The sequence below is a fragment of the Gobio gobio genome (genome assembly GCF_949357685.1).
Source record: "Gobio gobio genome assembly, chromosome: 7".
NCBI classification, from domain to species: domain Eukaryota; kingdom Metazoa; phylum Chordata; class Actinopteri; order Cypriniformes; family Gobionidae; genus Gobio; species Gobio gobio.
In genome coordinates this window covers 16257090-16378625 of record NC_137103.1, presented here as the reverse complement: position 1 = coordinate 16378625, position 121536 = coordinate 16257090, and the positions used below count along the sequence as shown (strand labels likewise).

The 121536-nt window shown below is 41.7% G+C and overlaps 1 protein-coding gene across 1 annotated transcript; it reads right to left on the bottom strand.

Moving 5' to 3' along the window:
• Positions 1-8906: 8906 nt before the first annotated feature.
• kcnj3a (potassium inwardly rectifying channel subfamily J member 3a) lies at positions 8907-104942 on the bottom strand (the record flags this gene model as incomplete). Its single annotated transcript, XM_079820846.1, has 3 exons — positions 8907-9499; positions 102442-102658; positions 104280-104942. The coding sequence occupies 3 exons, from the start codon at positions 104940-104942 to the stop codon at positions 8907-8909; spliced, it is 1473 nt and encodes a 490-aa protein (XP_079676972.1).
• Between the last annotated feature and the right edge of the window lie 16594 nt (positions 104943-121536).

Here is a 121536-nt window from a genome sequence, read left to right as displayed (position 1 = left end):
TTCCTGCTGTGCACCATGGTGGCGGTGCCACCGGCTTGGGCCCGTCATCGCTGCTCGCAGCTTTAAATTATTTTGGAGTTGTCCTTATTCTGTTTATTTTTGGTCCGATTTCTGTACTTTTATTAAAGGGTTAGTTCACCCAAAAACTTCCGTGTATGCCTCCACGACGCATGCGCGAGAATATGACGCAGATCCGGCGTTCGGACATATGACCCAGAAGCGATTTGTTTACGAGCAAAGGAAGACGCGCGTGTCTAAACTGTTGGATTCTACATTGATCGTGCTTTAGGTCTCGGCGTAGTGCTCAAAATGGGGCTTAAGTGTGTATTTCATGGATTCCCGAATGCCGGCGTTACGTCATATTCTCGCGCATGCGTCGTGGAGGCACACGCGGAAGTCGAGAACAAGTTGGATAAAGGTGTTATTTTGATTCTTTTTTTCGCACAAAAACTATTGTCGTCGCATCGTAAAATTATTGTAGAGCCACTGTGGTGAGATGGACTTTGTAACGACGTTTTAAGTGCCTTTCATGGATCTTGGAAGTGTCAATGTACTGAATGCCAATGGAGGCCTATCTGAAGCCTTTCTCAGCCATCAGCTTTCAACTAAAATATCTTCATTTGTGTTTAATTTTTTTTTTAATTAATTTTTAAAGAGCCTACTCGTTGTTCTGAGTTGGGGACGGTTTATCCAGTGAGACATTAAACAGATACACAGTTATGAGTTTCTGGTTCATCCAGTGAGATATCAACAGACATGCCGTTCTTATCTGGCCTGTGAAGGAAGAGATCAATTAATCTTAACTTGGATTTTCTGAGTAACAAAGGCATAGTATGTGAAAAGTACAGGGCCCAGGTCAGGAAGCAAACAGACTGGACTGGCTAAACTGACCATCTGCTAGCCACCTTAGGCCACAGAAGTCAGATAAATCCCAATACATTGAGATTCTTTCACCTAATTATCATAATATAGAGACTAGGGGTGTCGCTGATAACCATATTGGCGATAACCATGATATTCAAAGCACAAAATATCGACATCGTGTTCATTTAGGGTGTGACGATATACCGGTATTGGCGATAACCACAATATTTAAAATGAAAAGGACTCTTATGATAACATGACACGTAAATACACCAGTGTCCCGAGTCCGACTGGAGCCCATGTTTTTTTTTCTCCCTCCCTATTACACACTGTTGCAGCCATAAAAATAGTTCAGCTTTGTTTTTAATGTCAAAGTAGTTATATTTCGTTTTGTTTATTTATTAAGTTAATTTAGAAAAAAATATTTTGGAGCAATTGTGGTTTGTTAAATTAAATTTTAGTTTTTTAAAGTAACGACCAATCGGCCGACAGTGTCACAAACTTGAACTCTGTTGCTCCCTCCGATCGCCACCAGAGGGCTCCCTCACCCGAGTATTAACCTTTCCTGGACTGCATTTCCCATAACCCCGTACCTGGTCTGATTACACACACACCTGCCTCCTATCACCCAGACTATTTAAGCTTCACACACTCACACACTCATTGCGAAGTCTTGTCCCGCCCCGGCTGACACTACTGAGCGTTTCCCCTGTGATCTGTATTCCTGTGTTTGACCTTGGACTGTTTTGTACTCTTGAGTTTGTCTCGCTGCCTGCCCTGTGATTTACCTGCCTGTTTACTGGATTACTCTGTCTTGTCTTCTGCCTGCCCTGACCCTTTGCCTGCTTCCGTTTACGATTCTTCTTTGCCTTGGACATTGTTGTTGCTGTTATTGACCCTTGCCTGTACGACTACGTTTGTTTATAATAAAGCTGCAAATGGATTCGAACGAGTCTGCCGCCTCGTTACAGAAGACTTCGCCAGACCAGGATCCAGCGGCTATCTATCGTCTGTCAAAAGAGGTTTCCACCCAAGCCACTGTACTAGCTATCCACCAACAACAACTTACCCATCTCACCGCCGTAACCGAGGAATTAGTGAAGACGCTGATGTAAGTCTGCCATTACCCACGCCGCCTACAACAGCAGCGTCACCATCGAACACCACTAAAAACCCGCGCCTAGCCTTCCCTGATAAATACAATGGCTCACCAGCAAGATGCAAAGGGTTTCTGCTACAATGCACACTGTTTATATCACAACAGCCCACTCTATACACCAACGATGAGAGTCGCATCACCTTTGTGTGTTTCCTACTAACTGTTAAAGAACTGGAATGGGCCACTACTGTGTGGAATAACGGCCAACCTTCATTTACCTCACTAGATGAATTCTTACAACGATTCTGTGAGATTTTGGAACATGCCGAGGGAGGTAAGGAGGCGGGTGAATTACTGCTGGCACTTCGCCAAGGAAGACAAACTGTGGCAGAATATACCCTCACTTTTCACACACTAGCTGCTCAAACAACCTGGGTTGATGACACACTAAAACTACTGTTCCGCAAGAGCCTAAACATGGACCTTAAATCTGAGTTAGCTTGTAGTGACGAGGGGAGAACTTTGAATGACTTAATTGATCTGGCTATCCATCAACTTAATTCGCTCACAACGTCCCCCGAGAAACACTCCGTCAGCCTCAGCCACCACTCCACCAATGCAAGATTCTGAACCCATGCAAATCGGTTCCTCACCTGTCCTCGGAGGAGAGAGACAGACGTATTCAGCAACACCTTTGTCTTTATTGTGGTCAACCCGGCCATATGAGAGCATCGTGTCCCACTCGACCCACAAGCCAAAATGTCACTGCGGTGAGTTGCCATTCTATCTCTCCCAATATTGAGATTCCAGCGAGACTCATGTTAAAACATAACTCAGTTAATGCCCTAGCCATGATAGACTCAGGAGCAGCCGGTAATTTCATTAATTCCCTGTGAAAACAGCCATTAATTCCCTGTGATTCTGTGTTGTCAGTGGAAGCGCTAGACGGAAGCCCCCTGGGGACTGGAAGGGTTTGTTACACCACTGACGATGTGACTCTTCAAATCGGGGCATTACACACTGAGAAAATCCGTTTCTTCATTATCAAGTCACCTCAGAGTCCTATCATCCTTGGACATCCTTACGCCAACATAACCCACAAATATCATGGGCAGACAACCAAATCATTCACTGGTCCAACTGTTGTCACCGAAACTGTCTTCAAACCCCTCAACTACCGAACTTTCCCAAACAATCACCTCCCACTAACCAACTACCAGCCGAATAACAAGATCTCTCCAAGGCCTTCAGCAAGTCCAAGGCAGCCCAGTTACCACCCCATTGCACTAGAAATTGTGCCATTGATTTAATCCCAGGTACGACACTCCCCATGGGTCGCATCTTCCCGCTTTCTCAACCTGAGTCTGAATCAATGAAGAATTTTATTGAGGAGGAGCTGGCCAAGGGTTTCATTCAACCATCTACGTCTCCTGCATCTGCTGGGTTCTTCTTTGTAAAGAAGAAAGACGGGAGCCTAAGACCATGTATCAACTACAGAGGCCTCAATGACATCACAGTGAAACTTCGTTTTCCCCTGCCGTTGGTTCCAGCTGCCCTAGAACAACTTCGCACAGCCAAATATTATACCAAGCTTGACCTCCGGAGCGCTTATAACCTGATCGTATCAGTGAGGGGGATGAATGGAAAACAGCTTTCTCCACTACCACAGGGCACTATGAATACTGAGTGATGCCATTCAGGCTGGTCAATAGTCCGTCCATCTTCCAGGCCTTCATCAATGACATCTTCCGGGACATGTTAAACAAGTGGGTAATAATATACATAGACGACATTCTTATTTATTCAGATACTTACCACGATCACATCCACCATGTCCGCTCCGTCCGGCAAAGACTTATAGAAAATGAACTCTACGCCAAAGCTGAGAAGTGTGAATTTCACCAGTTAGGATTCGCCAATTTCTAAAGAAGATTTATCAGAGGCTTCAGCACGATTGCTTCACCTCTCACCTCCATGCTCAAGAAGGGAAATACAAAGCTGGCCTGGTCTACTTCTAGTAAGGATGCTTTCCACAAGTTGAAGGAATTGTTTAAAACCCCTATTTTACATCATCCAGACCCCGAACGGGAATTCCTCAGCAGAAGAGAAATGTGGCATCTTCAGCCGCTATTTCCTGGTTCCGAAGAAGGACGGCGGATTGCGTCCCATTTTGGACCTTCGTCGTCTGAACTTCACCCTCTACAGAGGGAAGTTCAAGATGCTAACACTCAAAGCTATCTTGTCACAGATACATGCGGAGGACTGGTTCGTTACGATAGACCTGAAAGATGCTTACTTCCATATTCAGGTCGTCAGACGACACAGGAAGTTTCTCAGATTCGCCTTCAAGGGGAGGGCTTATCAATACAAAGTCCTTCCCTTCGGCCTCGCCCTGGCACCGAGGACGTTCACGGAGTGTATGGATGCTGCTCTGGCCCCGCTGAGGCTCCAGGGCATCTGTATTCTCAATTACCTGGATGATTGGCTCATTCTGGCCCACTCCAGGGAGTTGGCGACTCACCACAGAGATGTCGTTCTTCGGCACGTTCAGTCTCTTGGTTTGAGAGTGAACACCGATAAGAGCGTTCACACCCCGGCTCAGCAGACCACCTTCTTAGGTGTTCCTCTGGATTCTGTTCCGATGCAGGCCCGCTTGGCCCCTGCTCGGATTTCCAGTATTGTAACATGCTTGGCCCGCTTCAGGCTCAGCCATCATGTTTCTGTGACTCCTGGGTCTCATGGCCGCAGCTTCCCCGGTGGTTCCCCTGGGACTGCTCCACATGAGACCCTTCCTTTGGTGGATGAAACGCTCAGGGGCTCGGTCAACAGGATCGGCCCTTCGCCTATTGAAGGTGTCGTGCGGCTACTTCCGCGCCCTATCTTCCGCACGGGACCCTCTCTTTCTTCGGAAGGGGGTCAATATGAGGTCTGTTTTCCGTCACCAAATGGTCACGATGGATGCCTCTCTAACCGGCTGGGGTGTGGTATTCGAGGGCAGATATTTGCCGTCTCCTCCTGTGGTCTCAGGACAAACTTCTGTCCCTGAGAGCAGTCCATGTACCCGGAGTCTTGAACATCGCAGCAGATTACCTGTCGAGGCAGAAGCTCAGGTCGGGAGAATGGATGCTGAACCCTCAAACTGTATCTCAGATTTGGGAAGTGTTCGGCAAAGCGGAGGTGGACCTCTTTGCCTCGAAGGAGTTGTCCCAGTGCCGACTCTGGTCACGGAGCGTTCAATACTCCTAGCGCTCTGTCAATACATTTGAATGGTTTAAGCCGCGGATACACTATACAGGTGTTTGCAGCAATTTGTGGTAAACAATACAGCATAGTGTGCATTGATTATTACGTCAACCACATTTACAGTATAATTTTATTATGGAGAGTGGTGGAGATGCAACATTGTTAATGTTTTTCTTGTATTTAGCCCTCAGGTATTCCTTACTAATTAGTCACACTTATACTCATTGGTGGTCAAGATACCTTGAGTTGTCTTTTGACTAAAACTAGACTAAAATGACGAGACTTTTACCCACGCCTTTTCCGGCGCTGAAGGAAAAAGACGCCTTTTGCTTTCTCCCCTCACGTCTGATTGGCTCACCATCTGCCGCTCGTTCAGACAGAGACACATTCGGTCTTCTCCGGGAATCAGAGCGGCCCAGCCTTGCCACTCTGGCCGTGACATCTCCCACTCCATGCCAGGACGCCACGTGCTCTCCTTCGCGGATGGCCACGCCTTCCTTCGAGGTTCAGCTCGACACCCTGTCTCAGTTATGTCCACCACACCTCAACACCCCACTCCCTCTGTCACATTTTTCCTACGAGTGGAAGCTTCTGCCAGGGATATCATCCTGGGTATCAATAAAATGACGAGACTTGTGAAAAAAAAAGATATGTGAATAACTATATGACTAAAACTAACAAGGACATTTGGCACAAGACTAAGACTAAGACTAAATTAAAAATAGGTGGCAAAATTAACACTCCGGCTCACTCACACTTTATTGAAAAGACACGTTCAATTTTTAATTGTAGTGTCTATTCTCTAACTGATCGAAATTATTGTATTAGTATGAAAATCAAAACGACAGTGGGGGCGGTGTCATGGTGGGCAAGTGATAACCAGTAGCCGTGGCTTTGGGAGTGGCCACTTTGGGAGTGGCCTCGTAGGGCAGCGAAGCAAGTGCATTCTGGGAGTTGTTGTCTTTTATCCACATGAGACAAAAAATACATTTTCTGTCTTTTCTCAGTTTACAAGGCACCAAATTCAAAAATAATTTCACATTTCTACTACATAAATGACCCAGTTTAAATACACATTCATCTTCCCAGCGCTGAAGTACCCCTTTTAATGTTTGTTTGTTTTTTTAGTTGAATTAGTATTGGTCGCTGCACTTTATCACTCTATTTAAACTCTATATTTTTTAACTGTGCTATTCAAGCAAAGGTAAATTTATATCAGTATTTCACTTATTTTGACCTTAATAGTTCAAGTTTTGTTCTTGCCACAAAGCACAAGAATATTTCAAAGCATTTCGAAGTATGAACGAACCTACCATTCATAACTGAAACTTTTCTTTTATACGTTGCTGATTATCCCACCTCTAATATCAGATGTTCCAGTCATAATTCTGATTAGGAGAGTTTTATGTGCAATTTCCAGGTCGTCAATGCATATTTATAATTCCGATACCATATAAAGGCCACCTTGCTGAAATTACCAGGCACTAATTGCAATGTTTCCTGAGAACGACCCAGCTCTGAAATCAATATAACTAATTAACAGACAGTTCATTAATGACAACAATTAATTAGGTATTGGTTCCAGCCTCAATCCTCATTCTTTTCTTCATTGATAATGACCACAGACCTGCAATGGAGAGTCAGAGTGATATAAAAAGACTTGAATAACAGTCAGCTAGAAGTGGTAGAGAAGATGATAGTGAGGGGTTGGTCTGACAGAGTGACGCTATTTAATGCTGCTGCTTATGGCTGGAATGGATCTCAATCCACCTCTCATCTATTATACACCAGTGACAAGCTTTTAAGGGTGCAGGTGTACAACACTCAAATTACACAATTTTTTTAAGATGCTGTGGATAGACAAAAGTGTAGGGATCTCGATGGCAATCGAGGCAACAACAACAAAAAAATCTCTTGGGAGAGAGGTGCTCAGTGAGGATGCATTAACAGGATTTAGACACCACCTCAACACTTTAAAGGATAAGCCCATTAAGACTTCTAATGCTAGGTTCTCCTTCACTGATTGCACAGATGCCGAACTTTACATTTAAAATCGGAAGGAACTGTAGTGTTGGTGGCGGTGGGGGGAGGGATCAAATTAACCTTCCTTTAAATCCTTTTCAATAAAGGCAGAAGGTGCTCATAAGTCCAGGGTTATCAAAAATTTAAGAGGCAGAATCAGATATTTCATTCCTTGATTCTTCACCCAACTTATTATGAGGAAATAATTTAATAATGTGGATAGTGGGGATTATATTGAGCCCTAATGTCCTGAAAGTACACAAAGACTGTCAAGTAATATGCTCTAGAAACTATTTGCTGTAAATGACATTGAAATGTCCAGTAGTTAAGGTGAAGAGTATAATTTTTGTACCACTAGTGTCACAAACATAAAGTACAATTTATTCACAAAATATCCTTCCCTAAATGAGTGTTCTGTGAATGAAACACATCTTGTGCAAGCTGGGCAAATTTTTTATGTTATTGATGAAAAGAATAGTACATTCACCGTTGTGTGCAAGAAAGAGAGATCAACCTTATAATAGCTTATGCATATGAAACTGGGGTAAGAGACAGTATTTTAACATAAAAAAATCCCAAGTTCAAATAAGACATATGAACAAATTTGTGTGAAATTACAGGTAATTTTGCTAAATGGTAGCACTGATTTTGCTACTCATTAGCCATTCAATTATTGCTCTGTTCTAGTAAAAGGAATAGTTCATCCAAAAAAAATGTAATTTCTGTTCTCATGTTATTTCAAACCCATTAATATGAAGGAAGAAAATGTTCAGCTTGGTATATATATATATATATATATATATATATATATATATATATATATATATATATATATATATATATATATATATATATATATATATAACATTTTCTGAAGCATCTACTTCTGTGTTTTTCAAAAGAAGGCAAGATGGCTTTCAAAAAGCTTGAGAGAGAGGAAAAAAAGCATTTTAGACTGAACTATTCTGAATTATTCAGATAACAGCTTTTACCAATTGATTTCCCCATTTTCTTCCTTTTTTGATAGTCTCAGTAAATATAAACATCATAAAAAGCTTTCCACAATTGACAATTCTCAGTAATGTTGTTTCTTCTGTGTTCATAAATAGCTTTACTAATCTAAATAATTACATATCCAATATATATATATATATATATATATATATATATATATATATATATATATATATATATATATATATATATATATATATATATATATATATATATATATATATGCATATATGATCCATATGTATATGCACATGCATTGTAACATAAGCTGAGTATAGAGGTATTATGGTGAACAACTTAACTGTGTGACAAGAATAATCGCTAATTAGCCATGTAGGAGGAATTGTCCGCTATATCACCATATGGCTTGGAGAAAATAGTATTTGCTAACATTTCCTTGGCAAATACATATGTACAGTTTGTCATGCCATCAGAGGGAGAGAAATATTTTAACATGCACTTGAGGGTGTCATCCATACTATTAACAACAACCTGAAATAGTCTGTTCACTGCATATGAACCCACCACAGGAGTAGATGTTCTGAATTACTTTAACCTACATAAGTAGCATTTACTGTTTATCTGTCTATATACACACAAAATTAATTATAACAATTGAATTAAAAGAGGGCCCATTTGACAGTTGCTGAAGAAGAAAGTTATTCTATGTGAAACGATCAGAATTCATCTTTCGGAGTTTGGGTGGCAGGTGTCCGTCCATGCGACCTCCTCCCCCAGCCATTCTCTGCAGTTTCGGCGGCAAGTCCGCAACCGATTTGCTGATGGCCTCTGTGGCAATCTTAGTCGCCTTGGTAACCTGCTTTTCCTCTGAGACCCCAGGCACAGAACTAATGCGTTGGAGCTTCATGGGCAGTTCGCCAAGGCTGTATGTCATCTCTGATGTGGTGGAGCTCATTCTCAGGAGCTTCCTGGGCAGCCCGTCTCTACCTGTCATTTTCTGTACCTTGGCTGGTAATTTAGTGGTGCTCTCTGAATCTTCCAGCAGCTCCAGACAGTCCAGGGAGCTGTTCTTCTCTCTACTGTTGCACAGAGATGGGGCCATGAGTGGAGAGGACATGAGCAATGCCTCATCCTGCTCCTTTGCGCTGTAGGGAGGTGAGGGAACCTCAAATGTAGCATGGAACTGAGAATAATCCACTTTAAAGAAGCCCTCCTCCAGAGAGATGACCGGGAAGAATCTGTGGCCCCAGAGCACCTCGTCCTCTGTGTACGACGTCCGCGCTTGACAAGTCATGCCTGTGAGAGAAGATACAGGAAAAGGAACAGATGGAAGAATGAAAGAAGTGGTCAATAATTAATCAATCAGATGGAATTGGGAAGAGCATTGCTGCGCTCTAAAGAGTATCATACATTCAACATGACATCATGACTTTGCGTAAACATACACGCCACTTTCTAAACCCAAATGGCGTGTTTTCTGTACGCATTTTGAGCTATCTGCGTGTATGTCTACGCCGTGTGATTCCGCGTGTATGTGTACGCCGAAACGAACCATCATCTCCGCGTGTTTGTCTACGCCGTGTGATTCCGCGTGAATGTCTACGCCGAAACAAACCATTATGTGTGTGTGTGTGTGTCCACAATGTAAATGGATTTATAAACATACTAAATTATGTTTTTTTGAAAATGTAAAAATGCCGAATGTTTCTTCTGATGGGTAGGTTTAGGGGCACTGTGTGTGTGTGTGTGTGTGTGTGTGTGTGTGTGTGTGTGTGTGTGTGTGTGTGTGTGTGTGTGTGTGTGTGTGATGGGTAGGTTTAGGGGTAGGGGCAGTGTAGGGGGATAGAATGAAACGGCATTGATAAACACGCTAAAAACCGATTATGCGTCTTGAAAGCATGCCAAAATGGCATACGAATTGGCGTGTCATACATATGCCATTTCATGAGATCAGTCTGCTTGATTAGTAAAGTTCTTGGAAGGCAGAACTGTATTGATATTCCTCAAAATTTCTGGTTAAGATTGGTTTCAAGCATCTTACCATATACATATTAAACATTAAAGATGTTTAAAGAAATGATTTGAGCCTTGGCTGGAAGATACATTGTTTTGTTCAGTAAGAAGTTGTTCAGAAACAAGTTTGTCCTTTTATGGTTTGACAGCTTAAAGTATTGAAGCGGTCTAAACCCTCAGGTGCACAGGGAAGGGAAAAAGAGAAAGGCAGAAGATCAAAAGAAAGCCCAGAATAGAGGTAAGTCTTCTCATCTCAGCCATAAAGGTGTCAAACTAAATAAATTTACTTCGTATTATCAATATTATCAACTAATATTGGACGGCATTGGACGTTTCATTGCTGTCACTAAGCTATTACTAGCTAGATGGTTAGTTCCCCTTTGAGGGAACTCGAACTGCGTCATCGTGACAACACTTTGGGGAACACCCCTCGTGTAAAGCGTCTGAAGAAACATTGGAATCAGCCCAATCCTGATTGGTGTTGCGTGATGACGTAGTATGTGTTGGTTTACCCGGAAGATACAAAGACACATCTGAACACAACAGAGATAGCTTGTCTGAAAGTGAAGTTGGTGTTGAAAGTTATCACTAAGCAAAACTATGGCTAGCGAGCAATTCAGGTTGTGTGTGCCTCCGTGTCCGCGCTACATTACGGGCACGGACACACATCAACTTTGTGTGCAGTGTCTCGGTGTGCAGCACGCCGCGGTGATTGTGAACTACTGCCGCTAAGAATGCTGCTCTCGCGGCTGGCCGTCTTTGAGGAGACCGGCCAGCCTCGTGAGCCCCGCGGTTCTGGGCCTGCGTCTGTTGAGGCAGTGCGGCGCCGTAGATCGTGGGGCTCACAGATGGATCTGTCGAGGGGATACGGGACTGCTGAGGCATCTTCCCCATCCACCTCTGATGATTCCGATATCCTCCCGCCCCGTGTGGAAGCCCGCGCTGCGGCTTCTTCCCGCGGGGTGGAGGATCCAGTTCTTAGGCTGTCTGACTCCGAGGAGTCGGACGCTTTGGAAATCGAGGCGGATGATGTGGGGCCTTCGCCACCCCACACGCCTACTATTGAGTAGCTTGTGGAGGTATTAACCCACGCCGTGGCCAAGCTTAATTTATATTGGCCACAGGAAATAGAAGACATCCAGCCGCCATCTAAGCTGGATGAACGCTTTTCAGGGGTCGGGTTCAGCCTCCACGGCGGGGCCTTCCTTTCTTCCCCGATTTGCACAACGAGTTATCTGGTATCTGAACCGGTCTCTGAGGAGATACATGTTCAGGATGCTTACAATTCCAGCCATCGTGAGTCAGATCCAGTTCGAGGACTGGTTCGTCACAATAGATATGAAGGACGCATACTTCCATATCTCCATCCTTCCATCTCACAGGAAGTTCCTGAGGTTCGCTTTCGGGGGCGAAGCGTACCAATATCGGGTTCTTCCATTCGGCCTAGCTCTTTCCCCTCGCACCTTCATGAAGTGTATGGATGCAGCACTGGCTCCGTTGAGACTCCAGGGCATCCGTATACTCAATTATATCGACGACTGGTTCATCCTGGCCCAGTCACGCGATATGGCAGTTCGACATCGAGATGTCGTTCTAGCCCACATAAGGTGCTTGGGTCTGAGACTCAACACAAAGAAGAGCGTGTTGATGCCCTCCCGGAGGACCACGTTCCTGGGGGTTGTGTGGGATTCGACGCTGATGCGGGCACAGTTGTCCCCCGCACATGACGAGTCCATACTGGCGATGGTCTCGACAGTAAAGCTGGGCCGCAGCCTCACTGTGAAGCAGTTTCAGAGACTGCTGGGTCTCATGGCAGCAGCATCCAACGTGATAACATTCGGCCTGCTCCACATGAGACCCCTCCAGTGGTGGCTGAGAACCAAGGGGTTTTCCCCCAGGGGAAATCCTTTCCGTATGATCATGGTAACGCGCAGATGCCTTCGTTCCCTCGTTATATGGAAGAAACCTTGGTTCCTGTCCCAAGGGCCAGTGCTGGGAGCGTCCTGTTGCCAGAAGTCCGTTTCAACAGAGAGCAGGGGGTGAACCCAGTTAACTGCCCAGTGGCTTCAGTGCTGGAGTTCCTTCAAGACCGCTTCTCCGCCGGTCTTTCCCCGTCCACACTTAAGGTGTATGTGGCTGCCATTGGGGCTTTCCACGCACCTTTAGCTGATGGGCCGTTGGGAAGGCACCATCTGGTTGTATGATTCCTCCGTGGGGCTCGTAGGATGAGGCCTTCGGCTCATTCCAGAGTCCCAACCTGGGACCTGGCGGTGGGGCTCGAGGGGTTGGCTGAGGCCCCCTTTGAGCCGCTGGAGTCGGCTGAGGCGAGAATACTGACCTTCAAGGTGGCCTTTCTCCTTGCCATCACTTTTCTGAGGAGAGTGGGGGACCTCCAGGCCTTGGCTATCACGCAAACCTGCCTGGAGTTTGCCCCTGGCGGGGTTAAGGCCATCTTGAATCCCAGTCCGGAATATGTGCCCAAGGTGCCATCTAATGTGGCACGGTCAGTGGTTCTTCAGGCCTTCCATCCTGCACCTCACGTGACGGCAGAAGAGGGCAGACTTCACCTCCTCTGCCCCGTGCGGGCATTGAAGATTTACTTGGAGAGGTCTGCGCAGTGGAGAAAGTCAGACCAGTTGTTGGTGTGTTTTGGTTCACCCAAGAAGGGGCTGCCTGCTTCAAAACAGACAATCAGTAACTGGATTGTCCAGGCTATAGCCACGGCTTATCAGGTGAGCAATCTGCCTTCAACGTTAGCCGTGAGGGCTCATTCCACCAGGAGCATGGCCTCCTTAGCGGCCCTCCTTTCTGGAGCCTCTATGCAAGAGATCTGCGAGGCGGCTGGGTGGGCCACCCCGCACACCTTCATTAGATACTACAGTCTGCATCTCCCTGAGACACCTGGTGCTAGAGTGCTCGCCCCCTAGTTGTGCCTGGGTTCCTGCTTCACACTGGGTTGGGGATGATTGGTGCGGCATAGTGGGTACTCGTTCCCCAAAGTGTCGTCACGATGACGCAGTTCGAGTTCCCTCGAAGGGGAACGTCTCAGGTTATGACTATATCCCTTGTTCCCCGAGAAGGGAATGAGACACTGCGTCTCGTGTCCATCCAATCAGACAGAGCGCTCGCTTCATCGCAAAGAACGCTATCTATGTTGTGTTCAGACGTCTCTTTGTATCTTCCGGGTATACCGTCACATACTACGTCATCACGCAACACCAATCAGGATTGGGCTGATTCCATTGTTTCTTCAGACGCTTTACGCGAGGGGCGTTTCCAAAAGTGTCGTCACGATGACGCAGTGTCTCGTTCCCTTCTCGGGGAACAAGGGTTAAAGTCATAACCTGAGACGTTTTCTAATTTTAATGCTGCGTCAATTTTGAAGGTGAATATAAATACCAGAAACAACTGTTAATCTTTTATTATTTGAGATAGGGATAGAGCTACAAGAACTTATATATTTTAATTCTGTAGTGGTAAGTACAGTGTATCCATAATAGCACTTTTGTTTGTAGAGGGTATAGTTAATCCAGTTTATGGGTCATAATTTGCTTAAGTGTCCTTACAGGTGCTTAAGAGTGTTTTTGCACAGTTTATGAAGTTAATATTTGGTAAATATCCTTTCTAGCATTTGTGTATGAACAATTTATTACAGTTGATCCTTCAAGTCATAATTGGCTTGATTAAGTGTTGGAGTGACTATAAAAGCATTTTTGTTTGTTCATCCATTGTTTGAGTCATAATTTGTTAAATATCCTCCAACGTTCTTTGTAGCATTTTTGTATGTCGTCATACATATCATTTAAGTCATAATTAGCTTTTTAAGCGTTGGAGTAACTATAAGAGCATTTTTGTTTGTATAGTTTTTATAAATACTTAACCCATTTGTGCCCAAATTTTTCTGAATGGTTTCATGCAAATAGTCATGTTAATAGTGTCCTATGTGAACATGTTCTGCATGTATTTTCCCCAGGTTTGTTTTTTTGTCTTGAAAATCGAATTTGAATGTGGGGCAACTATAGTTGCCGGTGGGCAAATATGTTGTATGCACCCCTTCAATGTCAAATATGAATAAGAGGAGAACATTTAGCATCTAACTCAAAATAACTGCTTTCAACAGATCTTTTTTCATAAACAAATTTATTGTGCATAAAAGTCGAAGAACATTCAATACAAACTCAAACAAGCTGCTATAATCTTTTGATTATGAAAGCACAACAAACAACAAATAAAGTCTTAAAGTGATGGAACAGTGCAGAACAAAGTGCAGCCATTAAGTTGGCCCAACAGGGCATTGTGTATCAAAAAGTTAAATGAAAATAAATAAATAGATTGACGAAAAAATTACATCTTACAAAAAAAAAGTCCCATAGTATTCAATGGCTGACTCTAGTAGGTGATTTCATATAATAATATAAATGTAAACTCATTACTTGTCTGAATTTCCACATTATAATGAAATCATAAGCTACTAGTCATAAAAAGAATTAGGTCCTTGACCGATTAGATTGAAATGCATCCATTCCAAACTGGATGAAGGGTCCTCAATATTTGGGCCCTTACAAGACAAAAAATATGATATGTTTCCCTATCGAATTAAGGTCTACTGTACAGTAAATATACTAGTTAAAGGGTTAAGTTATGTTTTAGGTGGGATATTATGAAAGCAAAAAGCACTAAACAAGACCAAACCCCATTTCCCCATTATTTGTACTTACAAGTCATTTGCCCACCGGCAACTATAGTTAACACTTGGACTTTTGATTAAGTGTACAAAAAAACTATAGATCTGTTGTAAGATTGTTTGGATGATTCTAGAGACCTTCATGATTATGTAGATATATATATGTCAACAAAAAATACTTATTAGTAACATGAAAATAACCTTTGTTTGGGAGGGTTTGCCTCCGATATGCTTCCTGGAAGTAGGGGTAGGAAGTTGGCAGCCTCATGTGACATGAAGGAAGTTAATACCTTGAAATCTTTCTTGAAATCCTTTATTTGGTTGTTTGCTTGTGTGTCATTAAGATATAAAACATGGATACTATCCAGAAAAATACTTACAGAAGGAAAATGACAACTATACACTGCGGCAACTATAGTTTCCGGTGGGCTTAACAATCAACGGGGGGGGGCAAAACTCAATCTCGCCTAGGGCAACCAAAGAGCTAGAGCCGGCCCTGATAATATAAATCGCCTTTTCTAATCTTTCAGTTTGTGCACCCAGCCATTTCACCACTCATAATAAACAGTTATATCTTAAATTTGCATACTGAATTGTGATTGGTCTTGTCATCCAAATTATATCTTGTCTAAAGCAAGTGAAAAAGGCTGAATAATTAGAAGAGGATTGGTCAAAAAATCACAGAGCTTCGACATCCAATTGCACGGCTATCAAACTATCATAGAGAGTTAACAAAGGAACAAGTAATTTAAAAAAAATCCATGTACTATGAAATTACTAGACAATTAAGATGATTTATTTAGCTTTATACTACGGGCCGTTGAATGCTTGAATCTGATTGGTTGATGAACGTTCTGAGGTGTGCAATTATTTTCTGGGAGACGCACAGCGAACGTAGTTCCAGGCAGCTCTTGACCGCATTACAGTTCCATATCACTTCGCATAGTTAACTGTAATAACGGAAATTACAGGACTAAAAAAAAACACCATGACAGACGATTTTCCTAAAGTTAATTTTAATATTTACGGGAACTATAAAACGTTCAACAAATGGGCAGCAGGAGTATTAGACGGTCCAGATGAAGAACAACATAAACGGAAGCGGACATCAAAGACAGCCGGCAACAACAAAAGACATAAAATGATTAGCGAAGAACAGCTAGACATACTCGAGGGAGAAAAACACGAAGAAAACACCAAAAAAACAACAGCTTGGGCAGTTAATGTGTTTAACGACTGGCTTAAAGCCAAAAATACGTCTCTGGATGAGGTAGAGAGAGAGGGGGCATCCACTTTAAATACCCTGCTGCGAGCTTTCTATGCCACTGTCCGAAACGCATCCGGCGCAGAGTATTCAGTGTCAAGTTTTATTTCCCTTAGAGCTGGACTGAACCGCTATATATCCAAATACAACATCATTGGTCAATCGGAATTTAAGTCATCCAACGACGTATTCAGGGCCGTCCTCAAAAAGTTTCGAAAGGCTGGGAAAGACGTCAGTACTCATCATCCTCCCATCTCCACTGCTGAAATACAGCGCATTCGTCACTCTCCGTATCTGTCACCAGACACAGCAGCCGGACTGGTTCGCAAGGTCTGGTTTGACATTCAGCTGAACCTGGCGAGGAGGGGGCGTGAGGGAAATCGAGAGTTAAGACAGCATTCATTTCGTTATTAAAAAAGATGAAAATGGAGGTGAATTTGTTTGCTTGTCTTATAATGCAGAAACAAAAAACCACAAAAAGCCCAACGATCCCATAAAAGACTGTTACCGAGGATTCATGTCTGCCAACACAAGTGACCCCCTTTGCCCAGTTAAAAGCTTCAAAAAGTACCTCACTAAATGCCCACCTGATGCCACATCCTTCTATCTTCATCCTCTGAAAGCGACACAGGAGGAGCTTGACAGGCGAGAGTTCTGGTATTCTCACGAACCCATGGGTGTGAACTACCTCGGAAATATGCTTCCTTGCATCTGCGAGGCAGTGGGGTTATCCAAAAGATACACCAACCATTCATTAAGAAGCACAGCAGTTCAAATACTGTCTGAAGCAGGGCTGGAGAGCAGGCAAATCATGTCTGTCACAGGGCACAAGTGTGAAACAAGCCTGAGAAGCTACTGGGCACCTTCAGCAGAAGAAAGAAAACAATGGAGCCTGATCCTCTCAGGAAACAAAAATTCAAACGCCGAAGAAAATCAAGGCCGGGACCAACAGGAAAAGACAATCTCCACTACACAGCTCCCTGCGCTTGATCTGCCATTTTCGATGTCTAATTTTACAATTAACGGAAGCGTGCAGTTTAATTTCAATAAATAAAACATGTAGGTCTAGATAAATAAAGTTGTAGCATGAATCAAAAAGTAAATATAATACAGCTGGTAGGCCTGCTGCATGATTTTTTTCCCCGTTATTATTGCAGGTACAACAAATAATATAGATATGCCTTAGGCCTTTTGTGTTTCATTCATTTTTGCAAAAAAAAAAACCAAGCAAAAAAACTGAAAATGCAACGATTTAATAATAATTAAATGAATATATATACATTCACAAGCTTTTCTGTCTCATTACTGCAATCCCATGTGCTCGCACACATACACTACAGTTTGCACAAAAAGGTGTTTTCAGCGCTGACGATTTGATCAGTTAGCCTATTGGGCTATATAGTGTAGCAACTTAATGTCTACATTGTCTACACATGACATTTTTTCCACTATAGCGAGGTAATAACAGCGCTGTTTAGAGACGCACAGAGGTAGCCTCTCTCTCTCTCTCTCTCTCTCTCTCTCTCTCTCTCTCTCTCTCTCTCTCTCTCTCTCTCTCTCTCTCTCTTCCGAACTAGCAAAAGAGCCGTTGGATGAGACGCGGAAGAAATAGTCCTACTCACAATAGCGATTTAAGTACAAAAACCGGACGAATCCCTTTAAATATATAATCGGATCGATGTCTTGAGGTGTGGTAACCATAGCATAAGCGGAATAATTGACTCCGGGCCGTTCAATTATTAGAATGATAATGCACACCCGAGGTGTAACCGCTTCACTCCGCTTCGCGTCGTGACCGCATCACCACCTCGGGTGTGCATTATCATTCTAATAATTGAACGGCCCGTCGTCAATTATTCCTTACCTGTACATCAGTTTGTGCTGTACATTCAACTTTGCAGCACTAACAGTCAAAGAGGGCAAGCTTTCAAATGAACCATACATTTTAAACACTTACATTAGGTTTTTGCGTATTTAATTCAACTGCTCAAGTAATGTCAATAATATGACCCATTAAACGCCGGCCAAAATTACACTTTAAAATCAATAAGCTATATAAATTAATCTTAAATGTATAAGTAAATATAAGATACATAATCATAAAGACAAATTTCAAACTCTTCATAATTCGCATTCAAAGCCAGTATTTTGAATAGCATTTAAAGATTTCTGCCCGTTATCACCCTCTGCTTTTCCGCTACAGACTGTTGCCGCATTGTGTATGGCATGCTGTTGCTTTCATAATAAAGGAACATTTCTGCCAATTTCTGGTGTTATGATTGGTTGGGGCAGTTTTCAGCTCTTTCTCAAACTTCTTAACACACAGCCCACTTCATATTGCTTTAAATAAATGCACAAATCATAAAATAATATCAGCGCTATCTTTAAAGTCTGATTTTGGTTGGGCAAGACAGGCTCAGCCCACCCCTCCCTATGCCTAGATCCAGTCCACATTTATATCCAATTAGAAGTAATTTTATGTTTAATTCTATGTTGAACTGAATAAAGCATAGCTATAATATAATGATTCTTTTAATCATAAAAAACAGGACTATTGAACAAATCAATAACATTTAGGGGAAATGTTAAATATTATGAAAATGTCAGATATTTCTATGATTTTTATATCAGTGGTGCAAATATAAGTGGCCTTTTGCCACTTATGGAGGAAGAGATTTATTTATGAAACCTCTCACTAATAATTGCCTGGGTGACAGCAAGACATGAATGTATATCTTGCCAGCCTCACTCTATTGTCTCACAATGTTTAAACATTCAGGCACCATCTTTACCTTATCAAGCCAGAACAAATAAAAACCGATTAATAAAATCAGATAAGCTAAATGTTGCACTCTCTCTCTGGACCTTATTAGTGTTGAAGAGCTTTTGCTTTGAGAGATACATTTTCATATTTTGATCCACAGTTTATGTGCAAGATTTGTTTTAGTGCTTTATGTAGACATGTAGAGTTATAATACAATCCATCATGCAATGTAAATATGCTAACAAAACCAACCAGTCTTTTAAAAATCACATGCTCTCAAAGACTGAGGATTTGTTGTATTTTTGGTTATCTGTGTTGTTCTACTTTTAATAGCAGTGTAATAATAGTAATGATAAATAATACAAGTAAAAATGAGAGAAGAGGCTTATTACATTTTTTTCATATCACAGATGTTTCTGACATATCCTGATTAGACCAATTCAACAACGGTCACTTGGAATGAGATCAATATTTGTCTCTTTTAAATGAACAAAATCCAGTTTGAGCTAGTTTATATTATAATTAGACTCCCCCTGAAATTGCCTAATCGACACGGCATACTCAATAAACCCGTCTACGGCGTTATGACTCCGATCTTTCGAATATTCCTATTTAATAATTGTTTAATCGACACGTCATCCTCAATAAACCCGTCTCCGGTGTGATGACTCCGATCTTTTGAATATATCGATCTAATATGACCTCTGACCTGTAAAGTTGCCAGAATAATAATCATACACTGTTTTTTAATTGGCCAAAGGAGAACTGGCGCCCCGACTGAGCCTGGTTTCTCTCAAGGTTTATTTTTCTCCATTATGCCACCTGATGGAGTTTTGGTTCCTGGCCACTGTTGCCTTTGGCTTGGCTTGCTCAGTTGGTAAATTGCTAAATTTTCAACTAAGTATCCAAATAAATTTAATTACTTAACTAAAATAAATACATCAACTAAATTACTGATCTGCCCACATTGTCACTGTATGATAACTGAAATCAGCTAGATGACATCACCGTTTTCTGAATCAAATTCTGTTGCATTTTCGTGTTTAACACTGTGAAGCTGCTTTGAAACATTCTGCATTGTAAAAAGCGCTATATAAATAAAGTTGACTTGACTTGACTTGACTTGCTTATATCTGACCTCAGTAAAAAAAATAAAACCCTCACCCTGAGTGAGTCAATAAAACCCTCACAAGAATAGAAGCAAAAACCCCATGTTATCAGCATGGCCCAGGCTGCCTACAGTCAGCTGACTTTTATGGGCTAAGTATAGACTTCTGATTTTGAAGTACAAAAATTACTTTGAGTGGACAACCCTGAACTCTTAAAAAATGTTACAAAGGTGGAACACAGAAATTTCAAGTGTACTCATGAGAGTAACAAATATGCTTTGTTTTCTATATCATTTTAGTTACCATATTATTGCACAGTGTTAGTTAATGTTATTTAATGTCCGTGCATTGCCTATCAATACCTTCGTTACTTGCGTAAAAAAATCAGTAATAATTGCTAAATGGAGACTTCATGTGCTCAATTGAATAAAAAAAATCAACTGGAGCTAAATAAAGGAAGCAGGGTATTTATGTGTGTCTGTGAGGTTGAAAGCAAATAAATTCAGCAGTAAATCAGTCGGCAAAGGGCACCCTTGCCTGAACTCATTAATGAACTTTGGAGTCTTTAGTGGTGTTTGTTTGTACTACGGCAAGCATCATTAGGCTACTGTAGACTGTGGAGCTCTTACACTCTTATCAGACATAAGATCCTAAACATTTCATATTTGACAACTGTTTTGTGATAGAGATGTTAAATGTAAAATCCAGGGATGCAAACGACTATTTCACCATTTGCAAAAAAAATATCAGTTACACTGTGTCCTAACTACACGCGATGCGACGGCGCGACACACGATAAAAAGTATCTTTCCCATGTTAATCCGAGTTTTTGTCCTAACCAGCCGCGACAGCGACACGCGATGATTCTATTTTAGAGTTTCCTGCATGGAACAAAACATGGCAATGATAATCTCAGGTAATGTTTATGTGCTTTATTTAATGTTAAGTGTAAGTGTGTAATATGACATTGAATATCCTTTAGTGCTCCCAGCTTTGTAACATAGTCGTACTAAAAGCAACAATGGATAATTCACCTGAGTAGGACTCAGTGTTACATGTTACAACTTTTTTAATGTCAATTTGACGGGACAAGAAACATTGTCTGTTTTCAGCATATCAGGCAAAAGAGTGAATGCAATTTATTTTATGAATTTAATCAACCTGGTTAACTGGCTTTCCTAACAGCATTTCATATATATGTATATACACCGATCAGTCATAACATTATGACCACTGATGACAGGTGAAGTGAATAACACTGATTATCACTTCATCACGGCACCTGTTAGTGGGTGGGATATATTAGGCAGCAAGTGAACATTTTGTCCTCAAAGTTGATGTATTAGAAGAATTAGAAAAAATCTATTGGAAATTTTTTTAAATATTAATTGTCACTTTCTTTCTTTATTTAATTCTGTCTTTTTGACAAGAGACTCAATATCACTAAAGCAGAAATAACCAGGAAGCGAGAGTTTATATTAATCAGGATTCAAAGAGAAGCAGTGGCTGGAAAGTGTTTGTAACATCCTTTAAATAACAGCTGGAATTGAAGGTGAATGGAGCTGACACACAAGAATCCAGTCCTTCACACCAGTAGACTAAAAGCAGAGGAGTACTCTTGATAATGTGAGGTGAGAATTCAGTCTTTTGGGGTTAGGACAGCATAAGGATGAAGAAATTGAAAATGAATAGAGGAATGGTCTTTACATCTGCAGTGTTTTCACACTCTGCTTCCTCTCACTGTCACACACACACACACACACACACACACACACACACACACACACACACACACACACACACACACACACACACACACACACACACACACACACACACACACACACACACACACACACACACACACACATTCAAATGAGGCCAAGGGCCTGTCTTGAGTCCCAGAGGTTTCAAGAGAAGTCAAGTGTTACAAATACGAAATAGAAAGAAAAAATTGCTTACTTACACTCAGCAGAGCAAACCAAAATAGTGATGTTACACAATGATGCTGTTTCTTTCACGATTACATTTCCTTTCATGATTTTGTTACAAATGTTTTGGATATTTTTTGCTGTTTTGCCACTTTATATTGACTGTGTAAAGAGAGAACAGTAAATGAGAAGTGGAAAAAGTGGGGTAAGCAAATTACATCTTGACTTCAACTTCCAACACCCACATGAATACATCTCAGAATTCTGTTTTTATTCAGTGAAACTTTTGTAATACTAAGTCCTACCAAAACTCATAAATAGGCTATAATTGTGCAGTTATGATATTTATTTGTAGGATATGTATTTATTGCAGATATTCATAATGTAGCTTGTTTGTCCTGCATTAAATAATATGGACATGTGGTTTTATCGAATTGGGGTCAGATTTCACAAATGAGTAGATATGAATTTACCCATTAAAAAGGAAATTTAAAAATTCAGCTTGGAAAATGAGCAAGACTGAATTATTCATTCAGTTTGTAATTATTATGTGGGACTACAGGAATATAAATTGTATCTGTAGTGTGTTACCGCTACTTAACAGAAAGACTGATTTTCAATTAGCATTAAAGTTTTAGTCATGCAACTATTATTGGAATCGAAATTATAAGCTTGAAGTGTTCTTCAATGTAACATGCTATACTCCACTTTTTTATTATGTATGTAGTTTATAGTTTGTGATAGTACCTGGAAAGACTACATGGAACATTTGTCTTTAAAATATTTATTTGTCACACCGCAGGGTAATTCAAATAAACTATTGTGGGGGAGGTGAATAATTAATTTTTATTTTTATTATGAATTACTCAAATACAATACAAGTTTAAATTGCATATATGATGTTTACATAATGTAATTAAGCACATGCAGTATTGTTCTCTTTCGAGGGAACTCTTTGGCACACTTTGCCTTCAGAGTGAAAACGCCTGAAGCATGTGTGCAACTTCTCAGTCCAATTCTGATTGGTGCAACGTTGATTTCAGAGATTTCAGGAGGCAAAGAAACAAGCTGCAGCATTCCAGATTTTCATCCCTTGCCGCCACAAGTCCCATAGGGCTGATGCCAAGGGGCAGCCCCTGCCATCTACATCCAACTCCTCATACCGACAGGCTCAGAAGGAGAGTGTTGCTGATGGAGGCCCCCTCAAAGATCACGAAGCAACACTCCCTTAACCCGAAGCCCATGAAGGAGAAAACGGATCTGAAGACAGTTTTTCTTTCTGAGCGGGCTTCCTGAGGGTTAAGTCAGGCCTCTGAGGTACCCCCTCCTGGGGTGGAGAGAATTACCCCCACCGCTTTGGGGCACAACAGATTCCAATGAAATGGAAGCGTTAGCTTAAGTTCTGCCGGGAAGACTTAATTACTTCGTCACTTATTACCTTCATCTCTATCCAATCACGTCTTCATACTATCTGTATAAAAGTCGTACTTACACATGTTTGAGTTTGCAGATGCAGACGCTACAACAGTCTCTAGCTCTCTAGTAATATGGCACATAGTCTTAGAGTTGAACCTTGACTAACTGGGGCCCAGGTCAGGAAGCAGACAAACTGGCTAAACCAACCGTGTTCTAGCTGTCTCACGTCACAGAAGTCAGATGTTAATGTTAGTTCACAGTGCATTAACTAATGTTAACAAGATTTTAATAATGCATTAGTAAATGTTGAAATTAACATTAACAAAGATAAATAAATGCTTTATAAGTGCAGTTCATTATTAGTTCATGTTAACTAATGTTAACTAATGAACCTAATTGTAAAGTGTTACCGTTTTACTTGATCTTAGTGCTTCATTCGATACTATCGACCACAACATTCTTTAGAATAGACAAAAAAATAATGTTTGTATTAATGGAATTGCATTGGCATGGTTCAAATCATACTTATCTGACCATTATCAGTTTGTAGCAGTAAACAATGAGGTGTCATATCAAACACAAGTTCAGTATGGAGTACCTCAACAGTACTAGGACAGTTGCTTCACTGTTACGCTGATAATACTCAGCTCTTTATTTATTCGTGCCCTGACAAAACTTACCAATTCACAAAATTAATAGAATGCATTGATAAAAAAAAATTATATAAAAAATTTGATGGCTAGTAATTTCCTTCTACTTAATTTTGAAAAAAAAAAAGATCAGCAGAAACGACGAAAACTCTGTATTATGCATTACAGAAATTGATCTACAGATAAACTACATTTTCTAACTCTCCAAATGTACTTACAAGATTTCTTGATAAATGTGTTTCTATGGCAACAACAGTATTAGATACTACAAATACTTTTTTTTTATACAAGAGGTTCTCTTCCTTCCTGTGTTAATTCATTCCAGCATGCTCTTCCAGAGAATGAATCAAATGAGAAGGAAGGTTGCTTGAAGTGATGGGATACAGTTAAAAAAAAAAAGGAAAGAGAGAGTGAAAGAAAGAGAGAAAAGATGACAATGGGGCATTAAAGTACTATTAAAAGGTGACCAGACTGAGCAGAATACATTATCAGCCACACACACATTCCTGATGGTGGAAATTTGGATTTGTAATGCTTTAGCTATTTTCTTACAGCCACTTTCTATTTTGTGATGAATAATTAAGGAAATTTGGCCTTTGTGTATCCTCATATTTATACTCCTGTGGAACAAGAATGTTGCGAGTGTGCTCAGACAGGAAGGCAAGACAGGTAAGTATACTAAAACAACGTTTAATATCCAGGAGACTGACATGAAGTAACACACTATATATATATATATATATATATATATATATATATATATATATATATCTCAAAAATATATATATAATTTTTTTACTTATAATTGTGCCAATAATTGTGACCAACATGTATTGGAGAAAAACATTTATGTCATAATGTGTTTCCCCCAACTTTCAATTGTTTTACTTCAATGAAAAGTTCAAATTTAGTGATTTTTTTTTTAATGAAAGATCAAAAGGATAAACAATGTAGATTTATTTTCACAGCCTTCACTGAAAAAACAGGAAAACACATGTTGTCCAATTTACTTCGTATTAATCGTATTATTTGTGATCTACGCAACAAATTTGTGTTTCTCTTCTAAACATGATTTCATTGCTTTTGATTAATGTAATTCTCTAAAATGTGCAATCTACTAGATTAAATTATTTGGGGTGAATGTGAACCCATTAAGTACTCGAAAACGATTTTTGCTGAAACTGTAGTTCCCAGCATGCTTTGCTTGGGACTTGACGACTAGAGTAAAATTGTTGAAATTAAGTATTATTTTATGTGTTTTTGGGCAAAATGAGAAAAGGGGGAGACTTTATATTGTTTATTAGGCTTTTTATACGATTAAGCTTTCCTATAGCTCATACAGTAGAGCATGGCGCTAGCAATGCCAAGGTCAGGGGTTCGATTCCCAGGGAAAGCAGGAACTGACAAAAAAAATTTAAAATGTGTATCTTGAATGCAATGTCAGTCGCTTTGGATAAAAGTGTCTGCCAAATGTAAAAATGTAAATGTATTAGTGTTCAATGTTTAATTGTTGGAATTATTAGAACCATTTAAATTACACTAGGTTACCATAGTGGAGAAGAGCGGAGCGATTGCTTAGGCTGTTGACTGACTCAGCACATATCATTAATGAGTATTTGACACTTAGCACATATATGATGTGTTATTGCTGGCAAATATAATGAAAGCTACTGAGTACAGCATTATAGATCAGTCAAGTAACAACAAAAATATACAAAAATAAACATGTGTTTTGATTAAAGAGGCAGGGTCTCAAACCCGTGTGCACCACTGTTGTTAGGGAGCCATATTAAAAATCATTGTGAGACTACTCAATTCAGTTACTTAAAAATTACTTCATTCCATTATGTTGAAATTATGTGAACAAATTATGTTTGTTTCACTTAATTGATTCATGTGGAACCGATGTACATGATTAAATTATGTAAATCCAACACACATTTTTTTCAGTTTTCTTTGCTTATATTTACCAAGGGTCCCAATATTAGTGGAGTGCATTGTAAGCACAAAAAATACATAAAAAGTAGACTGAAAGTATTTTTTTGTTTAAAAGTATACTATTAGCACACTTGAATAAACTTATTTTTCAAGACTATTGTTCCTACATATCAGCTTATTTTTTATCAATTATTTTGTCTTAGTGTCATTGTTTTTCTCACAGATTTCTACTTGTTCTATATCAGATACAGATACAGTAGCACAGTATTGATTACATTTATACGAATGCATTATATTGAGTTAGCGATTGCATGTGAATTAAGTCTGCTTTATTGGTGTAATAGTACGGAGCCCCTAAAGGGACGTGGTGGTGGAAAAAAATTAGGATGGGAGGAATTTTTTTTAGCCAAATCTTTTGCGTTCCCTCGCAAAACTTTTGCGTTCCCCCGAGAAACTTTGCGTTCCCTCGCAAAATATTTGCGTTCCCACGCAAAACTTTTGCGTTCCCTCGCAAAGATATTTGCGTTCCCACGCAAAACGTTTGCGTTCCCTCGCAAAGATATTTGCGTTGAAGCGTTCCCTCGCGATATTTGCTAATAATGTCCCGCTGTCAGTGTTTCAAACAGCTCAGTATGTCAACAATGAAGCGGTTAGAGTTTTATTTTGAACTTGGGCTTAAGTATAAATAAATACAGTCAGTGCTAGTTTGGAGTTCAGTAGTTGGCAATGTATTCACAGATTTTAACTTCCCGGATCAATAACTCGTGAGCTAAAAACGTTGTTAAAACACAAATGACACCTCTTTAACGTAGACAACGAGCTGCAACATAATTTCCCTCAGAAAGAGCATTTTAATATGAGAGACAAGTAAAAAGGGACCGTCTGCAAAGTGCAAAACCCGAGAGGCGTTACTAAAAAATAGGCAATAACAATTCAGTTTACACATCAATGCTCTCCTACTACAATATACTAATACAGTAGGCCTATACAGTGTAATGCCATCAAAATCAGTAAGCAATTATCATACAAAAGCTATGGTTGCAACTTGCAACTACTGTATTTTAGCTGGGTACCAACATAATTTGTGTAAAGAATAGGCCTATGGCTATGTGCTATTAGGCTACTTTTATTATTTTTATGTGCTATTACTTGCCAAACTAAGCGTTGTAGTATAACCAGCAGGAGAGCATGATGTGTGAACTGAATTTGGTGACAGTAGGCTACAGTGCATTTCAGTGAAAGTTAGCTGAATATTTTTCATAATAAAATAATCCTAACAATTATGCAAAAGCAAATTTTATCAAACTAAGTGTTTTTATCAAACTAAGTGACCATTTATGTGTAAACTGAATTTGGAGACACAGTGTGTAACATTGAAGATAATGACTTGTAGTAGGCTATACGCTTTCGGGTTTTGCACTTTGCAGACAGTCCCTTCGGACTTGTCTCTCAGCCGCCTGTTCATATAGACCAATTTATATTATAAGGCTCGTTTTGAGGACAATTAGGTTGCATCTTGTTGTCTACGTTAAAGAGACATTGTGTTTTAACAACATTTAGCTCACCGAACTCATTGAACTAAGCACTAGCCTAGTCCAAGTTCAAAATAACTCTAACAGCTCCATTGTTAACGTAGCCTACTGAGCTGTTTGAAACGGCCCGTGGGACATCTATCTTTGCGAGGGAACGCAAATATCTTTGCGAGGGAACGCAAAGTTTTGCGTGGGAACACAAATATCTTTGCGAGGGAACGCAACACTTTTGCGAGGGAATGCAAATATCTTTGCGAGGGAACGCAAAACTTTTACGTGGGAACGCAAAGTTTCTCGGGGCAACGCAAATATCTTTGCGAGGGAACGCAAAGTTTCTCGGGGAACGCAAAAGTTTTGCGAGGGAACGCAAACCATTTGGAAACAAAATATCCTCCCATCCTAATTTTTTTCCACCACCACGTCCCTTTAGGGGCTCCGTATAATAGCAATATCCCACAAGCAAGAATGATTTTGTTCTGGATGATTATATTTTAAAGAATCAAAGTTAATATATTGCTAATATTCTGAACAAAAGCCCAATTGTGATATTGCTTTTATGCACTAATTAATTATAAATGTTAATCCAACACATTGCTCCAACACCAAATCTTAACAACATAACCAAAGTAGGATCAACCATTGCATGTCTCAAAGCAACTGTAATGTCTAATGTGTTGGTTTTGTTTCATGTTCATGTTTTCTGTTTGAGTTTATCAGTCATGTTTCCTGGTTTTGTCATGTGTTCCTGTTTGTCAAGTGATCCTGCCATGTGCTCCATGCCGGCTTCACACCGCACGCGCAAGCAGTGCGTTGGCAGGGCAGGAGCGGTGCGGTGCGTATGGAGAGCAGCCGCGCGGCGCCCGTTGTGCATCCACACTGGCAGCGTTTGTCTCGCGCAGCGTGTAACATTGAAGATAATGACTTGTAGTAGGCTATACGCTTTCGGGTTTTGCACTTTGCAGACAGTCCCTTCGGACTTGTCTCTCAGCCGCCTGTTCATATAGACCAATTTATATTATAAGGCTCGTTTTGAGGACAATTAGGTTGCATCTTGTTGTCTACGTTAAAGAGACATTGTGTTTTAACAACATTTAGCTCACCGAACTCATTGAACTAAGCACTAGCCTAGTTCAAGTTCAAAATAACTCTAACAGCTCCATTGTTAACGTAGCCTACTGAGCTGTTTGAAACGGCCCGTGGGACATCTATCTTTGCGAGGGAACGCAAATATCTTTGCGAGGGAACGCAAAGTTTTGCGTGGGAACACAAATATCTTTGCGAGGGAACGCAACACTTTTGCGAGGGAATGCAAATATCTTTGCGAGGGAACGCAAAACTTTTACGTGGGAACGCAAAGTTTCTCGGGGCAACGCAAATATCTTTGCGAGGGAACGCAAAGTTTCTCGGGGAACGCAAAAGTTTTGCGAGGGAACGCAAACCATTTGGAAACAAAATATCCTCCCATCCTAATTTTTTTCCACCACCACGTCCCTTTAGGGGCTCCGTATAATAGCAATATCCCACAAGCAAGAATGATTTTGTTCTGGATGATTATATTTTAAAGAATCAAAGTTAATATATTGCTAATATTCTGAACAAAAGCCCAATTGTGATATTGCTTTTATGCACTAATTAATTATAAATGTTAATCCAACACATTGCTCCAACACCAAATCTTAACAACATAACCAAAGTAGGATCAACCATTGCATGTCTCAAAGCAACTGTAATGTCTAATGTGTTGGTTTTGTTTCATGTTCATGTTTTCTGTTTGAGTTTATCAGTCATGTTTCCTGGTTTTGTCATGTGTTCCTGTTTGTCAAGTGATCCTGCCATGTGCTCCATGCCGGCTTCACACCGCACGCGCAAGCAGTGCGTTGGCAGGGCAGGAGCGGTGCGGTGCGTATGGAGAGCAGCCGCGCGGCGCCCGTTGTGCATCCACACTGGCAGCGTTTGTCTCGCGCAGCTGAACCACGGTTCGTGTATTGCAAATACAGACGAATATTGCCCATTATGTCACATTTCCCGGTGTTCTCCTCCTACCCTGTCTGTCTCGTGCTTTGATTTATGATGGGCAGCATATCTGCTGCAAATGCGACCGTGTTCCCCGCTGTCTCATACACATATGCATATAACATGTTGTATATAAGTAGTTCACATGATAAATGTAATATTAAAGGTCCCGTTTTTCCTGTTTTTTTGAAGCTTTGATTGTGTTTACAGTGTGCAATATAACATGTGTTCATGTTTCGCATGTAAAAAAACACTGTATTTTTCACACAATGTACTTATCTGTATACCGCTGTTTTCACTGTCCTAAAAACGGCTCGAGGATTTCCTTATTCTATGCAGTCCCTCCTTCAGAAATACGTAATGAGTTCTGATTGTGCCAGCGGTTCCCGTGTTGTGATTTGACAGCAGCTTAGCGCACGTTGCCCGGAAAGGTCACGCCTCTTACCATTACGGGGAGATACATACGCTCAAAGTACAGCGTCTCTGAAGGCCAAACAAAGGTGATTTGACTCCGGGATGAAAATAACAGCGTCTCGACGACATGGCTACAAACACACTCTACGAACGCAACCGAACGCAACACTTCCTCTTCTCCACGTGGGAGAGCTACAAGACCACGCCCCCTTTTTTGCGTATTCTTGTGGGCGGAGGTTAGTCAACAAACTGTTCTACTGACGTCATTAAAGCAGGATGTACAGGGATGTAGTCCAAACCAGCCGTTTGCTGTAGGCTTTGAAAGGGAACTTCTGTTAAATAAAATATCTCGCTTGGCATTGAACTTTGAGCTTTATAATTTTACAGGTATTATTTATGCTCTAACAGCAACATTACACACTAACTAAAGTTTGAAAAATGGGATCACGAAGAACAGGACCTTTGAAGTGAAAATATGCTTCTAGTTTTAATAATTTAAATAGGCTTTTGAAGTTTGGGCAAAAACTTCTGGCAGTGTTGTGTTTTCGTGTATTTTTTTTTTTTTTTTCATAGCGCTGGATGTCATATGGCGATTGTGAAACACACGGGACACTTCACTACATGATTTCATGGTGAAATTTGTTATTTTCCATGTTAATCAGGTCAGTTTTGATCAAGAACAATTCACTGTGGCTTTAATTCAGCGTGAGCAGCGCGGCAAAAATAGACTCGGCGCCGAAACGATCGCGGCACTGCTGCTTCTGCTCTGCTCCTGCTACGCGCTGCTGCTTTTTTTATTTATTTTTATCAATCATTTTTACTTTAATTACATAAACGCTTTTTAAAATTTTTTTATAAATATGACAACAATCACAGCCCACAGAGGGATCGCACAGTCAGAGAGTTTGGGAATATTCACACAATTTATATACACATAAAAACATGATATCAGAGTTTTAAAATCAAACATTTAAAAAAAGAACCATACATCACGGTTGTTTAAACCAATTAAGCTGTGTCGTCAGCAAGTCGTTTCCCATGCTTTTGATCAGAGCAGACGGTGGAGAGCAACTGCGCCGACTGCGCAATATGACAACGCCTTGCCGCCGCAAGAGTTTGTTGACACACGTCAGCATGACATCAGAGCAAGTCGGACGTAACTCGGACACTTTTCTAACTCGCGGTGATCACCGGTGATCGGATCTGCGCAGATTTTGCTCATCTCAAACGAGCCTATTGTCATGCGATTCCCTGCGAGTCTCTTGTGTTATGTTGTCATTGGTTGATTTAGTCATCTGTTCTCAGTTCAGTTCTATCATTGGTTCATTGCCTTGATTGTTCACAGGTGTGTCTTGTCTAGTCAAGTTTTTGTGTATTTAAGCTAGGGCTGTACGATTAATCGAAAAATAACCGAAACCGACATTCAGAACATCTAACCGACGTATTTTTCCCATGTCGGTTATTTCGGTTTTCACGTGACTCCACCCCGTCAGTCACATCAAGTGCAGTTTGCAGGCACACAGAGAGATGCAAGAGCAGTTATCTGTGTTTTTAGATGTCCAGAATCACTATAGTAACTGCATGTTTTACACAGTTTATACAGGTCAGTTAATTGCTGTTCTTATAGCCTACGCGCTGACACACACACACACACACATAGACGGCGCGCACAAGCCCCGAAGCCAAATCGCTTTCACTTTCGTGCTCATAAAGTTTGTCAAGAATGCGTTTAAAGGCTTGCCAGTTTCAACATTTAACGCGATTGTGCACTATTCAAAAACAACAATACAGAAAACTTCTCCGTTCAGTGGTCAGCTTTTTTCTATGACACAGAGAGCCGAGCAGAGCGCGCGCCCTGAAGGCAGACCTCTATCAAGTGCGTCCTCACAAAGTTTGTCATTTGTAGGTGGTTTAAGCCCTGCCAGTTTGAACATTAAAGCGAGTTTCGACTATCAGATGTGTATTATGTTGAACTAATGCCTGATATATTGTGACAAACGAACACTCATACAAAAGCTTGCACATCACGTGAAGATCGCGCGCAGAGAGCACTGCAGAAACGCAGTGTCAATGCTGTCCTGTGACTAAAGTAAAGTCACTAAAGGAGCTTAGAAACTCAACCGTTATAGGCATATATTTTAATACCTTTGAAGTAAGTACAAACCACAGCTTCATAATGAATAGAGACGGTATGAGTAATTCACACACACACCATCACTCTCTCATTAATGCATTCAAATAAATGTAATGTAGGCCTATATGGTAATGTATCTGTATCTGATGTACAACAAGCAGAAATCTGCCCCATAGACAATAACTGCTGAAAGTGAACCGTTTCCTTCAAGTATTTTAAAATCACAAAGAAATGCACTTTTTCATTAGAAAAAAAAAATCCACCTTTAATAGTAGAAAATATTTACAGTACAAACCTTATCAGTAAACTTACTCAAAAACCTTATGAGGGCAAAAAAAAAAAAAAAAAAACAAAAGCCAAATAATCGTTCATTAATCGTAATCGAGGTCAAATGTTCAATTAGTCGAGGTTTTAATTTTGGTCAAATTGTTACAGCCCTAATTTAAGCCCTTGTGTTTGCCACATTTCATTGTCGGTGTGACTAGCTGGAGACGAGTGGAGCGTGACCGGAAGCGCGATGGTGAGTTACAGCATCTATATTGTGAATGTAATTGAATGGCTTCAGGATCTGAGAATGAGGGTTGGGATCATGAAAGGGAAATGGAATGGCAAAAGGTAGATAATAAGAGTAAGAAGAAAAGGAGTAATGGGTCAGGAACAGAAACAGACGATACAGTGAAAAAAGTGAGAGGGCATGATAATGCTACATCTGTCAATGATCCTCAATTCAAAGTTATTGTGACCTTTGTGGATAATTTCCATCTGATTTCAATGGCTAAAGCAATTGAGAAAGGGATAGGAAAGGTCAAGTTGAACCTTGAACAATAAACTAAATACTTGAACAATAAACAAATTATGATTCACACTGTTAACAAAGCTCCGCAAGATATGATACTGAAGATGCAAACGCTGGATCGGAAGAATATCAAGACGCACATTCCCGGAACAGCAGCTAGGCTAAGAGGAGTTATTTCGGGAGTTCCTTTATCTGTGACTATGGATGAAATTAAGATGGAATTGAGAGGGGGAGAAGTTAAAAATTTAAAAAGACTAATCAATAAAAATAATGGAAACAAAACAGAGACTCTGTCAGTGATGATTGAATTTGAAGATAAAATGCCAAGCAAAGTTATGCTAGGTTTCTTCAGTTATCCAGTTAAAGATTATATTCCTCCAGTCATAAGGTGTTTTAAATGCCAACGTCTAGGACATATAGCTAGCCAATGTAAAGGGAAAGAAAGATGTGCTAGATGTGGAGGTCAGCACGAATATGGGAAATGTGAAAAAGATGCCCCTGTGAAATGTTGTAACTGTGGTGAACAACAGTGCAGCTTATAAAGGATGTATGAAACAAATTCAGGCTAAAGAAGCTCAGAAAATAAAAATTATTAAAATGTTGATAACAAACCTATAAAAGCAGGAAAATAAAAATAAAAGGAAACAGGAGTTCAAGGGTTTATGAGAGAAACATCTCATCAATGTAAAATTAAAAAAGATACTCTGATAGTGGATAGAACAGAGTTTGTTGCTTTCATATGTAAAGTAGTATATGTAGGAATTGAGCAGAGTGACAGAGATGAAAGAATTGAAACAGTTTTTGAAGCAGCAAAGAAGTACCTAGGAATTTCTAGTATGGAGACAAAGGCTATATTTGAAATGATGAATCCTCTAGACTTTGACTCAAGTAGTGGATAAAAATGGCGCTGAATATTTTGCATTGGAACTCAAGGAGTCTAATTGCAAATGGGCAGGAATTTAAGAAGTTTTTAAGTGACATGAATGAAAAACCAGATGTTATTTGTTTCCAAGAGACTTGGTTAAGACCACAATTAAACTTTGTTCTAGCAGTGTATAGCTCAATTCGTAAAGATAGATTGAAAAAAAAGGAGGGGGATGTGCTACATTTATTAAGGAAGGATTAGCTTTTAGGAGAATGTCAAGTTTGAATGTATAATCATAGAAATTTATATTAATCAAAATTCAACTTTTATAATACATTTTTATAATCCATGTAAAGAAATTATGATAACAGATTTTGATGAAATAATGCAAAGAAATGGAAAAAGAGAAATCTGGTGTGGAGACTTTAATTCCCATAATAGTTTATGGGGTTGTGATCATACAGATAACAATGGAGTAATAATAGAAGAATTGATGGATTTACGAAGATTGGTGTGTCTATATAATGGAAAGGGTACAAGAATTGATCTGACAAGAAATAAAATGTCTAGCATTGATCTTACATTGGTTTCATCACATCTAGCTAGTTTAAGTGAATGGAAAGTAAGTACAGAAAATCTTGGAAGTGATCATTTTCCAGTTTTATGTAAAATTGATGGTGAAGTATAAAGACAAAAGGATAATAACGATTATAAATGGTGTTTCTCTAGAGTTAAATGGGATGATTTTAAAGAACATTGTAAAAAAGAAGCTCAATTACTACAAATGAATGGTAATGCACATTCCTAAAAAAGTAATATCTCAAAATAAGACATTAGTTCCATGGTGGAGCAATGAGTGTTCTATGTCAATTAAAGTAAGAAATAAAGCATTCAAAAATTTCAGGAATAATATGAATATGGAGAATTTAGTAGAATACAAAAAAAAAGCAGCTATAGTGAGAAGAACTATTAAATCGACAAAAAGAAATGTGTGGAGAAACTACTGTTCAAATATTGGTAGAGAAACTGATCTAGGAGAGGTATGGAATATGGTTTAAAGAATGTGTGGGAAACGAGCTTATAAGTCCAGTCCAGTACTCTCGAAAGGGGATGAAACGGCTGTTACAGAAAAAGAAAAAGCTGATTTATTAGGTAAGGTATTTTCAGGAATACATAGAGGTAGTCATCTTTCTGATTATCATAAGGGAAATAAAGAATAAATGTTAAGAGGAAATAGGCAGCTAATTATTAAAAAGAAAAATGAGAATGCCCCTTTAGATTTGGAATTCAATATGATGAAGCTTAAAAGAGCCATTATAGGATCTAAAAATTCAGCCACAGGACAAGATCAGCTGAGTTATACTATGTTTCATCACCTGCCAGATGAAGCATTAAATGTCATTTTCGAATTATTCAATACAATTTGGCGAGAAGGTGAAGTTCCCGGACTGTTCAAAAGGGCACTTATACTGCTTTTTCCTAAACCAAGGAAGGATCCTGAAAGTCCTGAAAATTATAGGCCTATTGCGTTAACCTCACATCTTTGCAAATGGATGGAGAAAATGATAGTGATAAGTTTAACATATTTTCTAGAATAAAGAGGGATAATTAATAGCCATCAATGTGGTTTTAGAAAAGGTAGGTCAACTACAGATGCTATGATTAAAATAAGTAATGAAATAGAAAAGTCAATTAGTATGAAGGAAGTGATGATTACTGTGTACTTTGATATAGAAAAAGCATATGATTCTATGTGGAGAGAAGGATTATTAATTAAAATAATAATAATTTAGGAATTAGTGGAAGACTATTTAATTGGGTAAAGAGTTTTTTAACAAATAGGTCAATTATGGTAAAAGTTGGATCTGAAATATCAAACATGTTTAATATTAATAATGGATTCCCTCAAGGTAGTGTGATCAGTCCTATTTTATTCAATATTATGATTAATGAAATGTTTAGTGATGTAGGGATTCAATCAGTCCTTTATGCTGATGATGGTGTAATTTTGAAAAGAGATAAACAATTTTAAGTATGTTAATAATAAAATTCAGGAAGAAATTAAAAAAGTTGAAAATTGGTCTTATAAATGGGGTTTTAAAATTTCACAATCAAAATCATGTTATATGTTATTTACAAAAAAGAAAACTAAGTATGAAACAAGATTGTCATTATATAATGAAACTATAGAAAAAGTTAAACAATTTAAGTATTTGGGATTATGGTTGGATGAAAAGTATTTATGGAGGAAGCATATTGAAAATTAGGGGTGCACGATCCGATTTTAGGATCGGATATCGGCCGCGATATCGCTGATATACTGACAAAATGGCTGGATCCGGGATCTGAAAAATTAACAGATCCACAAGCCGATCCAGGTGTTTTTTTCGTTGCAGCAGAACCTACGTCATTCGCGAGCTTCACGTGTGTCGCATGCTAGAAGCAACATGGAGCGAGCCAGAGAGTCGGCTGTGTGGAGGAGATATTTCACGCTTGCCACGCCAACTAGTTCGCCGGCTGTCTGCAAAGTAACTTAAATGTTAAAAGTCTTAAAAGTCAGGGTTCCCTTTCGAGGGAACTCGCACTGCATCGGGACGACGCTTTGCGGATGCTCCCTTAGCATCAGCGAATCTGAAACCAGAATGCCAACTAGGCCAATCCGATTGGCGTGCGTGATGACGTCATCGTGACGGCATACCCGGAAGTATAAAAGGGGTGCTGGAACGTAATGGGGGCAGTTATTGCTCTTCAGCAAGCGCTATCTGTAAACTGTCTGTCTATTTACTGTTGTTTGTCAGTGAAAGTGTGTGAGAAAGTATGGAAAGTGAGAGAGTGAAAGAATTCAAACAGTGTGTGCATCCGTGTCCCAGGTTCATGTCGGGCTCGGATACACACCTGCTTTGTGTGCACTGCCTGGGCGTCCAGCATGCCCAAGCGGCTCTCGAGGGAGCCGCTTGTGTGCACTGCGAGAAATTGACGCTCAGGGTGCTTCGCTCTCGGCTGGCTGCGTTTGATGAGGCCGGCCAGCCTCGTGAGCCCCGTGGTTCTGGACCCGCAGTCGCTGAGGCGGCTCGGCGTCGCAGATCATGGGGCTCACAGCGGGATTTGTCAGAGGGTTTCGGGACTGCTGCGGCACTTTCCCGATCCTCCTCTGACAGTTCCGAGGATCTTCCTCCCCGTGTGGAAGCCCGCTCTGCGGCTTCTTCCCCCGGGGTGGGAGGTCCGGTGCTTGTTCTCTCCGGTTCCGAGGAGCCGGAGGAAATAGGCACCGAGGCGGGGGATGAAGCAGGAATTGTTTCATCACTTCATCCACCCGCCCAAGAGGAGCTGGTTGAGGTGTTGACCCGGGCAGTGGCCAAATTAAATATAAGTTGGCCACAAGAGGCTCCGGAAATCCAGCCACCCAGCAGGCTGGATGACCGGTTCCTCTCACACCGGGTTCAAACACCTCGCCGGGGCCTGCCTTTTTTCCCGGATCTACACACCGAGGTGTGTAGATCATGGAAACGGCCCTATTCCTCGCGTGTTTCCAATCCTCCAGTGTTGGATTATTCCAATGTTCTGGGGGCACGCGAGGCGGGCTATGGGGCGATGCCTCGGGTGGAGGAAGCTCTCGCGAGCTATCTTTCACCCGACTCTGCATCGTCCCTCAAGGCTCCGGTTTTGCCCACCAAACCCTGTCGGGATACCTCATCTTTGGTGGGCAAAGCATATATGGCGGCTGGTCGGGCTGGTGGTTCCCTGCACACACTATCAATTCTGCAGGCCTACCAGGCCGACCTCCTTAAAGAGTTGGACGAGGGAGATGGTCCCTCTCCGGAGGACATTCTGGAACTGAGGAAGGCTGCAGATTTGTCTCTCCGCGTCACCAAGGAGACGGCCCGCGCTATCGGCCGCTCCATGGCTTCCATGGTGACCGTGGAGAGACATCTCTGGCTGAATCTGTCGGGGATAAAGGAGAAGGATAGAGCTTTTCTCCTGGACTCCCCGATCTCACCTTCTGGACTGTTTGGAGACGCGGTTAACACCGTCGTTTCCAGACACCAGGAGGCGAAGAAACAGTCGGCAGCCTTCCACCAGTATCTCCCTCGCCGCTCTAAACCTGGAAAGGCTGGCCCTAGCGGGCAGCCTCAGCCGTCATCCAGCTCCTCGCACCGAAAGGTGCAAAAGGAGAGCGTCGCTTCTAGAGCCCCTCCCCCGGGAGCCTGGCAACAGAGGCGGCGCTCTCAGCAGCAGCCTTCAGCTCCTAAGGGCGATCTTCGGAATGTCCTTTAGGCGCGGAAGGCTGCTGGGAAGAAGTCCTAGCCACGGCAGGGCTTCTAAGAGCGGTCCCCCCCGCGGAGAAACAACCGAGGTTGTTTCCTCCGCGGCGCTCTGGGGAAATTGATGTGGTAATCCCGCCGTCTATGCCGCTTCGGGCCACATCGATTTCCCGCGAACGCATGCTGCACCAGCCGCCTCTGGAAAGACCTGCGGCTGGTCAGCTCGCGCGTCCGCACACGGAGAACCGTTCCCAACTACTTCCTGCCGGTCAGCCGCTTCAGGAGGTTGGGAACGGGAACCGTGTAACACCCGACGCCAGCCTCGAGAGGGTTTTGAATCTGTCTCTGAGGAGCTTCAGGTTCAAAATGCTCACTATTCCCATGATCGTGAGTCAGATCCAGTCCGAGGACTGGTTCGTCACGATAGATCTAAAGGACGCATATTTCCATGTCTCCATCCTCCCATGTCACAGGAAGTACCTGAGGTTCGCTTTCGGGGGCGAAGCGTACCAATATCGAGTGCTTACCTTTGGCCTAGCCCTCTCCCCACGCACGTTCACGAAGTGCATGGATGCAGCTCTGGCTCCAATGAGACTTCAGGGCATCCGTGTGCTGAATTATATCGACGACTGGCTCATACTGGCCCAGTCGTACGAGGTGGCGGTTCGGCATCGAGATGTCGTTCTGAACCACATGAAATGCTTGGGGCTGAGACTCAACACGAAAAAGAGCGTGTTGACGCCGTCCCGGAGGACTACGTTCCTCGGGGTCGTGTGGGACTCGACAACGATGCGGGCACGATTGTCTCCCACGCGAGTCGAGACCATACGGGCGATGGTCTCAGGAATAAGGCTAGGCCACAACATCACTGTGAAGCACTTTCAGAGAGTGCTGGGTCACATGGCAGCAGCGTCCAACGTAATACCTTTTGGCCTGCTGTACATGAGACCCATCCAGTGGTGGTTGAAAACCAAGGGGTTTTCCCCGAGAGGGAATCCTTTCCGTATGATCAGGGTAACGTTTCTGTCCCAAGGGCCAGTGTTGGGAGCGTCTTGTTGCCGGAAATCCGTTTCAACAGACGCCTCCCTCACTGGCTGGGGCGCGGTCATGGACGGCCGCTTTGCGAGGGGCCCATGGGAGAGCCGTCGTTCCTCCTGGCACATAAATTGCCTGGAGATGATGGCGGTCTACAAAGCTCTCAGGAGCTTTCTCCCGCACCTCCGCGGCCAGCATGTCCTGGTACAGACAGACAATACGTCTGTCTTAGCGTACATCAACCGCCAGGGGGGACTGAGGTCGCGCTTTCTGTACAGGATAGCACGCCGAGTCCTCCTGTGGACCCAGGGGAAACTGTTGTCCATCAGGGCAATGTATGTCCTGCGGGTCCAAAATCAGGGAGCAGACATCCTGTTGAGGCAGGGGCTGAGGCCCGGGGAATGGCGACTCCACCCAGAGGTGGTGGAGGCCATATGCAAGAGGTTCGGCCCAGTGGAAGTGGATCTGTTTGCGTCTCGAGAGACGTCCCACTGTCCACTGTGGTTTTCCCTCACGCATCCAGCTCCGCTGGGGCTGGATGCCATGGTGCAGACGTGGCCGAGGCTGCGTCTGTATGCATTTCACCCGATTGCTCTGCTCCCGGGAGTCCTGGAAAGGGTCCGTCGACAGGGGGTCAGTCTACTTCTGGTAGCACCCCGTTGGCCGACTCGAGTTTGGTTCTCGGATATCATAGCTCTGCTAGCAGGTCAGCCGTGGGAGATTCCTCTGAGGAGGGATCTCCTATCTCAGGCGGCGGGTACGGTATTTTACCCCCGCCCGGAGATTTGGAACCTATGGGTCTGGCCCCTGAGGGGACCAGGTACATAGAGGCTGGCCTATCGGCGGAGGTGATAGAGACCTTACTCAGCTCCAGGGCTCCGTCTACGAGGAGACTGTACAGCCTCAAGTGGAATGTATTTTCCACTTGGTGCAGAGAACGTGAGGTGGACCCAGTTAACTGCCCAGTGGCTTCAGTGCTGGAGTTCCTCCAAGATCGTTTTTCTGCAGGGCTTACCCCGTCCACACTCAAGGTGTACGTGGCTGCCATTGCGGCTTTCCACACTCCTCTGGGTGATGGGCCTCTGGGTAGGCACCAGCTGGTTGTACAATTCCTCCGTGGGGCTCGGAGGATGAGGCCTGCGGCTCGGACCAGAGTTCCAACCTGGGACCTGGCAGTGGTTCTCGAAGGTGTTGGTGTGTTTTGGCTCACCTAAGAAGGGATTGCCTGCGTCTACTCAGACAATCAGTAATTGGATTGTCCAGGCGATTACCATGGCCTATCAGGTGCGCAGTTTGCCTTCACCTGTGGCTGTGAGGGCTCATTCCACCAGAGGCATGGCCTCTTCGGTGGCCCTTCTTTCTGGGGTCCCCTTGCAGGATATCTGCGAGGCGGCCGGGTGGGCTACCCCACACACTTTTATCAGGTTTTATAGCCTGGATCTCCCTACGACGCCTGGTGCTAGGGTGCTCCAGTCCTAGCTGTGCCCGGTTTCCGGCTTCACACTAGGGCAGGCGCTACCCTTCGGTGTGGCCTAGTGGGTACTCGTTCCCCAAAGCGTCGTCCCGATGCAGTGCGAGTTCCCTCGAAAGGGAACTGCTCGGGTTATGTATATAACCCTTGTTCCCTGAGAAGGGGAACGAGCACTGCATCCCGACGCCACACCTTGGCGCGCCTGGAGCGCATGCTTCAGAGCAATTACTACCGCCATTACGTTCCAGCACCCCTTTTATACTTCCGGGTATGCCGTCACGATGACGTCATCACGCATGCCAATCGGATTGGCCTAGTTGGCATTCTGGTTTCAGATTCGCTGATGCTAAGGGAGCATCCCCAAAGCGTCGTCCCGATGCAGTGCTCATTCCCCTTCTCAGGGAACAAGGGTTATATACATAACCCGAGCAGTTTTTCCTGCATTGAAAGTTTTTGGCGGCCGCCAAAACAAATTTTTGTCCCGCCAACGCCTAATTTGATGAGTTATTGTGATTTATGAATGATGTAGAATAGATGCTGCGCTTGTGACTGAGTGACAGAGAGAACGATCAGAGAGCTCCTCCCCCGCCCACACTCTCTGGGTCTTCAAAATAATCAGTGTTAGCTGTTAGCTCTTTCTCATATTTCACATATTAAGCCAAATCAAAAGATTGGAAGACCGAAACCATGTTGCACGTGACACATTCTGACAATTTTGTCCTTGAATTACCGCTGGGTGTGAATTGCGCTCAAAAAACATTGATTCTTCTCTGACCAGCTGACATAAAGCATACTTTCAATAAACGGGAAACAAATTATATTCAGTTGTGAAGTGTTTTCTGTTTTGACATCTTTCGCGATGTTCTAACAGGCGGGATTCGCACACAATGCGTCTGCTAATGTCCGATTCGTGACCTAATGACTCCTTTGAACCTAATCATTTTAACGATGGGTTAGAACAACTGAACTGTCCAACACTGAACTCACGAATCAGTTTATTAATTTACTCAGAACGTATCTGAAATGAGAACACAAGTGTGCTTACCCAATTTAGCAAGAGTGGGTAGTAAGAATTATTTTTAATTATCAACAGTATTTCAGCTTATTTCTGTTCACAATGTGTAGTAAAATAAATAGGCCTAGCCTACAATCATTTAGACTGGAGTGAGGTGAAACCAGAACAAAGTTGTTATTAGCTAGCTGATTATTTTTATTAAATTGCATATGGCAGAAAATTAGGCTATTTGTTCATTTGTAATGCTACTTTTTAATATTGATATGATTATATACCAAAACTGCATCTGTACACTACATCTACACTACAATACACTACTTCTGTAGTGTAAAAAATTTTTGGTAACTGTCAGATTACTATTGTTTGTTTGACCAATACACTGTTTTTTGTTTCCACTGCTACATTTTATTTATTTAAAGAAGTTTGATTATTTTCTATTTTAGATTTGAATGCACAATTGTTTTTTAAATAAATAAGAATTCAACACTTTACATACATCTGTTATTTTGTCTTAGTTATGTTTAGTTAGCAGTGTTGGGGTAGTTACTCAAAAAAAGTAATTAGTTACTAGTTACATATGTAAATTGTAATGAGATTACTTTACTAGTTACTGTATTTGAAAAGTAACTTCACTACTTATTACTTTACTTTCCCATTTCTTAATTTAACGTATGGACAAAAATCATATGGCTCTATGGCAGTGTTTCCCCAAACAAACAAAAATGACTACTGTCAAATAAAGATAAAGAAAATAATAAGAACAAATAATTTAAATACAAGCAGCAGCACAAATAAATACTATTGAGCAAAGACACTAATACAATAAACAATGCTTTTCAGGTACGTCTAACATTAGTTTTCAGGTACAGAAATCAAATGTAAAATAACATTGCATATTTGACTGTATAAATTAAAGATTAATCCTAATAAATTTACAAAATCTATTAAATCAAGAGCAGTGAGTAATGCCCTTGTCTTTTGTTGTTTGACATTAAACAGACAGCAGTAAAGGCTACTGCCCCTTTAAGACCTAATGCTACTGCCCCTTTAAGACCTAATGCTCGGATATGCGTCGTTTTAAGGCGAGACACTACAGGTGAATAGGGATTTTTTTTAAATTACAAGATATCACTGTGAAACTTCTCCAGTTTATTACTGGCATAAACATAAGAAAAAAATGTATTACAAGTTTTGTGTAAATTAATGTTTTAATATGCAAATGAGGCCTTATATACTTAAATATACGCTCATTTGCATACTTTTCCAAAAACAAAATCTGGAAATTGGAAAGGACCATGTTTAAAATTCTTGGTTCTATTTGTTGACATGTTAGATGAGAGGGCTTTTACAGAGAGGATTCTGGATATCTTATTTTGTGCTTTAGTAAATTAGAGAATACTGACAATAGCCTTAAAAAATCAATTTTCGCCATGTTTTTTGGAGTTAAAGGACCTATAACTCAGGATAGGAATGATATATCAACAAATCCCTCTGTAAAAGCCTTCAGAATATAGTTCAGCATAAGACTGCTAAAGTTGGTGCTTGTAGGTGCTCTTGAAGTGGATATATCTGACTCTGAGTGTGAGAAAAAACTAATTCTGAGAAAACGGTCTTTAAAGTTTTATACTGTATAACTGCATACATTTCTATAAAACCCCCAACCTACAAACAAAATATATATTCAGTTAATTAATATCAGTAGTGTATAATATTTAAAACACGTGGAAATTGATAAATGAATAAATTATTAATAGCAATAGCTATTAGAGAACTACCTTAAGAGAACTACCTTAACAAACACCAGTCACAAAAACTGCAGACGAACTGTCCCTGTTTGTTGCATATGTCCATCTATAACTATTTGAATCTAATTCTGACGGGGTTTCGTCGTCTAATCTGTTGTTGTTTACTTTCTTTTTACTTGCTCTTGCTACTTGGTCTTTTCTGTGAGCGTTTATGAGCCGATTTCAGCGTTGTCTGCACTTTCTCTCAAGCAGAGAATACACAAGCAAGCGGCAGCGCGTGAGAAATTCACATCGACCAATCAGATGTGGTGTTCGGCTGCAAACTTTCGCGGTTGGTTAGTTCTACAAAGGAAATATCCATATTTGGATTAGACAGCGCTGTGTGTGAGACTGCGAGCTTTATAATGAGACCAAGCATGACATGTTTCTGTGAATGGAGACGGCACGAGAGATCGCGCTAGAATAACTTTTGATGATTTCGGGTAGAAATCTAAAGGCGCACGGTGACAAAATATAATGAAATAACCAACTTAATGTGTAATGTTGACATTTTTTTTATTTTGACATGAAAGCTTACATGTTAAGGGAGCAAACTGGCCCAAAATCTCAAAATTGACCACTGCATGAAAAAACGATGTTTTCACCTGCCGTGTCTCGCCTTAAGGCATATACAGACAATGTCTGCTAGGATACTCATCAAGATGGGCATGTTGACATAGTTTTTGTGTGAGTTTGTCCGTTCAAGAGCAAAACTTGAAAGAGAACTCAATATTTGCGCACTGTGAGACGTGTGCACGCTTTCGGATGAGTGCACAGAGACAAAATCTTCTCACAGCGCGTGCGACTTCTCATTTGTGATGACGGCGAAAATGACTGGTCATATTCGAACATACTGCAGCACTCGCATGCATTAAACAAAGTTTACAAAGAGAGAATTTGAAGGACTTTTACACGGCACCCCTGCTCTTGTCAGACGGCACCTCGGTTGGGAAACACTGCTCTATGGCAACGGTGCACGCAGCACTTAAACATATCAGATCTTTACACACAGGCAAACACGGCTTGAGTAACGCATGAAAGCGTGTTCCTATAGTCTAGTAAAGTAGTGTAGTTACCAATATTTTTAGTGTAATGCGTTACTTTACTTCGTTACCCAAAAAAGTAATATTGTTACTGTAATCTGTTATTTTGTAACTCGTTACTCCCAACATTGTTAGTTAGTAAAGTCTGGTGCCTTTAGTCTCTTCAAGGAAGGTATAAGGTGGAAGATACACAGTTTATTATAAATTCAACAATAGTATAGGATCGGTATCGGGTATCAACAGATACACAAAGCCCAGGCATCGGTATCGGGAATGAAAAAGTCGGATTGGTGCACCCCTATTGAAAATACTGAAACAAAGTGTAAAAAAGTAATAAATCTGATGAGATGCATCTCTGGTATGGAATGGGGAGCAGAAAGGGAAGCTTATATATTTTAAATATATATAGAGCATTGATGAGATCAACGCTATATTATGGATGCATGATCTACGGAGCTGCGGCTAAAACTCCTTTAGAGAAATTAGACAGACTGCAACAGAGCATTAATAATTTGTATAGGAACGATGAAAACCACTCCAATGAATGCATTATTGGTGGAATGTAATGAAACTCCATTAGATTTAAAACGGAATTAACTATCTCTAGCATATTGGTTATGATTACAGGATGATAACCACTTACATCTTCAGTGATTAAATGTTGGGAATATGAGAAATATGTAGGTAAAGGTTGTGGTTGGAACATAGGTAAGAAAACTGAAGAATGTGGTATAAATACATTTGATTTTATAACAGAAAATGTCATAAGTAGAATTCCACCATGGATATTCCCAGAACCTATGGTTAATTTAGACATAATCAAAAAGAGTTGGAGTTGGTTGGAGAATGGGCAGGAAAATATTTGTAACTTAGTTCAAGAATTCATGAAAAACAAATATTATGGACATTTAGAAATGTATACAGATGGTTCTAAAGATCCAGGTAATGGGCATGTAGGTGTGGGTATTGCTAATCCAGAATTCAAAGTAAGATTAAATAAAATAATATCAAATCATGTGTCTATATATACAGCTGAACTAGTTGCAGTATATTTGGGTTTACAATGGGTGGAGGAAGTCAAACCGGATAGAGTGGTCATTTATTCGGATTCAGCAGCAATATTGCATAGTCTTATTACTAGTAAAACAACTAGAGATGATATTGTCACGGCCCCTCCCCTGCCTTGCAGGGGCGGTTCCTCCTGCAGGCAGAGGAGGGTCGTTGGTGATGGGAGCCACCTGGGCTCAGGGTATTTAAACTGCCTCACTAACCTCTCTCTCTCTCTCTCTGCTCCTCCAGGTATGATCCTGTTTGTGTTTGTTCCTTTGTAGTTTTACTTAGTTTCCACTCAGATATGTTACACACATAGATTCACGCATCCATGCACTTTACATACACCTTACACTAGGGATGTGGAAATGAAGCCTCATGAAGCAGTGAGGCTTTACCCTGACTGTTTCGGGAAAAGATTCAAAGCTTCGAGAGTGTCAAGAACAGCGCCATCTGGTGCTTATTTAAAATAAAGCAGGCAGAAGTCTGTGGAAGTAGCTCTGTCAGATGAAGCAACCACAACACACTCCATCGTTTCAATGCTATGTGTACAAATAAAAGCTTTATATGTTTGTGTTTAATGTGTCCAGTAAATAAATTAATTTACCCATTAAAGTGTGTCAATAAAATATAATATGAGCTTATATGATTCAATAAGATGTAATGTAAGCCTACTCTCTCTCTCTCCACACACACACACACACACACACACACACACACACACACACACACACACACACACAAAATAAGGACACTGTGTGATAGGATCATCTGTAATTAAATGTGCTTATGACACTAGGCAGTGATAGTGCTTGTGTAACAGTAATGACAGTAAGGCAAATATTTTACCAAAATACAAAGACACAACTCCAACAAACAAAAAATAATAAATAGTGACGAATACATTTTATCTAAATGTAATATTGTTTAACTTTCAAAGTACAGCACTCTCCTCACAAAACCATCAACCAGACTGAGGCAACAAGGACTTGTTAAGTAAGATCTGGGGGTTCGAAGCTTCTGACACGCAAAGTGAAACGCGCACGTGATTGGACAGAAAGTGAGGCTTCATTTGTCATCGATCACGTGACTCTAGGAAACCAATACACACCCCGATACGGAGCTTCACTACAAAATGTGTCGCATGCGCGATACGCGCATCGACGCTTCAGTGTCATTCGTAACATCACTACCTTACACTATGACATTTTCACACCTCATTCCACTTTCCTTGTTTATAGTTACTAGTTTTTGGTTTACAATAAAGAACCTCTTTTTGGTCTTTACTTGTTGTTGGTGTCCCCTCATTTTTGCCACAGGCTATGAGCCGGCCTGTGACAAGTGGGGGCTCGTCCATAAGTTAAAGTTTGTTTAGTTTGTTTATCATTGATACGGTTGTTTATTTGTAGTTGGGCAATAGTTTGGCTTATTTGACTATTGTTTGTAGTTAACTTGGGTAAGTAGTTTTGTCAGTTTAGTTCAGATTGCCAAACGTTTTGTTTGAGGGGATACTTTGGTTGGGCCAATATTGTTGGAGAGCGCAGTGAGAGCCATGTGCTCCCTTTTGTTTAGTTAGCTTTGTAGCTAATATGGTTAGCAATTCACTCTGGGCCTTTTCTGGGTTTAACGTCTAGGTAGGAGTCCTCTCCTGTTGAGGCTTATCAGCGAGTGTCAATAAGAGGCTCGTGGTGTTTTTGTTTTAGGTGGCAGTGAACGTGGGTAGAGCTTCCTTTTCCCTTTTCCCCTACATCGGCTCGGGAGCACCTCCGTGGATGTGGGGGGCCGCCAGTTTCTGGTTGTCTTTTCCACTTCCACTGGTTTTGTGTGCATAAAAACCCACCACATGTGACTGCACGAAGACTAGGGGCCAGTTAGTTAGTCGTTTTTGGAGGTTAGTGGGGTGTGGCTCCTGTCCTTAAACCCAGACTGGCAGCAGATGAGTTGTTTTTTGGGCATTTGTAATAGTTGTATTGGTTGAGGAAAATGTCTTCCATTTTGAGTAGTTTTGTTAAGGCTCCTTCAGAGTTAGCCTTAGATTTGTGTACTAAGGAGCAGTTAATTGAAATAGCTGAACATTATCAGATTGAGATTGTTGATAAAAAACTTAAAGAGACTGTTAAAGCTGTATTAAAGCAAGGTCTAAGGGAAGTAGGTGTTCGGGTGGATCAGTCTGCTAGTATGGAGGGTGCAAGTTTTCAGGCCAGCCCTTCGTTAACTTTTGAGCAGCAGAGGGAGCTTTTGGAAATACAGTTGGAGATAGCACAATTGCAAAATGGCAGTAGACCAGAAGTAGTACCACAGTTTGATGTTTCACAGAATCTTCGTTTGTTGCCTAAATTTGATGAGTCGGATCCAGATACATACTTTATTTTATTTGAGCGTATTGCGGGAGCCAGAGCTTGGTCAGATTTGGACAGGACTATGTTGTTGCAATGTGTACTTACAGGTAAAGCACGTGAGGCTTTTTCAGCATTAAGTGTAGCTGACAGTAAAGTTTATGCTACAGTTAAATCAGCAGTTCTGAAGGTCTATGAACTTGTGCCGGAGGCATATCGTCAACGTTTTCGTTTCAGGAAAAAGCTAGATTCACAAACCTATTCTGAGTTTGTTCGTGATTTGATTTCTGCTTTTAATCGGTGGTATACAGCTTCTGATGTTAGCACTTTTGATGGTCTGGCTAACTTGATTGTGCTAGAACAGTTCAAAAATTCTGTGTCTGACCAGGTTGCTACATACATTAATGAACGTAAAGTTAAGTCTCCAAGTGAGGCAGCAGTCCTTGCAGACGAGTACAGACTAACACATAAAAGCCATTTTGAGTCAAATGGTGACATGTACTATACAAATAATTTTACACCTAGGCATAGTAGGTCACTTTTTTCTGGCGCTTCTTTTCAAAGGCCGCAGCAGAAGTTTGGTTCTGGGGGAAATAAAGCACCAGTTAATGAGAATACCTGTCGCTACTGTTTAGTTGAAGGACATTGGAAGAAAGAGTGTCCTCTACTTAGATCGAAAAAGTCAGGTCAAATTAAACCTGCGGTGATGGCAGTTCCTGTTACAGCCTCTGACCACCAGGGTGAGTTTTTTCGACCACTAGTTGAGTTTGGTTCTCAGTCTTCTCACTGTGATTTTTCAGCTTTTATTTCGGATGGTGTAGTGTCGCTGGTAGATGGAAACCAAAATGTTCCAATTAAAATATTAAGAGACACTGGAGCTTTAGATTCTTTTATTCTGGAATCTGTTTTGCAGTTCTCTAAGGAGTCTGATACTGGCAGTTGTGTAATGGTATGTGGCATGGGTTTAGTTCCATTCTTTTCTCCTCTACATAAAGTTACCCTAAAATGTGGTCTGGTAGAGGGTGATGTAGCTGTTGGGGTTAGACCCCAGTTGCCAGTAGAGGGAGTCCACATGATTTTGGGGAATTTGGCAGGTAGTAAGGTGTGGGCAGCTGACAAACCAAACCTCTTTGAGAAGCAACCTTCAGTGCCCCCTGCAAGTGTATCTCCAGATTGCAGTAGTGTGTCTCCTGAGGTATTTCCAGTGTGTGCTGTTACCCGCTCTACCGCTCTGAGGGAGGTTGAGAGTAAGCCAGAAAGTCTTGAGTTGCCTGTTAAACTCCAGATAGAACAGTTGACTAGTTCTAGAGATTCATTGATGGCTGAGCAAAAGGCCGATACTACTTTGGCTGATCTGTTTGATAAAGTTGTTCCTGATTCAGTGGTGAGGAATAGTGCTCAGTGCTATTTTCTTTTGGATGGGCTGTTGGTCAGGAAATGGATTCCATACTGTGATCAGGGTCTAGGAGAACCAGTTTTTCAAGTAGTTGTACCTACTACGTTGCGAAATAAAGTGTTGCAAACTTCACATGGTGATGTGGCAGGTCATATGGGTGTTCGTAAAACTTATGATCGCATACTCCGTTATTTTGTCTGGCCACGTTTGAAGCGGGATGTAGCTCAGTTTATTAAAACTTGTCATACGTGTCAGTGCACTAGCAAGCCAAATGACTTAGTGTTGGGTCACCGGTTGTGTGGGTCGCTAGCAGTGCTCCAGGATGGTGGTTTGCCTGAGGAACCACCTCGGAACCTTATTGACTATATAAACGGTTTTAGGCTGAAGTTGTATAGGGCTGGTGAACTGGCGAAAGGAAAACTAGAATGTTCTCAAAAGAAAATGAAACAGAAATATGACAGACAGGCTGAGCTGCGTGAGTTTAGTCCCGGTGATCGTGTACTCGCTCTTTTACCTCTTGTAAGTTCACCTTTTCAGGCCAAATACTTTGGTCCTTTTACTATGTTGCGCAAAGTGTCAGATATGAACTATCTTCTTGAAATCCCTGGTTATAGGAAGTCCTCTAAATTGTGCCATGTGAACCTGTTAAAATGTTATCATTCCCGTGATCTAAGTAAAGTGGAGGGCACTCCAGCAGTGAGGTCAGCGTTGACTGTTGCTCCAGTCACTGCATCTTGTGGCTTTAACTTGGTGGATGGGGGAGAAGAGGATGTAGATATGGTTTCGGAGGAGGTCTTGCAAGGTCGTTTGAAAAACTCCCAGACTTTGCAAAACCTTGGGGTTTTGATGGATCCTTTAGACTTCGAGAAACGTGATGAATTAGTAGCTCTAATTAGAAGTTACCCTGGTTTGTTTTCTGACACCCCATCGCAAACCCACTTAATTGAGCATGACATAGACATCGGAGATGTTAAACCTATCCAACGGAGATTCTATTGTGTATCCGAGGAGAAGAGACGGCAATTGGAAACCGAGGTGCAGTGGTGCAGGTGCAGTAGAGTCCAAGCCTTGTTCGAAAGACTGGTGTGGGCCAGGTTGACTATCAATTTGGCAAAGTGTGAGTTTGCTAATGCAACAGTTACATACCTAGGCAAGGTTGTGGGGCTGGGTTTTGTCTGTCTCGTGGAGGCCAAGGTCCAGGCTGTGAAGCAGTTTCCGCAGCCCTCTACAAAGAAAGAATTGATGCGCTTCCTAGGAGTGGTGGGGTACTACCGTGCGTTCTGTAACTACTTTTCTGTAGTAGTGTCCCCACTGACCAATCTGTTGATGGCCAAGGTTCCATTTATCTGGTCCACCCAGTGTCAAGAGGAATTTAGGAGGCTTTGGGGCTCATTTGGGCTCTACAGCACTTCGAAGTCTATGTTGGTTCCGGTTTGACCCCTGTAACTGTGTTCACTGACCACAACCCACTCATTTTTCTGAAGTCCTTGCAAAATCCTAACCAGCGCCTGATGCGTTGGGCTTTGTTCTTGCAACCATTCAACCTTGATATTAGACACATTAGTGGCAAGGATAATATCATTGCTGATGCCTTGTCCCGTGCTCCTTTAACCTAGGTTCTATCTTTTCTCTCTGCTGACCCCTGCTGTCTGTCTGCCTGTTCGTTCTCTTAAATTGCTCCCTAGGTACCAGGGCTGCTGAGTTGGAGGGTTGGACAGTCAGAGGACCCGCGGTGACCGCTAGGAGCCAGGACTGGTTGTTTTGGGGGGTTTTTTCTTTGGGGATTTTTTTTGAGATGTTTCAAAAATGTTGGGCCAATTTTTGGGCTGAGGGTGGGACCCTCATTTTAAGGAGGGGGGTGTCACGGCCCCTCCCCTGCCTTGCAGGGGCGGTTCCTCCTGCAGGCAGAGGAGGGTCGTTGGTGATGGGAGCCACCTGGGCTCAGGGTATTTAAACTGCCTCACTAACCTCTCTCTCTCTCTCTCTCTGCTCCTCCAGGTATGATCCTGTTTGTGTTTGTTCCTTTGTAGTTTTACTTAGTTTCCACTCAGACATGTTACACACATAGATTCACGCATCCATGCACTTTACATACACCTTACACTGTGACATTTTCACACCTCATTCCACTTTCCTTGTTTATAGTTACTAGTTTTTGGTTTACAATAAAGAACCTCTTTTTGGCCTTTACTTGTTGTTGGTGTCCCCTCATTTTTGCCACAGGCTATGAGCCGGCCTGTGACAATATTTTAATAGAAATTTACTCAATATTGTTAAATTTAGAAAGATTGCAAATTAATGTTCAGTTTTGTTGGATTCCAGCACATATAGGAATCTTAGGGAATGAAGAAGCTGATAAATTTGTGCATTAAATAAATCTGATAAAATAGAGATTCCTCTTGGAAAAAATGAAGGTAAATCGTAAATTAAAAATAAAATTGATAAACAGCGGCAAAAAATTTAGGATTCAGATAATAAAGGAAGAGAATATTACAGAATTCAAAAATCTATTAAAATTAGATCATTTAATAGTAGAAACTGAAGAGAGGAAATAATATTTACAAGACTAAGGTTAGGACATACTAGACTAAACAGTACGTTATTTCTTATGAGTAAAATAAGTACTGATAAGTGTGAGGTATGTGATTGCAAAGAAAATGTAGAACATGTTTTAATAAAATGTAAACAATTTAATGAAGAAAGAGATTATTAAAGGTATTCTAGGTACAGAAAATTCCCAAAGTGAAGTTATTGAAGTTTTAATGAAATGTATGCATGAAACTGGAGTAGTTAGAAGAATTTAAGAAGTTATAAATAAAGCCATGATTTTACACACTCCAATATAGTAGGTGGCGGTATGCTCCTTTAACGCTGGTCTGTAACTCGCCATTAAACAAAAAAAAGAAGAAAAAAAAGAAAGAAACATGTCCTTGTCAAGTATTGTTTTCCCTGTAACCACTGTCTAGTCAAGTATGTGCCCAGTCAAGTCTGTTCATAGTTCAAGTCAAGTCTGTTCAGAGTTCTAATCAAGTTACAGTTAAGTCATCGTTTCTGTTTGCTCACTTTGGATTGTTGGATTTCTGTTTGCACATTTTGGATTCAATAAATCTGCACTTGGGTTCACCACTACAACTTGACTCCAGTGGAATACCGTTACAGAATACTCGACCCTGCAAAAACTATGAACCCAGCAGTCACTCTACTTCATCTGCATCAAGTGGATCGACCCATTGAGGACTATGTGAAGGATTTCTTGTGCTTCATTGATTATTTGCCCTGGTATGAGATCCATTTTAAAAGATGTTTTCGTTTTGCGGTGTCTCGTGTCCAGAGCCAAGCGGCGTCTCCTGTCCATGTCCAGAGCCAAGCGGCGTCTCCAGCCTGTGTCCAGAGAGGGCTCTCAATTTTTCAAATTTTTTACTAAATATCCAAATAAATCTAATTAGTAAACTAAATTAATCAAATAAACTAAATTACTGATCTGCCCATATTGTCACTGTATGATAATTGAAATGAGCTGAATAAACGGCCGAATAAAGTTGCATTATTTTCCTGTTTAACACTGTGAAGCTGCTTTGAAACATTCTGCATTGTTAAAAGCGCTATGTAAATAAAGTTGACTTGACTTGACTTGACTTGACAGAGACGGCTCCAGCCACTGACCAGCACCCAGAGACGGCTCCAGACCATGACCCCATAGCTCCACCCAATAATTTTCTTTTGGGGGGGGGGGGGGTTGCAGAGGGTATCCTTGATCAGGCCATGAAGGCCATGCCTCTGTGGCCCCCTGAACTTCCTGAGCTGCCTTGGCTCCAAGAACTGCCTGAGCCTCCATGGCTCCCTGAAAGCGCCACAGCCCAGGTTTCACGGTGGGGGAGGCAGAGGACTACTACTGGTCTAAGCCTGTCCACATCCAGTGCCAAGCCACGTCTTCTGTCCACGTTCAGTGGCAAGCGGCGTCTCCTGTCCACGTCCAGAGCCAAGCGGCCTCTCCTGTCCAATTCCAGAGCCAAGCAACGTCTCCTGTTGATTTAGTCATGTGTTCTCAGTTAAGTTCTGTCATTGAATCATTGACTTGATTGTTTACAGGTGTGTCTTGTCTAGTCATTAGTCTTTGTGTATTTAAGCCCTTGTGTTTGCCATGTGTCCTTGTTGAGTGTTGTTTCCCTGTAACCACTGTTGGTGAGTGTTCACAGTCAAGTCTGTGCCTAGTCAAGTCTGTTCATAGTTCAAGTCAAGTTTGTTCATAGTTCTAATCAAGTCACAGTTAAGTCATCGTTTCTATTTGCTCACTTTGGATTGTTGGATTTCTGTTTGCACATTTGTGATTCAATAAAACTGCACTTGGGTTTACCACTACAACTTGCCTCTAGTGGAATACCGTTACAGCAACACACATAGTTGTTCTGAAAGACTATTTGTTTCAGCTGAATGAGGATTCAATGTCAAAAGGCCCCAATTAACTCAGTTTCCCTTTAATATTTAATTTGAGGCACTCACAAAATGCAAGGCAATGTCAATATAAATACAGTTTCCATTCAGTTGGTCAGTCCGACGTCACGTCGGGGGCCGACTAATAGGATTTTCACCCATGAAAGCCAATCTACTTCGAATGTAACTAAATGAGCCAATGCACATTGGCATGCAGATGTCACGGGATGACCCATAAGCGGAACTATTATTGCCCAATGTTGTTTCCCTGTGGGAGTGATTTTGGTGCAACACCAGGCTGGTAAACAGTCCGGCCGGGTTTAGTTGATGGGGAAATGAGCACCAGCTGTGTAACGAGCGGAGATTGAGCCACGAGAGAGACATGTATTCGCGAGGGGGATTATAAAAGGATGTTTATGTGGAGAGAGGGGGGTCAGACAGAGCGGGGAGAGACTGCATCTTAGGAAGAAGGAGCCTTAAATCAGTGGTTTGATGGATCTGGATCCATAAAGGGAGATAATACTAACTGAGGAAGAGAGGCAATACTAACTGAGGAAGAGAGGCAGTGGATCTACGTTACTTCATCAAGCAGTTAAGTGTCATCTGGAATCCTTATTAAGAACCCTAATGCCTTCAGTACCCGCTGTACACAACAATTTGGTGAAACCGTCCCGGAGTTTATTGAAATCTGGTTTGAAGCCTCTAATGCCAGTTGTGTGTTCATAGTACACTTCCCACACAGTTTTGGATGTACAGTTTCGTCAAAAGAGAGGAGGGAGTCGGCTGGGACCGCGAGTGGAGGCCTTATTCACTGTGAGTTGTTGTGAGTTGCAGTGCTTAATGTGAAGTGAACACGTGTGACCATTTGAAGTGATTGATGCATGCACAGTTGTGGACATTATAATTTTGTGTCTACCCGTGTCCCCAGTTGGCATACTCGTTGGTCTCAAGTGCCGAAATGAAACTAACTAACTGCTGTGTGTTGAGTGTATGCTGTACAGGAGTGCAGCTCCATCCTGTCTGATTTGAAGAGGATTTGTTGAATATTCATGCATTGCTGTTTGACTCCCTGACCTGAAGAGGAAGTATTATCTACCTACTGAGCGGTTCACACTGAAGGAGATCCCTGGCGTGAGTACCTGATTACTGTCTGATTTGAAGAGGATTTGTTGAATATTCATGCATTGTTGTTTGACTCCCTGACTCGAAGAGGAAGCACTATCTGTCTCTTGAGCTGTTCACATGGAAGGAGATCCCTGGCATGAGTACCTGATTATTGTCTGACTTGAAGAAGATTTGTTGCACACTCATGCACTGTTGTTTGATTTCCTGGCAAGATTTGCTAACAGGCTATTGAGCTGCTCCATGACTCACCTCTGGCTGTCCGAAGAGGAACCACTGTGTGAACCCCCTACTAGTGTCGGCTCCATTGTTCACCTCTGGCTGTCCGACAAGGAATCGCTGTGTGAATCCCTTTCTAGTTTCTGCTCCATTACTTCCCTCAGGCTGTCCGAAGAGGAATCGCTGTGTGAATCCCTTTCCAGTGTCTGCTCCGTTACTCACCTCTGGCAGTCCGAAGAGGAATCGCTGTGCGAACCCCTTACCAGTGTCCGCTCCTTTACTTCCCTCAGGCTGTCCAAAGAGGAATCGCTGTGCATCCCTTACTAGTGTTTGCTCTATTACTTACCTCAGGCTGTCCGAAGAGGAATCGCTGTGTGAATCCCTTTCCAGTGTCTGCTCCGTTACTCACCTCTGGCTGTTCGAAGAGGAATCGCTGTGCGAACCCCTTACCAGTGTCTGCCTCATTACTTACCTCTGTCTGCCGAAGAGGAATTGCTGTGTGAACCCCTTACCAGTGTCGGCTCCATTGTTCACCTCTGGCTGTCCGAAGAGGAATCGCTGTGTGAATTCCTTTCTAATGCCTGCTCCATTACTTCCCTCAGGCTGTCCGAAGAGGAATCGCTGTGTGAATCCCTTTCCAGTCTCTGCTCTGTTACTCACTTCTGGCTGTCCGAAGAAGAATCGCTGTGCAAATCCCTTCCCAGTGTCTGCCCCATTACTTACCTCTGTCTGCCGAAGAGGAACCGCTGTGTGCATTCCTTACCAGTGTTTGCTCCATTACTTACCTCTGGCTGTCTGAAGAGGAACCGCTATGTGAACTTCCTATGCAGCCTGACGAAGAAGAGAGTCGGATCAGCCTGTGCTTTTTAGTTTAGGATTTAGCCTATTTTAAATTCAATAAAATACAACGTTTAATACTGATTACCCTGTCTGGTCGCGTGGTGTCTTTGGGTAACTCCTCGAGGTGGTACGCTCGATAGGGGGGTGTGAGACACGGGAGGAGGCCACCCCGGCCTGTGACACAATGATTGAACCAGGTGCTCATGCCACACAGCGCGGGTATAAATGAGACACAAGTGCTTGCATCAAATTCGCTTTTTGCTTCGGAGCCGAATGGTAAATGGTTCGTCCAGAAATCACTCTCTTCTACGCAGTGAAACTGACTGAATCTCTTCAGTCGGTGTTGCTGTGACAGCACAGCACCGGGTCGTGTGGTCTTTGATCATCTTTCTTTTTTGTTCTAAAGAGCAAACACAAAGGCTGTTCTCACAGTTGGTTCAGTGCGCTTGGTGGAGAGTGCTGAAAAGCCGTTCTTATGGCTGGTAAGAGAGTGCCGTCGTGAGAGAGAGCACGCACGTCAGGCTGCACTATACCCTGACTGTGTCGCCGCGACCCTTCCCCCTGCATGCTTCAGCACCACGGAGAGCATTCTTCTAAAAGAGCACTGATAGACCTTGCGTATCTTTCAAGATGACATTATATCTGTGTGTTTCTGGATGAGGTGGTTACCTGTCACAGAGGGATGGTCACCAGCGCTGTTTCTCGTGTTTGAACTTACAGCATGCTGGTGGATGACTCATGTTCTCACTGCGGGAACATGACCATCTCGGAGTTGCGGTCGAGACTCCATCTTGCAAGGGGTGGAGTCCCTGTGCCTCTGCTTCGATCTAACCCTCCACAGAGGGTTACTTCAGGCAGTAGCCCGGGTGAATTGAGGGTTACGGTGAGCGCGCTTCCCAGAAGGAACCCAACCCCCGGGGGAACCCTCACTCCTTCCGCATTTCGCAGCCGTAGAACTGCCGTAGAGCTGCCGTCAGAACGCGGTAGGTCATCCACGAGGTGTGCACCAGGAACAGCAGTGATGGACTTCTCTGTGTGAGCCCCGTCTCATCAGGTAAGAGAGCTCAGGTGGCTCACACAGGGCACTGGAAGGGGGCAGAGGCCATGGCGCTTTGGTAGGGATTCCTATTCATTGGTCCTGACGTGGCGTTGGAGTGACCGACTGAATGGGAACGTCTCGGTTGGAGGGCACGGAGGCGCCACATCCCGTCGCCATGTCCTCTGTACCCTACTGGGGTGCCAGTTTACCTACTTGGCTCAGCAAAAAAGCTCATTTGATGCAAGCACCTGTGTCTCATTTATACCCGCGCTGCGTGGCATGAGCACCTGGTGTAATCATTGCATGGCAATGTGCATTGGCTCATTTAGTACACTCGAAGTAGATTGGCTCTCGCGAGCGAGATTCCTATTCGTCGTTCCTGATGTGGCGTCTCCTTTCCCTCCTTCTGGGAAAGAGGATTACATACGTAACCGAGACGTTATTTGTTGAAAATTATATACTGAGCCTAAAATTCATTTCAGAATTGATGATTGCAAGAGCAAATGGTTGAAATTAATGATTGAAATTAAAAACTGCATCTAGAACCATATAGAGCAACCTGAACTGTGGCCTGAGTATTTTAAATCCAAATATTCTTCATTAGAGTGGACAGAAAAGAGTATTGGTAAGAGTTCAGTAAAATCATATTAGCCTTTCTTCACAATATGACAATACAATTTTGAAAGCGTAACAACTTAATGTGAATGAAACATCAGTAAATAATAGAACCCAGTTATGGGCTTGGGCTGTTGGTGGTACTTGAGAGATTATTGGTCATTTGAATAACAATTGTAACAGTAAGTAACACAAACAGTAAGTAACAGTTTTCATTCATGCCTGATCTGTGATCAGTTATTTCTGATGTGTAGGTAATTATTCAAGTTCACACAGACTTTCTTTCTAAATTGTTTGATGTTGTTTATGCATCAGTGAATCAAGCCAGTGACTAAACGATCAACTTCACATTGTTTCTCTTAGTAGCATGAAACAAATCTGTTATTTAAATTGTGATTAAACTACAGAGAGTGATCAAAGAACTTTACAATACATTTTTCCACTAAATATCCAAATAAATCTAATTATTAAACTAAATTAACCATATAAACTAAATTACTGATCTAAAGCCCACATTGTCATATAAACTAAATTACTGATCTAAAGCCCACATTGTCACTGTATGATAATTGAAATGAACTGATGACATCACTGTTTTCTCCGGGAACGGCTATACAGCTGAATAAAATTCTGTTGCAATATTTTCCTGTTTAACACTGTGAAGCTGCTTTGAAACAATCTGCATTGTTAAAAGCGCTATATAAATAAAGTTGACAATGGCTGTAGCTGAGGGGCTAAGGACTGTAAGGTGCTAGTTGTTGCTATGGAGGTGGAGTTGGTCCGGATGTGCCGGTTAGAACACCAAAGTCAGAGAAGGAATCTAGTTCAACAGATTTATTGGTACAAAGCATATGCAGAGGGGGAGCCAGGGTATAGTGGTTAGCATTCATCAGTGTTCTCTATTCACATACAGTAGATAAACATGAATAATAATACAGAGTGTTATCATCTGTTGCTCTATGTCCATAGAAATTTATCAGCATGTGTGTGGTCCGTAACAAACAAATAAAAGATTTGCTCTAACAAACAATGCCTCTTATCACGATTACACTCATAACAACAACATAAATGGCATTCATAAGCTACTGGCTTCCCTCAAACATAAACACAATGTGTCACTTATATATAATAAAATAGGGCATTATAAAACATTATAAACGGCTTGCATTATTACACTACACTGTATGAGTACTCAAGTGCTGCTATATCTCTCATTAGCGTCCATTGATTCCTTTACATCTCTATTCAGGGTACATCAATCAACTTAGCTTGAGTAACAGTGAAATCTACAATACTCACTTTCTCTCTGGAATAAAAGTCCCCGCGATCTGGAGGAAAGACGTCATACTGTCCACTATTAATGAGACTTTCGCACAATGGCTGAAGCTGTCAATCACACGTTGAGAGTATATCGTCTCGGGTTATGACTATAACCCTTGTTCCCCGAGAAGGGGAACGAGACACTGCGTCATCGTGATGACACTTTGGGGAACGCCCCTTGCGTAAAACGTCTGAAGAAACAGTAGAATCAGCCCAATCCGATTGGTGTTGCGTGATGACGTAGTATGTGACGGCATACCCGGAAGATACAAAGAGACGTCTGAACACAACAGAGATAGCGTTCTTTGCGATGAAGCGAACGCTCTGATGATTGGGTGGACACGAGACGCAGTGTCTCGTTCCCCCTCTCGGGGAACAAGGGTTATAGTCATAACCCAAGACGTTCCCCTTCGAGGAAACTCGAACTGCGTCATCGTGACGACACTTTGGGAAACGAGTACCAACTATCCCGCACCAATCATACCCAACCCAGTGTGAAGCTGGAACCTAGGCACAACTAGGGGGCGAGCACTCTAGCACCAGGCGTCTCAGGGAGATGCAGACTGTAATAACGAATGAAGGTGTGAGGGGTGGCCCACCCAGCCGCTTCGCAGATCTCTTGCATAGAGGCTCCAGAAAGGAGAGCCACCGAGGAGGCCATGCTCCTGGTAGAATGGGCCCTCACGGCTAACGGTGAAGGCAAGTTGCGCACCTGATAAGCCATGGCTATAGCCTGGACAATCCAGTTACTGATTGTCTGCTTTGACGCAGGCAGTCCTTTCTTGGGTGAACCAAAACACACCAACAGCTGGTCTGACTTTCTCCACTGAGTAGACTTCTCCAAGTAAATCCTCAATGCCCGCACGGGGCAGAGGAGGTGAAGTCCGCTCTCTTCCGCCGTCACGTGAGGTGGAGGATGGAATGCCTGGAGAACCACTGACCGTGCCACATTAGATGGCACCTTGGGCACGTAGCCCTGACTGGGATGCAAGATGGCCTTTACCATGCCATGTGCAAACTCCAGGCAAGGCCTGGAGGTCCCCCAATCTCCTCAGAGAAGTGATGGCAAGGAGAAAGGCCACCTTGAAGGTCAGTATTCTCGCCTCAGCCGACTCCAGCGGCTCAAAGGGGGCCTCAGCCAAACCCTCGAGCACCACTGCCAGGTCCCAGGTTGGGACCCTGGAATGAGCCACAGGCCTCATCCTCCGAGCCCCACGGAAGAATCGTACAACCAGATGGTGCCTTCCCAGCGGACCATCACCTAAAGGTGCATGGAAAGCCCCAATGGCAGCCACATACACCTTAAGTGTGGACGAGGAAAGACGGGCAGAGAAGCGGTCTTGAAGGAACTCCAGCACTGAAGCCACCGGGCAGTTAACTGGGTTCACCTCCCGCTCTCTACACCAAGTGGAAAATACATTCCTCTCCTAGGTACTGGGCCCCCTCAGGGGCCAGACCCAGAGATCCCACACCTCTGGCCGAGGGTAGAATATCGTAACCCTGGCCTGAGATAGCAGGTCCCTCCTCAGAGCAGGTCGATGATGTTGGAGAACCATACTCTGGTGGGCCACCGGGGTGCTACTAAGAGATGGCTGACCCCCGTCCCGGCGGACACGTTCCAGAACTCCCGGGAGCAGAGCGATCGGGGGAAAAGCGTACAGACGCTGCCTCGGCCACATCTATGCCATGGCATCCAGTCCCAGCGGGGCCGGATGAGTGAGGGAGAACCACAGCGGGCAGTGGGACGTCTCTAGAGAGACGCGAATAGATCCACTTCCACCGGGCCCAACCGCGCGCTCATAGCCTCCACCACCTCGGGGTGGAGTCCTCAGCCCCTGCCTCGACAGGATGTCTGCTCCCTGATTTTGGTCCCCGGGGATGTACATCGCCTTGAGGGATGATAACTTCCCCTGGGACCACAGGAGAACCTGATGCGCCAGTCTGCAAAGAGGGCACGACCTCAGGGCCCCCTGGTGGTTTAGATACGATACTGCCGACATGTTGTCGGATCGTATCAGGACATGGTGGCCACGGAGCATAGACCGCCAGCATTTCCAGGCAGTTGATATGCCAGGAAGAATGCCGGGTCCCCCACAGACCTCTGGAAAAGCGGCCTTCCATGACCGCGCCCCAACCAGTGAGGGAAGCGTCTTTTGAAACGGATTTCCGGCAACAAGACGCTCCCAGCACTGGCCCCTGGGACAGGAACCAAGGTTTCTTCCACATGACGAGGGAATCTGCGCGTTACCCTGATCATACTGAAAGGATTTCCCCTGGGGGAAAACCCCTTGGTTCTCAGCCACCACTGGAGGGGTCTCGTGTGGAGCAGGCCGAACGGAATCACGTTGGACGCTGCTGCCATGAGACCCAGCAGTCTCTGAAACTGCTTCACAGTGAGGCTGCGGTCCAGTTTCACTCTCGAGACCATCGCCAGTATGGACTCGACGCGTGCGGGGGACAGCTGTGCCCGCATCAGCGTTGAATCCCATACAACCCCCAGGAATGTAGTCCTCTGGGAAGGCGTCAACACGCTCTTCTTCGTGTTGAGTCTCAGACCCAAGCACCTTATGTGGGCTAGAACGACATCTCGATGCCGAACTGCCATATCGCGCGACTGAGCCAAAATGAGCCAGTCGTCGATATAATTGAGCATACGGATGCCATGGAGTCTCAACGGAGCCAGTGCTGCATCCATACACTTCGTGAAGGTGCGAGGGGAGAGAGCTAGGCCAAATGGAAGAACCCGATACTGGTACGCTTCGCCCCCGAAAGCGAACCGCAGGAACTTCCTGTGAGCTGGAAGGATGGAGATATGGAAGTATGCGTCATTCAGATCTATCGTGACAAACCAGTCCTCGAACTGGATCTGACTCACGATGGCTGGAATAGTAAGCATCTTGAACCTCCTCAGAGACCGGTTCAGATGCCTGAGATCTATTATTGGACGCAACCCACCATCCTTCTTGGGAACTATGAAGTACCGGCTGTAGAACCTGTCTGCGGAGGAATACATTCTATGGCCTCCTTGACCAGCAGGGTGCGTACTTCCTGCTCCATCACCCGCACCTGCTCGGGGCCGACCACAGTCCGGACCACCCCGTTGAATTTCAGGGGAGGGAAACCGAACTGCAGTCTGTAACCCCGTTCCACAGTACGCAGGGCCCACGCAGATATACCCGGAAGGCATGACCATGCGCCGAGATAATCTACTAAGGGAACTAGCCTCTCGAGGCCAGTCTCGGCTGTTAATTGAGCCTCTTCAGCGGCTGACCGACAGGGCAAAGTTGGGGAAGAGATCCCGAGGGCGCACGCGACTGCTGGACCGTCGCAGGTCTTATTAGAGGCGACTGGTTCAGTGCGCGCGCCCCGAGAGCCCCAGGGTGGAAACGACCTTGATCGCTCCACCCTGTGGGGGACAGCTCTCAGCTGCCCTGCCGAAGCTAGGACCGCTTGGCCTTCTTAGCCTAGATGACGTCCCTCAGGTCGCCCTCAGGCTGAGAAGACTTCCTACGAGAGCGCCGTCTCCTTTGCCAAGCTCCCTCGGGAAGGGCGCGGGAGGCGACACTCTGCTTTTGCACATCGCGGTGCGATGAGCAGGATGAAGGTCCGGGCTGCCCACTCGGGCCTGCTCTAGCCACGGAGCCCGAGCGGCGAGGGATGAACCTCTGGAAGGCGGCTGACTGCTTCCTCGCCTCCTGAAACCTCTTGACGACAGTCTCAAATGCACCGCCGAAGAGGCCAGAAGGCGAGATCGGGGCATCGAGGAGAAAGTGTTTCTCTCTCTCCTTAATTCCCGACAGCGTCAGCCAGAGATGTCTCTCAACGCACACCATACCAGCCATAGAGCGGCCCACAGCGCGAGCCGTCTCTTTGGTAATACGGAGAGACAAATCTGTCGCCTTCCGGAGCTTGGTGACGTCATCCGGGGATGGTCCCTCGCCCTCATCCAGCTCTTTGAGGAGGTCGGCTTGGTATGCCTGCAGGACCGCCATGGTGTGCAGACAACCAGCAGCACGACCTGCCGCACTAAAAGCTCTGCCGACCAACTTGGATGTATCGCGGCAAGGTTTAGTGGGCAGCAACGGGGCCTTCAATGATGCAGCGGCCCCAGGTGAGAGGTGGCCCGCAAGCGCCTCTTCAACCTGTGGCAACGCTACATAACCCAACTCAGCCGTCCCCAGCACATTAGCAAAATCCAGCACCGGGGGATTTGATAGACGAGCTGAGAAGGGTTTTTCCCACGATCTACACAACTCGTTATGCAAATCGGGGAAAAAAGGAAGGCCCCGCCATGGAGGTTGAACCCGACGCCTGAAAAAGTGTTCATCCAGCTTAGATGGAGGCTGGATGTCCACTATTTCTTGTGGCCAATCTAAACTCAGCTTGGCCACAGCGTGGGTTAAAACCTCCACAAGCTCCTCCATAGCAGGTGTGTGGGGTGGCGAGAGCCCCACATCATCCACCTCGATTCTCAAAGCATCTGACTCCTCAGAGTCAGACAGCCTGAGAACCGGACCCTCCGCCCCGCGGGAAGGAGCCGCATCGCGTGCTTCCACACGAGGCGGGAGGATATCGGAATCGCCAGAGTAGGATAGGGAAGATGCCTCAGCAGTCCCATATCCTCTTGACAAATCCCGCTGTGAGCCCCACGATCTACGGCGCCGCGCTGCCTCAACAGACGCAGGCCCAGAACCGCGGGGCTCACGAGGCTGGCCGGTCTCCTCAAAGATGGCCAGCCGCGAGCGCAGCACCCTCAGCGGCAGCAGTTCACAATCACCGCAGGCCGCCCCCTCGAGAACGGCCTGGGCGTGCTACACACCAAGACACTGCACACAAAGCTGATGTGTGTCCATGCCTGTAATGTAGCGCGGACACGGGTGCACACACAGCCTAAATCGCTCGCTCGCCATAGTTCACCTTTTTTCACACAATATAACAACTCTTTACTCTCAGACTGAACAAACAGAGCGCTAATGCTGAAGAGCAAAAATTGCTATCTCTGTTGTGTTCAGACGTCTCTTCGTATCTTCCGGGTATGCCGTCACATGCTATGTCATCACACAACACCAATCGGATTGGGCTGATTCTACTGTTTCTTCAGACGCTTTACGCGAGGGGCGTTCCCCAATGTGTCGTCACGATGACTCAGTTCGAGTTCCCTCGGAACTGCACACTTTCCCAAACTGCCGTTATAATGAATGATGCTGTTATGCAGCACAACAAAGCTCTTAATGTATTCATATCGATATTGTGTTTGCTGTTAGTTGTGGTCAAGTCAAGTCCAGTCCACTTTATTTATATAGCGCTTTTTACAATGCAGATTGTTTCAAAGCAGCTTCACAGTGTTAAACATGAAAATAATGCAACAAAATATTATTCGGCCGTACAGCCGCTCCGGAGAAAACGGTGATGTCATCTAGCTCATTTTAACTATCATACAGTGACAATGTGGGCAGATCAGTAATTAAGTTTATATGGTTAATTTAAAGCCAAAGGCAACGAAAGCATTTTGTGAAAAAAATTGCGTTGCAGTGACGAGATCACTGCATTCACATGATAAACAGACTGTCTGTCTACTCAATGCTCATCACTGCAGCTTTTCATGTGATGGGAAAAGATCTAAAAATAATGCTATAAATAACACTTTCACGATTTGTTACTACATTGTGATTTTGTTGTACAACCCCAAATCAGAAAAAGTTGGGACAGTATGGAAAACGCAAAAAAAAAAGAAAAAAATAAGTGATTTCTAAATTTACTTTGACTTTGATTTCATTGCAGACAATATGAACACAAAATATTTCATGTTTTGTCTGGTCAACTTCATGTCATTTGTAAATATGCATCCTTTCCTGTCATTCAGACCTGCAACACATTTAAAAAAAGGTTGGGAAAGGAGCAATTTAGGGCTAGTAATGAGGTAAAATTGTTAAATAATGATGTGATTTGAAACAGGTGATGTCAACAGGTGATTGTAATTATGATTTGGTACAAAAGCAGCATCCAAGAAAGGTCTAATCCTTTAGGAGCAAAGATGGGCCGAGGATCGCCAGTTTGCCAACAAATACGTGAGAAAATTATTGAAATGTTTAAAAACAATGTTCCTCAAAGAAAGATAGGAAGAGATTTGGATATTTCACATTCAACAGTGCATAACATAATTAAAAGATTCAAGGAATCTGGAGGAATTTCAGTGCGTAAAGGACAAGGGCGCAAGCCTAAGCTGAACAACCGTGATCTCCGATCCCTCAGGCAGCACTGCATCAAGAATCGTCATTCATCTATAAGCGATATCACCACATGGGCTCAGGACTACTTTGGCAAACCTTTGTCAAGTACCATAATACGTAGTTACATCCACAAATGCCAGTTAAAACTGTACTGTGCCAAAAGGAAGCCCTATGTTAACAGTGTCCAGAAGCGCCGTCGACTTCTCTGGGCTCGGAGGTATCTGGGATGGACCATCACACAATGGAAACGTGTACTGTGGTCAGATTAATTTTTTGGGAGGAATGGACGCCGTGTGCTCCAGACCAAAGAAGAAAAGGATCAAGTCCAAAAGCCAGGGTCTGTCATGGTATGGGGTTGTGTCAGTGCCCTTGGCAAAGGTAACTTGCACTTCTGTGAAGGCACCATTAATGCTGCATAAAAGTACATAGAGATTTTGGAGCATAATATGCTGCCTTCAAGAAGACATCTTTTCCAGGGACGTCCATGCATATTTCAACAAGACAATGCAAAACCACATTCTGCACACATTACAAAGTCCTGGCTGCAGAGGAAGAGGGTACGGTACTTGACTGGCCTGCCTGCAGTCCCGACCTGTCTCCAATAGAGAATGTGTTGCGCATTTTGAAGCGCAAAATGCGACAACGAAGACCCCGTACTGTTGCCCACCTTAAGACTTGTTTGCTGGAAGAATGGGACAAAATTACACCTGAAACACTTCATCACTTGGTGTCTTCAGTCCCTAAACGTATTTTAAGTGTTGTGAAAAGGAATGGAAACATTACAAATTGGTAAATGCTGTACTGTCCCAACTTTTTTTGAAATGTGTTGCATGTCTGAATGACAGGAAAGGATGCATATTTACAAATGACATGAAGTTGACCAGACAAAACATGAAATATTTTGTGTTCATATTGTCTGCAATGAAATACAAGTCAAAGTAAATTTAGAAATCACTTCTCTTTTTTTTTTTGCGTTTTCCATACTGTCCCAACTTTTTCTGATTTGGGGTTGTATTATGATTTTTATTCTAGAATGTTATTCTTACGTGAATTAGGCCTACAATAAGAGCCATTACACAGGTATAAACATATTTCTTTGTTTCTTAAAAAATTCTATATAATGAGAGGAACATGGTACCTGGCATACTATTTATTTTATGGACACATGGTCTGTGCTCTTTGCTCCTGCACATGACATTTGTTTTGCTTCTGTTGGCCATGTGCTCATCTGTCTCACATCTATATATCAATAAAGTGTTCCAGCCATGTTACATTACTAGGTGAATATGAGTAACAGCTATTTAGATGACATTTAGACTTCTATTTAGACTTTTACATTCCAATCTAATCCATTCGATAAAGTCCCATCCAACATTTTATCTCATTGTTTACCTTGTTTCACTCAAAAATACAACAGATTAAGTTGTGAATGGCAAGTTTACATTGCTGTTTATAATATGCTCTGGTATATGATGAATCTTTTTATATTTTTATCTATTATCTATTAATCTGCAAGAGATGAGCAAAATGCAACTCTCCCTAATGTGTCCCATTCAAAACTTTCTTTGACAATATACAGACCCAGACTCCAGCAAAGCTGCAGGATGTTTTTCCCATTTTTATGATATAATATTGATATAAATTCACCCCCATGTTCTATTTAGCATAGTAGGACAAGGAACATATAAAATAACAGAGACATTTTAGCCAATGAGGTTTAGAAATTATCAATAAAAATTACTAACATTAGGAAGGAACATCTAAAGAATCACTTTAAACTGGCTATTGATTCCTGCACCTTCAGACCCATCTTTTTTATTGGAGATTTGTATGTATGGTGTCACTGGGATAGGCAGCGAGAGATGCAGAATAAATGAGGTTGTAGATCAAGTGAGGTCAGAGGAAAAAAAAGTGAAAAGAGCATTCCTTTTCTCTTTTTCTTTTATGGAGGCTTTTCCAGGGCTCTGACAGGCGTAGCATAACAATAGGACAGAAATAGCAACTATCTTTCCCAGAGGATCACCTCACAAGGAGCCACTCCAGCCAACAAAATGTTCATGAGCCCATGTGTTTATCTGCAATTGATTAAAGTGCTCCTCAGAGGTGGGGGGAGAGAGTAGACGTGTTTAAGAGAGGCTCCAGAAAATAGTAGACGTGTTTAAGAAAAAATTACCCAATTCTTTCATTAATACTAGCCATTTTTTTTAGATAAATCTTAGGTAGGCCTATTCAAAAGAATGACACTTAATCTACAAAAAGAGTCGATAAGATGTATAAACCTGCAGAGAAGCAGCAGGAGTTGCAAGACAACCAGGCCTCAAGCAGTCAGTTATGTTCAAACTTCGGAATGATGGCTGAGGGTGTCATTGAAATGCCTGTTAATCCTCAGAAGTATTTAAACTAGATATCATAGATATCGGTGAAGACATGGGAATCATGCATTGACATTCATAATACTTCGATAAATGCACGTTTACGTCTGATACAATTTAAAGTTGTTCACAGACTCCACTTTTGCCAATGTAGGTTGTCTAAATTATCTCCAGAGATATCACCTTTGTGTCCAAAATGTTCAGCTGCAGAAGGGACACTTAGCCACCAGCTCCACATGTGTCACAAGCTCATCACCTTCTGGAACTAGTTGTTTGGTCATCTTTCTGAGCTATATAACAGAACTATAATGCCGGATCCTATCATGGCATTGTTTGGAGTGGTGGCACCAGAAACAGGGCTGGGCAAATATGAAGCACAAGCGCTTTCCCTCAGCATATTACTTGCAAAACGTCTGATTTTACAACATTGGAAGGGCTTTTTTTGAGCATGTGGGAGTAATTTGTTGGTGCATCACAATTACTGTAATATTTTTTACTCAGATTACTTTTGTTGTTGTCATTGTTTGTTTTATTGTTGATTTGTTTTATTGTCCCTGTTATGTTAGTTTGTAACCACAAGATCCAAGGAATGGTTGTATTATAAAAACTTATAAAATGTCAAGAAAAAGAAAAAACGGGGTTGTGTAAACAAACCCTTAGTTTTCAGTTGTTCTTTGTTTTCAAATCTTGTTAAATGTATAGGGGTTGTTCTGTTAACCGTGTTTTTGTTTCTTGATTGCCTTTCCCCCCCAAACTTCTCAGGCACTTTTAGGGCCCTTAAAATGCTTAAAAACTCACACACGTTGGGATAATTGGTGATTAGGGCAGGTTACAAGTTGACATGGGGGTTCGTGGGGGGGCAGCACACCCTTTTATATACAGTAGTTGTTTTTCAACTATTTTCAACTACAGTAACCAAACTACATACACTTATAGATCTCATAAAGCCGAACAACTTTCGTCCTCATAGTCCTGCACCAAGCCCAACAGGAAGTTAGCTATTTAGGGATTTGTGAAAAGTGCATGCGCTGAACATTTCAATACTCCTCCTAGGGCATTCACCCGATCACCAATTTAAGATTGAACATTGGTCTGGGGAGTCTGTTATGTATTTTCTACTGCACAAGAGGCATGATAAACGAGCATAATTCAAATGACTCTGTATGCAATTGGATAGTCCTTCAACCAATCAGACCACAAGAGACGTGATCAATGGGCAACGACCCATCGCTTCTCTTTCCGCCATCGTGTTAAACCCACCAAAAGCGCGCCAGGTGGATAAGCCAGTCTGTGATTGGTTCCCGCAAAAGTGTAACAGAAGCAGTAGAAATTAATGTACAGGTTTCCAGACTGAGTTGCAGGGTGAAATCAAATCACCGGCAGATCAGGCTGGGTTTACCCAATGGGGGTTGTGCTTTGAGCTCGGAATTTGGCCCGAACCCAGAGTTCCCCCCGTGTATGTAAGTGGTTAGAACTAAAAGTGTGAAGAAGGGGTGGTGAAGGGTTGCTGATAACCTGTCAATAAAACGGAGGTAAGACTGCTGCATATACCTCTTATTGTTGATTAGCTGAGTGCTCTCCCCTTGTGTCAATTATCTGAACGCGCTTCTCACAAACCTTGTTAATAAAACATCATGTGAAATAAGCAGAGTGTACGCACGTTGAGCACTCGTCTATAGGCGCATATTACTAACATGCCCTTTAAATAACACAAAAAACACTGCACTATTGACTTTACACCAGGTTTCAGTTGGTCAATGGCGCAGTTGTTTTCAGTTGCCTCAAAATTGCAATGCGCCAACAATATGCCTGAACACACCTCGTTTTCAGACCAGCAAGCCCATGGGCGCACAAGCATTTGCTATTTAAACAACGTGGCACAGGATGAGAAAATGATAACTGCATCAGAATAAAACTAGCAAAATACACTTGTACACGCCTGGCATTGCATTGCACCAGGTGTATGATAGGGCCCATGGTGTCACTTTCAAAATGCTTATTTTTTACCTGATTTGCTTCAAACTTTGTCAGAATAATGTCAAGACACGGCAGATGTAGACCAGCAAAAGGATTATTGATATCTAGAATACTAAAAACAATACTAAAATATTATCTTACATCTTTATCAAACTTAAAATGATTTTGGGATGATTTTGACCCTCAGCAAGTTAAAAATAGGCAGAATAATGCTATCTGGTTTAAATAAATAAATAAACAAATAAATGGCTCAACTAACTGGTAAACAGTCTCCAAATGAGCATTTCATCTAACTCTGTGTGTGTGTGTGTGTGTGTGTGTGTGTGTGTGTGTGTGTGTGTGTGTGTGTGTGTGTGTGTGTGTGTGTGTGTGTGTGTGTGTGTGTGTGTGTGTGTGTGTGTGTGTGTGTGTGTGTGTGTGTGTGTGTGTGTGCCAGAGGCCAGAGCTTATTTGCAATTTATTTAGAGACATTTAAAACATCATGGGTGATGGCTAGCTACTACTGACTCCCCTTTTTAGCCACAGCCATCTTGATGCCCTCTTGTGTGTGTGATGCCCTCTTGATGCCTCAGTGGTACTGTGGATGGCTCTCATTTTTTTCTTTCCCTCAATCCCCAAATTGCTGAAGGCTCTGGCTAATAATTAACATGAATCCCCTATATCCCACCAACAAGGTCAATTGCTGGTGCAAGGTGGTGACTGCAGCATAACTAGGGAACTTCAGCTGCCATTCAAGATCCATCCAAATCTGCCAATCCCTTGCAGAAGTCAAAATACCTATCAAAGTTTCCTTTGCCATTACTGGCTTCTCTCCAGCTCTGCTAAAGGCAGTGATCTGCTTGAGGGATTGGGATCTTTTAGCATACTCAACTGTTGTGCTGATGGCTTCAACAATGGTTTTCAGGACCTGATCATGCCTCCATCCGTATCTCCTTTCTCCTAATGCCGTCCTACAGCAGCTAAGGATGTGCTCCAGGGTTCCACGTTTGGAGCACAGTGGGCATACTGATGACTCTACTTTGCTCCATATGTGGAGATTTGATGGACTTTAAAGCACATCATACATCACCTGAATAACAAAGTTTTTGCACTGTGGCTCAGCTTTCCACGGGTCACTTTCTTCTCAACTGCATTCTTACACCTTAACCAAGCTCCCTGTTGCTTCATTCTCCCACCACCTTGCAAGTTCTTGTCTCCTCCACTGTTGTTCTTACCTCATCCTGAACTGCATTGCCCTTCCTCTCCTCTGCTGATTTGTGGTGTAAAGCATCCTAGCCCCGCTTGACTTTGCGACCACTTCCACCAGCCTCTTGTGCTGCAGCTTTGCCTCTGCAGCACAAGTATGTCTTTCTACTTTAAAATGTCATGATTGATTTATGAAATTAGTTTTTTGCCATTTCTTTATAATTTTTTTTAAATGAATACTAGCAATTTCTAGTGAAAATTGTTTCTACACCAATTTTGTGTACCAACCAAATGCTTTCAGTAGTTTATAGTTCCTTCAGGCTGCTCGTTCTTAAGCATGTCAGGCTGCTCATTCTTAAGCATGACCAGTCGTTGTTGGCATCCTGGCCAAATTTGGCCATTGGCCTCTGTCCATCATGGGCTCCTAATCATCCCCATATACAAATTGGCTTCATCACTCGGTCTCCTGTCAACCAATCAGCTGGTCTGTGCATTCTGGCGCAATATGGCTGCCGTTTCATCATCCAGGTGGATGCTACACATTGGTGGTTGAGGAGACCCCCCCCCCTCCATCCCCCTCCATGTAAAGCACTTTGAGTACCCAGAAAAGCACTATATAAATGTAACAAATTATAATTATTAATTATTCTACTTTTTATTGCAACAAAATATGCCCAAAACTTCTCCACCATGCTTGGTCTTGATGTCTACCGAAAATGTAGAAAATCTACCAAAAATAAGCTTCTGTGTTTTCAGGTAGAGCAATGGTTTCCACCTTGCTACTGTATTGTCTGTATGTATAAAGTGTGTATGTTTGAATGTTTTTTTGAATGGTTACTGGCTGTGTTCTGATGTTTGCAGTGCAGGTGGGCTAATCACAACATTTATGACTGTAAAACCCCATGAGCCCATCCCTGAACTCTGTACAGAACAAATTTAAACAACAGAACAACATCAGCTGCACTGCTGAGCCAATTATTTTTTCTCTCTCCTTTCTATGTGTATGACAGATCCTTGGAAGATATTTTTTCTCACCAAACAGGGTTCACATGGGGTTGTGTGCCACTCCGAACCCTCAAATAATTTAACACCATTCTGCCCAGCCATAGCACATCCCTAAAGACACAATTACCAAGCCTTTGTCACCTGAGAGATGACCCCCCCCCCCCACACACACACACACACACACACACACACACACAAAATACTGCTCCTCTCAGTTGTCTTTATCATCATGTCAGATGGGGGCTGCTTGTTCTTAAGCATGACCAATCGTTGTTGGGACTGGGGCAGCACAGACTGTCTAAAACTGTGAGGAGTTTAAGTTATTTTAGATAAAAATGCACTATATATAATTGTAGTCAATTATTGGTAACACTTTACAATAAGGTTTCATTATTTAAAGTCCCAGTAAAGGTAATTCTGAGATTTGTTTCTAAACACATTATAAATGTTAGAAATGTATTGCTGAAACACGTTACAAAATCTGTGTAGTGCTGAATTGTGGAGTTAGACCGTTTTTCACCATTTCTGTGTTCAGGATTTTTTGGACGGGGCTAAAACTTTGGTTCAATGATGCACTGGAGCCAATGAGACTGGCTGCGGCTGACTTGAAGCAATGCATGCCGGTTAGATATTTTGTCAGACTTGAGACAGCGCTGACGGCATGTGACTGTGACATATGCCAACAAAGTGCTGTGAGAACGATTCAAGAGCAGCCGGCTGGTTCATTCTGCGCAGCTTCTCCAGAGCTGCTGCAGGAGCTCTGATGATGACACAGCTGTTTCACGATTGGCCAGATTCACAGCATGACAGTGATCACGTGCATTTCTTGTTTATTCTAAAACCTTCAGTTCCACTAATGCTCACAAATCGAGTTTTCGAGTTCGAACTGTCAACAGTTCATGAGTTCGTTTACCCATATACTCTTTAGCTGATAAGGTTTAAGCGTATTTGGCTTGCTGTACACAGTGGAGGGGCTCGAGGAAGCTGCTTCTACTCGAGCTTAGATTTACCACCCAGGGACTACTAGTGCTAGGAAGAAGAGAAAGGTAAACATGAATGTAAGTAGGTGGAGTTGGGGAGGTGGAGGGATGCAAAACGACTGATGCCTGAAGGAGGTAGGAGGCTGTTTATATGCTTAGCAGTTGATTGAAAGATTAGATGGGTTCACGCCTCCCGAATTTGCGTTTGTGTACGTTGCTAATTGAAAGATTAGATGGGTTCACTCCTCCCGAAATTATGTTGTGAACTTCACTTCACGAGTTTGTTTACCCATATACTCTTTAGCTGATAAGGTTTAAGCGTATTTGGCTTGCTGTCAGCGGTGGAGGGGTTCGAGGAAGCTGCTTCTACTCAAGCTTAGATTTACCCCCCAAAAAGTGCAAATTAGACTTAGGGCAGCAAGCTGGTAATATGTGAGTGGAGTTGATGGCAGTATTTGCTCTGGAGTTTGAGTTTGATTACAGAAGGCCCCCCAAAAGAGTAAAAATTGAATGATGAGAGGTGACGAGAAGCTGAGAATGTGTATTGATGTTATAGTGTAGGAAGCAAGTCAAGTTTGGTGTATCTCGCTGCTGCATTTATCAACCTGGGTCGTGGGTGAGCAATGCTGCGGCAGTGACGCTCCTAGTTGCTCCTGCGGGAGCAGCATTTGGACTGGAGGAAGAAGCATGGTGGAGGTGGAGTACGCCCTGCCTTTGCATTCACGACATGGAACCCCCTGGGTTGGAATAACAGGGGGCCTTTAATGTCATGAGTGAGGAAGGAGGTCCTTGTCCCTGGAGAAGCAGGCCAAAACTGCTCCCAAGCGATAACCACTCCCTCTGCCACAGAAAGAGAGAGCCTACGATGAGAAATTTGACGCAGTGCTTCCCTCCCTCTGAGGCGAGGGCCTGCACCGCACGAGAACATGATGGCACGCCACTACCGAAGGATGAATATCGGGTTCCTCCAGTCCGCTGTTTGGATGGAAGAGCCCTCACTGCAATCCGATCAGGAGAGCCCTCAAGATAGAGAACCTGAAGGCACACACTGCGATTCGGAAAGGGAGAGCCCCCACTGCACCCGAACAATAAAGGCTCACACTGCAATTCGAACGGGAGAGCCCTCACTGCGGTTCGAATTAGGAGCCCACAGTAAAAATAGGACATGAAGCTCCTGTTTAAGCGAACGGGAGGGCCCACACTGCGATTCGAACGGGAGAGCCTGCGTTGTATCTTGGTTGGGGGGGCCCACACTGTGATTCAAACGGGAGAGCCCACGCCATGCGTGGGTAGCAAGCCCAATTGAACGGGAGGGCCCTCACTGCAACCTGATGTATGAAAACCCTGCTGGGCTTGATAAGCAGCGAGATTTATGAGGATGTGAGAGTTTGGTGGGCTTGTCTGATGTGGAAGAGGTTCGATCTTACGTAGGATTCGAAAGTTTGGGAGGTCCAACGACCTAGCATTTTAATCTGGGTTTCCGATAGGCCTTCCTGTGCAGCTGTGGTAGCTGCTCCTATACGGAAAGAGTGGGAGGAAAAGTATTTAATACGAATTCTTGATCTGGCGAGGACGGTTTTTAGTTTTCTCTGGAACCAATGTCTGGATGCTGGGTAGTTATTCTCGTGGAGAAATAAAGGTTCAAGCGGAGAATTGATTTGTGAATGCCTCTGAGACAGGAATGCGGCAAGGGACTGATAGGGCTGAATGGGTGTTGGTAGCTTGAAAATGAAGACTGGATGGCCACGTTTCAATTGGTCAGTTTTACTCTGTTTGATGTTGAATCGAATTGTTTCATGGTTTAAAATATGGAGATCTGAGACGGTTGGATGATTAGCTGGATTGAAAGTGGAATTGATTGTACATTCTGGAACTCGAAGAAAGCCAAAAAAACCTAAAATGAACATGGCGTCCAGGGTTCTGGTTATGTTCGGAGGGAAAACCCTGGAGCGGATGGTAGTCAGGCATTTGCCTAGGAGGTCGATGGTAAGAGGTTGCCTGGTATCGGGTTTGGTGGGGTGAGTTTTTTGCAGGCCTTTAGTAAGAAGAGATATCTGGGGATTTGAGATGGCAGGGCACTCATGGCCATAGATGATTTTGACCAAGAAATGTATGCCGCTGAGGTAGACTTTAATGGATGCTAGCTGAATGGATTTGGTACTGTTCATAAGGGAAATGAAAGAAGTTATAGAGAGGAGGGAAAAATCTGGGAAAGCTAAATTGTAAACTGTATGGAAGTTTTTAAAGGAATTCCAGGCTGTCCAGTAGGATCGAAGAGTTCTTGGAGAAACGGCTTGCAATATTGATTCCATGGAAAGGGTGTGAAGATGACTGAGGGGGTGGTCTATGGGAATATGAGCTCTGAATAGGGAGGAACTGGTGTCGGGTTGTAGTCTGATTCTGGAATCAATGTTCTGAATTTCTGCGAGAATTTGAGAACGGAGTTGTGAAGACACTGGTGGAGGTTCCTGGGCTACTGCATGGGGAGGAGGTGGTTGAAGTTCTGCTGACGCGAGGATATGGGAAGGCCAGCGAGCTGGGGCTGGGGCTGAGCTTGAGGTATCCTTGCAAGTGTTTCTTGACTGGTATGGGTTGCTGCTGGAAAAGAGTGGGAAATAGAAGGAAAAGAAAGAAGTGGGAATGACTGCTGAGGCATCCTCACGCTGTTCTCCCCACCTGAAGAGAAAGGAAAGGGTAGGGGGGGCGGAATATTCAGCGGAGGCAACCTCACGCTGGAATCTGCCCCTTTGTGAGAATTAAGATGGAAATTAGCAGCAGAAGGAAGAGACAATAAATGAGAAGGGATTTCTGTCTCAAACCTGGAAGCTCTTAAGCCTGGAAAGGAAACCTGAGGGTTGTTTGGAGCGCGTTCCGCTGCGGAACTATGTTCGGCAGCCGCTGTTGCTGGCCAGAACGAGATGGGAGCGGACGGGGAAGTATGAGCAGTCGCTATGGCGGCGGACGTGGGAGTATGAGCGGTCGATATGGGGATAGCGCGCTGCGTTTGGTAGAGATTTCCCCGCTGCGGCGGGGAAAAAACAAATGGCTGAGGTGCGTTGAGTTTTGCTCTTGGGGTTTTTTGGATGAAGTTTAGGAGGACTGGGAGTGTTATTTGAACTCGCCAGTAGCTCGAAAAGTTGGATCTTTGTTGATCTGCATGGAAAGTGGACACCTGCATTAGCGAGTGCTTGACGGAGACTGTTTACGGTCCATTTCGAAATAGAGGGAATTGACGGAACCTCTATACAAGTAGGTAGAGATGAAGACTGGGGAGGCAGAGAAGGAGAAGGAGAGATGGCGGAAGCTGTGACTCTTGATGGAGGAGGAGAGAGCGGTCTTCTTGTATGTGGTTTGTACGAGCGCTTGAGATGACGTCCTGGTCGCTCAAGCTGTGGATTGCTATCTGGGGTGGAAATACCTGGTTGAGGTCGAGGAGGAGGGGTAGGCGTCTCTTGGACGCTGAGAAGTTCGTCATCTGACGGGAATAGCTGTAATTCCAGAAGAATTGTGTCATGTTAATCAAAATAAAACTGATAAAAAACATAGACCCCACCTCATTGATAGTATAGGCTTGTGTTGAACTTTATTCTTGTACAAACAGATGCTGTATTAAGCAGTGCATAAAGTATTGAAAGAAAACTGACGAACTGACGAACTGAAACATCTGTGTATTTGACAAATATTGCATTTGTTTCACTTCACCTGTGATAAAGTATGCAAACACAGCGCAAGTGTCTTTACAGGAAGCAGAAAGTGTCTGACTTCACGTCTCCGTTTTCAGCTCCTCCGCACCTGCACGCGGCTTCTCTCGCCTATCGGTTACATCCAGCAACAGCCGATGTCAAACACACCTGTTGGCTTGATTGCATGGCATCTTTACCGCAAGTGGGCGTGGGTTCAGTGCCAACAGCGGGCATGGCCACTGCGTTTGAGAGCAGAGAATGCTTATTTTTTCAAGAATTTTATAAGCTATTTTATTTACTTGGCGGATTTTATCATTCAAATTTGGCTGGGCGGATTTTATCATTCAAATTTGGCTAAAAAAATTAAAACTAACACTACATTATTAAAAATTGGTATTTTTGTAGACAAAGATCTCAGATAATGAACCACGTAAGGAAACAGGCTTATTTCTAAATATTTTTTTCTAAAAAATTTATATTTATTCACTCTATAACTTAACTGGTGTCAACTCCGTCAGACACACTAAACAGCATGCTAATTTTATTTAAACTATCCAAAAACAATGTAAAGTCTTCAATTATGTAATATTGGTGTTCATTAAAGGAGCTAAGTCATTAAAATACATTTTCTGTTTATTTTTTGTTTGTTTTCACACTATTATGAACAACCCAGTTTCTAAATTCCTTAATTATCCTCCCTCCTCTTAATATTAAACATATATCACCAATGCTAAATTAAGACATAATATCATGTCGTTCCATTGATGTTTTAACATTTTTACACAATAAATTGAAAAAAAAAAGAATAAGACATTTCTTTCAAAATTAACATGTTGAAAATTACTATGTAAATAGAATCATAAAACAGCATTAGAAGAACTCCCCATATGCAAAAAATAATAATATTAAATCACATTATACAGACTTTTTGAAAGCACTTGTCAACCATCATTCATAAAACCTGACGGAGTTGACATCTGATGGAGAATTTTTTTTTTTTCAACCTTAACCACGTGTTCTACAGTGGAGCAATTTAGTTTAGTTTTTTTTTCCTCAGTTGTAGCTGCCTTAATAAACTTGGCAAGATTTGGCACTAAAAATGGCAAGATTTATCCCACGACTATTTACAGAAACTGTATGACGGAGTTGACATGTTAAGGTTGTGACCACAGAGACATCAATATTGTTTGTTTAAAATATTTTTAAAAAAAATCTATAACTTTCAGGACTTTGTGTCCTACTGTGAGATTCACAATGAGCAGGAAACAGTAAGTGCTCCTCAGAGTGAAAGCTGCCCATGACACTGTCAGGAATTTTTATAATTCTGAATAAATCAGGCAGTTGGTGAGGACACAAATTGTATAGATATTTTTTAATGGAAAATATAATTCAATATTTACCTTTTTGTATTGTTTGAAGATCTCCACCATTTAATTTTTTTATTTGTTGCAATTTTAAACACTTTGTTTGACATTTTTACATTGTGACCTAATGCTGAGGACAGGTTAGATTACATGCGTTTCCAAGAGTGTGCTTTTAAAATAATACAAAATAAATTATTTAAAAGTATAAGCAATAAATGTCCTGAGTATACAATTTTCCCTTAGATGTTTATTGTGTTGATATTCTTACTTTTGAACATAAATAGGGCTTTTGTGTTTGGGACATGTTTTGTCCCTTATCTCAAGAATCAGTGACACATTTGTCTGCGGTATGACAAACTCAGAACACATATTTAATTTTGACTTTACAGGGACTTTAACATCAGTTAACCACTTTAGTTAACATGAATTAAGAATTTTCAATACTTCTACAGCATTTATTAATCTTAGTTAATGATCATTTCAAGATTTAATAATATATTATTAAAATTAAATGTTGTATTGGTTAACATTAATTAATGCATTGTGAACTAACATGAACAACTGTATTTTTATTAACAGATGAACAAGGATTAATAAATACTGTAACAAATGTATTGCTCATTGTTAGTTCATGTTAGTTAATACATTAACTAATGATAACAATTGAGACCTTATTGTAAAGTGTTACCCATTTATGTAATTGGTTTGTAGTCAAACTGTAATAGGAAATGCTGTACATCCAATATCCAGTGGCAGTAAAAAAGAACATGCTTTGCTTCAGACTTGTTAAGGATAGTAAATGTTAAAATTATACAATATTAATATAGAGTGAGGTCTGTTAGTATTTAAAGGTTAAGTATGCAATATTTATATTTTAAAATTCCCTTAACCCAGGCTTGGCTTGCTCAGTTGGGGACACAACATTTTTCAACTAAATATCCAAATAAATCTAATTATTAAACTAAATTAACCATATAAACTAAATTACTGATCTAATTACTGATCTAAAGCCCACATTGTCACTGTATGATAATTGAAATGAACTGATGATATCACCGTTTTCTCCAGAACGGCTATTCTGTTGCATTATTTTCCTGTTTAACACTGTGACTACTATTAGTTTACCTCCCCCAGAAGTGAGCCTCATTGAGCCTCCCAGGCACTATCAAAACAATCTCTTTCCAGCTCAACCTATAGAGGGTATGCACATGACGTCACAGATGGAGGGAGTTACTACGGTTATACTCCTCATCCAAAATCTATTGTATGGACACTTCAGAATCTGGCCGGAAGTAATAGGTTATCCCGGTACTTTCTGCCTACTCTTTTATGAGTTTTATTTTGTCACATACTGTTTTTCACCAGACTGCCGAAAGCTACAGAAAAGAGAAACAAATGTGCTGCTGCAATTCACAGAAACAACTAGAATTCAGGCAGCGAAATGTGGATTTGGAATTAACATTTTGTGTCAGATATGTTGGATTTTGGAGAAAAATTATACCCTGGGTTATATATTGTATTGACAAATCATTAAATAAATATTTACCATCTTATATTATGTGTAACTGTAAAGTTTTGTCAGTATTTATTAAAAAAATCCATATGATGAGCCTTGGGTTCTACAAAGATGGATGTTTGTATAATGTTAGACAAAAACAGCAGATAGATAAATAGATAGGAGCAAAGAGGAGTGCTTAAATAGATTCCGTTTACAGCAAGGAACTCAGTATTGTCTGCAATTTCTGCATGACAGTAACAGGTGACAGTTATTCAGATTTCTGTAAAATATATTAAAACAACCTGATATCAATCAATGTCCTCATCATTTTATCCCAACTTGAAATGCGACCACATTTTTTAGCCCATCGTTTCCAAGCAGCTCTACAGAAAGTCATAATGCTATGTCTATAATGCCTTAGTGCTTTAACACGTTTTAGGGCTGGGCGATATATACCAATGTTACAAGTGATCATGCAGATTTAGTGTTGTCTAGCAAATAAAACGTTCAAAGGTGTTGCTTTATGCATTTCCCCGCCATCGAAATCAGGCACATGTAGGCTTGCTGCGATTGTTGGTGTTGCTGGTGTTACCGGTGTTCAGGCACAACACCGGTTACATCACTTGCCCACCACGGCAATAGTAATACATTTTATAGTTATACAATCATTTAGTTCAGTTTGAGAACAGACTCTACAATTAAAAACTGAACGTGTCTTAAAACAGCGTGAGCCGAACAAGAGTAGCAGCACAGACCAGCAGCAGGAGTCAGATTTAATTCATCATGAGAGCGAGGAGCTGGATGACAAGATGATGGCGGGAGATTTAGTTTCAAAGCGAAATGTAAAAGCGCCTATTTAAGTGAGTTTGTCATTTTACAGTTTTGTTGTTGTGTTTTTCATTAGGAATAATAGGCTAATAAACTCACTATTCAAGCAAACTGCGAAAACGAAAGTACGATGCGCACGCCTACAATGCGCACGCCTTCCGCATTCATTCACGGCTGCACTGTCATTCACAGTGTATTTTCAGTTCATTCTTATGGAAGCTCAACTTCCATAGGAATTCATTGAAAACACTCACTTTGCTCCACACCGGCATGAATGCCCGAGCGGCCGTGCACATTTTACTTTTGGTTTAGAATTAGCGATTTAGAAGCCCCCACCGATGATACTGGTATTACCGGTGTTGTCACATGTCGATTAACTGGTGGATTTCCTCACCGTCACATCCGTAGACAGACGTAGATGTCAGGAAACTTGATTATTGGTCACATATCAATGTCCATGGACCACTGGTTCTTTGGTTAGTTGTAAGGATCACTGTAAAGTCCAGCTGCCTTTAATTTAAGAAGATAATCATTTGTTTTACCCCCATTTTTTGCCCTATTAAATCCAGTCATGTTGCAGGATGTTTTGCCACTAAATCCAGCTGAGGGGGTGTGTGCTGGCGGGAAAGTGATGTCAATGCATACCCTTTATAGCCTGAGTTTGAGGCTTGGCTTGTGTAGCCGGCGGGACCATGGCTGATGCGTTACATAGGAAAAGACATTTAGCTCAGGTTACAGAAGCGCAAGCCAAGATTAGCTGCATTTAGACCTTCAAAGATGAAACAGGTCATGAACACATCAAAGCAAATGGGGCAACGGAACACACTACAATGGATGCTTCAATACCATACAGCATCATCATGCACCCATTCAAAAAGACAAATAACCCAGTTTATAATGTTTACTTAGTCTCAAACAAATGAGCTGGGTGCAGATTAGGGATGTTCCCAAAGCTGAATGCCTTATTAGAAAAGGCACGGTTAATGGCTTCGAAACAAATAATGAATTGGTTCGAATAATAGAACAAATATTCAGCAAGCAGCCAGTCACTGTTTGCTGGATAACAGGTGAGTGTGAGAAGTGAATGAGTGTAAACTCTACGACTGAGTCAAATTCCCTTTTAGTTACCTTATCGTCATGTCTCTTAGAAATCAAAGCTTGGCAATAGTAATATCAACTAAAATACTACATCATACAGATTTTGGAGTCATGTGAAATATAAACCCTCTCCTGTACGTCCTTTACATAATCATCAGACGATCTCTTCTCTGTGAACTGTAAAGCCTCTAGATGCGTGTTAAGACAATAGATGGCAGTAATGCACAATATTAGTTTGTGATCTAATAAGAAGACGAAGACTTGCTCAATGCATTGCAGGCTCGTCAAAATGCAAAACGGAATGTAGCTTTTGGTCGCACTACACCGCTATTTGCTGGGAAAAGTAATCAGCTACTGAAAAACCTCCACTGTTTTAAAAGCAACTGAGCTACTGTCAAGATACTGAAAAATGTAGTTAAGTTAGTAGAGTCGCTGCTTGTAGTTAGTTACTCCCCAATACTGGATATTATATACTACATAAACCTCTAAAATCACTACGCAACGCCTTCTCAAGTCATTTACAAACTTACCCCGCCCACATCCGGTCTTTTCTGAATACAAATAACTTTGAGATTGTTACATATACAGCACATGTGAGCTAGTCAAGTCTTCACCAATATAGGTTGTTTCAGCTAGTAGTGTTAACTTCAAGAGGTTTGAGTTCATGTTTCCCATATCAATGGTTTTATTCACTATAGTGAAGATTTGATTTGTATTGAGGCAATCAGTTTCCTCAAAATAAATAAGTTACCCTAACTTGTTGGGTTTTACAGCTTATGCAGTCAAGGGCCACTAGCTCATCTCAGCATATCTATAATTCAAGCTATGGTTTTGCCAGCAAGACGTGCTATATTCCATCCATTGGTTTTGCCATTTATGAAACTTCTTATCGCTGGTTGCAGAACAGCTGAGGAAAGCTCAGAACTTACAGTCTGTATTTATGAGGGCCTTTATCAAACTGATTTAAATTTGAAACTGACTGGGCTAAATTTACACTTTGCGTTTTAGGAGGGTTTTGATTATACTTTGTGAATGGATTTTTGCTGCGGGCTGCAACCTTCCAGAAAAGCATCAAAAGCCTTCACAGAGAAAATAAGTGGGAAATCCCCCCTATGAAGTAAATGATAAGGTGGACAGGGAGACAAAATGCAGGGATATTTTAAATAGAAAATAAAAACAAACAGCATGGATGCAAACACACTGATGCATGATTGTACTCAGAAGGACAAAATATTATAATAAAAAAAAGATAAACATGAATAAAAAAGATGCCTGTTTTCAACAGAATGCATTTTCCATCACAGAGCCTCTGGGGTAAAGAACCTCTGAATCTTTTTCACTGTATATACAACTCTCTTTCCATTACCGTTACGTTGCTCTCAATCTTCTCCAACATGCTCTCAAAACAATTAAGACAGCTATCTGAACTAAGGGTCTGAGGGTATGTTTACACGACAACTAAGTACTAGAAACAAAATGATCCCCATTCACATGAATCTGCAAAAATAAATATAATGCATGTCAGGTCAGTAGTTGGAGATGTTGTTTTGTCAAGAAACACCCCTAGAACACATAATATGCATGCATGAACATTAGGGGTGTAACGGTACACGTATTCGTGTCGAACCTTTTCAGTACAGGGCTTTCGGTTCGGTGCACGCGTGTACCGAACGGTTCCGAATGCAATCTTTAACAGTTAACAGTTCCCGAGTTAACGAGTTCCCACACGAACATATTAAGTATTCAGTCCATTTAATCACCAAATTCAAAGGATAAATGCCGTTTTGACACTCTTTAATGTGAAGTGACTGTATAGGCGCTGTGCAGTTCAACTTCAAGCTGCAAAACGCGGCACACAAGTGAACGCGATCATCTCTTCCTAAAGAAAAAACACAAATGAATATCTCTTAATACTTCTTGAGGATACATTACAACTTACTGAAATGTATCATATGTCGTGTCATCGCTCAATCTGTGTTTCAACTGTGTAAAGACAATAAAACAGCTTGTAAACAATGTCATAGCATTACATTTACCTCAGAAGTCATTCAGTGTCCAGTGGACACTGTCCACAGCTGTTAGTTCACTAGAGAAACTAAATATATGACCTATATTAGCCTATATATGTTACAAGCACGCCAGGCTCCACCTCCTCACTACCACAACGATCCCAATCACCAGAGTACTGAGCACACACACCTGCACGTCATCACCACAGTAATCACCACCTGCACTTAAGTCCCACGCTCACACTCTGTCACTGTCCGGTATCGTTTGCACATGACCCTACATGCTTGCTTCCTCGGACTCATCTGATAACCTACCTGATCTCCTACGTACCCTGAGTGTCTCCTCGTCTCGTCCTGTCTCCTGGTCCTCGTCTCCTTCGATCCATTGTTCCTGTGTTCAAGATTACAAGACGTATCGTATCCTCAACATATCCAGCATTACCAGAAACTCTCACTCTGACTCTCACCGCACCTGCTCACTTCCTTGTTCAGTAATAAACTCTGCTTTCACTTGCCTTTGTTCTCCGTGTCACCTATGTTTGTAACAGAATACCGGACCAACACAGCGCACCAGGATGAGCACCCCGGATCCTTTCCAAGAGCTTGTTGACGCCGTTCGGCGAGCTCTTCCCACCAGCGCACCTGCACCTTCACCGGCGAGCACTTCCGGGATCCACACAACCACTTCTTCGCCCCCGAGTACGCCAGTCCCATGGCCAGACCGGCGCCCTTCTCTGGTTCGGCGGAGGATTGCAACGGATTCCTTCTGCAATGTTCGCTGGTCCTGGAGATGCAGCCGCGCCTGTACCCCAACGATCGCGCTAAGGTAGCGTTCATCACACATTCATCACACAACTCTCCGGTAAAGCACTCCGTTGGGCGGAATCCATGTGGTCCACAGACAGTCCAGTGATCCAGACCCTGTCGGGATTCATGTCTCACTTTAAGGAGGTCTTTGGGAAACCATCATGGGTTTCGTCGATCGAAGAACAGTTATATAATCTGAAACAAGGTACCTCCACAGTTAATGAGTATGCTCTACAGTTTCGAACCCTCGCTGCTGCTAGTGGATGGAACGAGCAGTCCTTGATTACGACCTACCGACAGGGTCTGGATCCTCGGGTGCGGCTGCATCTCGCTGCATACGAGGATACCATCGGGCTAGAACGCTTCATCCAACTCTCCATCCGCTTCGCCACTCGTATGCAGTCGGGCATGGAAGAACACCAGGGCCAGTCGTCATTGTTCCTCTGCCGACCAGGTGATGTCAGCACTCCAGAACCCAACCCCGAGCCCATGCAACTGGACAACACCCGACTGACATCAGCTGAACAGCAGAGACGGCTGACCCAGAATCTCTGCCTCTACTGCGGTCTACCTGGGCATTACATTTCTGAATGCCCAGTCCGTCCCCCTCGACCCATGGTGAGTGCAATCATCCCTTCTCTCTCTAAGATGAAGCCACTCACCACAACTGTGAACCTTACTGCTGCTGGAATTTCCCTTTTCAGTTACTGCCCTCCTCAATTCTGGGTCAGCCGGGGACTTCATCTCGGGAACCCTCTGCCGTCAGCTCAAGCTCCGCACGTCTGCAACTACGACGACCTACCAAGTCCAGTCGATAACAGGCAGACCACTCAGTCGGAGGCAGGTTAGTCGCTCCGTGGGTCCCATCGGAGTGGAAGTCGGAATCCTCTACATGGAGCGACTACACCTGCTGGTTCTGGAGGAATCCACCGCTGACATCATCTTAGGGCGCCCGTGGTTAGTGTAGCGTCTGGAGTCTCTCCGTCTCTCTCTCTCTCCGTTTCTCTCTCTCATGGGATCAAAGTGATGCGAAACAGCAGGGATGCCTTTCGCTACCAAGCTCTGCAGGGAAGTCAGATCCCGGCACCCATACGTCTGGGGCGAATGGCCCTCAATGCCAGGCTGACGACCCACCAGAGAATGGCCAGGCCTACGACAATTGCTCTGGGGGGGGAACTTCAAAAGATCCCTATCACACACACACACACACACACACACACACACCGGGCCACTAGCTCACACCTGCAGAGGGGCCGAGAACTGACCTCCACACACACAGACAGCCTGTGCCATGTGGCTTGAACTATTTTAATTAAACCATCCCAGAAATATATGTGATGACCCCTTTTATTGTATGTATGTTGACCACAAAGTATATATTTATGTATTTGTGTGATGTTAATCTTAAATGCTCAAGATGGCTCTGTAAAAGAGATACACCGTCTTTCATGCTCAAGATGGCTCTGTAAAAGAGATACACCGTCTTTCATGCATTTAAACTAGCATGTTTGGTGTCTATCCGTTCCTCTTTCTCTGCCTTAATCATACTTTTTACATAATTGGCTATGACATGTACCGTTAATATGCTTAGCCCTTTTGGAGCAAAACCTCACTCGTTGTGTTTGCCAGCATTAACATTCCAGTGAGTGATAAAAGTCCAAACAAAGGAACTTTCCCGCCTCCAATCCACATCTACGATTGGTCATCTCAGAGAAGGTGGACGGAGGTTACTGGACTTTAAAGTACAGTAACTCGAGCACACCCGGGCTCAGTCATCTTGCAAGAACCCCGGACGAGACAAATTTCCTTTTCCTCCCATCTCATCAGCGCGGCTCGCGGGTTTTCGACCTGCGAGCCGGCGCGGTCCAGCCAAGCTGATGTTTCCTTTGAAGATCAACGCGCTCCGCGGCGCAGTCAGCGGACGCACTTAGCTGGACGAGATGAACTTCCCTTCCAAGACGACGCCTTTAAAAATCCCGCGGACCAACGAAGCTCTGGAAGAACCAAACGGAGAGAACGCTTCATCGCGCAAACTCTCTGAGAAATGCCAACGCACGCATCTTGCTTTACACAACACCAAGAAACCATGCAAGTATCAATTCTACCGAAATTTAGATGCGTTTTAAAGATTGTACCCCTGTTTAAGGTGATATTTCTTGCTGGCTCCAATGGTTTTGTCTGGGAAGGTGTCGGATCGGACACGATCTTACCCTCCTTCCTTTCCCTTCCCCTCATCCTCCTCTTTACTTTCCACTATTCTGTAAATACAGGTATTCTTTATGTAGTCATATGTAATCGTAGTATTAATCTTTTTTAAAACCATGATATTCACGTTTTGATTGTCATTGTTTGCTCACGGAACACGAGTCCCTTTAATGTCAGATCTAAGCTACGAGCTCTTATAAGCATCGTTGAATGCTTTAATTAATACCATAACTCGGAAAGTTTGTCCTTTGTGGCCAGAGGGACAAACTTCCCGAAAATTGGGTAGGAAGAATAGACCTGGTGAGTGGATAAGGAATCTCCGCTCGTCCTTTAAACGGAACGGAGAGGAATTTTGAATCAACTCCCTTGAGGTTATTCTGTGATTATTTAATATAGATATATCTGTAGTTAATTACAATAAATTATTGTTAACCATATATATATATATATATATTATATTGCATAAATACCAAGGTGAGGTATTCCCATCTTGGAGATTGGTGATTAGATTATAACCCGTTATGATTAATCATAAATCCCTAAATATTAATACCCACAATTCCCTATTGAGCTAATTTTTGATTTAAATATAATATGTAACCCTAAAACCCTACATTAGAGCAGCACAACCCAGTCATCTCCTGGAAGACAGAAGTCCTGAAGTGGGGCGACAGCTGCTTCCCGGACTGCTTCCCATCTCCACCGATTTGTCTCTCTCCGCGTCCCCAAGATCTCCCTGTCTGTGCCATATCCATCGAGAGTCCGGTAGAGAGACGATCTGTGGATGTCCCTTCCTGTTACGCCCCCTTCAGAGACGTCTTCTGTCCCCAATGGGCCTCCAAGCTGCCTCCCCATCGGCCATGGGACTGCGCCATCGATCTGCTGCCAGGTGAACCAGTGCCCAGGGGGAAAATCTATCCCCTTTCTCTTCCGGAGGAGAAGGCCATGGAGGAGTACATCAAGGAGGCGCTGGAGCAAGGCCGACCTTCACCGCTCCGATGCTCCGACGTTCCAGGTGGGGCAGAAGGTCTGGCTATCCACCCGGGACATCAGACTGCGTCTGCAGTGTAAAAAGTTGAGTCCCAGGTAGGGATGCACCGAATCCAGATTTTTGGGGTTCGGCCGAATACCGAATCCACTGGTTAAGATTCGGCCGAATCCGAAACCGAATACCGAATCCTACTCCTATCCGCAGTCCATTATCACAGTAAACACATTAATGAAGTTAACAACGTCCACAGCAGTGTAGTCAAGTCAACTTTATTTATATAGCGCTTTTAACAATGTAGATTGTTTCAAAGCAGCTTTACAGTGTTAAACAGGAAAATAATGCACCATAATTTTATTCAGCTGTATAGCCATTCTGGAAAAATGTCAAGTATCATACAGTGACAGTGTGGGCTATAGATCAGTAATTTAGTTTAAATGGTTCATTTAGTTTATTATTTAGATGTATTTCGATGTTTAGTTGAAAAATTTAGTGTCTCCAACTGAGCACGCCAAGCCAGAGGCAACAGTGGCAAGGAAACCAAAACCCCATTAGGTGACCTAATGGAGAAAAATAAACCTTGGGAGAAACCAGGCTCAGTCGGGGTGCCAGTTCTCCTCTGGCCAATTAACAAACAACGTATTATTATTATTATTCTGGCAGTTTTACAGCTCTGAGGTCATAATAGATCAGAATATTCGAGGGACCGGGGGAAACATGCTGGAGACGGTTTTATTGAGGATGATGTTGATTAAATGATTATTAAAGTGCAATATTCGAATGATCGGAGGCAACACGCTTGAGACGGGTTTATTGAGGATGACATATCGATTTAAGTATTATTTAATTGTAATATTCGAACAATCTGAGTCAACACGCCGGAGACGGGTTTATTGAGATGCCGTGTCGATGAGGCAGTTGCAGGGGGAGTCTAATCACGGTCTCCCAGACACTTCGGGGTCCTGTGTTGGTCTTCTCTGGGCGCAGGTCCACCATCTGAACTGGACATTTCAACAATCATTTCATTGAAAAAGTGTTTTATGTGTATGCCACAGTAAAGACATGTGTTTTTAGTCTAGATTTAAACTGACAGAGTGTGTCTGCTTCCCGAACAATGTTAGGAAGACTGTTCCAGAGTTTAGGTGCTAAATAGGAAAACGATCGACCGCCTGCAGTTGATTTGGATATTCTCGGTATGATCAACTGGCCAGAATTTTGAGACCGCAGTAGACGTGATGGAGTATAATATGTTAAGAGCTCGCTCAAGTATTGGGGAGCTAAACCATTTAGTGCTTTGTAAGTAATAAGTACGATTTTAAAATGTATGCGATGTTTAATAGGCAGCCAGTGCAGTGTTGACAGAACTGGGCTAATATGGTCATACTTCCTGGTTCTAGTAAGAACTCGAGCTGCTGCGTTTTGGACCAGCTGGAGTTTATTTATTAAGCGAGCAGGGCAACCACCCAGTAGAGCATTACAATAATCTAACCTTGAGGTCATGAACGCATGAACTAACTGTTCAGCATTTTGCATTGAGAGCATGTGCCGTAATTTAGATATATTTTTAAGATGGTAGAAAGCAGTTTTACAGATGCTAGAAACGTGGCTTTCAAACGAAAGATTGGTATCAAAGAGCACACCCAGGTTCCTCACTGACGACGAGGACTTGACAGAACAGCCATCAAGTGTTAGACAGTATTCTAGGTTACTACTTGTGGAGCTTTTTTGTCCAATAATTAAAAATTCAGTTTTTTCTGAATTGAGTTGCAGGAAATTACCAGTCATCCAATGTTTTATATCAGCTATGCATTCCGTTAATCTTGTGAATTGGTAAGTTTCTTCAGGGCGTGAAGAAATATAGAGCTGAGTATCGTCAGCATAACAATGAAAACTAACGCCATGCTTCCTAATGATATCTCCCAGTGGTAGCATGTACAGGGTGAAGAGTAGCGGTCCTAGCACTGAGCCTTGTGGTACTCCATACTGAACTTGCGATCGGTGTGACATATCTTCATTTACTACTACAAACTGATAACGGTCGCATAGGTATGATTTAAACCATGATAATGCAATTCCACTAATACCTACATAATTTTCGAGTCTATTCAAAAGAATGTTGTGGTCGATAGTATCAAATGCAGCGCTAAGATCGAGTAACACTAATAGAGAGATACAGCCACGATCGGATGATAAGAGCAAATCATTTGTAACTCTGACGAGAGCAGTCTCAGTGCTATGATACGGTCTAAATCCTGACTGGAAATCCTCAGAGATACCATTTCTTTCTAAAAAGGAACATAATTGTGAAGACACTGCCTTTTCAAGTATTTTTGACAGAAAGGGTAGATTTGAGATTGGGCTATAATTGACTAAATCTGTAGGATCAAGTTGCGTTTTTTTTAATAAGTGGTTTAATAATAGCCAACTTAAAAGTTTTCGGTACATATCCTAATGACAAAGATGAATTAATGATATTAAGAAGAGGATCTATGACCTCTGGTAGCATCTCTTTTAATAGCCTAGTCGGTATAGGGTCGAGCATACATGTTGTCGATTTTGATGATTTAACGAGTTTAGCCAATTCTTCTTCTCCTATAGCAGTGAATGAGTGTAATTTTTCCTCAGTGACACTACAATGCTCTGTATTAGACGGCTGCATGGTTAAAAATTTTTCCTAATATTATCAATCTTACATGTGAAGAAGTTCATAAAGTCATTACTGCTGTGCTGTTTACAATCATCAGAAGTTGAAGCTTTATTTTTGGTTAATTTAGCCACTGTATCGAATAAATACCTTGGGTTGTGTTTGTTTTCTTCCAAGAGAGTTGAGAAATAAGCAGATCTAGCAGTTTTTACAGCCTTTCTGTATGTGATCATGTGCTCTTTCCACGAATTACGAAATACCTCTAATTTTGATTTCTTCCAGCTGCGCTCCATTTTTCTGGCTGCTGTTTTAAGGGCCCGAGTGTGCTCGTTGTACCACGGCGTTGGACTATTTTCTTTAATCTTCTTTAAACGCAGAAGAGCAACTGTGTCTAAAGTACTGTAAAAGAGAGAGTCAAAAGTTTCTATTGCAACATCGAGTTCTTCTATACTATCTGGGATGCTGAGGAGATGATACTGATGAGGAAGATTATTTAAAAAGCAATCTTTAGTAGCGGCAGTGATTGTCCTGCCATTTTTGAAGCGAGGGGGCGGCTTTGCAACCTTAGCTAAATTAAGTATACATGATACTAAGTAATGATCTGAGATGTCATCGCTCTGCTGCAGAATTTCAACGGTATCAACATTTATTCCATGTGACAATATTAGGTCTAAAGTATGATTATGGCGATGAGTGGCTCCTGACACGTGTTGCCTAACTCCAATAGAGTTTAGTGTGTCTTTAAATGCTAATCCCAATACGTCTTTTCCGTTGTCTACATGGATATTAAAATCACCAACAATTAGTACTTTATCTACGGCCAGTACTAACTCTGATAGAAAATCAGCAAATTCTTTGATAAAGTCTGTATTATGCCCAGGTGGCCTGTATACAATAGCTAACACAAATGTTGAACGGGTTTTATCATGTACACTACATAGCGTTACATAAAGCACCAAAACTTCGAAGGAATTATATTTGAAACTAGACTTCTGAGTAATACTGAAGATATTATTATAAGGCATGTAGGCATGCTATTGACCATTAACTGTTTTGGTCAAGTTTACTAAAGTAAACATTGTCGTTTATGTTCTTCTCGCCACTATTTCATGATGGTTTATAGAAAAACTACCCCGAGTCGTCCTCTGTCGTTTCAAAGAACAACCCAACAGAGAGCGCAGGAGGCGCGCGCTAGGTTTGTGCCGACTTCAAGATGGAGCGCCACCATCGTGATGCCACGCCCCCGTTGCGAGTCTGTTGTGTGCGACACACACTAATCCTCTTCTATAGTATTAGTTAAACTAAAAACTTAGCAGGGATTGCTCTGTAAATTAAATTCAGAATGTAACTAATGCATATAGCCTATGCTATTTTAAATACTGTTGTCTATGCCAGATATATAGCCTACATTTTGAAATCATTTGAGGCTGAAACATCCATAAGCATGCGTGTTTATTTTAGCACTTCCGTCAGTGAAACAACACAGCCTATAAAACAAAAACGATTTTCAGTAAATAATGGTAACCTCAAGAATATATGAAAATTAAATATTTGTTAGAAAAATATTTGATTCATACTATTTCCCCGCAAAGATGCGTCATATAGGCCTACCGCTCTGCGCTTTGAGAGGAATGGGACACTGAATAGACACTTGAATATCTTCGTCTTCATATGTTCTACTGATGTTGCAAAGCAACACTTGTTGTAAAAGGTCTGAAGAGCGGATTTTATTTTCCACAGGGTCAAGACATTTAGGCAATGTTTGATTATTCACTGCCAGAGAAAACGAAACTAAAATCACCGGCATGTGTGAAATGCGCTATTCAAATAAACCAAACTTGACGCGCCTTACCAAGTTTAATAACAAGAACAAACTGTGTTAAATAAAATTTGAAGTAAAAAGGTATTCGTCTTACAGTGTTTTTTTTATACTTTCCCACAGTAAAGGATGTGAATAGTTATAATAGACTTAGCAAACGAAAGGAAGAAACGTTTAATCCCCTGCGAACATGGGTGCGACGTGAGTGAAGAGTTGGGAAAAGAAACGAGATGTCCATGTCCATTGGGATAAAATGGACTACTAGGCCTATTGTTCAAATTCACGGAAAATCGAGTGACCATATCCAGATGGCAAAACAGAATGAAAAATCTGACCATTATTTCCTTTCTAGGCTAAACAAAGCTTTGTGCTTCACTCCTGTGGTAATATTCACGTGAAACAGCATTCACATACAAAACACTGGGTTAGTAAAATAACGAAGTAATTTTTTTAAAAGTAGAAAATAGTATTTATGTAAAGAGATAGGCTATATTAAACTAAAAAGAGCTCAACTCTTAAGTGGAAGGAACCTATTTTTCCCCCTCACGTGCAACCTAGCGGATTAATCATTATTTGGGTTAGTAAAAATAATGAAATGATGGTTTTAAGAGAATAGTATTTATGTAAAGAAAAGATATAGTATATTTACCTATTTACCTAATTCCGGTTCTTCAAAGCTAACGGATTCAGTGTATTTTCGTTTTGTCATCTTAATTTGGTAATTATTTAAGAGAAAAATATTTAGTGTAGGCCTATATATTCTTTTGACTTAAAGTAGCTATACTGCCACGTTTTCTGTTCATGAGTTCCATTTTCACTTTTGCGCATAGTGCAAGCCTTATAGGGTTCGGGTTCGGCAGAATCCGAACCCAGTCAAAAAGCCACATCTTGGACTCCCGGCGTCGTAGTGGTCAACTCCAGTACCTGGTAGACTGGGAGGGGTACGGCCCTGAAGAAAGATCGTGGGTACCCAGGCATGACATCGTGGACCTGAATCTACTAGAGACATTCCACGCTACCCGCCCTGATCGACCGGCACCGCGGGGTAGAGGTCGACCACCACGGCGTCGGGGTCCTCGGCCCTCAGGAGATGGCCGTGGAGGGGGGGTGGGTAATGTTACAAGCACGCCAGGCTCCACCTCCTCACTACCACAACGATCCCAATCACCAGAGTACTGAGCACACACACCTGCAATTCATCACCACAGTAATCACCACCTGCACTAAGCCCCACGCTCACACTCTGTCACTGTCCGGTATCGTTTGCACATGACCCTACATGCTTGCTTCCTCGGACTCACCTGATAACCTACCTGATCTCCTACGTACCCTGAGAGTCTCCTCATCTCGTCCTCGTCTCCTTCGATCCATTGTTCCTGTGTTCAAGATTCCAAGACGTATCGTATCCTCAACATATCCAGCATTACCAGATACTCTCACTCTGACTCTCACCACACCTGCTCACTTCCTGGTTCAGTAATAAACTCTGCTTTCACTTGCCTTTGTTCTCCGTGTCACCTCTGTTTGTAACAATATATTCATTATATTCAACTGAACCTGTTAGTGATGTCTTATTTAATGTATGTTTAAATAAATATGTCATTAAAATGACAGCCACTGTGTATATTATATGTGGCTATATTTCAACAACGAATTGGAGGAAAAAAATGTTTGAAGTTAATGCAAAAACTGCCTTATGTGAAGCTTATGAGCGTTGATTATTATATCTAAAAATAAATAGCAACTGAATTTAGGCTAATAGTTTGGGCTCTGTTGTTAACCTTTAATATTAATGTGCAAGTAAGGGCTCCCTATATAGTTTACAGCATTATCTTTGAGAAACTGTTAATTATAATTGAATTAAATTAAGGACAGACAAAAAATTTTTTCAGTAAAACACTGTTGAAAAAAAACCCCCAAAGCCATTTTGTAAAACTGCTGTACCGAACCCGTACCAAACCGTGACTTCAAAACCGAAGTACGTACCGAACCGTCAGTTTTGTGTACCGTTACACCCCTAATGAACATGATGCAACCATTTTCAAAGATTGCGTTTTTGTTGTTTACATGGACACGGTAATAGTATCATGCAAAACCTTGCATGTTCAGGTCCCCAAAAGGCTGTTGTTGTGTAAATGAATTGCCAAAATGCATTAAAACGTTTTCAGTTTTCAATTGACAACATACCCTGACACATGACCACACCCACATGCAAGCGCTACCTTTCACACACTAATCGTCCATGTGAGGCATGCAAACCTGTAAAAGCCCCCAGCATCTTGATAAACAAACCATAAAGCTTCATTATTCCTCTGCTTTTCATCAAGTTTGTACTCGATTGATCCAGATGTGTAACTTGTACATATTTTACTAGTTGAACTATTGCCAGACTAAAATGTGTGAAATCGATGGAAACATGTTGAAATATGAAATAAATAAAGGTAGGTAACGCTAAATAAATATAAATGTTCGACACAATTATGTTTTTATGCTCTATAATATACAACACAGAGTTTTGTGTGTGTACCTACTTAAACAATATGTTGGTAACAAATTTGTACCAAATTTTTATTTGCTGCAATCTAGTGGAAACAGCCAAAACTGTCTGCAGGGTGCTAGATCACACAGGGCCTGAGTTATATACTTTCAAAAACACTACCTCTTTTTGGGGGGTGTATTACAGTTCAGACAATATATACTTAAATGTTTAGCACTTTTAGCAGTGTTTTATGTAACTTCAAAGGGTTTCCTGTAAAATTGCGGGATGGGAAGCTTTTCAATTTGGGTAGGCCAAATCCAGGCACAATGGTCCCAGAGTAATTTTGTGTAAATAAGTTACTTTGTGTAAAACAAATGCCAAAGTGATGCATATCTTCAGAAAGAAGACATTTCAAATGTAAAAGTAGACTTTCAAATGGTACCACATATGAGGTCAGAGCTCCTCCACAGACATTTAAAATTTAAAGTATATACTTGATGATGTCATTCTGAACCCTGATCAAGGTCCATGGAGTTTATTAACACACTGTGTAACTATTTTGTCTAAGTATAATAAGATGTATAAATGTACATTTAAATAGTTTATTAATAATTTACTTACACTTTCTAAATGATCTTATGAACCACTGACAACTTCTAAATAACTGGTTTGTAATGTAATACTTAATTTAGATTAAATTGCGACAAACCTTGACTAACTTTATAAGTGGACCTCAAGGACAAAAATAAAATGATGAAAAACTAGAACACAAACTATTATCAAATACAGTAGCTTCATTTAACTGGACAATCTTTAGTATAAACTTTTTCAGTGACAGCCTTCACAGTCTGGTGGGATTATTTTTCATGACATTTTAAAGAGTTGGTGTAGTTTTATTTTAAAGAGCTCCTGCATTCACTGACAAAATTCCTCAAATCACCATGACGGGCACAAAAATCTACCTGCAAAGCTTTTGTTGTTTTGTCAGAACTATTCAAGAATATTTGCTGAGCAAACTGAGAGCTAAATATAAACAGACATCTCCTTTTAAAAAAAAGTGTTCTGTAAGTGTTAAAAAATTCTTAAGGGGTAAGGTGTAATGCTGATGAATGTTCCCTTATCTGTTTCACATACACGCACATGGATTACACCAATAATAACTGTGTCTGACTGAAATTTATTTTTCAACATCCAATGCTAATACATAGAGAGCAGACTACACTGTAAAAAAAATCAGGTCTTCAATTGAAATTTTGTGTATAAATATTTATGGTATAGTATAAACTAATATATTTTAATATACCGAAATACACATGTATAATGAGCATAGAAGTGAACAATTTATTTCACAATATGTACTTACAGAAAATATTTGAAAACTTTTGATACATTTTTGGAACTGACACAACTAATGCATCTGTTAACACACACCAAATGGGCATGGTTATTATTACCAGATATTTGTACATTTTTAGATACTTCTGTTTGAGTTGAGGTTATTTTGTTCAAACTGTAGAAACTGGCAATATAAAAATAAACTATCAATACTTGTACATAAACGTGCCTCTTTTCTGTATATCTGAACTGTTTAACAGTGACCTATGTCAAGGCACTGTTACCCTCCCTGTACCTCTGCCTCTGTTCTGTCTGATGCACATTCCTGCTCGGCTGTCTGAAAAAAGTGCTTTGCACACACTTTGCAGGGCTTCATAATAATCATATGTTCAAAGGCTGCATGGAAACACAAAGCGGCGGGGGTTGGGGGGGGGGGTTCAAATTGGGTTGCCATAGAAACAGTATTACAGCCACCAGAAAACTGAGAGTCTTGGGATTCTGTACTTTCACTGTTCATCAGTTATTAACGTCATCTTGTGCTCATGCCACATGAGTCCCCTACAGCAGAAATGCTTGTCAAGTGATGTCTGAGATGTTGGGGATTGGACTCAATGACTTCTGCAGTGATTGAATCGATAGCAAAGATATGTGAAAAATATCAAATGCACTGCACGGTTATTTTACAATCACTCTTCAGGACCAGTATATTATATAAAATATCTCACATTTATGTTGACTCAATTTAAAATGTATATATTTCACAAGTAGTTTGTGAAGATTGACTTATCTTTTACTCAGAACAACATGGTCATAAAATGCATCATATTTACTCAAGTGTTACATAGTCACTCTGTAGGAACTACTAGTGATCTGAACCACACACACACACACACACACACACACAGACACACACACACAAGTCTGGTTCGGGGGACTGTCTCCATATACGTAATGGTTTTAATAATGTACAAACTGTATATTCCTTACACTAACCCTACTCTTAAACATGCCCAATCACATAAAACCTGCATTTTTACATAAAAAAAAACTAACTCATTCTGTATGATTTATAAGCTTGTTTCCTCATGGGGACCTCAATTTAGGTGACACAAGTCCCCATGAGTCAGTGTGCATTCAGGCTGAAGTCACCACCAGGATAGATAGTTTTTTTATTTATATCTTTTGCTGTAGTGTGTCAGTAGAAAATACATTTTCAAATATTCCTTTTGCCATTAATTGTAATAATCAAGTGAGATTTTTGTATGCACAAGGAGTCTGACAACAGCCAGTATGCTCACACAGAGATCTGATCTTACCATCATCGAGTCTGTCTAAGATTATATGAAGAAACATGAAAAAAACCTTTAGAATTAGTCTGTCTCAGTATTTCATATTTCTTCATGTAATCCTAGATGGAAACGGTGATGGTGAGATGAGATCAGATCTCCGTGTGTAGCACACCGGCTGTTGTCAGACTCTGTATGCATACAAAAATCTCACTGGATTATTACAATGATCTCTTTCCCTGCCATTGATGGAAATTTCAGTCTTTTCATTGTTAGACAGTGGGGGGCGCTATAACACATCTTCTGAAAGAGTGCAGATTCTCCTGATCAAAACACAGGCGAAGAAGAAGCAGAAATAAGCAATAGCATGTAAGCAGATGCATATGTAAAATAACGTGATCATAAACATTAAACAGCATATAAATCAAAACTGTCTAATGTCACTGAATGAAATGTCGACCCAGGACGAGCTATAGGACTGTGCGAGCTTTAGGGGTGTTGATGGACTCGATCTTTATTCTGAATCTGATCTGGATGCAATCATTAGAGTATCAGTAGACTGTCTGTTTAATCTGCTAGCTCTTTATTGTGATGGTCCTCCAACAGACATTCTACTGACTATAAGTAACTACATGTCAACTTATTCTAACCTTACCAGTCTACTAATACACTCTAATGAGTGTTAACAGACATATGGGTGCAAGGTTACTTATAGTCAACAGAATGTGTTAAAGGGACCATCAAAATAAAGTGAAACCGTAGTCTTTGACTAAAACGCGTTTTCTCAGCATAATGCTTAAAATTTTGCTTTTTTTATGAAACTGACAAACATTAAGTGTTCATAAAAAATAATGAATCAAGTTTTTTTTTTTTCTTTCTTTTGATATATTGCATGTTCAGATATTCATACAACAAAATATTCTGGGAGCCATGAAAAGTTGTGAAAATGATAAAAAATGCTGGCTGTGGCTGGCAACTTTAATGCTGGCAGGGAAAATGTTAAAATAAACTGATACTTCCTTCTGACACATTTCAGTTATTTAAAGTGTCTTTACAGCATACAACATCAAAATAAATAAACCCACAGCAACACTGACCAAGCAAAGGAATATAGTAAACAATAGGATGACAAAAAACGACAAATTATTTCTGTGTATTTTTCCACAAAATTAACTACACTACAGCCACACACTCGCACAGTGTTGTCAGTGCTGCTCTGACGATTTTATCAGTAAAATAGTTTAGCAACTTAAAAGCTACATGACATTTCTCACTAGCAAGGTAATAAAGGCGTTGTTCTTACAGTTTCATATTATTAGACGCTGCTGCTGCCCGAACACTGTTAAAAAAAGACGCACAGACTGAGGTAATTCACGTTCTCTCTCTCTCTCTCTCTCTCTCTCTCTCTCTCTCTCTCTCTCTCTCTCTCTCTCTCTCTCTCTCTCTCGGGTGTGCATTATTTTTCTATTATTCAATGGCCCAGAGACAATTATTCCTTTCATATATATGAAGCTCATATTGACGACTTGTAAGAAATAATTGATGAATTATTAGAAAAATAATGCACACCCGAGGTGGTAATGGTAATTCTGTGTTATAAATATTCATATTATCACAGAAGAACTGGGATAAAAGTTTATAGTTTGGATATAAACACTGATGTTTACGGAAGCTTTAGAAAGTAACATGGTGATTCGATTGTATCAATTACATCCTTGTGCCACCAGGTGGTGAGTATTTGTCATTGAATCATTCATTCAAGAGATTCATTCATTCATTCAAAAAAAAATCCCCGCTTTTAAAGGGGTGGTAAACCACAATTTCACTATTCTAACTTTAGTTAGTGTGTAATGTTGCTGCTTGAGCATAAACAACATCTGCAAAGTTACAACATTCAAAGTTTAAAGCAAAGGGAGATATTTGCTTTTAAAGAAATCAATTTCTAAGGCCTACAGCAAACGGCCGGTAGGGACTACTAGACATTCCTCCAGGGTTGCTGACATCACCAGCCCCAATATTTACATAAACCCCTGCTCCGAGAATATTAAATAAGGGGGGGCGAGGCCATTTTGTATCGCTGCGTTGTTGTGGTTAGTAGGCTGGAGTGGTGTTGCTGCAATGCCGATGAAACGCTGTTATTTTCATCCGGATTGCAGGTCTGGGGTACTTGCTTTGTTCAGCCTTCCTAGGGACGGGGGTGCGTTGCACTGCGTTTAACATACAGCATGTTATATGCATGTGTGTATGAGACAGAGGGGAACAGGTCGCATTTGCAGCAGATATATGCTGCCCATCATAAATCGAAGCACGACGAACACCTAACGTTACAAACACTAACGTTAAAATCTCAACAGCGAACTTGGCATTAGTGTAAATTATTCTTTGATTAGAGCTTTTATGTATTGTTTATCTACAGGCATGCTAAACATGGTTCTGTGTGTGATTTGGCTACTAGTAAAGCCAATGTTTAGTGTTCGTTTTGGGTTAATAGTTCTTGGGACAGATATTTGGCTATACTCGTTCTAAAAATACAAAAGTAACAGTGCCATTCAGTAGCGATCACTATAGATCCGCAGTCTTTACTCTTGAGGACTGAACAGGTTCTGCTCCATCATCTTCACTAAAATGTTCTGGGTCTGATTCGGGCTCAGATTGGTATGGTTTTATTGACACCATTGTTTCTAATACTACCCAAAGCACAGTCTACCGGTAAAGGTAAGGGGCGTGATGTTTCCGACAAACGTGCACTGCGGTTAGCGAATCATAACACACTGGGCCAGCTAACCAATCTGAGCCCATTGCGTATTTTTGAGGGACTGGCTTCATACAACCCGGAAACCATCAGACCGTTTTTACAAGGAGGGACAGAGCAGTGTAGAATAAAGGTCAAATATATGAAAAACAATGCAATTTTTTAAAAACGAAGCATGAACACGTTACAGTGCACCCTACAAACACAATCAAGCCTTCGAAAGAATGTGTTTTACCACCCCTTTAAATAAAGGTCTAGATCACTAGTAGTTCTTAAAGATTGACTAGGTAACAGGTCTGTGACAAAGTTAATGTTGTGATCAGTAATAAATTGTTTTTTTAATTCTTTATAATTTGTCATAGCTAGTTAATATTTCTTAATTATGCTAATATCATTCAGATGACCTAATAAGGAACTATCTCAGTCAAATTTGCTATTACTTACGGATTCGTTTATCTTGTTTATATATGTTAATTGTAGCACCTGAAGTGTTAATGTTGTACTACTTATTTGTCCTGCATTAATTCCTACATAGTTACCTATTAATGATGGACCATTATTCACTCTAAAAAAATGGTGCTATATGGAACTAAAAGTGGTTCTTGGCTCGTAATCATAGGGGAACCACTTTTGGTGCTATATAGCACCATATCTTAACAGGTTCTGTATATGGTAGCGGTGCTATATAGCACCTCAGTCATCCCAAAGAACTGGTGAAGAACTGCTGAAGAACCATTGAAGCACCAAGATTTGGTGCTATACAGCACTTAAAGTGGTTCCCCTAATTACGAGTCAAAGAACCACTTTTAGTGCTATATAGCACAATTTTTAGAGAGTTCTAAAGTGTTACCCAAACGACTACTACTTTTCCAATTATTTCAATTCTTCTTTAGTATGTATCTATGTGTACTGTACATGTTTACCAGAAACTATGCGTCTTATCACAGAGAGAGAGAGAGAGAGAGAGAGAGAGAGAGAGAGAGAGAGAGAGAGAGAGAGAGAGAGAGAGAGAGAGAGAGAGAGAGAGAGAGAGAGAGAGAGAGAGAGAGAGACTTCTAAATCAAAAACTGAGTTGGTGTTCAGTAAGATGCAGATTTTGCCACTGTTTATGCCAACTGTTTTATATGAGCCAAAGTACCAACAAGTCTTCCAGCCCTGGAGGAAGATAACGAGATATTGGAAAAAAGTACTGTATTTGAGACTTTCTTTGGGTTGTTGACAAAATGGCAATGGAAAGCACTAATATGATCTGTTAACATGTAGGCAGTATCATTAAGCTGGCATGCTATTAGTCACCAGTACAGTTTAAAACTATTAGATTGAAAACTCATAGTTTTGGCCAACATCCAACAGTACTATTTTATGTTTGATAATATCCTACTATAAAAGTGATCCTAAATAAATAGAATTTAATTATGAAAACTGACAACCACCTGTTAAAATTAGCTTTATATATAGGATTTTCAAAAGCTAATGCAAATACAGTGTGTTCCAGAATGCATATGAGTGTTTTTCCCAAAGAATATTTGCTGGTAAGCTCTGAAAATTGTGCATTACCTTAAACAAAAAACAAAGGTAAAATTGTAGCACACTAAATGGACATAATAAACATTAATCAAATTATTATGAAAATCCGATATACTGTAGAACATACTGAGTTCAAGACATGTGCGTGAACTACTGATCCCTGTTAAATATTATAGTGCTTTTCATCCTAAGAGATACACACTGACACCAGACTGGTTTTACCAACTTCCCCAAGCAGCATGTCTACAATTACATTTCACTGCTGATCAATAGAACACAATCAATCATGTGCACTTCAAGGCCAGCGAGACCCAATGCCTCCTATTTTAGTACCTCGCTTTAACAGGATGTGGTAGTCTTTCTAAATTAATAAATATAATGCCCCTTGTTCTAGTGCATGCAGGTTAAACAGTATAAAAGTATTCACTCGTTGCATTCCAAGTCTTCTGAAGTCATAGAATATCTTCATGTAAAGAACAGAGTTGATCTTAATGTTTTAATCACTGAAATGATGATCCCGCCGCTCTGTGAACGCACGCACGCACGCACTCAGTCAGTCATATCTCATTCAAATGATACACCCGACTCTTTAGCAGGACACAATCGAGACACATGAGAGCCAATGACATTTCACTATCAATGCTAACGTAACGTTTCAATCGTCACAAATCAATTGTTTGTACTTTTTTAATAAATTGTGCCAGCAGTCGTATCTGCCTGTTATATCCTGTGTTTTATATCATATAATACACAACTGGGCAAAATTAGGGATGGGGTTGGGTTACGTGTTCAAACGTGCCTAAATAGCGAAAATATATATATTTTTTTTAAATGTAAATAAAATTGTGCTGGCTGATTAGATTGAGAATCACATGCCAACATGTCATAATGGCAAAATCATAGCCCAATATATGATCATCACGACAATAACATTCCCATGCCCAATGTGTCTGTGTATGACGACAAAGGTTTCTCATTTAAATCAATAGAGCACCCTGTGCATTAAAAAGTGACGCCAAAGGGTCCTGACCAAGCGTCAATGTGTGATGAGTTGGATGTGAGAACGTGTTGCGATAATACACCTGCCGACTTTGTAAATGGTTACATAGAAAAACTGAGCATTTATAGTCTAGGATCACACGCTACCAGACTTTTAAGTTGTTCCGAAATGCAGAAACACGCACTTCGTTTCTAAGAGATGCATGGAAAATTAAAACAACATGTGTTCTAAAATTGCCTAAAATTATCGGCACCAATAGCCTCGTGGGCAGTGCGCTGACATATAGCGCTGTTGCACTTGGGGCGACCTGAGTTCGAGTCCCGGCTCGTGGACCTTTCCCGATCCCGTCCCCTCCTCTCTCTCTCTCCCACTTCGCTTCCTGTCTACCTACTGTCCTATCATAATAAATCTTTAAAAAAAAAACAATATGTCTGATATCCTCCAATGGATAAAATGAAAATCTGAAGCTAAAAAAGTTTACTGCCAAAAATCTGCATACTGACTTTCGCCAACTAGCGTTGACTCATATCCAGACTGTAAATCAGGGAAAAACCAGGACAAAAGTTGTGTAGTGTATTCCAGCCTTTAACTTTCACAGGCCTTTTTAATTTAAAATCAAAATGCAAAAGACAATGCATGATTTAAATAGCAGACAGGATAACTTACCAGTCGTTTCAACAATGCCCTCCAAAATCACAACAATCTCAAACTGTTCCGTCTGCATGGATCGCTGCGAGAGCTCATAGAAGGGGCTCTTGGTGTCGATCACATGACAGATTGTGAGTGGTGACACGAGAAAGAGTTGGTCCGCTCCGGTGCTGAAGCCCACATCAAGCTCCAGCTGATCCAGGGGGAGGAACTCACCCTCGGGCGTCTGTCGGGACTGCGGGAGCGAGAAGAGGGGAGATGGGGCGTAAACATCGCTTTACAAACTGTACTGTGAAGTGAGCTGTGAGGATAGACAGTCAGTCAACAAAGGAGAGACAGGTAGGAAATCAAATTAAAGCTCAAAGTTTACAATAAAGGAGCTGATGCTATTGTTGTACACCAATCACTAGGTTCAGGTTCATTTTTACTTTTTGAATACAACAAAGATTTCAGGGAGACACTATGCAGCATGTCTAATTGTTGTACGAGATTTTGGCCAGCATACTTAAATATAGGTCTGCATGCAATCAAGGCAGCCATAGTCCTATCTGGGTCTAAGGGACAGAAAACATATTTCATGATGACTGGCATCTTTAACATTTAAATTAAACAAAAACTCTCTCCTTTTTTTTTTTTTTTTTGTGTAAAATCTAAGCATTGGCTGAGTCTGTAGATGAACAACAGAGGGCAGAGTAACACTTTCCATCACAGTGCTCATATCACACATATTTCAGGTAAATATAGATACAGCATTAATAACACTAATTATGTGTAGCAGCTACAGTATAGAAAATACTGATATGGTAGGTACACTACCGGTGAAATGTTTGTATATTATATATTTTTTGTTTTTGAAAGAACTGCTCACCAAAGCTGCAGTGTTTTTAAATACAGTAAAAACTGTTGCAAATACAGTAAAAATACAGTAAAATAATAAAAATAATATTGTGAAATATTACCACAATTTAAAATAACTGTAATGAAAAGCTGTATTTTGAGCATCATTATTCCAGTCTTCAGTTTTACATGATCCTTCGGGAATCATTCTAATATGCAGATTTGGTGCTCATTTCTGATTATTATCAATGTTGAAAACATTGGGGGGGGTTGTTATTTGAAATACAAATCTTTCAAGACATTACAAACATCTTTCACTTTTTGAATTTAATAAAATGTGTCCTTGGCTGAATAAAAGTATTACTTTCTTTCTTTAAAAAAAAAAAAAAAAAAAAAATTCTTATTTACCCTAAACTTTTGAATGGTAGTGTATCACAGTTTCCACAAAAATATTAAGCAGCAAAAACTGTTTTCAACATTAATGATAATGTTTCTTGAGCAGCAAACCAGCATGGTTTCATGTGACTGAAGATTCAGATTTGCCATTACAGGAATAAATTACATTTTAAACATATGTTAAAATAGAAAACAGTTATTTTAAATTCAAATTGTAATACTATTTCTCAATATTTCTGTTTTTTTACTGTATTTTTGATCAAATAAATTCAGCCTTGGTGAACATAAAATACTTTTTTTGGAACATTACAAAATCGCATTTATTCCAAACTTTTAACCGGTAGTGTATATGTTTTGAAAGATATGCCTACACAAATGATTAATACATTTTAAACATACTAATGTCAATAAGTATTGAATACAGTCGTTTTCTTTACAGTGTCCATGTTAGACCTATTAGACAATGATATTATCAAACCACAAAAAGTATATTTACAAGCAGCTTCACAACATTAGTAGACACAAAATTACTGTATGTACATGCTGTTAATGTGTATTACTCAGTACGCACATGTCGAACATGTTAACAATTTCAAAAAATTTGACAAAAGACAGGCTCTTACCTTGAGTAATTTGCACCGGATCTGTGCTGAAACCATGTGACTGTTGCGCAGATTTCCCACCCTGAACATCAGTGTGAGTTTGCCGTCACGCATGGAGATGACTGCATTTTCACTAAACATCAGAGTCTCTGCCCTCTTCTTGGGTTGAGACATCTTAATAAACATACAGCCTATTAAAAAGGCATCCACTATGGAGCCCAGGATAGACTGAAATAGGAAGAGAATGATTCCTTCTGGACATTTATCGGTGATGTATCTGTGGCCATATCCTATAGTGGCCTCTGTCTCAATGAAGAAGAGGAAAGCAGAGGGAAAGTTATAGACGTTGGCCACGCATGGCGTGTACTTCTCATCGTGGACTCGGTACAGGTCACCTCTGATGTATGCAATGACCCACCACATAAAAGCCATGAATAACCAGGCTACTGTGTATGTGAGGATGAAGATGAAGAGGTTCCATCGCCATTTGAGGTCTACTAAAGTTGTGAATAAGTCTGAGAGATATCTGCTGGTCTCTCCACCCAGGTTTCCATGCTGGACGTTACATCGTCCATTCTTGTCCACGAATCGCTGTCGTTTCCTCTTCTTTTCCTTCTGATGGCTGGAGGATGTGGTGGTCACTACCTGATAGTCGCTTCCAAATTTCTTACGAAGTGCAGACATTTTATCCTGCAGAGACAGCAGCAAAACGAACTTGACTGCCTGATATTTTAGCAGTGTATTAGACCTGTCATGACCTTTTCAATGGATAAAGATTTTATAAGTAAAAACAAGACCACATAGAAGAGACCAAAGCTAGTTGTCACATGAAGAAGTTGTCACAAGGTCTTTATCTCTTAAGCTTTTGAGTCAAAAATCAAATAATAGGAAATGTACATTTTACCTGAAAGGCTATGTCAGGTCAGGGCAAGTTTTCTCATTTGTGTTATAGTAAATATATTCAGTTGATTTATTACAATTTCACCAACAACTTAGTTGTATAGGTTACAGTTTATTTTAAGATGTCCATAGTGTAATTACATATATAAGTACTAAGTAATATTAATTAACAACATGTACTTACTATAGGTTTATGGTTGGGGTTTGTTCAGGATTACTTGCTTATAAGTATGCATACTTTACTATGTACATGTGACGTGTAACAAGGACACGAAAAATAAAGCCTTACAATTTTATATATTTTTTTACGTTATACATATATTTTTTTCCTTCATTGGCTGCTTCATTAATTGTTTTTGATCCATAATTCTTTAATAGTTTACCTTTTGCTGTAAAACCACTAAATAGCCAGTGATATTTTAAATACATGTTATGGAAGATGGCTTTTGTATTTTAGATAAAAGAAAGTCAAAGTATTAATAGACAGCAGATTCCATGGCTATCAATAATAATACATAAAAATTTCAATAGCTTTTTTGTAGCCATAAAACACTGACTTTCAAAACATACCCTGAGAAATAGTCAGTGGAAATTGTGACGATAGTCACGGTCTAATGAAAATTTGAAGAATAAGAAGAGAAGACAATAGTCTTACCTATATTTCAACATACAGGGATTTCTCCTCTCTTCTCATTTCCTGCGTATCATCTCAGACCAAAGCGTAGTTCAAAGAGAAGCAATCGTTTGCTTATTTAAAAGCTGTAGAGATAAATGTTCCCTCCTTGGGGATACAAGCAGGAAACTCTCCACACACAGGCGCTATCCAGCGGCTCGGTCCTGATACACTCAGTCTGTCTTCACTCATCTGTTCATTTGAGTTTCACAAACCGAAGCTCAGAGTTGCTGATGATTTTCGTCCGTCCGATCACAGATTAGCGCATCCGTCTGTCCAGCGATTTGCGCAACAATTGATGGATACAAAAACTAGTCTAGCTGCGTTTCAACATCTGGCTGAATTTTCTCCAGCTCTGTTTGTTCACAAGTACAACATAAGCAACTTAATCAGATTATGCTGCTCAGAGCCTGTGTGGTGAAACCAAATTGATGGTTATGAATTTATCCGGACGCGCCTCGGACTAACATATACACTGTGTTTTGCTCCCAAACCCAAGGTCTGTTGTTCCTGTGTTATCGAGCTCGTTGCAAGAGAATGAAACAAAAAAAACTGCCAAATGGTTGCAGGGACGGCCAGGTCGTGAGAGAAAGAGAGTGTGTGAGGCTGCTCTTTGTCTCTTCTTGTGCACTGAGCGTTTCTCTCGCCTGAAGCTCCTCGCAGGATACTGAGATGCGTGTTATTCAGCAGGGGAGGGCGGAACTTCACAATCACAATTCGCGTTTATTGGCTAAGGAAGTTATACTTACAAGGAATCTGACTTTCGTTTTTCATGATGTTGAAAACAATCATTATACCATATTCAGTAATGCACAGAAAATACAATGCAATAGGCCTACACTATAATAGGCTAAGGGATGTGTAATGCTGTAAGCACCCTGACCTCGCCCTCGATGAAAGGCGTATCGAAGAGTTGCGAGAAAAGGACAGCCCAGATTATACTTCCTACTTGAGGCCTTTATCTCGTTGTATCTCGTTATTTATAGCATTGACAAATAAATAAATAAATAAAGAACAATTATTATGTGTTTGAATTACAGTGTTGTTTATGTGGAATATGATTGTTTTAATGTAGGCCTATGTGTTTTTTAGTTGTGATGTGCTACCACTGTATAATTGCCCCTTGTGGGACTAAAAAAGTGGTTAACTAACTTAAATTAGAACTGAAATGTGTGATAACAAAATTAATTTAATATTACAGTTTCTTACAATCGCTATGACATTTTTTTCAATACTTTTAACAAATTTCCTAAACTCTTAACACACCAACACACCTACATCACACAATTGCCAAAACGATTAATTTCATGCTCAAAATCACACATTGTAAACTAAACTCCAAAACTAATTTTCAAAATAAAATAATACACTAACACAATACACTATGTCTACCAAAACCCAAACACATTTAGTCAATCATAGCACAGTGTCGTAAAAACACTAACACTAGATGGAATTACAGAAACTGCATTATTTTATGTGTCAGGTCTGCCCTTATACAACAGACAGTATATTTTATTGATCATAGATTGTGTGTCTTTTGAAGCCTCTCCACGTTTTTGTTTTGTGGGGTTTAGTAAATGCATGCATTTTGTTTATTTTGAATTCAATACAAAAAATGAATGACCCATCTCAGGGTAGTTTTATAGAATGCCCTTTAGTTTTTTTTCATTATCAGCATCACCTTGTTGACAATAACAAGTTCCTGTTCTTCATTTAGGAGCTTTCCTCTGTCCCCTGAGGGAGGTAGATGTTGAATCCTTAAATAGACAAAATACAGTTACATATTAGAGACCAGAGGCATACAGTCACTGTAATACATGGTAAAAGTATTTGCACTTTGCAGTAAGAGAAGCCCTTATACAATATCATACCTGTTGGTTTCTCGAAAAATCTGGATAATGGATGGCACTGTGTCCCGGCTGAGATTTGGCTGTACTCGTTCACCAGCCTCTATGTATGAAAGCCTGTTGTTTATGACATGTCTATGATAGTAGCTCTTATTTCATCAATTATGATAATTCTGGCCCTTCTTTGAGCGCCACCATGCATTCACCCTCCTCAATCTCTCCCTTGCTCTTGTCCAGGCATTCCTCTCCCTTGTCCTGGTCCTCATGTTCCTCTCCCTCATGCAGGCATTTTTCTTACTTTCTTTGTGTTGCTCTATATTGTTCCTTTTTCACACAAGATCAGCCCAAAGATGCCCTCTTTTACTGTATACCATAAGGTCATGTGATTGAAAGAACATCAACACCTGAACAATTCCTAGATGGGAATCAGCTGTGATTTATATATTTGCGTAACGTCAATCGGCTGTTTCTCAGTACCAATGGAATAAAACACAGGGGATATATTTGTGTTTTAATTCTCAATATAAACAGCTGTTCACTTATACTTTAGTCTATAAGGTTAGGGTTTAGAACAAGGTGTTATCTGTTCTGACATACAGTGTTAAAGCACTGGTAAATTTGGCAGTAAAAATTCATTGTTTTGGTCTTGGTTGAGCTTGTGTGTATAAGAAGTTCAAGCATTTTAAATTTGTGTTAACTGCATGCATTTTGTGTAAAAGCAACAATAAATGCATTAATTGTATAGCCTACACAGACAGATGTTGTGCTAACTGAGTTTAGGACATTTGTTAAAAGTATTGAAAAAATTGTCATAGCGATTGTAAAAAACTGTAACAAGTCCATGGACCATTTCCATTGCACAAAAGGTACTTTATAGCGGAAAAGGTCCTTCAGATTATTAAAATGTTATTTTATGTTGAGATAAGTTATCAAGTGAGTAAATGCAATACACAGCACATCTTTACATCCATTACCAGTGTAGCAATGGTACAGAATAAATGAAGACTACACTTACATACACACACATGGGCTATTCCAAATGCAACGGAACAGGAGATTTTTACAGTAACCTCTTTGCATACAGCAAATTCATCTGAAACAAATTATGGTTTCTGGTTACACAACAAATCAAACACACTAATGCTCAAAACCACAGCAGAGATACAGCATGATTTATGTTATAGTCAGATTGCTATAATCTTTCTTTTATCAAGATCAAACATCTTGTTGTGTGTGTGTGTGTGTGTGTGTGTGTGTGTGTGTGTGTGTGTGTGTGTGTGTGTGTGTGTGTGCGTGCGTGCGTGCGTGCGTGCGTACGTGTGTGTGTGTGTGTGCGTCTATTTATAGTTTGTGTGGATGTCAAATGTAATTTAACCATCAAAGGAGAGCGATGACCAGCCACCTGCCTGACATATCGCTGTAGTCTACCTGCCTAATTTGATTTGTGTTGACAGTCTGATTTACTGAGGCCTTGGGAGGATGTAGATTTAGACATGTTGAAGAATCTCAACACTTTCTGTAAACAGAAAAGCTCTTTGGATTATACCCAAGTAAGGCAGTCAACTGAAATTATCTTTTCTATAAGAGAGTCATTTGCACATTTGTCCTCTGAAATGTACATATTATTGTACATACATCATCCTGATTTGTCAAGGCATTAACAGCATATTTACACTCTAAAGTTGTTTTGCTGTTGGCTGTCTGTGTGTGAGAGTGTGTGTGTGTCATGTTTTTCTATCCTGGGGAGGACTTCAACCTGGATGCACACTGACTCATGGGGACTTGTGTCACTGCGGGGACCTAAATTGAGGTCCCCATGAGTAAACAAGCTTATAAATCATACAGAATGAGTTTTTTTGAAAATGTAAAAATGCAGACAGTTTTCTGTTATGGGTAGGTTTAGTGTAAGGGGATAGAATATACAGTTTGTTCAGAATAAAAAAACATTATGTCTATGTATGTGTGTGTGTGTGTGTGTGTGTGTGTGTGTGTGTGTGTGTGTGTGTGTGTGTGTGTGTGTGTGTGTGTGTGTGTGTGTGTGTGTGTGTGTGTGTGTGTGTGTGTGTGTGTGTGTGTGTGTGTGTGTGTGTGTGTGTGTGCGTGAGCGAGTATATACCTTGTGTCACAAATCAAGATACATTTTCCATTCCACTACACCTGGAAAAATGAGCAGCAACTCCTCCCATCATCCAAGGATAAATAGATTATTGATCTGTACTTGTTAAAGCAAGACACAATAACTGCTGAAATTGACTGAAAGTAGTAATAACGGTAGCCCTTTATTTTTCAGTCCTGTTCCGCATATACATACTATGTAGGCTGCTTAATAAAACAATTACAATAACTGGATTATAAGGTACTAACCCTAAACCTACCCCTAATCCCATGTAGTTACCTTATATACCAGTATACTGTCTTTGGTTAGCACACTGTAAGTACACTGAAAATACACATACTTTGAAATAAAATGTAACGGTAACAACAATATGCAATATGAGTGCTGTCTTTACATCAAAGAGCTCACAAAGATAAAGACTGATTTCTGATGAAGACTGAAATCTGTCTATTTCTTCTTTTAGATAGTGACTGAAGAAGATTCATTGACATTAAGCAAATTGTGCCATTGGGAAGTTGTCACAAGAGTTATATCTCAGTAACTAGAAGGTTTTGGGCCAGATTTACTAAACAGGGCAAATTAGCGTGAGAGAGCAATTCCACAAATGAACTGATGGGAGTGGACAGTTCTGCATGTGATGACGACACGCAAATGAATGAACACACACACAGCCAGATCATTTCCATAATGACCAGCACAATCTACCCGTTAGCGTCTGGTTTAAGACTCTTTTTTTGGGTGGTAAATAATGGCGCAAACACCAGTAAATTGACAAGCGCAAACCTTAGTAAATCACCTCCAATGAATTTTGCGTCTGAAAGGGAAACTCCTAAAAATGCATATGCAATACGATCAGCTGCAAAAATAAGCCTGTCGACGTCTTTTCAGTGCTAATTTCCTGACAGTAGTTTTTTAACGCCAGATTTACTAAAGCTGTTAGTAAATCTGGCCCTTTGAGTCAAAATTACAGTTGTAGTGTAGTTACAGTGTTTTTTTTATATATTGGTTTCAAACAATTAAGTATTAAATTACAAACATCTTTTGTGATTTTTTACCTCCAAACCGGTTAAACCGCACTGGAATACATTAAAGGGGTGGTAAAACACATTCTTTTGAAGGCTTGATTGTGTTTGTGGGGTGCACTGTAACATGTGTTCATGCTTCGTTTAAAAAAAAAAATCATTATTTTTCATATATTTGTCATACCTTTATTCTACACTGCTCTGTCCCTCCTTGTAAAACGGTCTGATGCTTTCCGGGTTGTATGAAGCCAGTCCCTCAAAAATACGCGATGGGCTCAGATTGGTTAGCTGGCTCAGTGTGTTCTGATTCGCTAACCGCAGTGCACGTTTGTCGGAAACGTCACGCCCCTTACCTGGAGGCTGTGCTTTGGTCAGTATTAGAAACGATGGCGTCAATAAAAACATACCAATCTGAGCCCGAATCAGACCCAGAACATTTTAGTGAAGATGATGGAGCAGAACCTGTTCAGTCCTCAAGAGTAAAGACTGCGGATCTATAGTGATCGCTACTGAATGGCACTGTTACTTTTGTATTTTTAGAACGATTATAGCCAAATATCTGTCGCAAGAACTATTAACCCAAAACACTAAACACTGGCTTTTCTAGTAAGTTTGCCAAATCACACACAGAACCATGTTTAGCAAGCCTGTTAAACAACACATAAAAGCTCTAATCAAAGAATCATTTACACTAATGCCAAGTTCGCTGTTGAGATTTTAACGTTAGTGTTTGTAACGATAGGTGTTCGTCCGATAACGTTAAGTATGAATGAGCATTTAACAGACTTGTTTGCAGAACAGTGTTGTCATCTGTTTACTTCCTTGCTACAATGTACAACCTATTACAGGAAAACACATCGATGAAAAATAAATCAGACTTACAGGTAGTGGCCCGTAAACAGCTTCTGTTTGTAAATCCAGCTTTCAGGACAAGCCGTTGTGCATATCCTGTATTGAACTCGCGAACATTGTGGAAGTTTTCCTGCGTGAAATGTGCTGCGGGAGGAAGCCCCGCGCGCGTCGTGCATTCACACACTGGCCGCGTTTGTCTTATGCAGCTGACGTTGTGCAAATCCGGCATTGATCTCGCGAAGATGGAAGTTTTCCTCCGTGAGATGTGCTGCGGGAGCCCCGCACGCGCCTGTTCCCTTCTGTCTCATACACATGTGCATATAACATGCTGTATGTTAAACGCTCTGCAACGCACCCCTGTCCCTATGAAGGCTGAACAAAGCAAGTACCCCAGACCTGCAATCCGGATGAATATAACAGCGTTTCCTCTGCATCGCGGCAACAACACTCCAGCCTAACTATACCACAACAGCGCCGCGATACAAAATGGCGCCCCCTACCCCCCTATTTAATATTCTCGGAGGAGGGGTTTATGTAAATATTGAGCCTGGTGATGTCACCAACCCTGGAGGAATGTGTGTAGTCGCCTACTGGCCGTTTGCTGTAGTTCTTAGAAATGGATTTCTTTAAAAGCAAATATCTCCCTTTGCTTTAAACTTTGAACGTTGTAACTTTGCAGATGTTGTTTATGCTCAAGCAGCAACATTACACGCTAGCTAAAGTTAGAATAGTGAAATCGTGGTTTACCACCCCTTTAAGACAAGCGTTAATAACGAATATAATTTTAAACTAAAAAAGGGATTTTTAATATATATATATATATATATATATATATATATATATATATATATATATATATATATATATATATATATATATATATATATATATATATATATATATATATATATATATATGTGTGTGTTTTGTTTACATGGGAATGTTTTCATATTTTAATTAATCACAATATGTGCCAGATCAATGCATGTCACATTTATGATGTCATTTTATGCTTTATATTTGTATTACTGTTTATATTTGGCTGAAAATGATTTGGTTGAGTAGATTTTTAATAGATTCCATTAGTATTATCTTGCACAACTACATACACACTATAAAAGAAACCATATGATGTTTAGGTATTATGTTTAGGTTATGTTTCTCTCTCTCTCTCTCTCTCTCTCTCTCTCTCTCTCTCTCTCTCTCTCTCTCTCTCTCTCTCTCTCTCTCTCTCTCTCTCTCTCTCTCTCTCTCTCTCCAAAACACTAAACCAATCATCTATTTGTCTCTTTGCACAACCTGACCAGCACTTCCCCTATCATGCTCCTTGTTTCTTTCACATTTCCCTTTAATTTTGTATTTTATTTACTCCCTGCCACACACATTACAAAAATATCTTGTTGATCTAACTTAATAAAATGATGACAAACATTTCCAAATAGCTTAATATATTTATTTGAACTGAAACTAGGGTAATGATGAGTAAAATTAATCTTAGTTCAATGAGATCACACCAATTTCATTTGCAGTGTTGGGGAAAGTTACTTTTAAAAGTAATGCATTACAATATTGTGTTAATCCCTAAAAAGTAAGTAATTGCGTTACTAACTTTTAATGGAAAGTAATGCATTACATTTTGCTTTACTTTTTCTCACCCGGGCTGGGCTTGCTAGTTTGTTTTTTAATAACAATAAAAAAAGTAATTTTTTGGGCATATGTAAAGGCCCTTTCACACCAAAAGTGAAATAAATAAATAATAAATTCACACCTGTACAGTAGAGGGTGCAGCTCAAACAAACCTGTGCCATTCTGGATTGCAAAAAAATAGGATTAAAAAAAAAAGTTTGCAATTCACTGTTTTTATTCATTTTTGAGGAACACTGACTGAATCTGTTTTTGTGCAAGCGAGATGAGTAAATGCATGCTCACATTTAGTCTAGATTTACACTCTCAGAAAAAAAGGTACAGTGGAGGTACAATTTTGTTCCTTGGGGAACAAAATGTAAAACTGTACCTCTAACCCTTAAATGCATGACTGTTTCGCCAATCATTCTAAAATATTCGGGTCTTTAGCGACCCGGATCTATATCTAACACAAATGGATCTCTACCCGTCGCGATAATATAAAACTTATAAAAAAAGAATAAAATAAGCATTTTGTTACCATTTGGAGCTTGGAAGGGTTCAGTTTGAGCAGAAGTTCCCCTTCGAGGGAACTCGCACTGCGTCGTCGAGTGACAACACTCTGGGAATGCCCACAGCATTGCGCATCTGAAGTATGAATGAAATCAAGCCAATCTGATTGGTGGTGCGTCATGACGTAGTAGATGACGGTATACCCGGAAGATACATAAGGGATGCTGATGCAAACACACAACAGCTTTTGCTCTTCAGCGGAGCGCTCTGTGTGAAATTGTTTGTCTATTTGGTGTTGTTTTGTCAAATATATATCTCAGGAAAGATGGCTAGTGGGCAACAGTTTAAAAGGTGTGTGCACCCGTGTCCGCGATTCCTTTCGGGCACGGACACACACCAAATGTATGTGCAATGTCTGGGCGTGCAGCACGCTAGGGCGGCTCTCAAGTGAATGTGATAAGCTGCCGCTCAGGGTGTTGCGCTCATGGCTGGTCGTGTTTGATGAGGCCGGCCAAGCCCGCGAGCCCCAGGGATCTGGGCCCGCCGTTGCTGAGGCAGCGCGCCGCCGTAGATCATGGAGCTCGCAGAGGGATCTCGTGACAGGAAATGGGACTGCTGAGGCACTTTCCCTATCCTCGTCCGAGGATTCCGATGTTCTCCCGCCCCGTGTGGAAGCCCGCGAAGTGGCTTCTTCCCGCGGGGAGGAGAACCCGATGCTTCAGCTGTCTGGCTCCGAGGAGTCGGATGTGCTGAGCGTCGAGGCGGGTGATGTGGAGCCTGAGCCATCGCTTCACACACACGCTCCAGAGGAGCTAGTGGAGGTTTTGACCCAAGCCGTGGCCAAGTTGCGAATTGACTGGCCACAGGAAGAGCCTGAAATCCAGCCACCTAGTAAGCTGGATGAACGGTTCTTCAGGCGCAGGCCTCAACCTCCACGCCGGGGCCTACCGCTTTTCCCAGACTCACACAATGAGTTGTGTAAGTCTTGGGATAAACCCTACTCAGCCAGAGTTTCCAACCCCCCAGTACTTGATTTTGGTAATGTGCTGGGGGCGGCTGAGCAGGGTTATGGGACTCTGCCTCTGGTGGAGGCCGAGGGAGGCTTCTCCCAAGACTGCTTCATCCCTCAAGGCCCCGGTGCTATCAGCGCTGGTGGGTAGGGCCTATATGCCGACCGGACGGGCTGGTAGTTGTCTGCACACCATGGCGGTACTGCAGGCCTAACAGGCCGACCTCTTCAAGGAGCTCGATGAGGGTGAGGGCCCGTCTCCGGACGACGTAATGGAACTCAGGAAAGCCACCGACTTGTCTCTCCGCATCACCAAGGAGACGGCCCGTGCCATCGGCCGCTCCATGGCTGGTCTGGTGTGTGTGGAGAGACATTTATGGTTAAATCTAAACAGATAAACACTTTCTCCTGGATTCCCCGATTTCACCTTCTGGCCTCTTCGGCGGCGCGGTAAACACCGTAGTCGAGAGGTTTCAGAAGGTGAAAAAACAGTTGGCGGCTTTCCAGCAGTATCTCCCTTGTCGGTCCAGCTCCTCGGTGAAGGCTGTCTCAAAAGGGCAGCCTCGGCCGTCTGCTAGCTCCTTGCACCGGCAGGTGCAAAAAGAGAGTGTCGCCTCCCGCGCCCCTCCCGAGGGAGCCTGGCAAAAGAGGCAGCGCTCTCGCGGTAAGCCTTCCGAGCCTAAGGTTGATCTGAGGACCGTCCTTCAGGCGAAGAAGCGGTCCTAGCTTCCGCCAAGCGGTCCTAGCTTTGGCCGGACCGCTGAGAGCTGTCCCCCCAGGGGCGGAGCAACCGAGGTCGTTTTCCCCCCGGAGCTCTCGGGAAATCAGTGCTGTGAAATCAGTGAAATCAGTGCGGTCAGCCGCTTTAGAGGGTCGGGAATGAGTCTCGGTTGACACCCGAGGCCAGCCTCGAGAGGCTGGTTCCCTTAGTAAATTATCTCGGCACATGGTCATGCCTTCCGAGTGTTTCTACGTGGGTCCTGCAGACTGTAGAACTGGGTTACAGACTTCGGTTCTCCTCCCCCGAAGTTCAACGGGGTGGTCCGGACTGTGGTCGCCCCAGAGCAGGTTCGGGTTATGGAACAGGAAGTACAAGCCCTGTTAGCCAAGGAGGCCATAGAACGGGTCCCTCTGGCAGACAGGGAGTCCGGGTTCTACAGCCGGTACTTCATAGTTCCCAAGAAGGATGGTGGGTTGTGTCCGATAATAGATCTCAGGCTCTTGAATCGGTCTCTGAGGAGATTCGGGTTCAAGATGCTCACAATTCCAGCCATCGTGAGTGGCTATATTAACAAATTACTGTCACTAAAAGACTTTGAGAATAAAACAGAGGTAAAAAATGGAAGCTTGACTCTTGGTCTTGGGGCTTTCCACGCACCTCTAGGTGATGGACCATTGGGGAAGCACCACCTGGTTGTACAGTTCCTCCGTGGGGCTCGGAGGATGAGGCCTGCGGCTCGCTCCAGAGTCCCAACCTGGGACCTGGCGGTGGTCCTTGAAGGGTTGGCTGAGGCCCCCTTCGAGCCACTGGAATTGGCTAAGCCGAAGAACCTGACCCTTAAGGTGGCCTTTCTCCTTGCCATTACCTCTCTCAGGAAAGTGGGAGATCTCCAGGCCTTGCCGATCACGCCGACTTGCCTGGAGTTTGCCCCTGGCGGAGTTAGGGCCATCTTACACCCTAGACCGGGCTATATACCCAAGGTGCCATCTCAGGTGGCACGGTCTTTGGTTCTTCAGGCTTTCCATCCTCCTCCCCACCTGACGGCGGAAGAGGGGAGACTTCACCTGCTCTGATTGTCAGAGCCCTAAGAGTTTATCTGGAGAAGTCTTCCCAGTGGAGAAGGTCAGACCAATTGTTGGTGTGCTTTGGCTCACCCAAGAAAGGGCTGCCTGCATCGACTCAGACGATCAGTAATTGGATTGTCCAGGCTATAGCCGCGGCTTATAAGGTGCGCAATTTGCCTTCACCTATGGCCGTGAGGGCCCATTCCACCAGGAGCATGGCCTCCTCGGTGGCCCTCCTTTCTGGTGTCTCGCTTCAAGAGGTTTGCGAGGCGGCCGGGTGGGCCACCCCGCACACCTTCTTAAGATTTTATAGTCTGCATCTCCCGGTGATGCCTGGTGCTAGAGTGCTCACGTCCTAAGTGTGCCTGGGCTCCAGCTTCACACTAGGACGGGGGTGATGTCGGTGTGGCCTAGTGGGTATTAACATTCCCAGAGTGTTGTCACTCGACGACGAAGTGCGAGTTCCCTCGAAGGGGAACGTCTCAGGTTACGACTGTAACCCTTGTTCCCCGAGAAGAGAACGAGACACTGCGTCTCGTCGCCACACCTATCACGGTCAGAGCGCTCGCTTCATCGCAAGTGCTGTTGTGTGTTTGCATCAGCGTCCCTTATGCATCTTCCGGGTATGCCATCATCTACTAAGTCATGACGCACCACCAATCAGATTGGCTTGATTTCATTCATACTTCAGATGTGCAACGCTGTGGGCGTTCCCAGAGTGTTGTCACTCGACGACGCAGTGTCTCGTTCCCTTCTCGGGGAACAAGGGTTACAGTCGTAACCCAAGACATTATATGCCATCATCACTGTCCACGTCAGAGCTCATTTCTCAGTACATTCAGCATCTAGCTCATATTCACCATATCAAACATATTCTCAAAACGATCGTTTTAAACATCTTCAAAATCAATATTTTGATCACTGACAGCTTCATCACTAGATCCACCATCAAGTTACAATGACATTTGATTGCGTTCAGTACTTGCTCTGCAATAAATCGCTGAGCCATTTCAAGTTTTGCAGATTATACTTATTATTGTTTTGTTTTCTGTCTGCAATAACTATGAGTAAAACGTCACTTTATCATGGTGTATCAGACATTGCCACCTTGTGGAAAAAAGGTGAATTGCACTTATTCCGTCATTAAAGATTCAATTATTATTGTGCATAAAATAATTTACATACAATATTACACACCTCAGGTCGTTAGCGACCCTAGACAATGTTTACAAAAAAATTTATGGAAAAACAGGCATTATTTATTAATTTCATTATAATTTTTTGTTATATTGTCTATAATGAATTGATTGAGGAATACTAAGAAGGTTGATGTCTAACTTTTAAAAAATTATGAGGAGGAGGGTAGTGAATGACGTCCCAGGTCGCTAAAGACCCGAGGTATGCATTTAAGGGTTAAATGAACACAATTCATTAGGGTACAATTATCCCATCGTTTTCCTCTACTTAGAGCAGGGGTAGGCAAGTTCGGTCCTAGAGAGCCGCTGTCCTGCAGAGTTTGGCTTCAACCCTGAAAGACATCTATGGAAGCTCTTGAGAATTAGCAGAGGTTTAGATGTAGATGTTTTAATGAAAATGTTTGGTCACCATTATTGTAATCAGCGTTTCATTTAGTTGGGCAGTTTGACTCTTGGCTTTTTATGTGAGTTTGTGGTTTTTGTTACAGTGTTAACAAAACACATAATCTGTTCAAATAAAAAGAAGCCATAAGCATTCCTTAAGGGTACCACCCCAGTGACGGCTACTTGTACCTTAAAAGGTACAATTGTGTACTCTTATTTTTGAGAGTGTACAATAACAATCATGTTTACAAAGTGCACACAACGCCTCTGCATCTTACTTTTGATATCTCTCAACTTGGGGACAGGAGAGCTGTCAGTCAATGGGAAAACAAAATTGCATTACTTGAAAAATTAACTTAGATATTTTTATGTAAATTTTAAAGTAATGCATTACTTTTATTTTCTTTTAAGATTTAAACTCTCTTACAATCTTTTTACTTGTTACTCGAAAAAAGTTATTTGATTACGTAACTCTTTTTACTTGTAACATGTTATACCCAACACTGTTAATTTCCAAGAACATAATTAACTCTTGCTGATCCAATCAGTTTTTGATGGTCAAATTGGTGCCCTGTGCAGAGCTGCATGAGATTTCTGTGTTTTTGAGGAACAGGAAAGATCTGTTTAATGTCTAGTTATGTTGGACAGGAGCTTGTGCTTGAGTTATGTTAGCTTTGTGAGGAAGTACAGTATTTGTTTTAGCTAAAATAGATCTTCAGTTAAAACAAATAGAAAAGGTATTAAAATTGAGTGAAAAGAATTAAGTTAAAAAAAATTGTTGCTTTAGCTCATTTTAATTAAGTAAACTGTAAACCAGCCTGATGTAATATCAGTTTTCTGATCAATGTTGATATCATACTTTGCCCAGGGCGTTTTAGTATAGATATTTTCTTAGCCAATTTAGTATTTTCTCAGTCTGCCTTTGATTGGATCAATACCAGTACAGAAGACAAAAAGGAAAAAAATATTCCTAGCATTCTGACTGCAATATACTGGTGTCTGTAATTAAAAATCTTCATATTTTTGAAAGTCTGAATATAATGGAAAAAGAAATACACATTGTTTGTCACTAAGTGTCCACATGTACTGCTATTAACATTTACTCTGCCTAATGCGTTGTGTAATGGGAAATTTTCAAGGAATATTTTGATTTCAATTATTATACAGATATATACAATTAGTATTCAGATTCTCTTGGCCTTTTCCTTTTCTGCAGAGATAATGAACTTTCCTGTGGCCAGTCTTCTAAGTCTTAAATATGGCGAGATGTCAGATAAGAGGAGCAGCAGTCCCGGCTCACGGAAGCGTCAGTGTTGTTAATGAGTTCCGGGTGAGAGCGGGTCAGTGTAACGGCTGCTCTTCCGTTCCTTAATGAGCAGAAGAGCTTCTGTTTGTCTCGAGTCTCTGCTAATGGTAGACTCTAAACAAAAGAAATTCACACGACTCGCTGGAGCGGTTTAAGATCAGAGTGGATTCTGACGTCAGCAAGGTATTTCTGAAACCCAGAGAGAGAACTTTAACTTTTTTTTAAATGTAAAAAAAAAAAAAAAAACATCATGTGAATGAATAAAATTCAAACAGGCAGTGTGACGTAACAGTATTGTAGCTATCTTATTGTAAACAAGCTTTGTTCCAAACCCTTGTGAACCACTAAAAATACAGACTTTTAAGTTAATATCTCCATACTGAAGGAAGAAACATCAATCTTCAACATTAATAGAGGATAATAATGCAATCAAATACAAAATTGTTTTAGCCTAAAGGCAGCATCCTGTACAGAGAATACAATCCCAGAATCCATTGCAACAAGCTGTAAAGAATTGAGTGATGGTGAAGTTTATAATAGATATTTCATTCAATACAATAGTTCAGTCCCAGTCACTTACCTATTGTTTGTGTATTCTAAATGATTAAAATTACTTTCCTGAAGTGCCATAGCATTTACCCTTGGCTAAATGCTGTTAGTTCATGCGTTCATGACCTCAAGGCTAGATTATTGTAATGCTCTACTGGGTGGTTGCCCTGCTCACCAAACTGCAGCTGGTCCAATACAGCAGCTCGAGTTCTTACTAGAACCAGGAAGTATGACAATATTAGCCCGGTTCTGTCAACACTGCACTGACTCCCTATTAAAAATTGTATACATTTTATCAAATCTTGCTTTCAAAAATTACTTACAAAGCACTAAATGGTTTAGCTCCCCAGTACTTGAATGAGCTCTTAACACATTATACTCCATCACGTCTACTGTGGTCTCAAAATTCTGGCCAGTTGATAATACCTAGAATATTAAAATCAACTGCTGCCGGTAGATCCTTTTCCTATTTAGCACCTAAACTCTGGAACAGTCTTCCTAGCATTGTTTGGGAAGCAGACACACTCTGTCAGTTTAAATCAAAACAAAAAAACAGATCTCTTTAATATGGTATACACATTATCAATTTATATTATTCAAATCAGTTAAATGATTGTTTTAGGCTGCATTAGCTAGGTCTGCCAGAACCGAGAACACCTATATTCCCTTAACACCTGATGTACTCTTTACATCATAAGAAGAATGGCATCTACGCTAATGTTAGTCTCTCTGTTTATCCCGAGGTTAACAGTAGTCAGCAGGATCCGGGCCGTATCCAGATCAGATGGTGGACCTGCGCCTAGACATGACCAACGCAGTCCTGAAGTGTCTGCAGAGACCGTGTCAACTACACTCTCCCCTATAAAGGCCTCATCGGGCACGACATCCTCAACAAACCCGTCTCCGGCGTGATGACTCTGATCTTCAATCAGATGGAACTGGACAAATATTCTTAATATTCCGATCTAATATGACTTCTGACCTGTAATATTGCCTGAATCATAATCATACACTGTTTGTTCGTTGGCCAGAGGAGAACTGGCACACCGACTGAGTCTGGCTTCTCCCAAGGTTTTTTTCTCCATTCTGTCGCCTGATGTCGTTATGGTTACTTGCCACCGTCGCTTCTGTCACCTTTGGCTTTTGGCTAGCTTAGTTGGGGACACTACACTAAGTATTCAAATATGTTACTGATCTGCCCACATTGACACTATATGATAATTGAACTGAGCTGGATTACATCACTGTTTTCTTCAGAGCGGCTGTACAGCTAAATCAAATTCTGTTGCATTATTTTCCTGTTAACACTGTATAGCTCGGCATTGTAAAAAGAGCTATATAAAATAAAGGTGACTTGACTACAACACTAACAGAAAGTGTCCTCCATAGTATTTAGCTAACTAGGGTTAAGAACAGAGCTTTATTTATGTATTTAATTGACCAAACAAAGAATAAAAATAAACTCAGGCTTCTACTTTCTGGAAATGCGTCATACACAGC